This window comes from Primulina tabacum, chromosome 14 (genome assembly GCF_025594145.1).
Source record: "Primulina tabacum isolate GXHZ01 chromosome 14, ASM2559414v2, whole genome shotgun sequence".
NCBI classification, from domain to species: domain Eukaryota; kingdom Viridiplantae; phylum Streptophyta; class Magnoliopsida; order Lamiales; family Gesneriaceae; genus Primulina; species Primulina tabacum.
This window is the reverse complement of record NC_134563.1, coordinates 2,747,891-2,892,069: the sequence shown is the minus strand read 5'-3', so window position 1 is coordinate 2,892,069 and position 144,179 is coordinate 2,747,891. Positions and strand designations below refer to the sequence as shown.

Sequence of the window (144,179 nt, the reverse complement as noted above, 5' to 3'; positions counted from 1 at the left end):
AGGGAGAAGCTGCTGGAATTCGAAATTTGCAGCTAGGAAATTCGAAAATTTGGTGTGAGGAATGGCTAGGTATGGTGGACTATTTATAGTTGAAGAGAAGAGAGCTAAATATGGTGGCTTAATCATGCATGATATGCATCAAAATCCCACGATTTTCTTTCCAATTTGCCACCAAATCTCACGTTTTTGGTGATATAATGAAATAAAAAATTTGGTCCAATATTAAATAAAAAAGACTAATTTGAATATTTTCTGTTTATAAAAAATCGATCTTTTGTTCAAGTTTGATTTGAACAATTTAAATAATATCAAGAGACTTTGAGATATTTGTTGAGTTTGGAAAAGTTAAAGAGTTAGCATTTAACTAGCTTGATGAAGTATTGTATGAAGTTTCAATAATTTTTGAATATGCTATAGTGTTTTGCAAAACTGAATGATTTATTCTCAAATATTTATATTAGATAATACTATTTTGTTAACCATACAAGTAACAGTTACATCAACAGAAAAAGTTTATCAAAGTTGGAGTTAATAAAAAACTTATCTTCGATCAACAATGTCACAAGATAGACTAAATGAGCTAGCCATATTGTTGATTGATAAAGAAATTATCCGAAAACTGGATTATACAGATTTGATAAATATTTTTGCTTCTAAAATAGCTAGAACGATATTATTTATGCAATTATTTCAAATATTTATTTACTTATTTTTTATGTAATATATTGTTTCTGATGTATTTTTATTCCATTTATTATTTGCTAACTAAAATTTATCGTAACAAGAAAATTCATTTTTATATTTTCGCCTCAGATTCCATCGAACATAAGTACGACTCTGCTACCAAAATATCAAAACGGTTAAAATAAGATGATATTCTATTGTAAATTTGTAAATAATGTATTATCAAGAAAAGACGATTGGTATCGAATAATATTATAATTCAATCATTGTGATAATTCCACCAAAAAATAAATGCATCGAATATTTCATTTAGAAGATTTATTGTTAGAATTCTATACAGAATTCTATGCAGAATGATGTTGATTAAATTGGAAGAATTGAAATATCAGTTAGAAGATTTACTGCCTTAGAGTTAGAGTTACATCTGATTGTGTGTTTCTCTGTAAAATACTTCAGTTCTGTTTATCAGTTCAATTATGGGTGGATGAATCCTGTGTTCAGAGGTATTCTGATGATTTTATGCTCGGTATATTTATGATATTTTGATTACTCGCTGCATATGACCGACTGAATCGAATATTTTGTATTGAATATTCCGAGAACTAAGATTATGATATACAAAAACTATTGAAATGTGAATCTTGACTGAGACCCCTTATATTCAGAAATGCCAGAAATGCCAAAAATTCAGAGATGTATGAGTTTAACAGGCTATTATGTACGATTGTTGTTTTGAAATTGCTAGAGAATTGTTAGTGTTTTAAAACAGTATTTGAGACAGATTATACTGTTTGGGGGACATTACATTCGAAGATGATATAGCAGTTGATTTAAACAACTCGAAGATGTGATCGGTTAGTCCGAATCGACAGTATTGTCAGACATTGCGTTTTATGAGTTTAATAGAGCAGTAATTGAAATTTCGAATCTAATCCGATATTACTGTTGTTCTGAATCCGTGGTTGATACAGATTGTTGTGCATCGTTGGAATTATATACAGTTTAAACAGAACCAGAGCTGATTTTAAAAAAAATTAAAGCAGTCCAGAAATTTGATCAGAATGTTTAGAACTTGGTTTCGATAATCAGAACAGGGTGTCGATCAGAATATCAGGTATGTGATAATGTATTGTATGTGAATAATCGACTTGATTGTGCCGAATAATTGAATTTGAAATGACAGATATGGTTAGAAGTGCACAGTAGCCGATTCAGTATTTATTCTGGTGACAGACAATATATGATAATTCGAAAAGATAGTTTTGATAGAAACAGATAAGATTAGTTGTGGCAGGATTTGTACTGAGATGTCTATATTGGCCACCAATAGGAGAGAACGAGAGGAACCAGGAGATTGGTTATATAAATTATTCATTCCTGAATAGAAATGGGAGTACATTCTATGGATTTTGTGATGAAACTATCACAATATTTTCAAGATTGTGAGGTGATATGATTGTGATTGACAGATTGCTCGAATTTGTATATGTTATGTCGTACAGGAAGATGTACATATATGACTAGATTACTGAGGTTTTTGTCAGAAAAACGATCAGAATATACACAATGCCGAAAGTTGATTATATTAGACCGTGATTTTGGTTGACTTTACACGTTTAATAGAGTGTACAGCAAGAGTTTGGTACAAGATTATATCTGAATACTGCATATCATTCACCGACTGACGGACAGTCAGAGTGGATTATCCGGATTTTGGGGAATATGCTTCGAATTGTAGTGCTTGATTTTAGCACTAATGGGCAGAATTTATGTCATGTCGTAAGTTTACGTACAACAACGGCTGTCAGACGAGTACCGAGGTAGCACCATTTGAAATGTTGTACGGTAAGAAGTGCAGATTCCTTCTTTATTAAGATGATATCTCGAAGATTCCGGACATTGAACCTGATAGGATTAGAGATGTAACTAAAAAGTGAAGCGGATTCAGAAAGGAAATGAAGACAATTCAGAATAAACAGATTTGATAATAGTTGTTGATGTTGATTTATTATGAGCTATTGATTGGTATATACGGATGTTGTATAACCAGTATTCTGAGATCGATTCTATCAGAATTATTTCAAGTTATAATAACATAATAAATCAGAATGAAGACTATTCCGTTTGTGAAATTTCAATGGAATCGTTATGATACTGAAGAAACTAATTGGAAGACAGAATCTGAAATGAGACAAAGATTCCAGAATTGTGTTATTGAGGTGAGTTTTCTATTGGCTTCTGTATATACCTCCTTTCGTATCTGCGTTGATATCTGATTTAATTGCTTGTGATTTCGGGGACGAAATCAGATCTTAGGGGGGAGAAATGTAATGCCCGAGAATTTGATTATCGTAATCTGATATGATTTATTGATTATGATTATAGCCGGGCCATTCCGAGATCAGATTTGGGCAAAGAATATAAAATGTATAAATTTGGGCCGAAGGTGCGGCGCCCGGGCGGAAGTTTTGGACCGCCCGAGCGCCATTGTCTAATGAAAGAAACCCGAACACCTCGCGCCCGGGCGGAAGTTTATGTCCGCCCGAGCGCGATTGGATAAAACGTAAGGGCCGAGAGTTCCGCGCCCGGGCGGAACTTTATGTCCGCCCGAGCGCGAGACGTGCTGCATAAAAAAATAAGACATGTATCATGAAACATGCAAGATATATATATACATATCCTACAATTCTTCAGACGAGAATGGAAGGGGAAAACCGAGGACTCAAGGGGAAAAGCAGCAAAGTTTTACGTTGGAGAAAAATCCGTCCGTTCAAGTTTGAATCCGAGTACGACACCGAGTTCCTAGCGACGACAGCTACAACAGGGCGTAAGTTTTATTAATTTTGATATGATTTGAAATTATGATACTTCCAGAATCAGATGTAATCTATATATGTTGTTTTTGAGATATCAGACAGTGTATAATCGAAACCGAATCGAAGAACAGATACCGTATGGAATTGTTATGAATTTTCAGAATTGATTGATTGTGATTATACCGATTTGATATCAGAATTATGTTTTTATCGATTATGAGATGTTGGGATCGATATATGATTTATACTGTATTGCTGGGTTTATTAATATTATTCAGATTTGGATCAGATGAGTTGTTGATTCGTATATATACTGATACTGTATTACCGGTATTGCGAGATTGTGTAGATGTGAGATTATGATCTGTTATTGTTAAGATTATGGGTTATACTGATATTGATTATTAGCCGTGTTATTATATCTGTAATGTGAAAATTGACGGGGTTATTGAGATTGTATTGCTATACCGTCGAAACATCAGAAGATTGATATTAATCAGATTCGTTGATTGAGATTGTATCATTGTATCGTTGACATTGAGCAGATTATGTCTTGATTTGAGTATTGATCAGAACAAGTCTTGATTGAGTTGTATATTGACACAGTCTATTCGATATTGTCATTTCAGATTTGATATGGATAGATTTGACTTCGAGACTTCGACTTCGTCAGATCGGGAAGACAAATGTATAAGTCAATGTGGTATTGGGAGATCGACTCAAGTAGGATATACTTGAGTTTCCCTAAATCACATACTTATTGTTATTATATGCATTGATTTGATTTTATATGATGTTCTATGGATTTATAGGAAGCATGCATTAGATGAGCAATCTTGTGACAGAAGTGCCTGATAGTGGTGGGATCGGCACGGGCACATTGCACGATGTCACAATATAGTGTGTTGGCGATAGTGCCAAAGTCTGTCACCTGATGATTGGCGATCGATGTGGATAGAATCAGAGTTTCTTCTATTACTGGTGATCGATACCATATCGATGTGGATAGAATTGGAGTTTCTTCTATTACTGGTGATCGATATGGAATGCCAACGTCTGGAAACCGGGATCCCTAGCCTAGGATTGAGTCTAGTTTGAGTCATGGAGTCACGAGCATTGTCGACAGTTTTATATTGATTATGTTTCAGATTTTGATACATATTACTGTTATCTGTCCATGCTTTTATGTTTATCATATGATTGCGTGTTTCGTTGATTTATACTGTGATTATATTCTCACCGGAATTATCCGGCTGTTGTCGTGTTTGTATGTGTGCATGACAACAGGTGGGACAGGTTCAGGGTCGAGGAGACGAAGAGAGATCGTGATTAGAGTGGAGGCTCCGGACTTGGATTAGAGATAGGGTTTGGACACTTGATATTAGCTGTTAAATCTTAATTGAATAAATGTATGTGGTACAGGACTCGTACCTTAATTTATACTGATATGTATAATAGATGAATGACATTACGTTCCGCATGTAATATTGTATTTAAAAAAAAAATTAGACCTTGTTTATTATAATTGATTAAATAGTCCCAATGACGATTAAGAACATGATTAGCGTCCGGGTCCCCGCACAAGGTATACCAACTAAATCTTGGAATGAAGTGCTATTTTCGTTTTAAAATTAAAAATTAAATAAAATAATATATAAGAAATGTATGACTTTTTAAATGGAGTATCACATTTTAATTTTGTGATGTTGACCAATTTTGTTTGTGTCTCCCTTATCCCATAGCCTGTCAAGCATTAGAGCCAACGGAGTTCGTGTCACCAAGACATTATATATATATATATATTTTCTTTGATGAAGTTTTTTTTAAGGGAAAACATGCAATTTTATTAATCAGGAATTCAAATTACATCGTTTTCCATCCACTTGGAAAATTCTCAGTATCCCAAACAAATAGAGAAAGAGAAGAAGAAAAATAATGTGATATATTATGAGCAACTAAATTTGCATTTCGCCCAACATGAAGTATATCAATAGCTTGTGTTGATTCCATCATATTGCGGATCAAAAGTATGCATCCTTAGAGATGGCAATTTTTCCACGGGTTCGGGGTTCTGTGAGAAAAACCTAAAACGTAGACGAGATATCCGATTTTTCGGATTCGAGTTCGGGATGGATATGTTGATACTATTCTCATCCCTAAACTTGCCCCGAAAATAATAATAAATTAATATAATAATATTATTATTTTTAATTAATATTGATATTAATATTAATTAATATTAATATTATAATTAATAATAATATATAATAATAAGTTCAGGTTTCGGGAATCCCAATCTCGTCCCCAATCCCAATCTCGTCCCCGCCCCACTCCATCATTATTTTTTAAATGAGGATAGAGATTTGATCTCTGTGAGTTAGGGGATTCCCCTAACCCGAAAAAACGGGTATGAGGACGAGGATGGAATTCATGAACAAGAATGGAGATAGGGATGACAAATCTACTATGCCCCACCCCATTGCCATATCTATACGTGCTCCTGTGTAATTCAGGTCCTCATTCCTCCACGTGACCGCTTGCACTGAAGTAAGGGAGTCCGAAACAGCCAGAAACATCCGGAGGCCCTCGCTTGTACAAAAGAAATGCCTTCTTAAATAGTTTGATGCTCGTCATCCATCACAGACTGTGTTGCTTGAATGCTCCTCCTTGACAAAAAAAAAAAAAAAAATTATGAATTTGTATAGCTAGTCTACATTCTCATATGGTTTTCAGGAATTTCTTTCAGAGCCCACTGGAAAATTTGTATGCATTGTGTCATTTCACTTATTCGCACTAAATAACACGTCATTCGCACTAAATAACACATCAATGAATCCCTTTATCTTTGCCATTGAATCTCCCAATCAAATTTGTTGTAATACTCACAATCAACTTTACGAAGATCCCATTGTATTCCAAAATCTTGTAGTATTGGTCTTGATAACCCCAATTTAGTGCTTATTCAACAACTACTAAAAAGTAAAAATTAGTTCAACACTCAATATATTGACTCGTTTCTTATGAGGCCGGGTATTATACCCTCAATCCAACAATCATAATTGATCCTTTTTTTTTTGCTTTTAAGCATCAATCCCAAATACCTGGACCAATGGTGACATTTTATATATGACGTGGATGTAATATCCTGACTACGATGTCTCATTAACCGTGTTCATGTGATCATTCAAAATTATGAAAGACAATTTTAATTTGTAGCTAAAAAGTCTCCATTAAAAGTATAAATTTCACATGTGACATAGAAAAACATATATTTCATATATTTTTTCATATTCATAGACCGGACAATAAATCCAACCAACCACATTTATGTGCAATTGTAAATAAATAATATGTAAATTAATGGGTTATTTGTATCCACATCTCTATACTTTATGCATTTGACATTTACCTAAGTTGTGAAGTGTAAAAGCTGTAACATGTCAAGGGAAGTGAGTATCAAATACATGAAATGTTTATGAGACGCGAATGCAAGTTACACGTAAATTAATTATGGGTAAATTTTATGTATACCCCCGGCAGAAATTCAAAAACAGAAAAAAGAACATATATAAAATTAATTTAATCAACCTTAAAACCTCGTGCAAATGTGGTAAATGTTTTTTATTTTAAAGAAAAATTAAGTACACATTAATCTATTCATATATTTTTTTTGTTGGATTTTATGTGTTTTTAGACTTTTCAACGGGTGTATGTACAATTAGCCCAATTTATTATACTGCTCAAAAAATAGAAGCACTTCACCATCTCACAAAATGAATGGAAAACATAAAAAATGATAATCTGAAATCTGCAAACAAAACCAGTATCTTTTCAACAATCAGAAAATTCTAGATTTACAACTATCTTTCAAGCGAAAACGAATGGAAAACAGAATTAAGAGATTCAATAAAGAAGCAGAACCTAAAAAAAAATTCCTCCTCGTGCAATCTTTTTCCTTCCTCACTCCTTGCTTCAAGTGCTCTTTCTCTTCTTCACTCGTTGTTTCCCACTACAATTGTTAATAACTAAATATTTTAGTCGAAACATATGTACCTTAAAAATGTAAAAAACCGATGGGAGATAAATAAAACCATGAAATTTGTAATGACACGTCGTCAAGGCACTCAGCCTTTACAAAATAGAATAGATATACCATTTTCTTGAACTCCAAAAATTTCTCAATACTTCATGACTATACATACCTTCCTCTTGGAAAAATGGGTCTTTGATTAACTAGAAAAACTAGAGAAATACTAATGCCAAATCGAAGCTCTCGAACTTCTCAACAGAAAGTTGCAAATACCATGATTTCCATCCTCTTTACGGATTCAATGTAAGTTTTAGCACCAAAATAAATTGGCTACAAGCTAAAACGTATATCTAGAATCATGAGTCAATGTTCCTTTCACTAGCAAAACATAAACGATAAATTTAAATACCATCACCTCACGTAAGATTGTTGTTGCTGTTCTCTGCGGTTTCCTCGCCTTCTATCTGTTTCTTATCCTCATGCTTCTCATCCTTATTGTACTCATCCTTGTTCTCATCTTCATTTACATTCTGCTATACATTATCGCATTTAAACGAAACAACAAGGCCCCGATCAGACAGCAGTTGCATAATAAAACAAATTTAGGATTTAACCTATCATAACGAAATATAATTACAATCATATTACCAAATAAAAGGCATAATATTGAAAGAAAAAATACTATTAGCATATTACAATAATAAAAATGCTAACCTATCAAAACAATGAATTCAACACATGTTAAAAATACAAGTCCAGTACATTAAAGGAACAGAGCATAAACATTAGTATAATTATGAAGACAAAATATAAAGAGTGGTTGTACTTTTTTAATGAAACAATAAATGAAATTATCATTTATTGTGGTATACATATGTCAATATTCATGATAAATCTTTCATTTTTAAAAAATGACATTTTGGCGAGAAATTATTATTTTTGGCAAAAACTCTGCTTTTATATATATTTTGAATAAAAAAATAATAAAAGACATATAATACATAAATTATATTTGATTTAATATAAAAATAAATTATATTCAAATTTGAACTAAATGAATTGATATAATCAATGCAAACAATAAATGAAATTATCATTTATTGTGGTATACATATGTTAATATTCATGATAAATCTTTCTTTTTTTAGAAATTACATTTTGGCGGGAAATTACTATTTTTGGCAAAAACTCTGCTTTTATATATATATATAGATATAGATATATATAGATATCAGCAGCATATATTTTTTTTCCTTTATCATTACCATCAATTCAGGGACGGAGCTAGCTGACCAACCACCTCAATTTTTTTTTATTTTATTAATTAAGAGCTTTAAAATAATTATATTATTTTCATTTTTCTCCATAATATTTGCTTTTGCTCTTAAAAATTTTTAAAATTTTTTTTGCTCCCAACCTAAATTTTCTGACTCCGTCGCTGACCATCGTCACTATAATAATAAGCAAGTTTCCTATTATTTTTATTGAGAAAAATCAGAAATTCCATAAATTCATTGAACCCAACACCAAGTCAAAGTCAACAAATTTATTTTTTTAAAAAAATATATTTATATATTTTTAAAAAATATCAAGTATGCCTCTGAAGCAAACTTCGAGACTTGCAAACCAAACAATATTGGACATTAAATCATGGAAATTCAAACCAGGGACGTCACCCCTTATTTTTCTAATACATAGCTGGTAGGATTAGGAAAAAGAGTATTTCAGTCTAACAAAAATAAGTGTTAAAGTTGTTAATACCCAATGTAAATAATAAAAGCGTGTCATCTAATTAGAAATATAAATGTGTATTTGAAAAATTATCTCAAGCCAAAAAGATGAGTCTCAAATACAAATGCAAATTATCTGGAATTAATTATGGATTTTTTTTAATACGCCCTGTAGAAATTAAAAAAAAAAACATGCATAAAATTAATTTCGATTATGCATTCTTCATGTGTTTTTTGAAAATACGGTCGAGTACATGTTCTTCTTCTACTCCTTTCTTGTGTTGATTGTCATACTGTTTTAAGCACTGTGAGGAGTCGACTGTATATGGGTGGGAATCCCAACCATGACGTACCCTTACGCGGTGGGGGATATAACCGCTATACGGCCTCGCCCCCTTAGAGGAGTAAAAATTAGGGTTTGACGTCAGTAAACCATAGAAAGTAGATAAATCTCAGTGCTGGTCAACGTTATGCATGTGCTATGAATGATGTTTGCAAGTCATGGGTTAAATGTTTAAATTTCGAAATTATACATGTTGTTTTATTGTGCTCGATTCGCCCCCACTTGCTGAATATTCCCAAAATACTCACCCCCCTTACAACCTTTCCCAGAGAAATCCGAGGAGGAACTCGAGGAGGAGGAATCGGAACACTTTTGGGGCTGGTGATGTGCAAGACCAATAATAGATTATATTTCGAATTTTATGATTAAATAAATTGTAAGACGTTTCCGCATTATTTACTGTTTCGTTTTGAGTTGTAAGACAATGTTATTTCGTTTGAATTATGATTTATAAACTGGTTTCGGTTTACACTTTGTTACAAAGGCTTGTTGTTTCAATTGTGTGATTGTTAAACAACGCCGATGTCAATCCCGAGTCTCGGGACGTGACAAATATGATATATGAATGTTTTGAAATGAGAAACGAACCCTTCAAATTTCGGTTCAAATTTCATATAATAGTAGGTATTTTGGCTAAAAATACTCAAAGAGTTCTAAAATTAGCTTATTTAACGAGCTCGAAAATGAACCTGCTTAATGAGTGAGCACAAGCCAGACTCGTTAAACATGATAAACGAGCTATGAATGAACCAAGTTTGATCTATTTGCGAGTTTTGTAATTTTCAAACGAGCCGAGTTCGAGTCTAATTATAAAATATGAATCGAGCTCGAGCCTATATATATCTTAAACGAGCTGAGCTCGAGCCTGACAATGTCCGGCTCGACTTGATTAGTTTACATTCTAAATTTAGTTCAATTTACAAAAAAAAATGGTTTAAATCATATAAATTAAGCTTTCTACTCTGCTAATAACATTAAATTAAAACCATGTATTATTGTAATAGTTACAAATTTTCTACATAATTTTGATTCTGATTTCTTATTTTTAAGAATTTATTCCGATTCCAACTCCGACTCCGACTCCGACTCCGGATTTAAAACTAAAACCAACTCTTGCATCCGTTTTTCCCGTCATATGTTAAATGGATCTCCGTCACTCTGCCCGTCTCCTCCATTAGAATCGTGAAACTCAAAAAATGGGCGAATTAAGGGCCTACTCTTTTTGAGTTTCTTTTAAATGTTTTATTTTTTTTCAATTTTATTCATTGGTACTTAAATTTTTATTGGGATAGTTTTGACTTATAATTTTGATTAAATATTTTATGTCTATATTTTTTAAAAAATGACATTTGAACATCTACCGAAAACAAAGGGCAAAGAAAATTTATAATCGAAAAGATCATATACCTATAAGACCACCCGCATTGGTGGGTGTTATAACACCCACCACCTCATTAAAAAGTATGGGGTCCACATGCCACATACACATTACATTAACACATTCATTCTCTTACATTCATTTTAACATTAATACTCATTATTTATGGGTCTCGCTGTCCACTCATTTATCATTATTCTTATTTTACATTAAATAAATATAATTTCAATTTGTTTACACAATTTAAATGATTATTATTTAAAATAAATAATATTATTAATTTTAAATATATTTATTGAGTAAAATAATTTTATCTTGTATTACGAACGTCATTTATTTAAAATTAATCGAATAATTGAAAAGTACAATAATCGAAAATTACAATAATTGAAAAGTACAATAATCGAAAATTACAATAAATAAAAATTACATATTTCATCTCCCCCTAATCTGTTCACATAGATGTTCGTGGATGATAAGTTGCTCCTCTGTCATTTGTGAAGTGTCTTTCGAAAGGATTGCGTATTCCTTTAGTTGAACTTTGGCTAAGGCAGCTTTCGCTTTCATCTCCTCAACTTCGAGTTGTTTTTGTTTCATTTCAACTTCAGCCTTTTTAACGCTTGTATACTCAGTAAATTTTGCAAACATATTGTCCAAATTATTGTCATACCTTCAATGTCAGATTTCATTTTCCCTTTTCCCTTTCTCTTTGCTGCCTTATGACCCATTGGACGAGTTTTTTCTTCATTTAAGTCTACATGTAGACTTGCATCTTGGTTAGATGAGGTGTTGCTTGCCCCTGACTCTGAGGTCCTCGCCTTCTTTGTGCTAACAAGGTGATCGACGGACTGTGGAGTAAACATTGGACGGTCTTTTATGATTCTCCACACATGCTCGATATTAAATGCAATGCCGTTATTTTCCTCACGATATTTTTCATACGCAAGCCGCAATATATCCTCATCACTGTGGCCGCTACGATACGCACTATATACACTATTGTAATTTTCATTGAAGCGATATACCTTTTTTTGTATGGTATTGTGCCAGTGCGATCGTATGACACTTGCAATTCTGCTAGGTGTACCTGGAGTACGATTTTCATTGTAGTAGCTTGCAACACGTCCCCAAAAAGCATCCGCCTTCTGATCGTTGCCGACAATTGTATCATCGCTGATAGTGACAAATGATCTCGCTAAAACCTCGTCTTCAACTTTACTCCATGTTGACCGCTTTCTCCTACCAGCAGCGCCAGAATCCGCCTTATCCAAATTTGGATGTTTGAATGATTGAAATAAGTTGTGTAAAGTGATGAGTATTTGTAGATGAAATTTTGATTTTTTTATTAAAGTAGCCGTTAACTAGCCGTCTATATTTCAACGGCTACTTTGCAACGGCTATATTCCAACGGCTACTTTAAACTAATACATTAAATAACATTAAATAAGGAAACAACGTTTAGCGACGGTTTGTGAAAATCCGTCGCAAATAGCGACGGTTTTTTAAAAACCGTCGCTAAATGTCCAATTTTTTTTAAAAAATAACCGGACAGAGGGGCGTTCATAAAATATAAAATATAATTAAAATAATTCAAACACGTGGGGCTCGCGTGTCAGCAAATCAGCGACGGTTTCTAAAAAGCCGTCGCTGATAGCTACTGTTTTTCAAAAACCGTCGCTAATTGTCCAATTTTTTTAAAAAAATAAACTGATACAGGGGCGTTCAATTCTTTGAACGCCCCATACCCTCTCTCCTGTGAGTGACGCCCACTCACAATGGTATAACACCCATTTAACACCCCATTGTGGGTGCCCTAATTATTCTCACACTCCCCTTCTATTATTTGTTCAAATAAAAAGAGTTTTATTCTCACATTAAAAATTATTCTCACACTCCCCTTCTATTATTTGTTGTCTCGACTTGCAGATTTCCCTAACTTAGTTACACCTCCTTGTTTTTATTAAACTAAAATGACCTTTTAGAACACTATCAGCATCGGCTCTTCAAATTTCATTCCCAATATTTTAGTTACTCAATTTTTAATTCTTCCGTTGTCTCCCACTTGTTCAGCAAGTTTGGTATCCAAAATTTGTATATTATTAATGAAGTAGATCAATAATAGAATTAAATTTTTCAAAACATATAAAAAAAATTTATGAAGATTATTATCATTCTGTCTTGAACTATTTTTTTCTTTTTCTGCTCTTTGTTTGATTATTGTTATTTTTTTAAGAATCAGATTGAATTTAAATTTAGCTGGATCATATAAGATTAAAAGAGCCTTCAACTCCAGAAGTGCAATGGGAGGTGACAATATCCAATACATAAGTAGACGACTCTGATGGATCCATCCATTGACGGGCTGGATTGACCTAAATGTGGATGGATGCTTGAAGCAAAATAACACCAAGTCCGGATGAGGCAGAATTCTATGCACTGATAAGGGAGTATGGGTTTCAGGGTTCACGCGTAATATTGGTTTTTGCACACTCGAGGAGGCGAGGCTTTGGGCTGTTTGTTATGGTCAAGAACTCATCTTGGAACATTTCATGTTCGCAATCTTAATTTTGATGTTAACAAAACTTGTTATTTTATTTATCTAACAAGTATACCTAAGTGCGTAGAAAGCTAAAGCTGATATATATATATATATATATATATATATATATATATATATATATATATGCATATATTTATATATGTGTGTGCGCGCGCGTGTTTATGTATGTATGTATGTATGTATGTATGTATATGTATGTATGTATGTAGAGACGTGCAAACCAAACATTATTGGACATTAAATTATGAAAATTCAAAACAACAAGGGACGCCACCCCTTATTTTTTAATGCAGAGCTGGTAGGATTAGGAAAAGGGCATTTCAGTCTAAGAAAAATAAGTGTTAAAGTTGTTAATACCCAATGTAAATAATAGAAGCGTGTTATCTAATTAGAAATATAAAGCAGTATTTTATTTATTTGAAAAATTCTCATGCCAAAAAGATGGGTGTCAAATACAAATGAAAAGGCAAAAACTTGTGTGAGATGGTCTCACGGATCATATTTGTGAGACGGATCTTTTAGTTGGGTCATCCATGAAAAATTATTACTTTTTATGCTAAGAGTATTACTTTTTATTGTGAATATGGGTAGGGTTGACCCGTCTCACAGATTAGTATCCATGAGACGGTCTCACATGAGACTCACTCGAATGAAAATTATATGTAATTAATTATGGAATTTGTTTTAATACGCCATATAGAAATTCAAAAAAAACCAAAAATAACTTGTATAAAATTCATTTAATCAAGCATAAACCCCGTGCAAATGCGGCATATGTAACGGAAAATGATAGTCCGAAATCCGCAAAAAATCAATATCTTTTCAACAGTCAAATAATTCACTCGATTTTCAACCATCTTACCAGTGAAAATGAAAGAAAAACAGAACAAATAAATAAATGACAATGTATTGAAATCTGCAAACACACTAAGTGTGGATCGATACCTCTGTAATCGTGCACTGAGAGAATATCTTTGTTGTAACTCTCAAACGTTCTTGGACAATCAACAAGGATCGGCTAATCTTCCGTGGACGTAGACCAGACTTAACCGCGTAATGTTAGAATTATTTTGTGGGCTCACGTAATTTAAATAATTGTACATGGACAATCTCTCTAACAAAAGACCCAATAAAGTGATCTAATTAATTATGGATTTTCAAAATATTAAATAAATTGGTATGTCGACCTTATGTGAAGAAACCCAACCCAATTAATTTTTCTATGATGGGTCGAAGACTACTAAAATTATATAAGGTTATGGTCCTTGAGGCACATAGAATAACACAAAATATATACGGAGCACATATTCTGAATCTCTCTCATTCTCTCATCTAAGGCAGGAATAAGGTGGTTGATTCTCTATTGTCTTGAAAGATCCATAATTCTGACGCTAGATCAATCGATGGATTCTGGTATTCGTTTACTGTTATTTATATTTTCTGATAATTCAACATGAATTCTTGGCGTGTTGTGATATATGGATTTAATAACATGATTTATAGATTTATTTTATTAAATCTCCAACAAATGGTATCAGATACACATTCATGTTAAATTATGATAATTTTGTTTATTGATGACCTGAGACGAATTTCTTGTCTATAAATTTTTGGATTCAGATTTAATTTTTTTTAGTTTTCTGAATAAATTCATGATCTTTGGATCCTGTATTTTCGAATTTTATATCCAAAATCAAGATTTATTTTTGAATTTAAAAAAAATCAATTTTTCAAATTTGGGATAGAGCCGCAGGATTTTGGGCAAATCAAACGTTCTCCGGCCACTTTCTCGCAGTGATAGTTTAGATGTTTTCTTGCCCATCATCTATCGATCATATTAGTATAATCTATTGATCGAAAACCACTGCGACGTGATCGAATTTTCGACCTGAATCTCGGAACTCTAGCCACGCGAATTCCTTCCATTTTTTTGAAGATTTCGATCGATTTATGGTTGATTGTTGCTCGGAGATGGTAAGGTGAAGGTCGGCCATAATAAGGCAACCTTGGGTCATGGTCACTGCTGGCTGGTTTGGCCAGAGGAGGTAGCAGCGAGTTTTTTTTTTTTTTTGGGGGGGTTAGGGTTAGGGTTTCGAATTTAGTGATTTATTTTTGGTTGAATTGAAGGCCTTGTTTGGTTATTTAATTTTGAACCAGATTTTGAAATTCGTATTTTTTATCATTTATTAAGTTTTGAATACCGCAATTCTGATTTGTGAAATTAAATTCGACGATTTCAAAATTTAATTACATGAAATAAAATTAATATGTAATTATTCATTATTTTATCGTCTATGTTTATTTCGATAAAATATTTGTGAATGAATAATTATAAGGTGCAAAAATTTTATTTCATGCATATTTGGTTTCTATGCTTTTTTTGGCCCAATTAAAGTAAATTAAATTTTCTTATAAAAATTTTAAGTTAAATTAATACGTTGTATCTCAAATTTGGTTAAATTTAAATTACATATTAATAAAGTGACTTTTGAGATATGTAGATATTGTGTTAAAGTTCAAAATAAATTATGTTTCAATTTATGCGAAAAATAGCCGGCCCAAAGGAAGACTATTTTTTAGTCAAATTGCAAACACAATAGATGATTTTAAAATACATCTAGATCTATGTAGAAAATAATCCGACCAAAAGAAGATTATTTTTTGACCCGATTTTAGATTCAATATATCTTCTTCAAATGTGTTTATATCTATGCAGAAAATAATCGGTCCAAAGGAATGTTATTTTTTGGCCAGATTATAAGCACATAATCATGTGGTCTTAAAGCGTGTCAAACTATGCAGAAATTAATCGGGCGAAAGGAAAATTATTTTCTTGTCAAATTGTAGACACATTATATGATATTAAATTGTGTTAAATTTATGTAGAAAATGATCTGCCCAAAGGAAGGTCATTTTCTAGCCAAATTTTAGCACAATATGTGGTGCTAAATATGTAATAACTTTGGATTTATCCATGTATGCAATTGTCGATCCAAAGAACGGCATATTGTTGGCCGGATTTATTATCAATATTTAATAACCATGATATTTGAGGGACCACTTACAAATTGTTAATTTTGTTCAAAGACTAAATATCAATGTTGTACTATGTAATTTTTTATGGGTCCACCATCTGCATGCATATATTTTTGTGATTTATTTAATTTAAATATATGCATGGACTATAATTTATTGTGAGTTTTTTGTTCTATTTTGTTATAGCATCTTATATATTTGCCAATCTGAACAACATTCCAGTACTTAATGGCTCAAATTTCAAGAAATGGAAAGTGCATGTTATGATAGTTCTCTGGTGCATGGATTTGGACTATACGCTAAGAGAAGATCGCTCGCACCTTTGACCAGTTCAGAAACTGCTGATCAAAAGGTTCTTTGGAAAAGTGGGAGCGATCAAATCGCATGAGTATGATGATTATGAAACATTCTATTCCAGATACTATAAGGAGTGCAATTACTGAGAAAATGAGCAGATCGTTTCACTGCAAACTAAAAGGCCGAGACAAGTACTATTCTGACTAAACTTGTCTCAATGTGGTACAAAGAGAAAGGGAACATAAGAGAGTACATAATGAAAATGTCAAATCTTGTGACTCAAGTAAAAGCATTCAAGTTAGAATTGTAGGGAGACATAGTCATGCATTTAGTCTTGATCTCTCTACCGTGCTATTTAATCAATTCAAAATAAGCTATAATACCCAGAAAGAAAAGTGGACTTTGAATGAGCTTATTGCGCAGTGCGTTCAAGAGGAGAAGAGATTGAAACAAGATGTGATTGAAAGTGTTCACTTGACATCTAACTATCAAGGTAATTGCAACAATAAGAAAAGGAAATGGAGAAATAAGGAAGGAAACTCTTGGACTTCACATCATATCGAGCAACAGAAACAAGATAAAATGATAACTTGTTTCTTATGCAAAAAGACCGATGGGCATGTGAAGAAGGATTATCCCAAATACGCCAATTGACATGCAAAGAAAGGGTTGCCTAAGGAGCCAGTTGCCAACTGATGGTGAAAGATACATCTTATGAAAAATGGTAATAAAACTTTTGGTTTTTTAAAAGCTTTATTTAGGAATTGATTTATTTTATTTTATTTTCTGGTATTTGAATTTGGAAAAAAATTTGTTGCACTTTTTTGGGCGCAAATCAAGTTTTTTCTTTATGTACGTGGTAATGAAACTTTTCAATTTTTTGAAATTCAAATATGTTTGGTATTGGCTCCTTGATTGATAAGCTTGATAAATTGAACATCAATATTTTAAATGACATCGATATTATACATGCATGAAATTATGAAATTAAATACAAATTAATTTCTTATGTTGACTTTAGTGTGAGTGAGTATATTGAAAAGTCAACATTGAGAAGAATATATTGATGTTTATGTTCACATATGTGATGTGGTAGCATAAATTTTATCAGGTGGTAATCTCATTCACTATTATAGAGAACGTCGTTTGGATATTGTGTGCATCAATTGAATGTTTGGTAGATATTTAAAAAACCCAACATTGAATAATTAATTGGGTTATGCTATACATGTAGGCTGTGTTTGGTTTGGAGGATAAATAAACTAATGATTAGTAAGTAAGTGATAAAGAAAATGATTGTTGTAGGAATGTAATATATGGTGTTATGTTTGGTATGATTTTTAAGTGTAGGATAATTTTGAATTTTATTATGAAAGGACAAAATTGCCCTTTTTTTTCTTTTTTTTCTTCTTCCACTCCGGCGGTGGCGGCGGCAGTCGATGGCGGCAGCGGTGACGGTCGGTGGCGACGGCGGTCCGACCGACGGACGGCGGCGGTCGGCGGTCGGTGGCGGCGGTCGTGGCGGAAATTGGTGGTGAGTTTGGATATAGGAGAAGGGTAAAATTGGAAAAATGGGAAGGATTAAGAGTTGGATAAATAATCCTAGGGGGTGAGGAGGTATTATTTTAACCCACCTAATATAACCTAATCATTCATAGGAGGTATTGACTTGGTTAAATAATCACGCGTACCAAACGAGGTATAAGGTGGGTTAAAAAAAATAAACCCACCTTATCCACCAAACCAAACACTCCCATAGTGAACTAAGGATTTTATGCTCACACATCAGAGATCTGGCATTTGGAAATAGTTGGATATTTGGACTGTGAATAAAGTTGCGGAGTTTAATCACCGGTAATGATCATAGGTCTAAGAAACCATTGAAGATTAATTGTGATAACAAGCTGCTATATTATATTTAAAGAACAACTGAAACTTGTCAAAGTCAAAATACATTGAAATGGAGTTTCTAGTTGGAAGAAAATAATTCAGATAGGTTGTGTGTCAATTGAGCATGTTTTGAAAACTCTATAATTGCGGATGCGTTTGTCATGGGTTGGCCACCCAATACGTTTATGAGCATGTGACACACATGGTGTTGTCCATATAGATTATATGCCTATATAGTGGGATTTTGTATTCGATTTGAGCATTGACTCATTTGAGATGATTTAAATTTCTGTACAGACTAAAGTTTATTTAAATTACTCTGAAATAAATTGATGACTTTCATTACAGTTTAACATTTGCTTGAAACTCCTAGGAGGATCAGTTGGATATGTAGGTTTTATTTATGGATCACATTTACGTATTTCCATACTACACATCCATACTTGATATATGTTATTGATTACGCTAATATTGTGATCATTGATGGGTCTAGTGGTTTAAATGTAGTGATGACTGCTTTGGTAATATTGGTATGCTTGATAGACTTTATTGTTGTGGAATATTTTGGTTTGGATATCAAGAGCTCAATCCAGTTTTTGCATATACAATATCCGGATAATTTATGTGTCTCAAGTGCAAGATTGTTGGAATTATTTTGTGGGCTCACATAATTTAATTAATTGTAAATGGACAAGCTATCTAGTAAAGGACTCAATAAAGTGATCTAATTAATTATGAGTTACCAAAATATTAAATAAATTGGTATGTTCCACCTTATGTGTAGAAACACAGCTCAATTAAGTCTTCTATGATGGGTCGAAGACTACTGAGGTTATATAATGTTATGGTCCTCGAGGCACGGAGAATAAGAAAGAATATATATGCGCATATATTCTAGATTTTTCTCTTTCTCCCACCTAAGGCATAAAATAAGCTTATCGATTCTCTGTTGTCTTGGAAGATCCATAATTTTGAACCTAGATGAATCGATGGATTCTGTTACACGTTTACTGTAATTTATATTTTCTGATAATTCGACATGAATTCCTGGCGTGTTGTGATATATGGATTCACATGATTTATAGATTTATTTTATTAAATATCCAACACGTAAATCTTCTTGTTGTTTCTACTTTCTTGCAATTTTTTCTTTTTTGAGTTATTGTGAAAATTATTTCTAAAATTGTGTGCTGGATTGATTCATGTGTGTGATTGTTTACTCATTCTATCATTGGAATATCAGTAGTTGGTTTGACATAAACTTTGATAGAATTCTTTAACAATAACTACAAGCAGAACCTCATCAAATAAATGATGTCTTCATCGATGTGTTTTCTCAAATGAAACTCCAAATTTTGTGCATGAGAGATAGATACCATCGATGCCGGAGGTTGGGATCAGCAATCCTAATAGAATTCCCCTCTTTACGTAGTTTTGCGATGCCTTTTGCTGTTTCTTTGGCACTTTTTTCCACCGAGTACAACGAGATTATATTCCACAGCTGAAGATCATCGTAGCCTTGTAAAATCCTCATGGGCTCCTCCAGATACTGAGTGCCTTCATTTGACAAGTTTTAGACCTCAGTCGTAGCACTCTTGACACGAAGCCGAGCATCTTCAATATTTCCCTTTGTTGGAACTTTTCAAGTTCGCAATCTTGATTTTGATGTTAACAAAACTTATTATTTTGTTTCTAATAATCTACCTTAGTGCGCAGAGAGCTAAAACTGAATCAATCAGTTTACGAAGCCACAACTGAAGCGCTCGGAGATGCCAACTAATTGAAGCAACTGATTGCCGAGACTAAATCAGTCTAACTAATTCTTCAACAGGCAGTTCAGTTGATTGTCCTAACTGATAGGTGTTTCAGCAGGAAGATCTCAAAAGCCTGGCCAGCTGATGATGTGTCCAACTGACGAAGAACCCAGCTAACCAGTACAACTGAAGGAGTTAAATCAGTTCAACTGACGAGTCAACTGATTTCACTAGCTCAACTGAAGATCAGTCCAGCTGACCAGTTCATAGCATCAGTCAGAATCTTTTAGTTGCAGATCAAGACAAGCTTACAGTAAATGGATTCCAGCTGTGCGTGAAAGTACAAAGCCATTGTCCAGACAAAGGACAATAATGGACGTTGCATCAGAGCATTAAAGACAAAGCGCATCAGAAAGGCAGTCAAAAAGACGAGACACAAAGTCCAAGGAGCCGATTCAAATGCAATGGACACATTACATGAGTCTTGCTGTACAATCAGCTTTTCCCATCTATATAAAGAGAAGATCAATGAAGACTCAAAAAAAATGAAAAATACGAGAGTGTAAAGAATTGAGAAGGAAAACAAAATAGGACACGCTCAGTTGCATATCAGCTTTCAGAAGCACTTAAGCCCAGAGGGAACTCTTCATCGTTGTATAAGTGTAGTTTAGAAGCCATTTTCCCTCAGTGTATGAGAACACTCTTGTTCAGTTCTCACGCACACACTCACTCTCAAAACCACTCAAATACTGTCTCGCACAAATACGTTAAACTTGTGTATGTAGTCTTTCTTACATAGACGTTAAAGAAGTGTTGACTGGAAGGTGCTGCCTTCAGTCTAGTCTAGGAGTTCAGTTAAGGCAGTGGGTAAGTCCTAAGCTGGGTGGGTTCGTATAAGGTGTTGTATAAATCAATGTCTTCTAGTGAATCCTACCCATGGTGATAGAAGGGGTGACGTAGGAGAAGTTGAAGTCTTTGAACATCCATAAACATATCTTGTGTACTTAACTGATTAACTATTGTTTTCAAACTGCTTCGATCAGTTGGAGTATTCGTCAGTTCAGTTGTCACCATAACTGAACTGAAGAATGCACAAACTAATCTGTTTTCTTTCGGTTATTCATCGGTATTAATATTTTTAGATCATGAGCTATTGCAACTCATTGGAGAATGCAGTGTTTGAAATACCTTCGAAGGCACTAGCACACTCGATCCTTCACCCTCCATATTGCAACTTCCTTTCCAAAAAACCAATTACAAAGTTGAATTATTGGATAAAATCTTCTATACAAACAGTCTCTGAATTGTCAGAAATCCGCGATCACTATCTATAATGTATGATTTTTTAGAAGGGACAATGACATAAAAAAGACGGGATTAACTGTTATCATATTTGGAACATATATAATATTTGATTTTACTGACCATGTGATCTAAATTTATAAATAGAGGAACTTGTAAATTAGTCAGGCTCTATTATCGCATAAGGTCAAATATTCAATCTTTCAATAGTTCAACTACTTTCAAGACTTCTTAGCACACGCTTAAGTATTATATCATATTATTAAGGATCAATTTGTGATTAATATCTTTCATTTCGAAATACTTATAAACTGATAGTTAGTGTATTGTTCAATGTTATTTAAGTGAATAAGTAAAACTAGGAATTTCAGTTAGGTAATGATAAAGCTGATTGAATCGAGTTATTACAAAAGTTGTAATTTCTAAAGTCTTCTAGTGAAAATCATTTCCACAAATAAAAAGACGTGACGTAGGAATTGTTCAAATCTTCGAACATCTAGAAACATATTTGTCTTATTTACATTTCAGCCAGTCTACTCTTCATAACCCAAATGTTTTTTTTTACTTAGCCATTTTTGAGTGTTCAATCTTCAGTCTAGCTTCCTTCCACATAGAACTTATCTGATTAGTCAACGGACATTGACTTGGCGAGAATTACAAAATTTAAAGTTATTAACATAACCGAATTTTGGACAAATTAGTGTGATTGTTTGTTCAATCCACCCTTCTAACCAATCACCCGATCCTAACAAACTAAATTATTAAAACATGAAAAAAATTCTAAAATATCATATATTTTGTTTGAGATAATAAGAAATATCTTAAGAGAATTTGTTAAATTAATGATATATATTTGAATATTTGTATAGAGATTCATTTTGAAAATTATAATTTAAAATGTATGATATATCTTTTGAATAAGTCTATATATGTAACGATTTTATTAAGAAGAATGTATCGTTTTGTTAAGGTATAAATGATAAATTGATAATAATGTTTGAAATAATTTTCTCAATTATTTGGTTTCTGAAAATGCTATTAAAATACTAAGATCTAAATTATGAAATAAAACATATTTTATAAGTTTGAAGAGTGGAGTTTTCAATTTGGAACATATTATGCAATAAAATATAAAATATATATTAAACGAGATTATTGTGAAATGTGATAGAGGCAACCACATTATATATTGTGATTGTATCGTGAATCACATTAAAAAAATTTTGAAGGATAAAAATTAAATGTATCGGAATTTGGATTATAAATTACAAGTTTATTAAAATTGTATTAATATTATTTGAATAAAAATAATAATCCACTAAATATTTAATGTCAACTCATCAATTAGATAGAGTTTATGCAGTAATTAAAATTAAATTAAATTTACTATAATTATATTATATTTATATAAAAAAATAAATGTGTGAGGATAAAGTTTTTATTATGAATCACAAACTTTGTCTTTCATGGTATATATTTTACAAAAAATTTGAAACTGAATGTTTATTTTAAAAGCTAAATTATTAAGATATAATAAAATTTGAAAAATATCATATGTATTGTCGGAGATAATTAGAGATATCTGAATATATTTGTTAAATTAATTATATATATTATAATATTTAGATAGATATTTAAAAATTTTCATTTGGGAAAATTAAATTGAAAATATGATATATATTTTGAATCTCTATATATGCAAGACGTTTATGAAATTCCAAATGAAGCATTTGCTCTTGGATTCATACCTGAGGTGAGTCTCAGATACAATAGTCCTTCAAGAGTGGGTCTCATGTGAGACTGTCTCACGGATCTTAATCTGTGAGACGGGTCAAACCTATTCATATTCACAATAAAAAGTAATACTCTTAGCATAAAAAATAATACTTTTTCATGGATGACCCAAATAAGATATCCGTCTCAAAAATACGACCCGTGAGATCGTCTCACATAAGTTTTGCCGTCTTTCAAATACATATCCAGGATAATCATTATTCGACTATATGAGGCCAACAATTTCAAAAATAAATGACCTTCACTTTTCTTAACCATATGTTGACTTTTAAATCTCCAATATATTTTTTTGTTCATCATATTATTTAGTATGTCACACTAACCATTAATTTGGGTAATCAAATTTCAGTATTATAATTTTTTATCAATAATTAAAATTTGATATTGAGAATTCCTTGTTCGAGATTTTTCATTATGTTTATGTGTTATGTATTATTGCCAAAAATTGATAATTTTTTTAAAAAAATTATTTCTACTTGTTTTACATTTGATAAGAAACGATCGATAGCTAGTTTAATAGATATAAAATTTCTCATGTATTTTTTAAGATACAATTTTTGAATTGGTTGCGTATGTTTCATTGGTTTTGATGATAAAATAAAGAGATAATAAATAATTGGCAATTTGACGGATGTGAAACAAGAAATTAAATTAAAACAATAATAATGTTAAAGAATTTGATTCATCTAGAATGATAATGATGCAAAATAAGTGATTCAAGCTCCCTTTGTGAACGAACTGAATGAAGAAGATAATGTTAATATTACCGACGATGTTTAACATGAAAATATTGATTAAGAGAGGGTTATTTTCCATGTTCATGATCACACAATTGGAAAAAAATTTGGTAAAAATATTATAGAATTCTGAATTGAAATTTATCTAACAGATAAATGTCGTTATATATTGAACAATTCCTTCTTTTTTTTCCTTATGAAAACGATAACCTTTTGTTTTGAAGGGCTCAATTTTTAAGTTCGACTCAGACATCGAAATCTCAGATACGGCATTGATACTCGGATGCAAAACTTGTAAGAAAAACTCTTTCTTTTTTACCTAAAAGATTTTCTATGAAAGCGCAGCCTTGCAACTATGAAAGAAAAACCCCTCCTGCTAATTTTTTTTTAACATAAATGACTTAACACGAAGTAACATATGTATTCGCCTAAACTATATACATTAGAATACTAGTAGTAAAGCACGTGCGTTGCACCTGGGCAACGAACTTGAGTGCACTATAATATTGATCGTAAATTTGCAAATCAACGTAGACACATAATTTTTCTACAAATTATTCAATAGCAACTATCATTTCATAGTTTACCTATCATTTCAAATAACAATGGTTTAATTTCTCCAATCTTTTCCTTGTTTGATTTTTGAATCATTCAATATATTTTTCTTCTTTTTTATTTTATTTTATTTTTATTTTTTCTGCTTCTTTGTTCGATTAAATATTTTATTTTCATGTTTTTTTTTCATCATGAATTTGATTAATCTATTTGATATTTGTCTATTTTTTTATGACTTTCTTATTTTGTTTATTTGAGTTTTCACACGTCAGGTCTTACTTCATTTTATTTCTCTTTTTTTTTTTTGAATTCTCACTTGGTTTCTTCATATCTTTCACCACCATTGACAACACATCATTGTTCTTAGTAATTAATTTGTCTAATTTGAAATGAAACTTGTGATGTTTTTGTTTGATTATCTAAGGTTTTTTTTAGTTTAGACATTTATTTTTCCTATAAATGAACTAAAGTAATAATTTAATAAGTTTTCAACTCTATCTTTTGGACACGTACATATAATTTAAATCATAAAAAATCTCATTCCCATATTATGGTCACACAACTCTAATTTATTTCACATCTCAACGTATTTACATAATCCACCAAAAAATATGTTTATTATTCTTTCACAAGACAAATGACAAACACTACAACCTCACATGATCTATGTTGCCTTATATTTTAGGTTATGCTTCACTCTAAATCAAATAATGGTAATTTAAATTTTTCCTTCAGAGATGTTGGATACTTATGTCTCAAAATAATAAAAATAAATTCAATGAACAAATAATAATTCATCATAAACGAAACGGACAAATCAATTTTTTAAAATCAGATGATATAAGTCCAACTTATCATGTCTAAATACAAATAATAAAAGGTTATAAAGATGACCACAAATCTATATAGCAAATCTAAAATATAAATTAAATTTTTTACTTGTATAGTTTCTATTTTTAATAAATGAAATTCACTTTGACGTCATAGTCTAATTATTCATGTGTATGAATTTGATTTACAATCATGTTTCAAAATAAAATGAGAAGAAAAAAAGAAGGAATGAATAGAATTAAGAATTAAGAAATAACTATATTTTTTTTTGAAACACATCACATTTTCTCAACATTTTTATCGAATCAATGATATTAAAAAATCTATCAATTGACAACTCAATATTCCACACCAACGTATAATTGTTGAATAATAATAAATAATAATTATATATACATTTATATTTGAATGAAAAAAACTCAGATTTGAAATCTGAAAAAAAACATTAAAACATAGAGAAATCATAAGAGTTATATAATTTAAAATCATATGATAGATTTTCATCTTATTATGTCTAAATATAAATAATAAAGGGTGAGAAATATTAACACATATCTATATAGCAAATCTAAAATATAAATTAATTTTTTTACTTGTAAAGTTTATATTTTTAATAAATGAAATTCACTTCGAAGTCATAATCCAATTATTCGTAGGTACGAACTTTGATTTACAATCATGTTTCAAAACAAAATGAGAGGAAAAAAGGAAAGAATGGAGAGAACTAAGAATAAAAAAATATAAAAATATTTTTTTATTTTTTGAAATACATAACATTTTCTCAACATTTTCATCGAATCAATGATATTAAAAAAATTTATCAATTAACAACTCAATATTCCACCCCAACGTATAATTGTTTAATAATAATAAAGCATAATAATTATATATACATTTCTATTTGAATGAGAAAGAAAAACTCTGATTTGAAATCTAAAAAAAATCTAAAACATAGAGAAACCATAAGAATCATATAATTTCTTTAAATAATATCAACTTAACATAGTAATAATTAAAAATAAATTAAAAATTTCACATATTCAATTCTAGGGAAAAACAATTTGAATATATGTTATAGAAATTTTAATTGATCGGGGAAAAAATGAAGAAAAAAATAAATATTGTATTGAGAAATATGTATTGATTGAAAAAAAAAAAAAAATTATTCAAATTACCTGAATCATCATATGAAATTATAATAAAATGAAAAAAAAAACATAATCGAATATATCTATGTTATAATAATAATAATAAGAAGAATATGCATTAGTTACATTAAAAAAACCAAGTAAATTTCTGTCGATAAAATATCACATATCCGAATGGAATTAAAATATGATTTAAAAAAATTTTACTGCTCATTAAGTGTGTTAATTAAAAATATTTTGTGAGTTCGACTAAAAAATCAAGACTTTCACATTAGAATGAAAATAATGATCATTCTGTTAAATTGAAACTATACATAGTTAAATCTTGTTGTTTTTTTAACATAACCGAAGTCAGAAAACTTCCAAGTCTCCAAAGCAACAAATATAATAAAAAGATTGAACCTCGAGACTCGAGATGTAATTATGTAATTAAATCGTCCAACCAAAAAAATGAAGAAAGAAGATAATTCAAAGTTAAATATCTGACAAATGACAAAATTACAAAAATACGATATAGTTATAGAAACAATACGTGTAAGTGGATCGGCTCATCAACTTTTCCTTGAAATATAATTCATACAAGGAAAAACACTTTTAATTCATCGGTTATTAGCGGCATCTCGAAAACATTAGAGTCGAAATATGACTTTAAAATTATGTTTTAAATTAGTAGATGCTGTCAAATGTAGTTTTTAATGCAAAATTGAACATTGATATGCAACTATGGAATTAAACCCCGACCAAAAATTTAAAAAAAAAAAACAAAAAAAAAGTCAAAGTTAAATAGACAAATGACAAAATAATCTTAGTGATATCAAAAGACAAACATAAGGCGTACCAAAAGACAAACATAAAACATGAGAGCATTTAGTAAACAAACAATGAAAACTCACATTTTTATAATAAATAGAAGATATGCACGTACGTTGCACGTGTCGAATATACAAGGATTATATGATGAGAACAATTCTCACCTTACTCTCACTATCTTTTATTTTTCAACAGTTAATCTAATCTACAATACCTCGATAAAGTTCAGATTTTATTTTTGCTTGAGTTCTTGAAAACTAATATAATTGAGTTATTTTATGATTGATATACATATAAATATATATTGTTGAAATATTTTGTCTAAATATAATAATATTTATTAATGTGATCTATAATCAGAACCATATTCTTACTATCACTCTGACACTTATTTTAATATCACAACCTTAAAATTGTAAAAATAATGTAGTAGATGTAAAAGTAATTTGTTTCACATAAAAACGATTTGAATTCATTCTTATTCCTCATTTTCTATCACCTAATGTCTATAAGAGTAATTATAACACATAAAATCAATTTAACTCATTTTGAATCTTTGAAGTGTTCCCTTATGGCACCAATAAATTATTTGTGTTTGTCATGCATAGAGTTTTATGGTTTGACCCATTGACACCACGTTAGTGCAATCCTCATCATGTTCACCATTAGCTTAGTATAAGGCTTTGCATTGTAAATCACAATTATAAGAAATAAAAGCATATCTTTTGACCTGAAGATCGAGAAACGTTTATACTAAAAGATTAATCTTTCATTATCATTCAGTTTTGTTGGGTTAAGCGTGCATGAGTGAGAGTAGTACTGAGACGGGTGAACTTCTGGAAAATTCTCGTGTGTTAAGGTGCTGACATTATGTCGCTTATTTTAAATTACATTAAAGATATAGGTTTTTTTAAAAAATGAAGTTTAAATGTCATTCCAAAAATAAAATTTCATTTTCCTTCAATTTATTGTAAAATTTATTAATATCTTTTTCAAAAATAAAATCTCATTTTTTTCAATTTATTGTAAATTCATTAATACCTGAGAAAACAAATAAAAAAACATGTATTATTGATACTATTTAACGAAAATAAGGACATACATGTAAATTCACACAATTTTATTAGAATTTTCAAATTTATTATTCATGTATTATTTACGTTATTCATGGATGTACTTTACTCAAGTTGAAAATAAAATTTGGCACAAAAACTCCTATGTGACTGTTTCACGGGTCAATTTTTTGAAACATGTCTTCTATCGACCCAGATCATGAAAACACATTGTTTTCACTCCAGAAATAGACTGAGTCAACCCATATATCCATGAGACCGGTTTACAGAATACCTACTCAAAAATTGGAGAACTATAAAATTTTGAATAAGAGTATATACTTCATTTGTATTCGATTTATTTTAAATTCATTAATTAATGGGGAAAAAAGAAATCGAACAAAGGAACATCCAAAAAAAAATAAAGATAGAGTTAATAAATCGAAAAAAAGAAAAAAGAGAGAAATTCAAACAAAAATAATTATTTTTAAAATAAGTATATAATTCATTTCTGAAAAATGGAGTGTAAATTTTATTTTTTTATATTTATTTTAAATTCTATTAAAGATATTTTTTTTAAAAAAAAAACATAGAGTATAAATTCCATTTAAAAAACTGTGTCTAAATTTAAATTTTTTAAATTTATTTTAGATTTATTAATAGCTGAGAAAAACGAACAATAAACATGTGTTTATTATTATTATTTTAAGTTTCATTAAAGATATAATTTTTTTTGAAAATAAATGAAGTGTAAATTTCATTCCAAAAAATAAAGTAAATTTAAACTTCATTCCAAAAAATGGTGACTAAATTTTTTTTTTCAATTTATTTTATAAGCCATTAATAGCTCGGAAAAAACAAAAAAAATATTTATTATTATTATTATAATTTTAAAAAAATTAATTTAAGATATATTAAAAAAAATGGAATGTAAATTTCATTTCAAAAAACAAAGGCTAAATTTCATTTTTCTTCAATTTATTTTATATCTATTAATTAATATATGGAAAAAACAAACAAACAAAGATACATGTATTAATTATCATTATTTACGTTATTATAAATGTTAATAACTCAAGTTAAAAATAAAATTGACACATAAACTTCTAAAATGCTGTTTTGCAGGTCAATTTTGTGAAACATGTCTCCTATCAGACCCGAATAATGAAAAAAACATTATTTTCACTCAAGAAATGACTGAGTCGACCCGTCTCAGATATATATATTAATGAAAATATCTCACAGAAGACCTAATCAAAAATTGGAGAACTATAAAATTTTGAACAAGAGTGTAAATCTCATCTTCCTTTAATTTATTTTAAAATTATTAACATTAACTAATGAAAAAATTTGACCCGTCTTACGAGATCATCTTACAAAAGATCTACTAAAAAATTGGAGAATTATAAAATTTTGAACAAGAGTGTAAACTTCAATTTCATTAGATTTATTCTAAAATTATTAATAAATGGACAAATAGAAATCAAACAAAGAGACATCTAAAAAACATAAAGATAAAGTTCATAAATTAAACAAAAAAAAAAAGATAAATCAAACATAAATAATTATTTTTTAAAAAAGGGTATAGTTTTTTTAAAAAAATGGAATGTAAATTGCATTATTCTTCTATTTATTTTAAATTTTATTAAAAATATATTTTTTTTTAAAAAAAATAGAGCATAAATTTCGTTCCAAAAAAAAATAGCTAAATTTCATTTTTCTTAAATTTATTTTAGAATCCATTAATATATAAGAAAAACAAACAAAAAACATGTATTTAATATTATTATTATTTTAAATTTTATTGAAGATACAGTATTTTTAAGTTAAAAAATGAAATGTAAATTTCATTAAAAAAGAAAACTAAATCTTATTTATCTTCAATTTAATTTAGATTTTATTAATTAATAGATTAAAAAAACAAACATAAATATGTATTAATTATTATTATTTAATAAAAATAATAAATTTACAATTCAAAGCAATAGATATAAGTACTAACGAATTTTTTTTCACGTCTCAATATTATATGATATGATCCAAACGAAGTAGAAAAGATTCAATAAAATATTAGACTTTCAGGAAGGACAGTGTCCCATTAATTATCCACACAGCATAAACACTATTTTTAATTTTCCTTTTTGGAAAAATTTGTTTGCTTCCGTTGTTGTATTTGATTGATTGTTCTTCTTTTTCACGCTGTTCTAAACATTTATACTCGATTCTTTTCTTCCGCTTGCCAAGAAGATTACACAGAGAGGGAAAAAGCTAAGAAATCTACTCGTTCATAAATGGCGAGAAGTAATACGATTCATTTTTCCAGCAGATGTATGCTTACACCAATTTTGTACGTATTTGTTGTTTCATGGGCAGTAGCTGCCGGAGCGCGACCTCGGCACCCTTATTTGAACGGCGAAGAAAAACCCATCAGCAATATTTTTGACACTTCAAAATATGGAATATTTCAGCTGAGCAATGGATTGGGGAAGACTCCTCAGATGGGGTATCTAGATAATCCCTTTTACTTATTTTTGTTCTTCTTTTTAGTCAGTACGCTTTTTATTTTTCCTTTAATTCTTTGAATGTTCGTGGGTTTTTCCAGTTGGTGAAATTGAGGCTTGAATAGGGAGAAATAAGTTCAGATTGTTGTGATTGATTTGGGGCATATGCCTTTCAGTTGGAGTTAAGAGTTGTAGGACTTCCCTGATGATGCCCGGGTAGATTGGGTGAGCTTGGGTAGGCAATCTACCCGAGCAGAGAAGTCTACTTTCCTTGTAAAAAGATTTTGACATGATGAGATGAGTATGACCTGGTACGATGGGATGATCTCGGGTGGTCTGGCCTGGTCTCCCTGGTGCTCAGTCTTGGTCTGCCCGGGTGATCTGACAAGGTCTGCCCGCCTTGGTGGGATGACCTCGGCTAGTATGGCATGTCCTGGTGGGATGACCCCGGGTCAGACAATCTGCACACACTCAACAATAATGTCAGTGGGACGCCGGAAGGGTCTCCGGCGTAGCCACTCCGACGCTCAAATCAGTACAAAGTTCATCAAGTAGAGAGAGAATTTACTGAATGCAGTAGATTGCAATGTTTGTTAAATGAGCAAACCTGTGTATTTTTAGGGGAGTAGATTACCTCGATTAAAGTGCATGGGCAGTGTTCCTGATTAGACATCTGCCCATGCCCTGTCCTCTGACAGCTGCACATGATCTGTCATCTGACAACTGCCCATGCCGTGTCATCTGTCAGTAGGCATGGCGACCCATACTGTTCGGGTCTTGTCATGGGCACTGATTATCATGCTAATGATGCATGGTGATCCATACTGGTCGGGTCGGACGGAAGTACCATTTCCGGGCGGAAGTACCCTGGTCGGGCGGAAGTACCCTGGTCGGGCTAGAGGACCCTGGTCGGGCGAAAGTACCCTGGTCGGGATATAGTATCTTGTCCGAGCTGTAGAACCCTGTCTAAATTTCACCCATACTCTACTCTTTGTAGCAAATTGGAATGTGACTCGTGTAAGTTTTCTCTTTTGCCCGAGCCCAAGAATTACCCGAGCCCTTCCTGCAGATTTATCCTGATTTGGGCTATCCATACAATATGAGCTCTAATGGGGTATCACCATTCCCTTTGATTGTAATGGAACAAGCTTGAGTTTTAGGTTATTGCTGCTTCGTAGGAATGGTACATTTATTATTGATTGAATATTTGACTATATCTTTTGGGCAGATGGAATAGCTGGAATTTCTTTGCATGTGATATCAATGAAAAAGTTATCAAAGAAACAGGTATTCTTTTGCTGCTGTTATTGATATGCTAATTTGTGTTTTAGGATCCTCATTTCTTAATGCCATGTATAAATAATATTTCACGCATGTGTAATTTATGACATTTTAACTCAAAATTTAAAGATCTCTGTGTTTTATATGATGAATTAATGAGCATTGCAAAGTACTGCTGTTTGTTTTGAGAAAGCTAACATTTATCTTCTATTTCAGGATATTTCGCCTATTCATGGATTTTTTAGCATTTGCCTGCTCTTTTTCGAAATTTAACTTCTCTTTTTTTTGTAGCTCAGTCTTCTGGGGTGCCTGAAAGATTTGACCTTTTTCTTTGTGCTTGTTGACAGCTGATGCTCTTATTTCTACTGGTTTGGCCAAGTTAGGATATATCTACGTGAATATAGGTAAAAATGACAGGTCTTCCTTATTTTACTTATTTCATGACTTGGTATGTTCTTGATGCTCAATATCATGAAATGCAGATGATTGCTGGTCTAAGCTGTCACGGGATTCCAAGGTGAATAAGTAACTCTGCTAAATGAATTTTAGCTTTCGAAATATATGCAGAGATTTAGCCTACCTCGAGAAAACTTTTTTTTTTCTTTTCCTGCACCAAAGCTCTTGTCTTAGAGGTGTCTTCCGTATTTCGGATTCTATTCGTGAGTTGTTGGAAGTGTACATCTTCATGCCCAAAAACGAAAGACGTGAATAAAGCACCCGAATGTGTTGGACCTTGATCTCAAGACCGTAAAGATTTTGTTCTAGATGGTTAGCATGGTTAGCTTAATCATGCTAGAACCTGGATTACTGTGCAGGGTCAACTAGTTCCTGATCCTGAAACTTTTCCATCGGGAGTTAAAGCTCTTGCTGATTATGTGCATGCTAAGGGGCTCAAGCTGGGTATCTACTCAGATGCGGGGTAGGAAGCAATCTTTAGCGTCTGATCAGGACAACACAATTAAGAATATACTAACAATACATATTCATGTTAAATGATAACTACAAGTGTTTCTGATATCTTTGCTTATCTCAGTGATTCTTGAATTGAATTTTATCAGGGCTTTCACTTGTCAAGTACGACCCGGGTCACTTTTTCATGAATCTGATGATGCAAAACTTTTTGCGACTTGGGTGAGCTGATGTTTCTTTATTTATTTTTTGTAACTTTCTTTTTTCTCACTATTTATCGTTCTGTTATCATTATTGAAATACATTGTGCTTTTTTAAGAGAATGTGATTTCCTGTTATTTACTTGTGGTTTATTTTGCAATAAACTCATAATATTCCCAAAGTTAAAGAACTACCTAGTCACTACTTAAAGTTGGTGGACCAGACCTTGTAAGGTTTTTGGAACAATAATCAATATCTTTATTACATTAGCTAAAACTTACTCGATGTTGTGAAACTTCTAGGTTTTTTCTTTGCTGATTAAAAATAACTATAAATAATAAATCTCTTGGTTTATAGCTTTCATGCTGCTTGCCATTGCTTTTCTTTTTTAGCAACTACACGTGCTTATGCCGTGGCTTATAGATGCCTCATTTTCATTGCCTATAGGGTGTTGATTACTTGAAGTATGACAATTGTTTCAATCTAGGCATTGAACCAAAAAAAAGGTAAGCATCCAATTATGGTTTTACATTTTTCCATCCATATCATGTTTTAATCATGTATCCACTATTGTCAGGTATCCGCCGATGCGTGATGCCCTCAATGCAACTGGACGTGAAATATTCTATTCAATTTGTGATTGGTATCCTCTATCACTTTCAGTTTCCGATTCATACATGGACCTTGTTTATCCCCCACCTATTTTTTTAGCATCTTAAAAGTATCTAGAATCTAAAAATAACCTTTTGGTTTTAAAAATTTTATAGGGGTGTGGACGACCCTGCCTTGTGGGCAGGAAAAGTTGGAAACAGTTGGAGGACAACAGATGACATCAATGATTCGTGGGCAAGGTATTGAATTGAACCCTTAGCTTTTGTTGTCTGTCGAATATCAGATGTGCCTGCTCGTGTAATTTTTATGTGCATGTTAAAACATGTCTCATTAGCAAAAGTTCATCTGCCTCGAACCAATTAACTACAAGCATTCCTAAAATGTACCGTTCACACATTCAAATTAGATAAACCCAAAAGTTCGTTACCTTAAAACCTGAGGATAAAGCCCATTGATGAAAGAACAGATACAAATGTTGCTGGTAGAACTGCAATAACATATGACCTTTTATCTTACCATAGATCTCTGTTAATCCCATGTTTCATGCAAAGACGTTTATGGAGTGGTATGGAAGGGGTGGGGGGTGGCGGGAGGGACGCGGGTGAAGATGTGCATATAGTTATATTTACCAACACCTACATTGATGTTTGAGAAAGCTCCTGCATCAACAAACTTCTGTTGTGTTTTTCATTAGCATGACAACAATTGCTGATCTCAATGACAAGTGGGCAGCATATGCAGGGCCTGGAGGATGGAATGGTAACATTTCAAATCTTAGTTATGTAGATGCAACTGGGAACAAAGTTTACTGATTCTTTTTGTGACTTCTCATTTGGCGATTTGTTCAGACCCAGACATGTTAGAAGTTGGAAATGGTGGCATGACTTACGAAGAGTATCGAGCACATTTCAGCATTTGGGCTCTGATGAAGGTTCTTTTTATAACACTTCAAGATTGCATTCTAGTAAACACTTTCCTATTAAGACCCAAGGAAATCCTTAAAAATTTATGCAGCTCTTGGGTGAGGTCACCATAGTTGCATTTTTCTTGGCTAATCTTAAAGTTTCATGGATCTTTTGTTCCTCTGAATCAAAATTTTTTTATGCTCTTTAGATATCTCCGCAGTTTTCTTCCAGCTTAAATATGTGTATCTCTACTTTCTATGAAACAATCATCCGAAATATTCTTGTTGCCAGCGAAATGATATTGACCATCAGTCACAATCTAAAGTTTACTTGATTCTACAGGCCCCACTTTTAATTGGTTGTGATGTGAGAAACATTACAACAGAGGCATTTGAAATTCTTAGTAACGAGGAGGTTATTGCTGTAAACCAAGGTAAAATATATCTTTTTGCTTCTGTCTTTCTCTCTAAGACGGATGGCAAGACAAATTTAAAATGTACGTTGGCAGTTCTGCAGTTCTTATTACTGACTCATATATTTTATTTGCAAAATCATTGCCACGTGCTTCTTGTTGCATAAACAAATGAAATTTTATTCTGATTACAGATTCACTAGGGGTTCAAGGAAGGAAAGTTTATTCCTATGGACCTGGTGATTGTTATCAAGTACGGCATTCCTGGACTTCTTTTACGTGTTTTTCCCATTTTCCGACTCTGTTTACAAGCTAAGGAAAGTTGAGGGTCTAGTCCCTTGCATGTCTTTGTCGAAGTCTTGGGAATTTTTAAACTTTTGCACAAACTTCTGAAACAGATACCCGTAGGAACAGAAAGCGAGGTGAATTGTCCCATTTGATGACATCTTACTTCAAATTTCTGGGACATCTGTTTCTGAAGTTTAGGAACAAAGGCTTACATGTTTCAATCTATATAATTAACACCGAGAATAGTTGCGGTTTTTTTTTCAGATGACGTTTTGGTTGCTATGATTCTGTTACATACTTAGGCAATCATATTTGTTATCCAGATTTGGGCCGGTCCACTTTCTGATCAACGTCTGGCTGTTGTTCTATGGAATCGATGTTCAAAATCTGCTATAATCACTGCTAAATGGAACAAACTTGGACTTCAATCTTCTATCAGTGTCTCTATCAAAGATTTGTGGAAGGTATTCTAGAATTTTATAATACCCAACAATTATCTCGATTTTTCTATTTCGCTGTTTTTGTTGCATTTAGCTAAAAACTTGGCATTTAGGCTGTTATGTGTAGTTTCAAAGAAATAAGTTGCACTACTATCATCTACTATAAGTTTGGTATAACAGTAGATGCCCAGTTGAATAAATTGTATGATACTATTGCCAAAGCATGCTTTGTTCTTCTGTCTGGCCAATTTTAAGCAGCGGAACTTTTTTCGTATGTGAGTGAGAATTGATTTGTTATAATCACAATATCCTTGTAGCTCTTAAGAGGGATTGGTTTCTTGTTGTGCTCTCATTTTGCAAATATTCCCGTTCATTTTCTTCTGCTATCTAATGCAGCACAAATACGTTTCACAAAACAAGGCCTCGTTCAGTGCTAGAGTTGATGGCCACTCTTGTGAAATGTACGTTTTTGCTCCATCAATTGAGATGCACTCTGCAAGCTAACTCGCCAGCTAAAGTGAGTTTCAAATCCTGTATCCATTTTTAATGGTCATCGTCGTCCTCTTCGAGTTCATTAAAAACAGAAGGAAAAAAAAGGGTATGTGGGGATTTGATATGGCAAGTGTATTTCCTTTCCACATGCTTCGAATCAACCTCTACTGTATTATGATTTGTGTGTGATCTTCGTGTATAAATAATGGTTTCCTGTGCTTAAGCATTGCCTTGGGTGCAAATTGATGGATTCTTGAGATTTGTATAGTGTACGTGTATGAATTATGATATATGATATTCTAGACAAAATATTTCAACTAATTATAAGGATTAATTGAATCATGTCCATTTATGATAAACACCGATGATTCAGGCACACGCATTGTCTGTGTAAAGTAGAAGACATTGTGTAATACATTACAAATTTTATAGGTACCGGACGATGATGAATGACAAAATATGCCCAGTAGATTTGACATTTAGCGTTAAAAAGAAAAAAAAAACAACTTTTAATAAATATAATAAATATATATATATTTTAGCAACATGTTATTAAAAGATGCTAGTGTTGTGTTGAAAGGGATGATTGTCATGTATTTTTTTTATATTTGATAATTTTTGTATAAAAAAATATATATTATTTTATTAAGATATGATATTTATATATTATTTATTAAATAATATTTAATGAGATTTTAAATTTTAGATAAACTATATATAAGTTAGAGAAAAAAATAAAAAAAAATACAAAAATTAATAATAAACACAATCAACAAAGGTTGCTAACAAATATTTTGAAAGATTGACATATCATAGTTTGTTTAATAATATGAGTAGATGTTATGTGAGAAAGTTTTACGAATTTTTATCTGTGAGATAGGTCAATCATACCGATATTCATAATAAAAAGTAATACTCTTAGTATAAAAGGTAATATTTTTTCATGGATGACCCAAATAAGATATTCGATCCACGAAATTGATCTGTGAGACCGTCTCATAAGAGTTTTTGTGTAATAATATAGGATTATTGTGCGACCATTAATAATATGTATTTCTTGAAAAACTGTATTAAAATGCCTGGATCCATAAACATAAAAAATCAAAACGCGCTTTTAAAATTCTCACATCACCACAATTCGCAATAATTCTCCATTAGAGCTTTTGGCAGATACAAAATGAATTCGAAAAACTAAGGTTCGCAATCAATCACATAAATTAACCATTGAAAAAATTAAACTAAAGCTAGCAATCAATTTGAACAAACTTTGTTCGATGTGTGATGCAGCCATGAATAAAAATTACACAATTCCCGAAGATTCAGGTGACCGGCAGACAATTGAGTCCGGGTGATTGGCAAACAATTGAATTCGGCGAACAATCGACACTCCAACAAATCCAAAGAGCAAATTTCATGGATTGTCACTTGCGTCACAAAAAAAATATATAAAAATGTCGAGATAACCGGCGAAAACCCTCGAAAGTCGTGGTATATTCCCCCAAAACAAGAGCATTTGAATAGTTATTGGTTTTGGCCTTTGTGAAGATGCATTTATTGGTATAATTAATGAAGTAAACCGGGACATTTAAAGATCTAAAAACATAGAGCTAGCAATGTACTTGGAAAATATTAAAACAAAGAGTTGAAAATGCACAGAATTTTATATAAAACAAATTATATCTATGTATATATAAAAGCAGAGTTTTTGTCAAAAATAGTAATTTTCCGTCAAAATGTCATTTCTAAAAAAGGAAAGATTTATCATCAATATTGACATACGTGCACTGCAATAAATGATCACTTCAATTATTGTTTGCATTGATTATATCAATTCATTTAATTCAATTTCGAATTTAATTAATTTTTATATTAATTCAAATGTAATTTATCATTTATGTATTATATGTTTTTTTATTTTTTTTACTCAAATTAAAACTAAACTATATTGAAAAAGTAAACTATGTTAAAAATTTTTGCATTAATTATATCAATCAGTTTAAGTAAAAATTGTATAAATAAATTTAAAATAAAAATGATTGCAATGTTCAGTATCACTCATGAGGTAAATCATCCAAAAATAAATTTTGCTATTTGAAGTAATTTACTGCTCAAATTACTTATTAAAAAAGAAATACAATATTTAATTAGTTTATTTAAATTTTCTAAAAATAAAATTGGTTGAGTGTTAAAAATTATCATTACAACAAATTTTTCCAATGGACATTAATTTACTATTTAATAATCATAAATTTTTTATCTCAAATACATATTATTTCGAAATTGCCTTAATTTGAAAGAATTATTACATTGTAGTTTTCTTTCAAAATCATATGTATATTGTATATCTTGAATTGTCTTCTTAAAAATTCAAATAAGATAGCACAAAAAATTAAAAGAGATAGATTCAAAAGAGTTTCAAATGGACATTAAATTACTCTCAATAAACATGTATATTACCCTCAATAATCAGAAATGTTTGACACTCAATGCATGCAATTCGGGATTTCCATAATTTGAAAGAGTTAATGTATGGTGTAATTCTGTCAAAAGCATCCAATGTATACTTTTTGTCCATTGGGATGTCTTATTTGAATTTTAAATTATAAATAATACAATATTACATATTATATTATAAACCAATTTTATTAAAATTTATCTATTCCAAAATTGAATTCTGAAATGACTCTTCTTTTCAGCACCATATATGAGTTGGATCCTTTCAAGATGTAATGTTCGTTTAAATTTAGATTTGTACGTTGTTATGAAATACCTACATATGGAAACAACGAGAACAACAAGACATTAAGTTTGAAATCTATCTTTCATGATCAAGAAGTAAAAAATATTATTCTTCTATTTATACAAAATTTTAATTATTACTTATTACTAATGTGATAATTTTCTTTTATATTACAAAGTTCACGGATACATGATAGTATAATGTCCCGTAATGAAAATGATTAAACCAATTCTAAAGAAAGCAAGCATCTTAATTATTAGAAGACACCTTATAAAATTTGTTGATATTGTTTTAGAATACACATAGTAAATGCTAATAAAATAACTTTTCTGATTTATACATAATCTACTTATGATCACATGTTTCATTTATTTTTTCGGAATAATAGGCTGTTGTGTATATTACGAAGAGATTTTGTAAATTAAATCACAACTCATTTTGATAAAGATATTAATGAAAAAATTATTGTTATCATTCAAATGTGTCAAACAGGTGTCATGTCACAAAATTGTTTGTGAATGTGGATTTAGACGAAATTACTGAATTTTTTAAAAAGTATTTTTCATTAATTTTATTAAATGTGATTTAAAAATATTTCTTATCACATGTTAAAAAATAAAATATATAACTTCTCGAAAAGTAAAGAATTAAATATGTATTAAGGTTGATGGCCGACATCAATACACTAAAACACGATAAGCATCATGTTATTGTCTTAGGTTAATACGATCTAAAGTTTTGATATATATATATAGTGATTATTAGCCAAAAAAATTAATCGACATGCGTTGTATTTAAGAAACTTTTTAAAATTAGCGAAAAAATAGTTTTTATATTTATTTTTTATAATTGTATTATTTTTTAAAATTTAAATATCTATTCATTTTCACTAATTTTTAATAATATCAATTCATGCATCGCACGGATTAAATACTAGTTCACTTTAATAATCAAACTGTCAACGTTTTTATGAAAATTTAATAATTTGAAATGGGATAAAAAGAAGTCTATAAATACTCACTAAATTCATCTCCTTTATCCATAACAAATGGCAAACTTCACAAGACTTGTGTTTTGGATTCTAACATTGTTCTTGATCACATTAAGTGTCAATATAAATGCTGTATTATTTCCCCCGCCACCCTCGCCATCTCCGTCGCCTCCTCCACTGTCACTATCACCGCCACCACGACCACCACCGCCACCTCCACCTCCACCTCCACCTCCACCTCCACCCACTTTATTCCTTTATTGCATAATATTTTCACCTCCCCAAATAATCATTATATCTATCTATTGCCCACGTCCGCTTCCACTAACACCAACAGCACCACCCCCGATTTGCTTCCCATGCCCTCCCATTTCACCTTTTCCGACACTTCCTCGGCCTAGAATCTGCCCAATCCCCCTGCCAACTCCACGTCGTTAGACGACGGCCATGCACGATCATCCTCTACTCTACATGCTATGTACAAATGCTAAGCAATAAGACTTCCCATGGCTTGGATTACTGGCTAAATAAACATGGATCGAAAACTTGTTCGGGCAACTATCATCAAGATTTAATATATTCTACAAGTTGTAATTTGTAGATTTCAAATCTACTGTTTGATATTTGCACTTCATGTATACTTTACAAATAATTAAATAAAACCAAAGTCATCTTCATGGGAATTTAAATAATCATTAGAGCTCATTTTATACATGGTAATTTATTAAAATCCAGTTTTTGGATACTGTACGTGTTTGTGTCTTTATTTCTCATTCTTCTTTAACAAAGTTTTCTTCGGTCATAAAATAAAATTTGTTCAAAATATTTTCTAATTTATATATATATATATACCGACCAATCATCATCACAGTCTCCGGAAACACTATTTGTGGATGGCCAAAGCAAGTCAAAATATGTTCAAAATCGGTTTAAAATTTCAGAAAACTTTATATACAAAAGTCGGAGTTTGACTTGAGATAAATCCACAGTAAAATCTCGGCCGCGCACGGAGGCCAAAGCTCGCCCACCCGCCAGCACGGAGGGGAGTGAAACTCACGTGCCACTCCAATGATCGCATTCGCGAACGCGATGGCCGAACACTTCTGGTGCATTCTCGACCATTTTGAAAGTTTCATGATTTTACGGCATGCATTTTAATTATTATGAATTTTTAAAGCTTTTAACCAACACTTTCCAATACGAATTTTGTACAAAAACGACTTCAAAATTTTCAAACACCTGTTTTCAACCCTAACTCATGAAATATCATTTAAATTATATTTTAGGAATTTATCGTTTCTTTTGATTGAAAACCAAGATCAAATAGACAGCTATTGAGGTGAGGCTTACTATATTTTATTTCTAATAAATCCGTTGACATTTGGCTAATTTAAATTAAATTTTTGTTAACTATTCATATATATTGCATCATACCGTATATTTCACATTTATAGGTAATATCGTTATGTATATTTGATTTTTTGAAATGTTATTGGTTCGTGATTGATTACTGATCGATTACGGTAAATAAATAAATGATTGAATTAGAAGAATGAATTCCTGATTCGTGCCATGAACAACTATCAACGTACCGATTGTTAGAACACTCGAAGAAGCATAACGTAGCATTAAGCATTACAAATTGCACGTGTTTACTACACATTTAAGCGTAATAAAGTATTTATAATTTTCAATAACCAAAGTCAATCAAATAATTAATAATGAATAATTCCTTTCCTATTACTGATACTCACTTTAAATTTAGGATATGATTCCAGTAAGTGACACTAGTCCAGACGCAGGTTTCGGATTTTCCCTGAGCCTGAAATCAACCGTTAGAAGGGGGGCGGGAGGGTGTCCTGACGTAGCCCCTCCGACGCTCAAGTCAGACTGAGGATATAAAGAGGGAGCAGCTAAGCGTGTTGCTGAAAAGTAATATAGTGAATGAATGAATTAAACACTCAAATCTGATATTTATAGTAAAATACATGAGCATATCATGAGTCTTTCTTCCATTTGAGCCAGAGACGAGCAGGGGTAATGGGCCCATCTATCCACGGGGTATCAATTACATAATCACAAACACACAAAAAAAAAACCAAGTTCAAGATTATCTGACACTTTGTTGGATCATAATTCTATGTGCATTTGTCATCTAATCTTATAATTTTAAATTTAATAATTGTGGTGATATAAACAAAATAAAGTACGAAATTCCAATCAGCCAATGTAATGTAATATTATTTATTTATATTGATAAATGATCGAATATGTAGGCAAAATATTTTTTGAAAAGGCAATGAAGCCCATCAAAATATATAAAATGATTTCCTTTGTATTGGATAGAAATCATACCAATGAATATCAAACCAAGCATTTCTTGGTTTCCCCCAATAATTTTAAACAAATTTATGAAATAAAGAAAATTTATTTTTATAAACAATTCCAAATTAAATCAAGGTATGTAAGTGTAAATATGGAAAGAAATTCACCAAAAGAGAATATTATTTTAAATATAAATTTTATTCATAATATTTCCAAATTTGTAAACCACATTCCATTATCAAAATTCAAAATTAACCTCTAGCCATTATCAAAATTAACCTCTAGCCAGGAATTTATGATAATTGATTTTAGTAAAAAAAAATTAATGAGATATCTACTTACTTAAATCTAATGGATATAATAAATGAGTAGGTCTTTTGTGAGACGGTCTCACGAATCTTTATCTGTAAGACGGATCTACCCTACTGATATTCATAATAAAAAGTAATAATCTTAGCATAAAAAGTAATACTTTTTCATGGATGATCCAAATAAGAGATATGTCTCACAAAATACGAACCGTGAAACCTTTTCCCACAAGTTTTTGTCATAATTATATTTAAAGATGGTGAATTCCGTGTAGCAGAAGATTTTATCATTACTAATATAGTGATTCATAAAAAAAATAAATTTATTTATTCCTTGTCATTTTGGGAGAAAATAGATATAATAGCCGACTAGGGTCAATATACGTCCAACTTTTTCAATCAATTAAAGCACAAACAATGCATGTTAACCTGTTTGTGTGTGTGTGTGTGTGTGTGTGTGTGTGTGTGTGTGTGGACCAGTGGTCAACTTGGATAGCAAGTTCGAAATCAACTTGGAGAGGTTTTATCAGCAGCATTCAATTTTGTTTTCTCACAAAAAACAATAATTATATTTAAAACAATAAAAAAAGTATTTAAATAAAAAATTGAAATTATCCCCCACTCGATAGACATGTCCACGGGCAGGATTAGGTTCAGGTCTAGAAAATCTCGACTCTTAACTGGTCCACCGGATTACGGAACCGGTAGTCCATGTTCGGGTTGGTTAACCGAAAGGTCCGGGTCCAATTCGGCCCGATTCAATTTAAAACAAAAAATTTACAAAATTTTTAAAAACAAAATAAAAATTTTTAAAAACACTTGCATGTGTATATGTATATGTATGCATTTGATATTGAGTAGATCTTTCATAAGACGTTCTCAAGACGGATCAATCATGTCTATATTTACAATAAAAATTAATATATTTGACATAAAAAGTAATATTTTTTCGTGGACGACCCATGTAGAATATCAGTTTCACAAAATTGACATGTGAGACCGTCACACATTTGTTTTTGTGTTTGATATTGGAGTTGGTATTTTCATGTTAATTTGCTGTTTAATTAAATATTATTATTATTATTTGGTCGTGGGAATTGTAAAAGAGTAGGTCTTTCATAAGACGGTCTCATTGATCTTTATTCGTGAGACAGGTCAATTATGTCCATATTTACAATAAAAATTAATATACTTAACATAAAAAGTAATATTTTTCGTGGGTAAACCATATAGAATATTTGTTTCACAAAATTGACTCATGAGACCGTCTCACAAGAACTTTTGTGATTGTAAAAAGAGCTTCGAGTGTCCAAATGTTGATTATTTTTTGCCGGAATTGATAACATATTTAATTTTTAAACCTGCTTATTCAATGTGTTTATATTTGGACTTGAGAGATATTCTTTTATTATTGTTGACTACGTATTTACTTAGGATTGTGATTTCATGAGAATTTTGTCTATACAGTGGTGGACCATCTTGGATTGCAAATGGGAATTTCACATTCTAAAATAGAAGGTTGGAGATGTGACCAAAATTCTAATTTTTTTGTGATTTTAAAAAATTATGAAGACATTAGGTTATTAATTTTATAAAAAATTCTTTTAAAAAATAGAGTAGATGCTAACAAATCCTTCAATCCGAGCGAAAATTTTATATATATTTTTTTTAGAAAAAATCACAATAATTTATTTTATATCATTATTTATGGGACTGTCCTTTTTCTAGATGTGTCCATCGGTACGTAATCTTTATTTTTTTAGGGGACATAATCTGTTTTCACGTTAAAAAAGATAATTCGAATCGTACAAGATTTTGGTATAATATTAACTTTTTAGTTTTCGATTATTTTAAGGATAAATTGGAGATAAATACTTAAATTAAAACTCAATTTTATCCTAACTCTTTACACCTAAAAAAATTGTCTTTAAACTCCCTAATATAATAAATATGACAAAAATAACCTTATATGTTTTAAATTTAATGATTGATTTTATGAGATTTGAAATGGTATCAGAGTCGAGGTAAAATTATTTCAAACATATAAATTTATTGTTATTATTATGTAATTAAATGTTTGAGGAAGAGAATTTTCTCAAATAACATGAATTCGAACCTAAGTTCGAGATTAATTATTTACAATGTTTATTCCAAATCTTTGAAATATTTGAACCAATATTAAATATTAAGAAAACGGGAGAATTTATAAGAGTTGCAAGGTAAACTTACGATTCAAAATAATATATTCTTACAAATAATACCAGATTTTTCTAAATTTTTCGGAGATATTAGAAAAATTTAAAAAATAATACAAAATTTATTTTATATCATTATTTATGGGACTGTCTTTTTCTAGTTGTGTCCATCCGTAGTCTGTGTACGTAATATCTCTTTCTTTTCATTTCTTTTTTATATATATATAACTATTTTTGCGCTAAAAAAATAATTCGAATCGTACAAGATTTTGGTATATTAATATTAACTTTTTAGTTAAAACTGCTAATTTGTTAGATGTCAAATCAATTATTAGATCAAAATAATTAAAAATTAATATACCAAAATCAAACTTTCAAAATTCAAAATTGAACAAACTAATATACTAAAAAAATCATGTCCCAAAGTAAAGAGAGAGCAAGAAACTGAGCCCACAATATATTTTGCTTATTATCGCTATCATTATTAATGTTATTCTTGATATTAATATTATTAGTTTTATATTATTATGGGTATAATAAAATAATATGATCTGCCTATTATTATGACAGGCCGACTTGGGCAACTTGCCTACATGCAATAGTTAATATCATCGAAAACGCCATTTGTTGATACTTAAACGTAAAAATTTAATGAGACCAAATTAGGATAATTAAGCTGATTTTGTCATTCAGTCTAAATTTTATGTTAGTCTAATTAATCAAAATTTTGATCTTAATTTCAATCTGATTTTCGCCAAAGTATTGATCACATGACAAATGATACCCCGGACCGGAGATGGGTCCGACCCATTCTCGGTAGCCCAAAAAGAGAGAGCCCATAAAGGTACTCGAAAAGCCTCGACAGGTCATCTTCGGAACAGAGCCCATCAGAAGGTCACCTCATTCACATGAAGCTGGTGGGAGGTCATTCAGACCGACCTCCCAAATTCACAATCTCGTCGATCAGTGAGATGACCGACCTCCACCGCCGACCTCACATGCCGAACTCCAAGAGCGAAGCCGAGCCGACCTCCCAGAGGGTGCTTTCACGCCAATTGGGAATGCTTTGGCCGACCTCCCACGCCGAGCTCCCAAGAAAATGAGATCCTTCGCGGGCTCATGCCTCTGAGAGCTCTTACCTAGATATTAACGGGTAGCCCACAGAAATTTATCCCAACAAGATCTAAACCAAATCTTGTACAGAATCTAACCAAATCTTGCACAAGATCATGAGGATCTAAATCTATCAAATTAGGACTTTATCATCCTCCTATAAATACCATGTTTCGTTTATTGTTTATTGATTCATATATTCACATTTTCTCAGCACACACATTACTCTCTCATTTTTCTGTTCTCTGACTTGAGCGTCGGAAGGACTACGCTGGAACAACTTTTCGGCCCCCTTCTAACACTCATGTTTGTGCTTCCAGATTTCGAAGGTCCGATTCAAGCTCCACAAGTGAATATGTGACCTCCCATCTACCTTTCGAAGGTCTGATCCAAGCTCTACCAGTGAAGATCCGACCAGGGCCGATCCTAACAATATTTGGGCCTGAGTCTAACTTTTAAAAACAGACCTCTGAATCATAATATGTTTTCATATTTTTTTTTAGTTTCATAGCAATTTTTTAAATTAAATCAATACGTCAAAGACAATATACAAAACTAAATGAATAAAAATATCAAACATGTCCAAAATGATCACTAAAAAACAATCCGCCTAACAGTTTTAGAGCTAAAAATACTAATCAAGTCTGTATAATCAAGTTGTTCAGTAATTTTTTTGTCAATCGATAACATTGTCAATCCATTCAATCTTTCTTGTGACATAGTTGATCGGAGAAAAGTTTTGATGAGCTTTAACTTTGAGAAATTTCGCTCTGCACTTGCTACTGTGACCGGGACAATCAACAAGATTTTATAAGCAACATGAGCATTTGGGAAACACACATCCATTTTTTTCAAGTAATTCACATCAATGGCCGATTTTGCTTCTCTTGGTAATGAGCACCTCAAGAATGTCAACTCCGAAAATAGATCATCCCCATTAATATCAGGGATCCTTTGTTAGAAGGTAAATATGAACCAGTTTAACCTTTTTCATATACAGATGGAAAATACCAGGAAAGTAATTACAGAGGCAGACAAATAGCTCGTACGGAGAAAGAGAACTTGTCATACGTGGGGCGAAACAAAAAACATGAGCAAACAGAGTCCGAGAAAGACTCGTGACCAAAATTTCGAGAAAAAATACTTTGAATTAAAACAGAAAATACACTACACATTGAAAGCCGGATAAGCATTACATCCACCAAAATTTCGTCAAAAGCGTAGATTAAAGATACCACATAAAGCCCCGAAGAAAGTAAAAAAGTACAATAAAAAATTAGAAGCCCGAACAAAGCGAATACGAGAAAACAGACTTACAGCTCCTCACGAGTCTTTCAATCAAACCTAGAGACGACGCAATGGCTGGAGTCGATTAGGGCTTGTCTGCAGATGAATATTGGGGAAGATTGAGGAATAAATCGAGAACATGCTAAGTAAGTTCCATTTAATAAATACTTGGTTTTGGGCTATCTAGTAACTAGTATTATATATAATAATTTGTTTAAAAATTTTTGGGCCCTAAAAAAGAGATGGGCCTGAGTCATTGGACTCATTCGTCTCTTAATAAGCACGGCCATGGATCCGACCTCCCAGCTACCATCCCGGATTCCAGCAACATCAACAACGAATAATATGAACATGATGTCTAAAAGTAAAAACAAATATCACACTAAAACCAAACTTTGAATAATTAAAAGAGTAGGAGTAATATGCATGAAACCATATTACTAAAAATGGACAAAAGCATGAAAATGATATGGACAAGTTCTATCGAAAATTTGCAAATTGAGTACATCGACCAAGCCAAATTGAATTTGTCAGTTTATGCAGGTTCCAGTTTTATTATTTTATTATATTATTATATTTCAATTCCAATTGAACAAAGTGCATGCATGATGCCCTACGTAGCTAAATGTCTTAATCATATTTGACTGGATGGGATGAATTTTTTTGCCCTGGTTCCACGAATATGAGTGTTAAGTATTGTTGGAAAATAATTGGGTTTTTGGCTAAATTAATCTTGAAAAAATAGCTTGAGTGGACTTCATTCAACAAAAGTTGAAAATATTTGGAAAATTGAAATCTAGATTTCGAATAAATATTTTTAGAATAGCAATTTTTGAAAACAGATTTTGGGCTTTTGGGTGGCTTTATTTGTTGGCTTTGGTTAGGGCTTAGTTTGAGTTTTGAACCCTATTGGTTTAGCCTTAAATTTGAGACATGATTAAGTCATGTGGGTCCATATATTGGGACTACAAGTTAATTTTATAGCAGTTTGTCATCTGTGTGATAATATAAATGTTTATCGTTTTATCAAAAATAATAGTTAGTGGTGATGATATAACTTAAATCTTTTTAAATCCCATACTCAAATCTTTTTAAAACTCATAGCAGCCCTTCTACACAGCAGGGACAATTATTTTACCTCAACAATCTACCTCCCAATAATTACATTCATTGTAATCAATGAGAATCAAACATATGACATTGACTTTGATACAAATTGTAGAACTGTACTCATGTTTTTTTTTTACCAAAAACTATAGCTGGTGGTAATGGTGCAACTCAATTCGTTTTAAACTACATAGCAGCCCAAGCGTCATAGAACAAAGACAATTATTGCACCTCAATAGACCATACGGGTGTGACGTGGAGGCACCCATATGGACAAAGTATGCTTGTGTGGCAGTGCCATTTGGGCAGCATATGGTCGAGTCGATGCCACTTGTTTTAACATGTTTATTCCACGTGAGAGAAGTTTATATGACGTGCCACATTTCTGTCAATCTAAAGTTAAAAACCTTTTCACAACCATCATAAACATCTCCAACCATTTCCAAAATAAAGAAAGAGCAAGAAGGTAAATGCTCAACTGAGAATAATAGACTAGTCTTTTTCCCTATTTAAGTTTAAGCCCTTGTAATATATTAAAAGTTTTTCTTCTTTTTTTTTATATATGTAAATGTATCATTCTTCGTCATAAAAAAGTACAGAACCCAAATGTTGATATCACATTAGAATATAATGCAAATTAAAAAAGACCACACAGATCACCAAAAATTTTATATCACCCTACGGATATATAGCTAAAGGATCAACCATGGAGAGAAGCATAGCTGTTGATGAGAGCCAAAGCGTTGCTGGTTACATGAGCCACATTCACAATCTTCCCCCTTACAGTTGTCTTTACACCGCCGGCCATGGAATTTCCGGCGAAGCCCTCCATACAGGTGTCCTCATCCGTCAAGGCGGCGCTGACCCACGTCTGAATGTCACTCATCATCAACCCGAAATTGGAGCCATTGATTTGGTTCATCTCCGCAATGGAGTTGCTGAGTCTATCCACCGAGTCACCCAGCTCCTCCATGCAGTCGCGCATGGGGCCCACTTCCCTTGGGGTCATCTTGGTGCCTCTCGAGAGCCTGACCATTTCACCGGAGGTGGCGCGGGCGGTGTCTATGCTGACAGATAGAGCTGCGTGAGCAAGCAGCTTGGGACTCCGCTGTATGGCGCTTGCACGGCTTGAGAGGGAGGAGAAGCAGAGGGTTGGATATGCCGTGGCGCTGCATGAAGTTCTGATGAACTCGGTGCTGGTGGTTCCGGCGGCGGGCCTGGCGGCGGAGGCCAAGTGAAGAGATGGAGAGATTAAGATCAGAGCAGCTGCTAGTAGTGATACACGAAAGTGGCTTTCCATTTTAATTAATTAATTAATTGTTATTTTTCTCTATGTTTTTTGTTGCTGTGGAATCATGGGAAGCTAATATTCGTTTATTTATAGGGAATTTCGTTCACTGAATCGGATATCATCCACTTGCTCAAGTTACATTCAATTCAATTAATTATTATAATTATATATATATATATATAAATTATTTTAATATTTAAGTAACCAAAATTAGTTGTTCACATAAATTAAATGACAAAAATTTGTGTGAGACGGACTCACGGATCGTATTTTGTGAGACGGATCTTTATTTGGGTCATCCATGAAAAAATTACTTTTTATGCTAATAGTATTACTTTTTATTTGTGAATATCGATAGAGTTGACTCGTCTCCAGATTAGGATCCGTGAGACGGTCTCACATTATACTCACTCAAATTAAATTACGTGCCTAAAATGATGATCAAATCACATTCTTTATCTAGGAAAAATTGATATCTTAATTTTTGGAAAATCAATTTGAGTATAAAAATATATTTTTTTAGTAAGAAAAAACATGATTGTAGAAAAACAAATAGCCAATAGAAGAAGTATCGACATAAGTTATTTTGGAATTGATAATTATATATTTATTTTATTTTAAACTTAATTTTGGTGATAAAAAAAATGATGTACGAAATTCCAATCAGCCAATTTAATTAGTAAATTAACAAAGGAAGATCATGATGTAAACGTGCAACTGCTTTATTAAATATTTTCAATTAATCACCAAATATAAAAAAGAAGATATTTTTCAAAATGTCCTTCGTTCGAATCGGCAAGCAATATATTTTTCCTTTTTAATATCTTCCCATCAATCATATATAAAAACATATAACATAGTACCTAAGAAAAATAGAGGAGAAAGTAGTTTGTTTTTTTTAAAAAATAAAATGAAATGAAAATTCGTAAAAAAATTTAAAATAGGATGAAAAAATCGGAATGTGAAGTTGGATGATTCAAAAGTATTTTTTAAAGAACTTCATCAAATATTAGTTAAGATTTATTTTAAATTAATCAACGTATCAAATGTTAGTTACTTTAAATTAATTATGTGTGTATATTCATTCACACACACTATTAGGGTCGACTAGAAAGTTTAGACGATCGTTGATCTAAACCGACCAAGAGTGTTCTTGATCTAAACCGATCGGTTGAGTAACTAATTAGTATGTACTAAGTACGTAGATAACTCAAATCGAGCGAGGTGAATATATGGTTTGGAGGGCAAACTCCGATTTATCAAACATGGGAGATTAATAAAACAACAAGCAAAGAAAATAAGAGAGTAAATTTATTTGTGAAAGTTCGGTGAAGAAATCTTTATAAGCATTCTCTTATCTCAACAAACAAAATATTCAATTAGAAGATTTTATTTATTAAATTTTTGTATAAAATTAATTGGATTTGAGGTCTTTCTTACGATCTACTGAAACTCTTAATAACAACTTTTTAATTAACTGTGACGACAAATCACCAACGGTTATAAATCATTTTTCATCAAACCTCGATTATAACAGTGAAAAAATGAGAAAGATTGAACATGGAAATAAATTCACATGTTAATCCAACAGCTAGCAAATTAAATTTTATTTATAATGTTTCGAAATTTGTAAGTGGCATCCAATCGAAGTAACCATTCGATCGAAATAGTTTTAATCGACACAATTTTGCTCTTGCCTTATAAAATGAAAGAAGTTCATAATTCTTTAAAATTATATATTTCATACCCAACAAAATTTTTAGATTTATTCGTTTATGAATGTTGGGATTATATAAAACTTGTAGATCTCACATTAAATCAGTCAAATTTTAATAATAGATAATAGTACACACACATATGATAGAATTTCCCGATTTATTTCATCCTACTCATGTGAGTATTGTCCCCATGACACGATGGATGGCCAAGATATGCTCATGCATATATATGACCCATTTTTTTTTTGAAATTGTATGTGTGACAAGATCTTATCCGTTGAAATGAAGTGAAGATAGTGTCCACATAAGTAGGATTTCATCTACCGAATTTTCCGACGATCAAATAGGACCGATACCCACTTGCATATTTGCATGGGCAAGTGGCCAACTTGGAGAGCAAGTGCAAATTTGTCACATTCTAGACTCCATGTTGGAAAAATATCAAAGATTTTTCTTTTGTTAAAACAATAACTTGTATATAAGATAGGGCCATGGAGAGAACTTTGGTAGTATATCATGGTCTTAATGCATGCATGTTTGTCTCAAGATATTTATTATCTTAATTTTTTTATACAACTTTCAGTCTACATTTCATCTTCTTTCCCAAAATTTCCCCAGTTTTTTGCATCTCAAGATTATCAACAACTAACTTTTACCCTCCCATATAAGCAAATTTATCTTATATTTAATTGAAATACTGCCCATTCTTGAAATTTTTGATGAAGACCGATTAGGTTTAAGGAAATTATTGATGGTTTTGATCTAGGAATTTTTTTTGTCAATAGATTGATTAGAAGAAATGCGATTCCATAGCCTCACGTTCATATATTTTTTCAGTCTATATGCTATTTGAAATTTAAAAAAAATAATTTATGTTTGTTGAATTTTAATTTGGTTAGAATTTGTTACAATGTCAATTTTATTTCCATAAAAACTCATGTGAGACGGTCTCACGGGTCAATTTTGTGAGACGAGTCTCAAACCCAACTCAATTCATAAAAAAATATTATTTTTTATGCTAAAGATATTATTTTACACTTCAAGTATGAATGAAATTGACTCGTTTCACATAATAGATCCGTAAGATCGTCTGAAAGAGACCGTCATTTTATTTCATACCGTAAAGATATGATTTTTGTTTTTTTGCTTCAACTCGAGTAATTACTAGTGAAATGCAAGCAGTGGTTGAATTTACTAAAAACACACTACACACTACAGAATTGAAACTGAGTTTTAATAAAATTTCTTATTTAGTCAAATTATCATTAGAATCGATTATGTCAATGAAATTGAATTCTTGAAGTCATAATATGATTATTTTGGTTTCAGATGCAAGATAAATTAATAATTAGGGCGCTATTACTCCGACCCGATGAAAAAAATGGAATACTCCTTATGGACTGGATGAGGATTATTTTTTGACTTCGTCGTGAAAGGCGTAGATGCGATGATGTTGGATGAACTAATGAGATCTCGAATAACAATTCGAATTGATCTCGGACTCGAATAGAACTAATTCAAATCAAATTCGATCTTTTAAACTTTCGTCATATTCGACTCGATTCGGTTTGTTTACTTCTTAAATGGGAGGTGAAGGGAAGTGTAAATAAATCTAAATGAATAAAGAGAGAAACTTCTTGTAAGAATGACTCCAAAAGGCCCAGATCACAAGGGACAAATCCATGGTTTCTTATCATCTTAAACCCTTCACCCTATTCGGACCAAGCCCGACACCCAAATGCTGCATGAACCGACCCGAAACCGAAAGGGGTCTCACCTTCGACGTCGGCGACACATTCTTCCGCCAGGAGAGCGCCACCGGCCGTGACCTCGCCGTGCTTTCCGCTGCCGTTTATAAGAAATCCCATAATGCCCTTCGGGTGCTCGACGCAATGTGCGGCTGCGGAATCCGCTCCTTGCGTTACCTGGTGGAAGCGGACGCCGACTTCGTACTGGCCAACGATGCGAACGAAGACTGCGGGACAATTATCTCCGGGAATTTGGAGAAGGCGGGGAGGGAAAGGAAGAGGTGGCTGGTGACGCATTCGGATGCGAACCGGGTGTTTGCCGAGTGCTTTTTGAAGAGGGATTATTTTGACTTGATTGATATAGACTCGTTCGGGAGCGAGTCGAGCTTCTTGCGGGATGCTATGCGTGCCGTGAAGTTGAACGGGCTTTTGTATCTTACTTCCACCGATGGGTTTACTTCCGGTGGTCATCGGCCTCAACAGTGAGTCATGTTAGCTTAATTTCGGTTAGTTTTTCAATCTTTTATCTGAGTAGATCATTCTGCTCGCTGGAGGTCTGCTTCCTATTCGAAAATAATGTCAGAGATTTAATAAAATAAATCTATAAATAATGTGATTAAATCCATATATCACAACACGTCAGGAATTAATGTCGAATGGGAGAAGGATAGATATCTAGAATACGTGTGCCGTATGTATTCTGTGTTATATATCTGTGTCTTGGGGACCATAATCTTATATAACCATAACAGTCTTCAACCCATCATAGAAAACCTAATTGGGATGGGTTTCTACCCATAAGGTGGACCATACCAATTTATTTAATACTTTGGAAGCCCATAATTAATTAGATCACTTTATTGGGTTTTTTATTAGATAGCTTGTTCATATATAATTAATTAAATTATGTGAGCCCACAAAATAATTCTAACAAATAAAAGATTCTATCTAAAATTATATCCAAGTTTAAATGCAGAATTATTTCTTGGATTTCACTAGAGAATGGTAGTTGTATTCTGCTTGATTTCTTAAAGTCAGTTTATGGCTTTTACCACTTGATTTCTAGTTCGTTGGCTGCATACGGAGCATACATTAGGCCAACACCATACTCGAATGAAATTGGCCTACGAATGCTTATAGGTGGGGCTGTTCGGGAGGCTTCTGTGTTGGGTTATCACGTCGTTCCGCTTTTCTCATACTACTCCTTCCACGGTCCCGTGTTTCGAGTGATGTTCCAAGTTAGACGTGGGAAGCTTCCCAAAAACAGGTCTTCACTGGTTGTGAATCGTCTGTCTTGTATATGAATCATATCATCTGTTTTTAAACTCAGTGGTTGATTATATTATATTCGAATACCAGGCATTATGGCTTCATCAGCTACTGCACTCAGTGTGGAAATTCTCGGGAAGTTTCATGGATGGAACTTGGCCACATGTTATGCACTTGCAGTAATGTAAGCCCAACGACTTACCATCTTCCGTTGCCATGTTAACGAATCCAGAGAATCTTATTTTATTGATCAAAATAATGGTCTGTTGTGTTTGCTTAAGATTCCCATGTTTTTGCTTTCCTACTGTAACTGTTTTATAGAAATACTGAGACTCGGTATTTAGAAAACACTATTTCTCAAGAACTGTGGCATTTCTTGTGTAATCTTGAAATATTGCGCTTATTATTTTGTTCTAGGTTCCAGGTTCGCTTGTTGTTTCAGGGCCGCTATGGACAGGACCACTTCACTGTGCAACATTTCTAGCCGAAATACGCGATTTGGCTGAGAAATGGGGTTGGATTAGCAATGGAACTGGGAAAAATCTTGAGACATTGATCAAACTAATGATCGATGAAAGTGACCCCTTGTTGCCATTTGGATACATCAAGTTACAAGAGGTATGCTTGAAGTCAGTCGATCAAAATACGAACTGTCTAAACCGTGCGACAGTAGTCCCGTTTCACTCACTCTCACTCTCACTCTCACTCTCACTCTCACTTTCACTTTCACTTGCTCGTCCACTCATGGTTTCTGTACAATGTTTCAGGCTACGAGTCGAGCTAAAGCTAATTCGCCTCGCCTGGATACGCTATTAAGCACCCTGCACAAGGTACCTGGCCTTCTAATATTTCTACCGCAAAATTTTCCCTTGAATTTTCTAAGACAAATATTTCTACTGCTACCCAATTCAAATGCCACTTTACTTTTGATTGTTTTGGCTGCTAATTTTGTACTAATTTTTACAAAAAATTAGATATTTCTCGACCCGGAGATTAGGGAAAATGAAGCATCAGTCACGTACCATTATATCGGAATTTATGACTAGGAGTAACACTGAAATTCAAAGTTCAAACAGCATGTCAATCTAGGTACCACATTTTGATTGTTCCACCAGCAAGAATAATCGATGCTCTAACGATCCTCCCAATAACCAAATAATCAGAAGACTCGGCCAGTTTCCTCTCATTCCATGACTCTCATCTTTAATTTGTTTGGCACAAGTGCAGGAAGGCTACGGTGCTGTTAGATCACACATTGCTTCTAATGCAATCAAGACAAATTGTTCCATGGTTGATTGTGTCAGGATTGTGAAGCAACTCCAACACACTGAAGACAATAAATTCTGTCTGCCCATTGAAGCTTAACAATTAAATATAAGGAAAGCGCTACCGATTCATTTCAATTTGAAGGCATGACAAAACCTGTATTCTATGATCGAGCATTGTTCAATCAAGACCTGAGGTGCAAGATCCTGTGCCAGATTGACCAGACTCCATGGGTTCTATCAAAGGTGAAGCATTGAAAGAGTGCATGGCTAAAAGATAAAAGAATCATTCAAGTGCTCAACCAAGGTTATGCCCAGCGTGACCCAGCTGGGCAAATAGAGGAACATTAAGAAAAAATTCAGTTTATTCTGTAAATTTGTCTTTCGCTGAAAAATGTAAATTTAATCTATAAATATGTCAAATTATCTACCAAACATCGTCTTATATTTTAGGGTTTCATTCGATTCATGGATGGGCCTGATTATCATTCCACTACAAAATGATTTCCAATTTGCTTTGCAGGTCATTGTTTGCCTTTAAACTTAAACATGCAATCATCAAATGCAGAAAATAAATGGAGTGCTTACATCAACGATTATTTTATGAACCATGTAATGCGTTTCAACGAGTACAGACGGGATCATACATTTATTTTGTAGAACTAGTATCGAGCTCCTCCAATCATGGGGATTCCTTATCATACATTTCGCTAGCATACTTCCAGTTTATGACTTTCCATATGTTCTTCAGGTAGTCTGGCTTCACATTTTTATACTGCACCAAATGATGGGGCGTCAAAAAGCGAAGTCAGTGGCCCAAGGCGACCAATGAAATAATGAGAATCAAATGAAACTTCCGACACTTAGAAACTGTAGACCTTATTCGTATTCCTTCGTCTGGGTTCGAACCTTACATAGAGATATCTACTTTTGATATAATTGCTATGCTTAGTGTGTGAGATTTTTTTATCGTCGAGATATCTTTCTCTCAATTATTCTATTATAGGATATGGGTAATCGTTGGAATTTTTCAAAATATTCTAGTAGAAAAGATTGAAAAATCATTACAAACTGACTAGAAGCGGGTTCAAAAGATCAACTTATGAGAATGCTCCACTTGGCTCGGGGGATATTTTATGACGTCAGAAGTACCTGCAGATAGTATGCATGCTCCCAGACATCAATACCAAGCAGAGGAACCAAACTTGGACCTTTAGTAACCAGTGGATCCTGCACAGGAAGATCACCAAAAAATTCACCAAGCAGACATAAGTTTACAGACAGGGGAGACAAGGACTCCATATTTCCGACTAAGAAAGTGCATTCTCCCAGCAATTCTTCCTAATACAGTAATGATGGTCTAAAGACTCAAAAAACATTTGATCAATGATCATATGAAAATTAATCCAAAACCTGCATCAGTTGTTGCATGGCAAGCAGTTGTATTCTAAAATGCAGGGGCAAGTTCGGGATAGCTTGCACATACAAGACATGCAAGTGCGTGAATCTTCCTAAAGCGAAACGAACTCAAATTTAAAAGGTCCATTTTTAAACCTCAATATACACAAGGATAAAGCAGACTTGTCACTAAGCAGTTACAGTGTTGAACATAAGATACACACAATACACTGATGAAATAGAGTACGTCACTTACCTGATTAGCAGTAGTCTCAACCACCAGTTTCTTCAATTCTTTGTCCAGAGCAAGCCACTGGTGAAATTTGAGCAAACATCAAATAGGAAAAATAAGCATGAAACAACTTCAAATGAAAAGCGGACTCCACAAACATCTGTATTGCAAGAAACCAACCAAATAGAGCCCCCCGAGCAACTGAAACTCGAAGACACAAGGTTCCCGAGTAACATTGGGGGCCTTGAGTGTGATTGTTTTCATATTTTACGATTAAATTGCAAGCAACGCATACTTAAGCAAAAGTAAAATATACTCACCACCCATCCAGACCCCTGTAAAGCAGCACCTTCTGCATTTATCTTCTGTACAAGAGCTTCCAATGATCCAAAGTTACTGTCAACAACCGAACCTAAAGAGCCTTTTGGTGGCTCACCACCACCTTCCTGCAGTAACATATTTAATAAAATTTATGAAACAGAACTACTGATGAAAGGAGATTAACAATCCAAGATGCCAAAGATAGAACGTACACGGACAGGAGCAAGATTCTTCCAGAAAATTGAGTGATTAATATGGCCTGGAAAATATTTCAAAAAAATAAAATAAATAGAGTGCTAAAATAAGTTAGAATGATCATCTTAGAATTGTTGCAGTAGAAGTCTGGCCTCCCAAACTCATGTTTGACAGTTTGAGTAGTCCAATCACAATCATCAACTTCCAACATAATCCGAAAATGCAGCTATATTCAAATTTCCAGCTTCATAATCATAATATACTGTTCTGAGATCATTTTCCAATGACATCCCACCGGAAGTCAACCGAAACTAACAAATATGAATCGAGAAATCAAGTATATCGGAACAAGGTTTTAGGACCTCCTCCATTGAACTTGAGGGCGCTCTGCAACTTGACGGTGGCGGACGCGTCGCCGGAGGAGATAGCGCTATCGAGCTGCTCCAGGGCCTTGTTATAATTGGTGATGTAAGTCTGGTGGTGCTTCTGGTGGTGGATCTCCATGATCTCGGAGCTGATTGCGGGCTCCAACGCGCCATAATCATAGGGAAGATCCGGCAAGGAGAACGTCTGAAGTCCGCGGAGCCCCAGAACTCCACTCTTGGCTAGGGTTTTAGCGCCTGCTAGGATTCGAAGAGCCATTTCCGAGGGGCTAATTGTGTGAGAAAATGCGTCAGTCTCACTTCGAAAATGGTCTCTGCCGTCAGCTAAGAGCGCCGCCAACACGTGGCTACGTATAAGGATAAATGCTTTTTATGTCATTATACTAAATTTGAATCTCAAATAGTAGTTAATTATAGGTAATCGTTGTTCTAAAATCAACTGTTCCATTCATCATCGTACAACGATATTTACAATAATTATATTATTAAATTTATCATGATATGAATTTTTTGTATAATAAAAATTACTATACAAATTTAATTATATATGTAACATTATTCTTCCGATATTAATAAAAAGTGGAACCTTAGCCGAACTTTTGGGTTAGGTTTCAATCTGACTTGGTTATGGTTTGAATCGATTTAAAATAAGACAGTTTTTTATATATGATTTAAAAGCTAGGGAAGAGAATAGTAATCGAACTAATTAAAGTTCATTATTTAAAATAATATCAGTATTTAATTTTTATTAAAAAAATAAACATTTGGAGCTAATATAACTTGTGATGGGGATATAAAAACACATTCTCAGCGGGCCACTGTGTATTTCCCTTCATTGAGCTTAAATTTGTCCATTCTATTAAGACATAAATAAGGATAATAGAGTATCATTTTTTGTAGGAGTTTCAAAATCAGACACGACTCACTAACCCGACACGATTCAACCCGAAAAAAATCAAATTTGGGTTTGGAGTTTTCAGATTCGGGTCAGATCAGGTTGAACCCGACAGCTAATCCGAAAAAATGATCGGGTTGGGTTGGGTTGGGTTCGGGTCAACCCGGGTGAGTTGACCCGAAAATTTTAATTTTTTTAAAATATAATTAATAAATATTGCCTACATTTTTATATATTGTATGTCTGAAAAAATATTTATTGTATATTTATATCATAAATTTTCATAATTTAATATTTATTTTGAATATATTTTATTTTCTAAACAATTTTTATTTGATTTAGTAAATATATTTTATTTTTCTACAATTAGACTTTCAAATTTAAATCATATATATGAAATAGATTTTTTTTTATTATGTATTTAAATTACAATATTATTTTTTTAATTTTCTTTTAAAAAAATTTCGAAATCGGGTTAATCGAGTTGATTCGGGTTGAGTGTTTTCGGGTTGGCTCGGGTTTGGGTTGAGCAATTTTTGAATAGTACTATTGCTCAACCCGACCCAACTCACCCGAATTGACACCCTTAGTTCTTGGTGATAATTCACAAGGAAAATAGAAGATCAGAACGTGCAACAATGTGACGGAAGCAAACCAAATTGAAGTATATTATATAAAATCTATATTGTGCACAAAATTTATATTTCCCCTTTGAGGTGACAAAAGACATTTTTACAAAAGATGTTAATATCTGAGTCGGAAAAACAAATTATTTGAACCTTAATACGTAATATGGTCAATAAAAAGAATCTGACGAAAGACTGCAGCATTTGTATGTGAAATGTCCAAGCAGATGGAGAAGAGAGAAGTACTCCTTGATTCACGCCAATGCTTGACATGTGGAAGGCTTTAGTGAAGCGTAAAAAATTTCAAAAGTTTTTGTACCGAAACATAGACCTTCAAGCACGCAGATCCTTGTCTGATTCCCAAACTGTGTCCTTCGGGGCAGAAACATCGTTAAACTTCACAGCTCCAATCTCCACATGCAAAAGGGGATCCGATTCAGATTCCTTCAGCTGTATAGAGGAAAACAAAAGAAGCAAAACAATGGACATTGTGTAACCATTAGGTGTCTCCTCTTCAAAACAGAGTAAGGAACAATGTTCTAGATTTGAGAGGACGAAAAGTTAGTATCCCATACCTGATCCAGTGTTGGTGCTTCTTCACTTTTTTTCTGATTCTCGATAGTACAATAATAAGAATATAGAAACATTCCAACCATTGCAACCAAAATCCCAAAAATGTTCCTCCAGCTGAATGGATCACCAACCAAAACATAACCAAATGCTAATACTAAACAAGTTTTGAGATGCCCAAGAACTTGATAAGTGACAGGAGACGTTTTTCCTATCACAAGGAATGTGCTAAAATTAACAGAGATCGCGATCAGGCAGGATATAACAATGAACACCTGCAACACAACAATTGAATTCTGATTCTAGTTACACAATTTGGTATTTAAAACTAGTAATAGAGATATTAAGCCGTATCTTACTTACCAACACTCGTGGGGTGTATCCGAAGGAAAACACATTTAAGCCAGTTAAAAGCTTATCCAGAAATGGACCGGAGACAAGCAGGGTGACAGATTGATAAAAACAAGATTGATACAGAAGTTGGGTTGAAGAAATCTTGTACTTCTTTTGGATGGTATTAGTCATCTAAAATAAACTGTTAAGATCTCAAACAATCAAATAATACAAAAATCTAATGCGATGCATTGTGCAAAGATAATTATGTCATGAGCCCATAAAATATATTCATAGAAAACCCAAACCACATAAAAAACATGAAAGGCTGAAAGGTAATCATTCTGCCGGATCAAATGGTAGGAAAAAAAGTTACATTTACAAGATTTTGTTTCAGGTAAGATATGATGACCCTTATAAGATTAAACCTGAAGACTATTTTCTATGCTATACTGTAGTTTCATGATGAACGAAAACAGTCTTTCACACATTCTTATAGAAAAGCCAAACCATATATGAACATGAAATGTCCAAAGGCATCATTCTGATGGATTCGATGGTCGGAAAAAAAATTTGCACAAATTTTGCAGCTTATGAGACATCCCAACTCCTTGAAAGATTAAACATTTAAACCTGAAGATTATTTGTCGATGATTGTGTTGTAGGATGAAAGAAACAGATTACAGTCTCAACTAAAATAATTTAATGAAAGCGAGGAGCTCTAAATGAAGTTTCAAGACGTTGACAGAGTATAAAGAGTTCTGAATTCTTCAGTCAATTTATGTTTAAGATCAATGACGCAGAAAATAGTTTAAATTAAAGGGAATGGTACTGTAACATCTTTCCTTTTTGCTTCTAACTTAAGTAATAGAATCATTAGGGTTATAATTTCAAGCTTACTGTCACCAGATTTTAGATTTTTTTTTGACCGAGGTAAGAAATAGCGGGCCAAAGTTAAATGCTTCCTTGTTTTCACAGGAATCAGTCTTCACAAAAGGTAAAATATAAAGCTCATCTTACATCCCCTTATAAGCAGGAACCTTTTGCGCTGAGTACGCCCTTATATGCTCCTATTCAGTTCATATGACAGCAAAAAGGGAAAAACACGACGCTCGCCTTACATCCCCTTATAAGCAGTAGCCTAAGCCACTAAGGGCGCCCACTGGCTTTATACTCATATTTAGTTCATCATCATATTAGTATCAGAAAGTTTCAACAAGTTTTACACATATCACGTCTCTGAGTGCAATCTGATAGCTCATTTCTCCAGAAATATGCTCATGTCTTATTCTACTACATGTTTTTCTTCTGGCAGTAGTTCACACAATTTTCAGACTTAGTGGTGGCATTGGAAGAGTTAGTTTTAAAGAGCTAAGGTTTAATCTGAATGAATGACATAAAGAATGAAACTACATAGAAAAAGGATACAATCTGAGCAACACAAGTTGTAACAACTGCAAGAAAAGATAGAAACGAGCCCAGAAAATTAAGCTGCAGATCAGTGATGGTGGCAATTCCAACACCTAAAAGAAGAATTCCGAGAGAAAACTTTATGCTTTTACTGCAATTGTCACAACCCAAAACAAATATTAGAGACAGAACAGATATATGAAAACATGTCCCACAAATCACTTTGTATGCAAATCAGTTGACAACAAATCACATTTCTTAGAAGAAGTAAGATGTACAGAAAGGATGTAAGAAAATGATTTTGTCTATTGCCATGTACAAAGTAATCATAGGACAAACTAGCTGAACCACAGTAATGCTTACTCAAACAAATCCACTAGTCTAGCACCCCATATAGTCTAACTAATAGCCCCTTCAGAAAATAGTTCCCAGTAACAATATCAACTAAAGTGAAAATACAGATAGAACAACCCACTCAGCTCGCATAACAATTTTTACAGAGCACGGCCAAAAAAAATTAACAGTATCATTCAACCGTAATGAAGTAAAAAAGGACAAACATGCAGATATATTTTATAATATAAAATGATTTTCCACAAGATATTCGAGCACCCACCTGAATGTTTTGCCCAAGAAAAGGGTTTCTAATAGTACCGTGCATGGGATAATTGCCAGCTTAGTCATCTGGTCAAGTAATAAAAGTACACCTCTAAGTCAGAAAGAATGCAACAGCTCAGGGTTGAACCTGTTGGTAAAGAAACATAAACAAGAAAATTTTACCTGATAAAAACCAACAGAATTGAAACCTAAGCTGAGATTTAACAATCCGATCGAAATTCCATTTAGAATGCCGAATCCAATCACGGTTTGTGAATCTATTGGTTTGTGCTCAAAAAGCTTCATCCATAGTGCCACATGAAGAGAACAGAAAGTAACCAGTAGATGCCAGCTTGTCAAAGTTGTAGCTGTATAGGGGGAAAATTGAAGCAATGTTATTTCATAAATGTGCTTGTATTTTTTCTAATGCATCTTAACCCTCACAAAACCTATTTATAATGAAAAGTGACTCCCTTTCCTTTATACTACTTCCATTAAGTAAAAAAACATTCAAACAGCTTTACAAGCAACCAGTCAGATAACCAAGTTTAATCAGTCAAGTCCTCGTAAATTGATCTATACTTAACATCAAGGAAAACTTGATCCCATAAATAGTCCAGGCTTGTAAGTACACAAATCATTCCTTGCGCCAAGATTTATATGAAATTTTCCAGGGATCGTGTACGATTGATGGGATATATACGATGTAGATCTTAAGGGGTGTGAGATCTGTTTTTCCCGACTCTTTTGAAGCATTCAGATTCATGCACAAAACAAAATGCTCACTTCCTCAATTAAGCTAGTTCAACTGCTTCAAAGCTTTAACACAGATTAGCAACGGAAATAAACAACAGAACATTCAAATTTGAAGCACTCAATCCTACATTTCTCACAAAGTTCACCCGAAATTAAAATAACATGATTAATAACAAAAACAACCCACCAAAAATGAAGTGCAAAGAACTCATAAGCGCTTTGTTACAAATCACGATGGAAACCGACGAAACCACCGACAGAGTCAACGCCCCAATCGTCCCCAGCTGAAACCCCTTGCTATCACCCATCTCCCCTTTCGTCTCTTCTCCTCCTCCTCCTCCCTGTATCGAAAATCCCAATAAATCAAAACAATCGCCAAAAACTACAACAAAGACACTCTGAATAAAAAAAAAAACCGCACCTGAGCTGAATCGACTGAATGATTGAATGCCGGATCTGTGATTAGGAAACGACAGGTTTAAATTAGGTCCAAAAGCTGGGCAGTCACTGTAAATTGTTCACCAACAGTTTGTTGAACTAGCGTGCATATGATTTCATCAACAATTATATATATATATATATACAGATCGAATCGAGAGAGAGAGAGAATATTCTGCAATAAATTCAGTCAAATTTTTCTCCGTTATATTTTTCTATATCAAAGTCTATTAGCTAGCTCACTTTCGGTCTAACAAAATTTTATCTATAAAATAGGTCAATCTTATCGATATTCGTAATAAAAAATAATAACATAAAAAGTAATATTTTTTCATGGATGACCCAAATAAGATATACGTCTCACAAAATACGATCCGTAAGACCGTCTCACGTAAATTTTTACATTCTTTCTTTCTATTTTTTTCCCACACACAAGATTAACCAAAATAATGATTCTGAAAATCACTCAATCTGTCAATAACTTATTTTCCTTGATACATTAATTTTTAAATTTTCAATTTTGGTACAAATCTTCTGGATTTCGACCATTTTGATTTATATATTATTAAAAAATTCATTTTTTTACCGAAAAAATGTTAGTTATAAGATAGACATAGCAAATAAACTATAGATTTGATTTGAGCAATCAAAGAATATGATATACATTGATTAAAATTCATTGATTCAAACACAAACGTAGAATGATCGGTACCACGATTCACTAAACTAGACAACAAAAAATTCTTATGTGATTCTATTAATTAAAAGCACATGTGTCACCATTGTCGGAGCATTGATTTGCTGATTGAGAATTCTAGTTTATTATATCATTAATTTGTTTTGTACTTTAATTATATTTTGTGATATTAATAAATATTATATAAAGTTCAACCATTAATGTATCAAACTAAACATAGAATATAAATTTGGTTTATATTGTAAAGATTGATAAACTTTGGAAATTAATATAATTAAATCGATATTTACAACAATTATATTGTAAGATTTTGTATTGTATTTATGATGAGATTTTGATAAATTAATTTTTTGTGTTGTAAAAATTGTTGTACAAATTGAAGACATAAAAAAAAAAAGAACACTATGTTATAACAACCTAAGTAAAGGTGTAAACTAACCGAATATGAGAAATATTTAAAGTTCAAATTACTCGAGCTCATTTCAAAGAGTTGAATATTTTTGCTCAAAATATATAATTATAATAATATAACATTAAATCTTGTAAATAGCTCGCGAACTATTAAATAAAATGATTTGATTCAAATTTTATTCGCGAATTATGAAAAAAATAAATTTAAATACAAATTAAATATTCCTCAAAGTTGATTAAAAAAAAAAACTGGTGAACCAATTTGATGTTTTTAGACCTCTAAATTAACCGAATTCATTGAGCCTGTGATACATTTTCGTAAAATCATAAATATCGGGTCGGATCAAGAAATCAATAAAACCCAACTATGTTCGGGTCACGTCGATTTAATCCTAAACACGAACAAAGACTAACCCTCAAGATACGACGTCGTATGCTTTGAATCTTCTTACGGTTTTAGTCAAAAGCTAAGCAGCGGACGTTCCAATGCACAAGTTAACCTCAACAAACCTCTTCGATCAATCATTCTCCGATTGATTCAATACAGTGTTCGATTTTACGGTAATTTTCACTGATAAATTTTTCTTCTTTTGGTTTTGGCTTTGGTTTTTCGATTTTTTTTTTTTTCTGTTTTGGAAATCCAGGAATGGAGAATTCAAATAATGAAGATGTATGCGGTATGGAGCCGAACGAAGAGGTGAGAATCGGTAATCCGACGTCGACGAGCTCATCGTACAAATTGTTCGGTCGTCAAGTAACTGTTCATCAGATGATGGGCGGTGGCAAAGGTGATTACGATTAAGAAATGAAAGTGATACGAAGTAATTTGTATTCATTTCTTGCTTGTTTGTTTGTTTGTTTGTTTGTTTGCTGATGTCTATCAGCTGTTTTTTATGCATGCGTTTTATTTAGTAAAGTTGCCGGCATTGATGATCGGTGCTGAATTTATCTCAGCTCAGTCCGTATGTTTGCAATTGTTGAGAGCATTTTATTGTTGTGGAGGTGTTCAACCTCAAGTGTTTAACATATTTATTTCGAATGTGTTCTGAGAACAGGTGCTCATGCTGAAGTATCCGAATTTTATAGAGATTCGATCAACCATTGTATTAGAAATAGTGGTCATTTGACTGGGTTTCTGTTAGGTGATGTAAATTAGTGAGGAAATTGAACGATATTTGAAAGAAGAAACTATGTGAAGTCGGGCAATCGGTTCTTTTGTTTGAGTTTGTGGGTAGTTGATCAATTTTTATTTTAGCAAATTAGTTTTCTGTTTCTAGGAGTTGCATACTTCAATATTTTGTACAGTGTCAGGGATGCTGATTCCAAAGGTACATATTCTAGACACAAAAGGGAATGCCTCTATGATGCACTATGATGGATGATGAGTACAAATAGTCATCTTGCATTGTGTATAAAGCATTATAGCCCTCCATCCATTTTCATTAACTGATTTGGTGCAGAAGCTTGCAATGTTTTTGTCATGCTTCTATGGTTGCAATCTTTGTTTAACAATGGCTTTCTCTTCTTCAGCCATCGCCTCATCTCACCCATTTTTTCACTCTGGCTTTAGCTGCTGATGTTATGCTCTGGAGAAGGCGACATGTTTCATTTGGTGTAGTAGTAATTGCTACTATTGCCTGGCTATTAATCGAGCGCTCAGGGATATCATTCTTACCACTTTGTTCTGATGTCTTGCTGATTTTAATTGTCCTGATGTTTCTTCGGGCAAATTATGCGGTATTTAGAAACAAGTACGATGCTTGTATATGTATCTATAATGTTATAAAATCAGGTTTGCGTTGTTTCAAATAGGAATCACGTGAAACCTTTTTTGAACAGACCACTCCAGGCACTACCAGAACTAGTCTTGTCAGAAGAAATGGTCAATAATGCTGCAGCATCATTTCGTGTCAAAATCAATTATATGCTGCTTATGGCTCATGACATAACTCTAGGCAAGGACTTCAGACTTTTCTTCAAGGTTAGTGATAACTAATTTTATAAAGACTGAAAGAGTGCAAAATTCTTCGCTATGAACTGCAATTGTGAAAAGTCTTTCCCTGACCACCCACACTTCAGGACTTCTTTTCTTTAGTTGATGGAAAAAAAAAGATGTTTACTGTCAATTCATCCATAAAACTGTGGTGATGAAGACAGAAGCAGAGGATCTAAATTTATGAGTTCCAGTCAATTCTCAATTGCATAAGGCATGATGGGTTATACCTTAAATGCAGGGAAATGTTTTTGGTAGGGGTATGCAAAGCAGGATCCTCATATAACTTCTTGGAGAGTAGCATTTTTTTATTAAATACTCTTAAAAGTCTTAATCATCCGCTTCTGAAGTTGCTGAGAGCTTTTTGCCGTATACAACAGACTAGCAAAACAATTACGTGAATTCATTTTTGAATAGGGTTTACATATTTTGTTTGGTTTTGAGGAACAATATGCGGCAATGAGTACTACATTTATATAATTATTTGGATTAGATTAGATGTCTGTCCCTGGACCGTTCACCAGATACCTCGTAATCATTATAGTTGACATTAAGCTGTAAACTTCGATTTATTATTTCAAATCCTACCGGAGATGGCTGCTTTCTAACAGTAACTCTTATTCATTTCTTTCCGTGAAATTTTAGAGGATGGATTGATCAACACTTTCCCCCTTTGAAAACACTCCTCCGACCTCTGATCATTTTGTCAGTTTTGGAAAATCGGTGAATTCTTGGTCTCTATTTCTGCCAAATTCCAACTTCAGACATGATGCCATAAATGAATTCAAATGACTTAGTTCTGAATGTTTGTTAGCTTTGAGATGTTTTGACTCCCTAATCAATTTTCTCTGATTATATTAGAGAGGCCATTAAGTAGTTTGACTTAACGATCATGTGAATTTGCTTGCTAGGGTTTGCCAATATATTCTTTGGACCTCCTACTGATTATCGTAACTCAATACTGCTTTATAGAACTGTTAGCGTCGATATATTTATTTCTCTATCCCCTGAAATTTTGATAAATCACTCAGAGAAACAGAAACTTAACAAAGAATTTTTGAATCTTGCAGGTTGTGATTGCTTTGTGGCTTTTGTCTGTGATTGGTTGCCTGCTATCTTTCTTCACTTTCGCATACATAGGTATGGTGTTTTATCCTTGGCTTTTCAATTGTTTAATGTTTTATGATGCCTATGGATCCTTGGGTTCTTTTCTATATTACATTGGAAGTAGGAGTAACATGTTACACTGAATAAATGTGGCCCCCATATATTTCATATAGGATTGACACATGTTTTGATGTGTTCCATAGTGTTATTCCTATGTTCCATAGACAATACCAAATCGTTAGTTCCCATGTGTTATTATCTTCTCTTTCAGAACTACTAGGAAGCTGACATTTGAGCAAGTATTCAAATTTTTGGAAGAAAAGTTGACTCTTTAGTTAGTGGAAGATGATATGATGCAAATTTTTCATTTTGTTATTCCATACGATTGTTTTGTTAAGGAACAATATATCTGTTATTTGTTACTTTAGTGTTAACAGTGGAGTTAGTGTTATAATTATATGTGATAGGTCCAGTTGTCTTGAAGTAAATTAACAAAGGAGGATAGAATAAAATATTACTTTGAAGATAATTGAGGCCACATGCGTTTGTGGCAGTTCCAAATGTTCTACACACGGATTAAATGTTTGCATATGTAGCATGATGCCTCTCAAGCTTCTTTGGTCATTAGATATGTTGGTAAAATTCAATCAGTGTAAAATATTATCCCTCGGCGACATGGCTCTTAAATCTTTCGAAATCTGGTAGCTCGGTTGTCAGTTGTCGTCGAAAACTTGTTTTTGCTACTGGTTTCAGTAGACTTCCCCTTGGGATTTTGAATTTTTGGGTATTTCAATTTGCTACTTTGACGTCTCACTATTTGGCAGCAGGGATCATTATTTCTGTCACAGTTCCAGCTCTATATGACAAATTTCAAGACCATGTAGATCGATATGCCGATATGGTTCATCGTAAATTTTCGAAGCATTACAAAATTGTGGATGAAAATTTGCATAGCAGATTGCCACGGACACTGTCCAAGGACAAAGATCCTTGAGTCAGGGTAAACACACGGCAAACATATGCTAAAACATTCAATGTGTTCTAAGAATATTTTGATGTCAATATTTTTTACCATATGATTGATTGTCAACGCTTACATTACAAAAGCAAAATGCTCTGATATATACTGAAATCAAAACACACATGTTAGAAAATTTAATGGCAATTGTAGCAAAGTATTTTCTTTCACTCGATTGAAATAATGAAAAACTGGCAACCTTGTGCGTTAGATTTTAAATATCTAAATTTGAGCTAAAAAAATCTCTTCCAAAAGCTGCGAGTTTCAAGCAGGAGTGTGAACAAACTAAATCAAACCGAATTTGATGAAAAGATCAAGACTCAAAATAGATATGTATAAACTCGATTCGTAGCTTTAAATTTTTTGTTCAAAGTGTTCTTTAAGTTTTTAAACTATTACTTAAAAATAAATACTTGAAAGTTTTAAAATTATTATTTATATTATATTAATAAAATATCAAGATTCACAAACGACTCTCGAAAAATATAATTTAATTTCAAGATAAAAAAGTTCTAGTATGTCAGAATTTGACTTGATTCATTTACATCTTTAGTTCCAAGCGAAGCTCATAAATTGGCTCAAGAAACTATGTTTACGAGACGCACCTTTTTTAGGAATATCGAACTATCTATCCGACCAAAATTATTTATTTTTAAGTTGGCCCTGAGGATCAGAGTTCACACAAACACTATACCTTCATCATTGTAAAAGCATTACCAAAGCTTTCTTCAATTTTCAGGTAAATTTGTTTAGATAAACTGACTATAAAAGTCACCTTCACCCTGCAGTGTGTGGGTGTAGTTGTAAGGTTATATCTTCTGCCACAAACGGCATAAACATGAAATTGATTAATAACCAAGGAATGTCATACGATCAACCCCACATTTATTCGACGATCCATTGGCCCTCCCTGTGGTGTTTTAAACAAGCAAACTCGGTGAACTGCTTTTTGCCTCTGCTGCATACACCCTTGGGTTTCGCTAAAGATCAAACATTATCGTTTTTGAAGTAATTCCTTGGCCTTGTTCAACCAAACATCGTAAATCTCATCCGAGTACAGAACAAAGTGCACCTGAAAGACAATGCAACTGGTGATGATTGAATTCTCTCATTCATAGAGCTTCAACACAATCAATTTATTACAAAATAATGAAAGAAAGCTGTCACATGACAGTGTTCAATCTCTTATTCATTTATATGAACACGAGGTTTTAAACGAATGCTAGCTTTGGAAGTTTGAAATTCTCACACTATTTTCATTCATTTTCCCTGATTACATGGAAGCATGCAGTTAAAGTTTCTCCAATCCTAGAATTACTTCACAAGATTCATGTTGTTCAATGATTAGGAAAAAGGCTTTTTACCTCCTCTATGGAACTTGATGATTTATTCCCAAGTAAACGACCCCAAAACTTGGAAACTGAGCTCCCACTCAACTGCATTAAACGAAACTGTAACATAAATCAAACCAGAAACTGGCTTCTTATTTGAGCTAGACCAAGTGGGTCCTTCTCATTGATTTGCATCAAAGTTGAATAATTCCTACTTGATAAGAGTTACCTCCATAAACTCAAATCTCTAAGTAGGTTAGCAGGGCGTTGGTTCGACTTAAATCCATAGCACTCAGAATCACAAATGGAGCCTTATTTATAGCCCATTATGCAACAAATAATACAAGATTCCCAACAAAATAAGTACAGTGGAGGATCCAATCCAACTAATAAAATGCAAAAAGGAAAGAAAGTATGAAACTACCTCCTTAAAGTCCTTTGCGAAATCTTTGACTGTAGAAATGGCCACAGTGGCAGCTTCATCATAAGGATACCTGAATTCAAGTGTAACAAGTATTGGACAAGGAACTAACCTATGGGAAAAAACAGCATGTCGTTGCTAGTTGGGAGACATCATTTTTCCAAACCGAGGTTTCCCATTCACTACACGCAATCATGGGTTAAAAGCTGCCCCATGTTAAGAGAAGCATTGCAATATGCTCACAAAGGATTAAAAAATTTCTGGAAAGACAGCTACAAATCTGCAAATTAAAATGTAATAGTCATGATGCGAAATATACCCGTGGACACCGCATGATATTGCTGTGAATGCAATGTTTTGGATACCATTCTCTTTGGCGATGCTTAAACTGTTTCTGCATCATGTTCCGGTAAAAAAAGAACAAATCACACTTTAAACACAGATCAAACCTCCAAGGAGGGGACTTGTCATTCATTCAAGTATGTACCTATACGCATTTCTCAAAGAGGCTTCAGGGTTTTTATCTATGTAATAAATTGGTCCAACTGTATAAATAACATGAGAAGCTGGCAACCGGAAGCCCCTGGACATTTTAAAATGTCAGCATGTCAGTGAAAGCAGGTGCATGATACACAGCACATTGAATTTATTCATATTACACTATTTACGAGGACATACGCGGTAATCCTTGCTTCTCCAGTAGGACAGCGAATTCCAGGCCGTACTTCTGCGACCTCATAGCATGCTTTGGATAATTCTGGACCAGCAGCTCTATGTATTGCTGCAAAAATTTATGGGAGGGAAGAAAAATTACATGAGGAAGACACTCAAGGAGTACATTCCTCCCAAAAAAAAAAAAGGAAAATGAAATGATTACCCCCATCAGCACCACCACCTCCAAGCATACCTTCATTGGCTGGATTCACCTGTCAAAAACCATGCAAACAATCAAATGAATCTAATAAATCTTACAACACATAACAACTATATACTATTAATATCCTGACTTAGGCAGATAATAAAACATTGCTGAAAGATGGTGCGAATAAAACAAGACACGGTTTGGTTCGTGTGATGAGATCATGAAGAATGTATAATATAGGGATGCTAAATCAATAATATCGATGATAACAGAATGTCGTGACTTTGATCATTTGTAGAATTTGATCCAAATAGAACTTGAGTCAATCCTCAGACGAAAAAGATGTGCGCCAAACGATGCTAAAGTTCATGTACTAGGAATCCCATGCATAGCCTCAGGCGATTACCTTCATCAGATAATATAGTACCATACAGTTTTCAATTGTTTTCCATCTGTGTTAAGTGATTTCGACAGATATGGATCATGTATAAAGAACAATTTCTCCTGCCCGATCACACTACAGTGAAGCGGAATTGACTAATAAAATCACAAAAACGAGTAATCGAAAAAGGAGAGAAAACAGAGATGCTTACTATGGCATCCGACGAACCGTCGACGGACCACTCAGTGATGTCACCTCTCAGAATCTTGAGAACACTCGACTCCGAGATCGGAAACTTCACCATCCGACGGCTATCAGCTCCGCCGCAAGACATCGTCGAAAACATAAGGGCAACCGGGGACCTCCCGCTGGAGCAGTTCTTGGTAGTTGCTAAGACCGAACCTGCGTAGCGATTGAATGAGCCCGGCGTAGCTTCTGGAAGTTATTATTCACCATTGATTCTATAGTCATTAATACTCATTATGATTTGGGTGGAAATTCACATATTTTAAAAAATAATTCATCCATATATTTTTTTTTCTAAAATATTCTGTTTGGTTAAATTTATTACAAACTGATGCAACCCGGGTAAAATGAACGAGCAGGGTCGGGTGCTCCATCGGAGATCTGCTATCAAAATAATGAAGGAAATAAGAGGAATGTAGATATCTGAACCAGAAGCTTCTTTCCCGGGCGGAGAGGATTTCTTGCATTCAAGAAGGTAACCATGTGAATGGGCGTCGAAGGGGTATCCGGCGTGACCACTCCGATGCTTAAGTCAGTGAATAACTCAAGCAAAAAACCAATGTAACCAAGTGATGGTTGTGAGATTGGTGTGAATGAATGAATGAAAATGTAAAGAGAGAACCTGGTATTTATAGTAGGAGTCTGTGCTACCTACTAATTATAGTAGGACGGCTAAGCACACCCTATATTCTGACATGTCAAATCTCATACTGGTCACATCCAGCCCATCTGATTTTGTCAACCCATCGGCCTGGTGTCAGAGATGGGACAGTCGTCCATATCCTATTCTGCTAGTATACTCGAGTGTGATGCTCATATCGAGGTGGTCAGGGTAGAAAGTTCCCAGGAGCTTGTACGAGAGCCCGGGCGTCCGGTGGCCCGGAGAGGAGACGTCCCGGGCATTCACCCGCCCGGCTTCTGATGAACCCTTCTTGCTGACTTGTTCTGATTCTGGCCATCCATCCAGTATCCTGGGTCGTCCATGCCCCGGGCACAAGAATCGTCCATGACTCGGGCACAACCCAGGCTATCCCGAGGGTATCATCACTCCCTCCTTAAATAGTCGGGCTAGAGTCATACTCGCTGTCCCGATTAGTCTTGTGTGCCCGATCATGGAAAATATTTAGTTTCTGTAAAAGCATCGGGGGCTTCATGTCTCCCAGAAATGGGATGAAATGCCGGAGTCTCGTGCCTTATGGACTTGAGATAAGATGTCGGGGTCTCGTGCCTCCCGGTCTTTGCATAAGATGTCGGGGCCTCATGTCTCCCGGGCTTTGCATAAGATGTCGGGGCCTCATATCTCCGAGACTTGGGAGTAGTCGAGGTGCGGGGCCCCGAGCTAGGTTTGAGAACCATGGGCTTATAAATAACCAAGGTGCGGATCCTTGGGCCAGGGAGCATGTCCCGAGACTTGGGAATGGTTGAGGTGCGGAGTCCCGAGCCAGGTTTGACAACCATGGGCTTATAGAATAACCAGGGTACGGAGCCCTGGGTCTTGGAGTAGTCGAGGTACGGAGCCCCGAGCCAGGTTTGAGAACCCTGGGCTTATAGAATAAACAGGGTACGGAGCCCTAGCCTTCATCAATGGTCGAGATACCGAGCCCTGAGCCAGGTTTGAGAACCCTGAGCTTATAGAATAACCAGGATACGGAGCCCTGGGTATTGGAGCGGTCGAGGTGCGGAGCCCCGAGCCAGGTTTGAGAACCCTGGGCTTATAAATAACCAAGGTGCGGAGCCTTGGGCCGGGGAGCATGTCCTGGGACTTGGGAATGGTCGAAGTGCGGAGCCCCGAGCCAGGTTTGAGAACCCTGTGCTTATAAAATAACCAGAGTACGGAGCCCTGGCCTTCATAAATGGTCGAGGTGCGGAGCCCCGAGCCAGGGTACGGAGCCCTGGACTTAGATAATGGTCGAGGTGCAGAGCCCCGAGCCAGGGTACGGAGCCCTTGACTTTAAATATGGTGCCGAGGCCTCATACGTCCCGGAGTTTCAAGAATGTGCAGGGGCCTCATACCTCCCGGACTTAAGAGAATGTGTCGGGGCCTCGTACCTCCCGAACTTAAGAGAATGTGCCGGGACCTCGTACCTCTCGGTCTTAAGAGAATGTGCCGGGGCCTCGTACCTCCCGGACTTAAGAGAATGTGCCGGGGCCTCGTACCTCCCGGACTTTCAAGAATGTGCCGGGGTCTCATACCTCCGGGCTTTCAACCTTTTTGCTCCTCCTGCTATATTATTTTTATTAAAAATCAAATCACTAACATGAAAATATTGAATCCGAATTCATTTTTGGTAGAGTGAAACTTCTCTAGTTGAGCTAAATTAGGTGACTAATATAGTTGTAGGCTACTGAGTGCATAGCAAATTCTCTTCATGCCAATTCGGGATAGCTGCTGAGCTTTGAGCCCATATGAAATCCACATATAAGATCTGAGTGCCGAGCTGGTCGGACTTGTATGTTTTCCAAGCAGAGTTGAGCTTATTTTTTAATGGAAACCATATCTACGTCTTGAGCTCAATTTCCCACAGACGGCGCCAATGATGCAACCCGGGCAAAATGGACGAGCATGGTCGGGTGCTCCACCGGATCTGCTATCAAAATGATGAAGGAAATAAGAGCAATGTAGATATCTGAACCAGAAGCTTCTTTCCCGGGCGGAGAGGATTTCCTGCACTCCAGAAGGTAACCATGTGAATGGGCGCCGGAGGGATGTCCGGCGTGACCACTTCGATGTTTAAGTCAGTGAATAACTCAAGCAAGAAACCATGTAACCAAGTGATGGTTGTGAGATTGGTGTGAATGAATGATGAAAATGTAAAGAGAGAACCTGGTATTTATAGTAGGAGTCCGTGCTACCTATTAATTATAATAGGACGGCTGATCGCACCCTATATTCTGACATGTCAAATCTCATACTGGTCACATCCAGCCCATCTGATTTTGTCAACCCATCGGCCTGGTGTCAGAGATGGGACAGTCGTCCACATCCTATTCTGCTAGTATACTCGAGTGCGGTGCTCATATCGAGGTGGCCCGGGTAGAAAATTCTCGGGAGCTTGTACGAGAGCCCGGGCGTCCGGTGGCCCGGGGAGGAGACGTCCCGGGTATTCACCCGCCTGGCTTCTGATGAACCCTTCCTCCCGACTTGTCCTGATTCTGGCCATCCATCCAGTATCTTGGGTCGTCCATGCCCCGGGCACAAGAATCGTCCATGACTCGGGCACAACCCGGGCTATCCCGAGGGTATCATCACAAACAATTAACAAAAATCTTGTGAGATGATCTCATAATTTAATTTTATAAAACTGATCTTCTACGTCGATCTAATTCATGAAAAATTATTATTTTTTAATGCTCAAAGTGTTATTTTTCACTTTAAATATAAATCGAGTTGACTCGTCTCACTAATCTATTTCTTTGAGATCGTCTCACACGATAATTGCTCAATAGTTTATTATTTCTCAAATATTTTTCGTGTTTTTTCATCATATGATATGACCGAATTTAGGATTTCCTGTCCATAATATAATTTTTTATTGAAATATGAAGGTAGTATACTAACCCGAGTTGTTGATATATGTGATGTTATAATGTATTTTAGTATGTGTCACTGAATTTTGTGGTCGAATGGAATATAACAATATATCCGAGGATATATTTGTCTTTTAAGTATAGTTTGGTACATGAGATAAGGGAGACATTGATAAATAATCCTACTTATCTCATGTTTGGTACCTTTTTAAAAAGCTCATGATATTATCCCTTGTTAAATAATTTTTTAGAAGGATAAAATGTCCCTTATATTAGGTGTGATAATTTTAATTTAATGATAAAATACACTACAAATGACTTAATTGCCCTCAATTTATAAATAATTTTTTTATAAATCTATGCTAGTAGGTAGAAATTAAAATTAAATAAATATTTTTATTTATTTTTATTTATTTTTATATATTATATAATATGATAATTATATAAATGAATTCGAGATAATTATATAAATATTTTTTATAAATATCAATAAAATTATTAGTATCATTCGATTAACCTTAAAAATTGATATTTGACTTGACTCATGAAATCAATTGCTCAATTATCATATTATATAATATATAAAATTAGGTAAAACTAAATAAATCATGCAAGCACTATCGGCGCATGAACAGATAAAAAATATGCACTCAAGCAACAACTTTGAAATTATAAAATTTATTATGATAATGTTAATTTTGTCATTACAATCTAATATATAAATTTAATCACTCTTATTAAAATCATACCAAACATTAAATATAATATCCTACATCTTATTTATCCTTAACTTATCATTATATTATATATCACATGTTTATCCTATCATCTGTACCAAATTAAATCTTAAAAATTAAAGAAAGACATTAGAGACAAGTTTGGACAAGAAATAAATTTTTTAGACAACTCATATTAAAAATATTTGTCAAACGTCATTTGTTAATATTATAAAGTCTGAAATACCCAATTGGAGATCCATTGGAATCATTTAAAAGAGCCATTAAAAGGCAAAATTCAATCAAATAAAAGTTTTATAACTTCAATCTTATTATTATATATATATATATATATATCCCATTTCAGTTTTGTCCTGAACAAGGACTAAATTACAATTTTAAATAAATATATCATTTGCGGCTTCATACAAATTTAGCCATAATTTTAATATCTTCTCACCAAAAAATTCAAAAAAAAAAAAGAAAAGAAAAAAGATTCCTGTAACTTAAATAAAAATGTATGTTAGGCCTAAGCGGGTGCGAACCCGATCACCCCCAGCTCCACTAGCCCCTTCCCACGATACGATTTCGAGTCGTACTCGAGCCTGATATGGTTCTCTTTCGAATGAAAAATTATATATTTATGATTTGAATCCAACTAGAATTGGCTCCCTTCGTATGTTTGGCCGAATTGCCAGCTGGCCGGGGCAGCATTGTTGCTAATAAGAGTCCTGCCATCACTCGTCGTCACTCGAAACGAGAGAGGTTGGCCGTTAAGGAACGAGTTGCTCTGCCAGTTTTGGCCCCAATTCCTCGACATGGGCTGCCATCCGGTTCTCGAACCCTTGATCGATACTGACTGGACGTCCCCGGCACCTGCTACATTAGTCACCAGTACTAGGTTGAAAAAGGAGTGACCATTGACAGTAAACCGTATTCCTCCTTTCTTGACACAAGGGACTCTGTTAATAGACAACATATCAACATGTTAGGCCTTATGTCGCATCTTTTTCAAGAAAAATTGTGGTGGTGATGTTGGTTTTTTACCTTCTGAATGAAACCGGGACGATCCCGGCTCGGTACTGACCGATCTGCAAGAAGGCCGGCTCGGCCAAGTCGAAGTGTTGGCGGGGAGGGTTGCACCACCCACCGGCGTTGTTCGGCAGAGACGGGTTAGGCGGGCAGAAATTGGTGGCGGTGACCGTGATCGTGCCCGGTATGCACGATTTGGCGCCTCCCGAGCATGTTAACTGGTAGCACGACCCGCAGCTCAATCCATTGTTGAATAGAGCAGTGCTGAGTGCTGCAGTGTTGGTGCCATATCCTTGACTATACAAATTGCCATACCCACAAGCACCTCCTGAAAAAGAAAATATATATTAGAACTTGCTTTCGATTTTATAATTGTTTCTCGAGTTATGTTATTTGTTCTCCAATTTATGAATAAAATTATCCCAATTTTAAATAAAATGGCGAAACGTACGTAAGGAAAATAGAGTGCAAACTGGTGACTAAATAAAATAATAATAATTAGTTATTACCATCATTTTGACCCAAGAAGAGACAATGCTAGACTAAAGAATATATCTATATTCAATATTTGGACAAGAAAGTGAAATGAACACAACGTAGTTCGATTCAACTGACCCATTGTGCCCGATGCATCGCCCCCACCATAGAAGGTGGCGAACGCGCCTTCCCAGTCACCATTAGTAGCTCGTAGGCAAAATCCAAATAGGGATGACACCAAGAAGAGTGAAACCATGGAGAAGATTTGAATAGCCATTTTGGGTAGAAAGTTGAAATGCTTAGGAGAGGGGAGTTTAATTGTCGTGGTGATCAGGACTTGTACAAGATTTGGAAAATTGGGATTTATTTATATAGAGGAAAATTGAGCTATATTTATAAAAATAATATAGCATAGAGTGGAAAGTGACAATTTTTGTGGCATTAATTTCTTGTAGTTGGAACCACAAGAAGTGATTCAAAATATTTTTGGGATGCACATGCACTTGTTCCTATTTGAACTACCAAAGGCTAAGCTTGAAGACCCTACAAGCACATGCATTCTTAGCATCTTCCTTATATCTATATCTCCTATCTCATTATTAAATTTGTTTGAGTTTTGTCCATAAATTTATTACTTTTTTGCCGCACGTCGACTCAATTTGTTTCGAGTTAGTGATTTACTTCGGGATACAAGTTTATTTTTATTTATTTTTATTTATTTATTTTATCTTGGGGTGATCATAAGTCGTTGAATTTCTGATTTCTCGTATCGGGAAATCTATACGAATTCGTGACACAATCTTAAACTTTTTTTAGGAACTGGGATTTTCGTTTCTAATGTTCTTGTTTTCTTGGAATAGAAATTTACCATAAAAAAGAAGAAGGGAAATACGATTAAAAAAAAAATAATCGTGTGACTTATTTGGCTCGAACGAGTAAATCTTTATGATAATATGGAATCCGACAATTTTCTCAAACTCTCATGCAAAGAGTTTTTAATGAGACTTTTAAAAAGGTAAATTAATGTTTTGTGTCTCTTTTCGTATTGACCCTATACTGTTTAAGTTGTGAGATAGTATGAAGATGTTAGGAGTTTTTTCTCAAACCAAAATCAAGTTTCTATGTATCGATGAACATGATGAGTAAATATACGATTGCAGAACGAGTATTACCTCCAGCCATTGAATATAAATATTCTGATTTCTTCCGATTTCAAGTCTTCCAATCACTCCAACCCTATGTAGATGATGTAATATTGTTCTTATGAGTTGTTTGCTTATGGACATCAAACGTTGCTATTTATAGGCGTTCTTATACCATCAATGAGTGAGATCGGGAGCATGAATGTTAATAAGAATGTGTGTGCCTCAAAAGTCTAAATAAAGTCTAAAATTAAGGTAACGCATGCATCGTCCGTCCAAAATTGAGGTAATTTCCGGCTGCTCGATTTTGTTTTCTCTTCTTCATTTGTTTTATGTCGGTGATTATATGATTTGATTTGCCGACTTCAAATCTTCTTGCATATAAATGTATGTATAAGTCAAAATTGATATATTTTAATGTTCCTTCCATAACATAAATAAGTTTATAAAAATATTATTAATTATACATATAAATGTATGTATAAGTCAAAATTGGTATATTTTTAGTTTATAAGAAAATTATTAATTGTACAACTCTTACCCGCACAACATTGTAACTGTGCATAATGTGGTAATGTTGATCGTATGAAATTTTTAGAGCCATACTTTGTTAAGTGCATAACATGTGATAGCTTATATTTGAATATTACTAGTATTCAATCCGTGCTATGCACGGGATGTATTATTAAAAATTAGTCAAAAATGAATAGACATTTAAATTGAAAAAAGAACATAATTATAAAAACTGTTTTTTCGCTAATTTTAATTTTTTTAAAATATAACGCATGTCGAATAATTTTTTGGCTAATAATCACTATCATATATCAAAATTTTAGATTGTGTTAATTAGTCTATGTCAATGACATGATACTTATCATGTTTAGTGTATTGATGTTGACCATCAACTTTAATACATATTTAATTCTTTAATTTTTGAGAAGCTATATATTATTATTTGTTAACATGTGATAAAAAATATTTTTAAATCAAATTCAATAAAATTAATGAGAAATACTTTTTTTTTAAAATTCAATAATCATCTAAATCCACATTCACAAATAATTTTGTGACATGACACGTGTTTGACACATTTGAATGATAACAATAATCTTTTCATCAATATCTTTATCCAAATAGATTGTGATTTTGAATGTCATATTTCAAACTTAATGTCTCGTTGTTTCCATATTTAGGTAGTTCATAACAACAAACAAATCTAAATGTAAACGAAAATTACATCTTGGAAGGATTCAACTCAGATATGGTGCTGAAAAGATGAGTCATTTCAGAATTCAATTTTGGAGTAGATAAATTTAGTAAGATAAATAGAATAAAATTGGTTTTTAATATAATATACAATATTGCATTATTTATAATTTAAAATTCAAATATGACATCTCAAGGGACAAAAATTATACATTGGATGCTTTTGGCAGAATTATACCATACATTAACTCTTTGAAATTATGGAAATCTCGAATTGCATGCATTGGGTGTCAACATTTCTGATTATTGAGGGTAATATACATGTTTATTGAAGATAATTTAATGTCCATTTGAAACTCTTTTGAATCTATCTCTTCTATTTTTCTTGAGCTCTCTTATTTGAATGTTTAAGAAGACAATTCAAGATATACAATATACATATGGTTTTGAAAGAAAACTACAATACATTAATTCTTTCAAATTAAGGTAATCTCAAAATAATATGCATTTGAGATTAAAATTTTATTATTATTACATGGTAATTTAATGTCCATTGGAAAACCTTGTTGTACTGATAACTTTTAATATTCAACCAATTTTATTTTTAGAAAATTAAATTAACTATTTAAATATTATATTCTTTTTTAGTAAGTAATTTGGACAGGAAATTACTTAAAATAGCAAAATATATTTTTGAATGATTTATCTCATGAGTGATATTTAACATATTGCAATCATTTGTATTTTAAATTTATTTTACATTTTTTAATTTAATTGATTGATATAATCAATGCAAATTTTTTAATATAATTTATGTTTTCAATAAAGTTTAGTTTCAGTTTGAATAAAAAAAACAAAAAAAAAACATATAATACATAAATTACATTTGAATTAATATAAAAATTAATTAAATTCAAAATTGAATTAAATGAACTGATATAATCAATGCAAGCAATAATGAAGTGATCATTTATTGCAGTACACATATTTCAATATTCATGATATATCTTTGTTTTCTAAAAATGATATTTTGACTGAAAATTATTATGTTTGCAAAAACTCTGCATACATACATACATATATAGTAACACAAAATCATATCACAAATTAAATTGATTGATATAATCAATGCAAAATATTTAATATTGTAGTTTATGTTTTCAATAGAGATTAATTTTAATTTAAATAAAAAAATAAAAACACATATAATACATAAATTATATTTGAATTAATATAAAAATAAATTAAATTCAAATTTGAACTAAATGAATTGATATAATCAATGCAGCAATAATTGAAGTTATCATTTATTACAGTACACATATTTCAATATTCTTTATATATATTTCTTTTTTTAGAAATGACATTTTGGCGGCAATTTACTATTTTTGACAAAAACTCTGATTTTATATATATATATATATATATATATATATGTGTGTGTGTGTGTGTGTGTGTGTGTGTGTGTGTGTGTGTGTGTGTGGGGAAGAACAATGGCTGGCCTATTATATTATAAGTGAAATTAAGTATTTTAAATCAATTTATATATGACATGATGTTAATATTAGAATTCGTAGCTAACTCAACCCCAAAAACTAGCTCAAAGATGAAGCATTTTCCAAGCTCATATATGTAACTCACGGATATTTTATCCAACCGATGTTGGACAACTAACACATGATAAAATATTTATGAAATATGTATACTTTTTTAAAATCAAATTTATGGTCTATTCTTTCGTGTTATAAGCATCACGATTCGATCTTTATGTCTAAATTATATTCTCTATTCGTTTCATGGGCTTCATAGGGTTCTTCCTAACATGTATTATATGTAACAGGTTCATACCTAAGATTTTTCGAGTTTGAATCGAATTAACTTCAAAAGACGAGCACCTCAAGCAAGAGAGTTTGTTCAAATTTATCACATTGATGGAAGTTTTTCAAAACTAAATCTGATTTGTAGACACAGGTTAATATAGAAAGCAATAATAGTATACAATAAATATTTTTAGGTAATCAAATGATGCAAACAAAACTCAAAAATATATGTATATTACACAATGTGTATGTTCAGTCGCGTACTTATAAAATTGTCGATAATTTTCGATGACCACGTGTGACGTGTTTTTAATCTATCGATTTCATAATTATGAAGAAAAAAATTATAAAAAAATAAACTTTTGAGTACGATGTCATAATCATAGGCCAATTAATAGTTGGTTACCATATTACAGGTATAACTAAAAGAGGTTTGGTTGAAAAATATTATAAATATTCTTGAATGAAGGGCCTACCACGTTACATGCACATGCAACTAAATATATATATATATATAGTTAGAAAAATTCATAAATTCGATATAAATTAAATTGATTTTTGATGTGAAAATAATGATAATAATAATAATAATAATATATAAACATCCGACCCAATTCACACCTAATATTTTGGCATATGTTTTGTCTATTTGTTTCATATTAAAATAATTATTCTTTTACTCAAAAAAAAGGAGAAAGAAAAAGAAAAATTATTCGGATTTTGTATCACCAAGAATGTTCATATCAATAATTTATACTTTTTACTAAGTATGAGGCTCTCATAGACTTCATGCAGCCTTCACCAATTACTATTTTTAATTATATTATTTTTTGAAAATTTATAAATATAAAAAAAATGCAAAAAAAAAGGCCTAAATATTAATCTAACAATTAAACTATACAATTAATTAAATAAAACGTAAAAACAGTTTTTAAAAGCAATTTATTTCATAAAATTAATATTATATCATTTTTATTGCTTAATATATTATGAGAATAGATCATGGTTGATATTGCGAACAGTGTCATTTTTGTACAAAGAATTCGTGCGACCAAAGTGTTGATCCAAATCCATTGAATATTTTACTACATAATAGATAATTTTTATATGTTACTACAGCATCTGATCACTGTTTTTAAAACAGACAGTTCCGATTTAATTAGAAATAGAAATAGATCGAATCATGATTTAGGTATGATTTCGGCTTGAGTTTGAATCGATTTGACTGAAATTTATTCTTTTAAAATTTATTGGCCAATGAAAAAATTAATGCATAACTAGAGAAGTAATCTACTAATTTAACTTAGTTATTTAATAATTGTATTTAAAATTATAGAATATTTTATTTTTTTTATTACAAATAGAAATCAAGTTTGGTGAAAGGTTGAGAATTTGATTTCTTCTAACATCATCTTCTTGGACAAGTTTATCATATATGGCTTATCCAATGTGGTTTGCAAGCTGTTGTATTAGTTCGATGATTTACCTAGTGCACACCAAAGAGTAACAACTCCGAGTTCTCATGTTATCAAAAAAATCGATGTAAAAACTTAAATAACTTTTTGTGATAGTGTAACAAAAACCAAAATTTTAGAACTTAGTAGACCATAACATAAAATTCAATAAGTTAATGGACAAAAAAATCATTTTATCATTCACATATATATATATATATATATATATATATACACACACACACACACACACACACATTGTTGGTGTTATGAAGAATTTTGATGAAAAAACTTATAAAAAATTTTGTAATCGTGTAATAACGTTAATAACATGTATTAGCTTTTTGTTATTAATTTTTATCCTCATATAATAATTATAATGCTACTAGAATTTTAAAAAAAAAATATTAAAACCTATATACAACATGGGAACTCAAAAATATGAGCCCATAATTATAAAAACATACGAGCCGTAAATTCACTTAGATTGTGTTTGGATTCATAAATTTCAAATATATTCAAAAAAATTAGTTTTAATAAAACAAAACCATTAAACTTTAAATTCAGACTTCCATGTTTATATAATGTTTCATGTTGATGGATTTCAAATTCACACGATAATTGAGACAATTGAAATTCATTCTATTTTGTGTAACTAACGTATAAATAAGTAACTTATTGATTTAAAATTTTATCTATTATTTCATGGTTAACAATAAAAAATATAGTCGAAACCAATTACAGTACTCAAAATTAAATTACTCAATTGTAGTGGGGTTCGTGTTCTATTATTGTCGACGAATATATCACATCTTGTGGGTTGAACAAGGGCCAAGACATAGGTTTAAAATATATTAAAAGTGCCCGAAATTAAATCCCTAGCTATGTCACTTAGGTTTAAAATTTTATAAGACATATTTCGATTTCTTTTGTCTATTTTTCCAACTTATTACAAGATACAAATTAATATAGGGTCATATTATATATGCATTGTTTTAATCGACTCGTTTGACCGATTAACGTTCTACATTTTTCACGATTTTAAACTTTTAAATTTCTTGAATTTTTAATTTATTCAAAATTTATTAATCTTGTGATAAAACATAAAATAAATTTTACGATCCAAATTCTTTGCATGGACCCAAAGAAATTAACCATCCGAAACAAAAGGGCATGTGGAATTTATTCAAGTGTTATTTTTAAGGGACCAAAGGGTAGTGATGTTGGGAAGAGTCGTATTCATGGGCGGGGTGGTATATCTTATCGTACCATACCGAAAATCCTATATCGTACCGAAATTTACGGTATAAGAAAATTCGTACCGACATCTTACTGAAAATTTCGGAGCATATAACTAGCATACTGATTATACCGAAATTGTACAGTATACCAAGATTTTGTTACAGTACGGTATCGGTATATATATACTGTTTTATATCGAAAAAATCTTACATTTTAAAATTTTTATAATTTTTTGTTTTAAAATATTATATATTTTAAAATTTTTGTAAATTTTTTTGGTATTTCGGTATTCCGATATATACCGAAAGTTTCAAACTGCATACCGTTACCGTACCGAAAAATTCGGTATTGTTACCGTATCGTACCGAAAATTCGGTATTTTTTCCCATCCCTATACACCGAAAAATTTCGATATTTTTTCTCATCCCTATTCATGTCATGGACGACCCTAACTCATATGCAAAAGAGCTCCAAACATGTACACATTTTTGGCTTGTGGTTAACAAAATTAGGATGTTGATTGAATTTTTATTTGTCGTGTAATGTTGTCCGAAGCTCAGAAAAGTGAAGGAAATACGCACGAGTCTCGCGAGCCTATGGGTCCAAAAATCTGCATAATCGTGAAAATTAAGGAAACAATCCAGAATCCGATTCCTAGCCAACTAAAACGTGATTTCCTCAATTCTAAGCTAGGTAAAACTCTATTTTCGAGTTTTTTTTCTAGGAAAACAATAAATAGACAAGCATCATTGGGTGTTCTTGGGGAATCATATCCTTTTTCTCTCCATTCAACAAAATCCTCATTTAAGTTCCAACGACAAAGTTGAAGAATTTCATGCTAGCTGGAAAAATGAAAGCCAAAGCACAATATGACTGTAACGTCCCGAGTCTGGGACCGCGCCTACGTAACTGCACAATAGACTTCTATAACAACTTGGGTTAATCATTTTTGTAAACCGAAAACGAAGTTAATATCATAGTTTTTTCTTAGTTTCTTTGTCGCCGAACTAAATATTGTCGAAATCATGTTATCTCATTCTTTAAAAAAAATATCGTGTTATCCCGGAACTCAAAAATTGTTGTCATACATATCAGTTGTTTCAAAGTTTATTTCCCTGTGGATTAACGATATTTAATATCGTCACTAATTCCATCACCGATTGACATAAATTGTTATATGTTTAGCGTTTGGATTGATGAATTTGATCGAATATATATTTGTTGTTTTATATCAGTAAGACCATGAACTTCAAATTCACATTTGCACGTTTATATAATGTTTTATGTTAATTATGATAGATTTCAAATTCTTCCAAAAATTGTGTTATTTGAAATTCATTCTACTTTGCGTAACTAATGTGTAAATAATTAAAGTAAGGTATGAATTGTGTGTGATATAATATATATATATATGTGTGTGTGTGTGTGTGTGTGTGTGTGAGGAAGTTGAAATTGAGTTGAAGGCTCTTATGTCTGCCATGTGCAATTTGATTGTGATTTGGGGTGGGAAGGGGCATCCATAGGCCCCTTGCAAGGTTACAAGGGAAGTTATTAAGTGGTCCAAAGGCCATTTTGTGCCCTAGACAAAGGGGATTCCTTCTTATATAATGTTGCTTGATGTCATTATTTTACTAGTTTTCTACATTGGATAAGAAAATCAATGTTTTTTTTCACAAGTCTCCTTTTCATGAATATAATTTTTGAGAGTCACATTCTATAATATTAAAATCTAGTATATTATCAATCTTAGGTATCGTTCGGTGCGAAAGATTAGAATTCATGTTTTTGTTTCATCTGGCATTTGGCTCGAGTCATGTAACAATTGGAATTAAAAAAAAAATTGGTATCCACATCTTTCAATTCCAAATGGTAATATGCTTGATATTAATTGTTATATGCTATTGTTGTTATCAAATAAATTAAAAGCTGAAAAATATAAACATTACATTATTTTAGAAATTTTGAACAATAATTTATATATAAAAAATTGAATTTAAACTGTAATTTGTATCTAATAAATTATTTTTTTAAAAAAAAATTATGTATCTATACTATACTATCATATTAAGCGAGAGATCGTCTTAGTGACAGGATTTTGTGTAATTTTGTGATATTAACAATCATTGTATCATTTTATTGATTTTTATTTTCCTAAAATAATTTTGTTTTAAATTTTTCGATCCTTTTATTAAGACTATAAAATAAATAATATTTTTAATTATATTTTAAATAAATTATTATCTTTTAAGTAAATTTAATTTTCTTTTTATATATAAAAATAATTTTATGTAGCACACACAAGTACTAATATAATTTAATGACGAACGCATCAAAGAAACCAAGATTCATGACACACCGAAGATAAATGGATAGAACAGATAACAAGGTTCAAAATCTTGGATCCACCATGATCCTACCTCTGATAGTTACACCAGCTCCATCAGCAGTAGTAAGAGCACCAGGTAACTGTTTTGGCTTTCGAGTCAACGAATTTCGCGAATGCAGATCAGTAGAAGATTTTCAATCTCTGGGAATGCGAGTATTGTTGAGACAATCCACAAAATGTGGGAAAATCATAGGAAGATAACATTAAAGTGACTGATGTTACGACACAGAATGTTATAGTTTGACTAAGACAAAATGATGTCTTAAATCTCATTACAAATGACATACTGATTAGCAGACCGAGCCCCACTCAGTCGATAAATGATACACTATCACAAGATGAAGCGAAGCTATCAACATTATCACGAACTTGTATCCCGATATTATTTTTCAAATCAAACGAATAAGTTATAAAGTCACAGAAATACCAAGGAACCTACAACATGTCCTAAATACACCAAGACCCCAGTTAAAACGAAAGGAAAAAGAATGAGAAAAATGATGATTCGGGATGTTAAACTTGAGCAAATTGGAAAAGACCCGAATCAGAACGTACTGCTGCTTTCGCTGGCGGAAATCGAAGGGGCTTCTGACTTGACAATATGAGCACCTCTGCTACTGATATCGAGACCTTGAAAACGACCGAGAGAATCGTGGTGCAAGGAGTCGGTAAAACCCTGTACTTGAGCTGTGGAGAGCATTGCATAATGGTGAGTAGACATGCCAGCCGGAAGGGAATGAAACTGTGGCATCTGTGAATTTCGGAGATCGTTTGTACCAGCCTGAGGTTGACTCGAAAAGAAGGCCGATGAGTTATATGGAGCATGGGAAATTGGCAAGCTGAATGTGTCTGAGGAGGTCGAGATATCTCCAGTGGCGATTCTGAGTCTTTCTACTTCTTGCTTCAAGGCTTCATTAAGGGCTGCAAATACATGATCTATTGTCATAACCGATTTCATCGGTAAAAAACAAACACAGAGCAGTACGATGGACACAAGTCAAGATTCGGGGACACAGTCCTATTGGGCAAATACACAGCTATTTGAAATATTATTGTATTTGCAGGCACAACCAACTATTTCATAACTAGGAAATGAATCCAAAAGTTCACTCCTGGTTGAGGGACTGCTTACCATCACGTAACTGAGCTTGCTGTTCCATGGCTTGTAGCCGGAGCTTAAGCTCTGTATTCTCATTATTCAGCCCCGTTGTATCCCTCTGCAAGACAAAGTATTTCAGTTTATAATCATGAAATTATATCTAGGATGGAAAGCAACATTGGTATTCGGGATTGAACGATCATGTATGTTATGGAAGCTTGTTGGCACTTCAATGGTGGATGATGGAATCTTAGAGCCGTTTTAAGTAGAAACCTGGTATATTCTGATTCAAAATAAAACAACATCAAAAGATATTGTTTTCGGTATAAGAACTTTCTGTGTTTCTTAGATCTTTCCAGCTGGATGTCACACCACAAACATGAAGGTCTGATTTACAGTAACTTCTAATGTTAAACAAAGTAACATATAGAATTGCACCATTCAATTTACATTTTCATCAATCAACAGCATTAAGTTCCATGAAGCTAAAATAGAAGAAACACCTGGAACAACGTGAGTTGCGCAGATAGAGTTGTGGCTTCAGTTTGAAGGGTTTGAACTTTTCTCTCTAGTTCAGATATATAGCGAGCCTTTCTCTCTTTTGATCGAGCAGCAGATTGCCGATTCGCCAAAATCCTGCATAATATGGTCAATCTGTTACAATAATGTTAAGGAATGTGTGACATATTTTGATTGTGTTTCTATCAATGAGACTCACATATGTCCGTCCGACTTTCATTTGCCGGTGACTAAACTAAACAAAGAATACCTGAATATTTGTCTCATGGCCTATCCTATCAAAACTTGAGATTATAAGGTTAATACATCAAAGTTAATATTTAAATCAGAAACTCAATTCAAGATCTCCTTAATAGAACATCATTCGCACGCCAAAATGTCCGCAACACGATCATGAGCATACGTTAAGAAAAATTCAGTTCTGATTAACATCTCCAAAAATTTAGACATAAGATTTGATGCATTGAATGAATCCATTTAATTTTTGCCATTGCCACATAGCCAGTCCAATGAAAAATCTAAGCTCCATTTCTTTACAACGTTACCACTGACGAAAGCAAATATTAACTATTTTGGAATCCGCGAGCATCACTCTTCCTCGAAACTAAAGCAAATACGGGTAAGAAAACTGCTGCAACAAGTCGTCAATTTGGTAGACCAAGCACAAGATTCACAAAGATCAATATAACCCCATAATTATACACGACTAAATCCCACTGGTATTCGACTCATACATTGAAGAAATCAAAGAGAAAAACAATAAAAGAAACAAATTTAAAATAAAAAAAAGAAGAAAGATTCTACCTTTTGGCCCGTTTAGGATCAAGAGTCCACAACTCAGCAAGCTTATCAGGAGGCATCGCTTTCTTAGCTTCGATACTGCTCTCATTCATCAGCAAACTCGAACTATCCACCGAATTGCTATGCCTGTGCCTCGGCCTGACACTGCCAGCCTTCTCCTCCTCCTCCGCTTCGCGGGGGACACTTCCTCCGCCGGCATTACCCAAGCAAGATTCTCCGACCCCAGATCCACCGACGGCGCAGGCGGCACTGCTTAGCTTTTCAATGTCCATGTAAGTGGAAAACAGATCTTCCTCGGATCCCAGCTCCTCGAAACTCCCAGCTGGCGCATCAAAAGGGTCGGACACCAGATCTAGGTCCTCCGGCAGCCGGAAGTTCACCTCGGAGTGGGCCCTTCTGTGGTGGGAAGGCCTCATTGCGGCGGAGAACGGCGGCAGTTGGTTCAGAGAATGCTTGGAGTTGGGATCTTGCATTTGTGCACACGGATTTTGATTAGAGTAGTTCAAAGGTTTGAGTAGTGAAAAGACTGGTGGGAGGACTCGAGGAGTAACTGTTTTTTCTTTTGTTTTTAGGATAGCAGTTGACGAAAAAATACACAGTAAATTATTATTATTATTATTATTATGAAATTTGATTTTTAAAGTTGGAGAAGTCATATAAATTGTGTTACTGTAGGATCGAATACTTGCCGTTTTATCAAAAGCTATAGCTGTTGGTAATGGTGCAACTCAAAGTTTTAAACCGTACAGCAGCCCAAGCACCATGGTTCGATCGCTCTACCAAGCAAATACAATTATTGCACCCAACAATCTCCCTCCCAATAATTGCACTCCTTGCAATCAATAGGAATCGAACCCGTGACCTTGGCTCTGATACCAATTATAAGACCGAGTGCTTGCCGCTTTATCAAAAGCTATAGCTGGTGGTAATGGTGCAACTCAAATCTTTAAATCGCACAGCAGCTCAAGCACCATGGTTCGATCGCTCTACCAAGCAAAGACAATTATTGCACTCAACAGTTAGTTAAGTGTTAGAAAATGTTTTAAAATTAATTATAAAATATCACAAAGAAATTACTTTGAAAATTGGTTTCAAGATTCGAAAAAGTTTCTCAAACGAATAAGTCCACTGTGATACGGTGTCATGAATCTATATCCATGAGAAAAACTGAATCGATCTATACACGCAATGAAAAGTAATAATTTGATCATAAAAATTATCATTGGTTGGGTCAGATTGAAGATCCGTCTGACAAAATTTAGCCGTGAGACAGTTTCACATTAGTTTTTTAAAAAATAAATATAGGATTGTTATAATTTAGAATGTAGTATTGACACGAGATTTATATAAAATAAGTTTAAATATGGAAACAAAAGAAAAACCAAATAAATATTAGAAAGATGTAAGAAAAAATAGATCGAAGCATAATTCGGGCATAATAATAAACATTGAGATTAATTTATTTATTTTTTAAAATAAATTTATATAAACAAAGATAAATAAATAGATATTATGAGACATCTTTTTTTGAAAAAAGCTTATAAATCATTGGCCGCTTGTTAATAAATATATTCATTAGATGTGATAATAAATAATATATAATATAAAAATAAAAATATAAAATAATATAATATAATTAATTTTTAGCTTCAATTATAGTAGAACTGAAGCTGAGCAGGGTAGGCTATAGCATATAATTGTTTTATAAAAGCTACTTTTCTTTATTGTATAATACACTGTAGAGTATTAAAATATACTGCACATCTTACATTATACGATACATGACATTAATGAAGATGGTTGCACTAAATGACGCTTTGGGCACTTTAATATTTTTTGTTTTGATAGAAAGCTTAAAAATCGAACATAAAAATATTAATGAGTGAATGATTTCACGTGATCTCAGCAAGAGAGTCACGTGAACAAACATGATCTATACATACATACATATATATACATACATATATACACAAGTGTGTGTGCGCGAGCACGCACGTGTTTGTAAGGTATGTTGGACCCGACCAAAGTTTTTTGGAATCATGAATCGAATCGAAACCCTGAAAAAAAAAACAGATTCGAATTATGTTTTCGGTTTTGGTTTCAAAATCAAAACAGTATGACCAAGTGTTTGTCGTTTTACCAAAAGTTATAGTTAGTGGTATGGTACAACTCAAAATCTTTTAAATCATATACAGCACAAGCGTCACGGTTCGATCGCTCTCTTAACATGAATAATTACTGCACCTCAAGAAAATATCAATGATATTTTGCAATATAGCTATTATATATTGAGAAAATTACACTATTTATCTTGTACCTTGTGTATATTTTTTATTTTTGGTCCTGTTATCGATTAATTCACGATTTTAGTTATGTAACTTGCATGTTTTTCAATTTTAGCCATTTTTCACTGGAATGATGTTGTGGCTCCGAAAAATGCTGATGTGGAGCCGAACATTGCTTACGTGTTTAGTGATATCAGTTAACCTTTTATTGAAATTGGAATAATCAATTTAAGAGCGGAAATTTTCAAGTTAAGAATCATTATCAGGTCTACATATAAGTTGTTATAACTACTAGAGGTGACTGGTATCGTGAGATCCCGAGAATAAAATAGTATTGATGACATTTTTGTAAATAAGTTGAAAAATATTCAATTTATTTTGATGACATTTTGGTAAATAAGTTGAAAAATAATGAATTAATTTTTAAGAACAAAATATGACATATCTGAGTCATATGAAGTCCAAATGATTTGAGATTTGGATATAGATTAGAAAACTCAATGATATAGAAGTTTCATGTCTTGAGTTTTGAAAATTTTAATCGTTTGACTGGTCCAAAGGGATGTACCGATGTTAAAATGTTAAATAATATAATATAATATTAAAAATAAAAAATAAAAATAAAAAAATTAAAAATAAAAAGAAGATAAAGATGCAAGTTACGTTGAATTGAATCATTCAACAGAGAATTATAGCAGAAGGCTGAGGCGAGAGAGAAGAATAGGATTTTGAGTTTATTTTCGATCGTGCGACTTATCGGTTTATTCATTCGACGAACCGACTTCAATTCTGGGATCGTTGACACGAGGTCTTCGATTTGAGGTATAAATTTTATAGTTTTGGTGATGTTTGAAATTCGTTGATTTTTTGGAATAAATCCGATAAATTGTTAAATCATGCAGATATTGAAGATTGTTGAATAGTGTATGATTTTAACGAAGAAGAGATGATTATAGTGATGTTATTTTGAATTATTCTCAAATTATTATAATTAGGGAATTTTAATCGTAGGTTGAGATTGAATAATTATTTGTCAGTTATTATTAATTCTGATGAATATATGCGGTAGAATAATCGACAAGAAACTAAGTTTTGAAGTCGGAATTGAATTATGTTATGATTTCGATTTAATATGAATTTTTGAAATTTCAAAAGATATTTGAAACTTATATTGATGAATTTGAATGATGTTATTGATGTAGATAGCTTATTATACTAATATCTTCAGGCTACATCAACGGGAAACGAAGAATTGAGGTATGTTGCGACCGGGTAACATACGACAGGTATCTGTATTATATGATATATGTTGGATTGATTGGAATAAGAATATGTGTCTATATGCCTTATGTGATGACTTGATGTGGCATACATGACATTGTGATTGGGATATCGATGTATAAAATAAATGTTTTGTTAACACACATCGTTTGATGCATACATCGATACATGACATGCACGTTGAGCTATGATCCTTGGATACCCTGACATGATTTGATTGGATTATGGGGTTTGTGAACACAATTGCTATGGTTGTATTATATGACCCGTAAAGCATAGACAATTGTGACCCCGATGATTGGATATGTGATTTGGGATTTGATGGCGCTTTGTCGACGCTATCATACGAGTATCTCTTATTGAGGCCGGTGTGCCAGCTCGAGCATTGATTTGATAGTGATTCGATTGATTCTGACATGTGCTCAGTGGATTGACATTTGACCCGATACCTCCACGACATACATGCATTGCATACCATATATCATTGTTTAGATATCTGTGGTATATATGATTGGTTGTTCCATACGGAGCTTTGCTCACCCCCAAGGGGGGCTGTTGTTGTCTTTGTGTGTGGACAATGGCAGGTACTCCAGGATATCAGGAGACTGGAGAGGGTACTTCTGGAGGGAGCCACAGCTTGGGCTGAGGTTTTATGTTTATGTCTTGTTCCCAGTATATATGTATATGTATCTATATACCGGGGCATGTCACGAGGATATGAGTTGTTTGTATATGATTGGTTTTGATTACGTGTGGGCATGTTTATGACGTGAGATTAAATACTATTTTTAGTATTCAAATAAAATGATTTGGTATCAGAGCGACTCCGCGTGGGTTTGGGATGGTGGGGCAAACCTCAACAAGGACGCTGAGTCCCAAAAAGGGGGGCGAGAGGGCCCTTAGGCGAAATCCCACATCGCCAAACAACGGGAGAGATGCTGGGCATTTAAATGAGCGAGTAGCAACCCCTTGTGACGCGTTTTAAATCCGTGAGGCCATTGGGCCAAAGCGGACAATATCACAAGTGGGCTGGGCCGTGACATGTATGGTATACTGTATCGAAATTTCAAATATCATATATCGTATCGAAAATACCGGTATGAGAAAATGATATCGTTATCATACTAACTTTTCAGTATATTGAAATTTTGTTACGGTGTCGATAAAATACCATCATACCAAAAGTATCTATAAAAAAATTCATTCTCTTGTAATTCTAATGTCAGTAATCACCAATACTAAACAAATCCCTCAAGACAGTCAAAGGGACCAGGAAAGATATATACAATACAAATTCATCAAGACAATAAACATTAACCGCAACATGTGTATGAAGATCCAAGTCATCAAGGAACACCAATAAACTTCAACCGCAACATGTGCGACTTCTTCATCCGCTATCTTTGCAACAATGTCTGAGATCTTGTGATTTCTGAAGTCTATCAGCTTTTTAACAAGTCGAGGCCCAACATTCAGTCCTCTAGTTAGCTGTAAGGTTAGGCGATAAAGATAAAACTTCTCAACAGTTTAAATTCTCAACTATGAGTCGGGCTGCTTCACTGAACTTTGATTTGGTCTATTCCAACATCATGATTCCAGACATAAGTTAAATATTTGGTAAGGTATCGATATATATCGTTTTATACAAAAATAAATACCTTATATTTTTCAAATTTTTAACTTTATTATTTAAAAATATTATATATTTTAATTTATATATATTATTTAAGTATTTCGGTATTTATCGAAAATTTCAAATATCATATCGTTACCGTGCCGAATATTTCGGTATAAGTACCATATCGTACCGAAAATTTCGATATACCAAAAATTTCGATAAATTAGTTATTTTTCAGTACGATAACCTCGTATATCGAAAATTTGATTTTTTCCCCCACCCCTAATAACTATGATTAATTAACCATATTATTCTTCTCTATAGATATAATATTATTTGATTATTTATCATATGCCCCATTAAATATAAAAAAATGGATTGAATTAAATACTATCGAGAGAAAAATAATAAAGCTTGAAATAAATGCACTCAATGGAATTAATTTACATCCCAAATGAGGAGGCATGACTATCTTACTCGTGGGAAATTTCAAACTACCATTAAACTCTATCGTAATGAGCTATATAGGGCTTTCTAATCAAGAGCAAATGCATAGCAAAAATAGAGTAAAATTTATTTTGATATAATAAATATTGATAAATAGGTATATGAATTATTGTAAATGACTTAATTGGTATATGAAATATTTATAAATTGATAAATTGGTACATGATCAAATTAAAAAGTCTAATTTACTCTTAACATAAATTGTTTTTTAAGTCAAATTATTATTAATAAATTCAATTAGATACACGTTTTTATTTAGAAAATTATTTAATTTAATTTATTTATTAATTTTAAAAAAAATTATATTTATACAAAAATTATATTGTGATAAATAGATATTAAACTAATATTTTTTTTATCATATTGATAAAATAATAATAAATAAATGTCGGTCTAGATCTTGGAGATATTGTTTTCGAACGATCGAAGAAAAAATAATCATCATTTTAGTTTTTCAAAATATAGTAATGATCTGTTGGAATTCAAGAAAATGTTCAACGTTAAAGTTATAGATCGAGAATGAATGAGATTTTTCATGTGTTGTCGTATCGATATTTCGGCAGCCATGCATCATTGAAAAACCCACCAAAATTTAATTTAAAGTACAAGTCGGAAAATCACTAATTTGACCAGAAATCTCTAAATAAAACATGGAAGCTTTCGGCAATTGGAGTTACATAAATCTTGAATGAATGAGATTTTTCATTTGTTGCTATATTGGTGTTTCGGACACCACGCGCTGATTTGTTGATCTTTTCAAAAACAATACAAACAATAGTTATTATCGAAAAATTTTAGGAACACTTGCAAAATATATTTCAAAATACCAATATAGTTATACATGAAATCTTTCTTTAACATATACTATAGTAGATATAAAATTTAATACATATTTTAAGTATCCGTAGGAAAATTTATGAGATACATGATGGTGGTTCCAACTTATTTCCATAATGGTTTATTTTTTCAACTAATAATTAAAGTCATGTATTTATTAATTTGACAAAAACTTGTGTGAGACAATTTCACAGGCCGCATTTTGTGAGACAGTTATATCTTATTTCGGTCATTCATGAAAAAGTATTACTTTTTATTGTGAATATCGGTAGGGCTAAACCGTCTCAAATATAAAGATTCGTGAGACTGTCTCACAAAAGACGTACTATATTAATTTTGATCATTAAATGTTGGAAAAGTTGGTGAAGACATGACATGAATTGCATGGAGTCTTATCAGTTTTGAGGATATGCATGACTTGTCTACTGCCTTAGCAAATTTACTGATTCACCCCTCTCACACATTAAATCACACCCAAAAAATATAACTCATTTGCAACATATATTAGAATTTTATCATTTGAGAAGTTGCAATGCATATTAAGTTGGATGATTTGATATGGATCCAACAAGACTTCATGTTTTATTTTGTTATAGCTTTTGGCGACATGGTCAGTAGAAATCAGACATCAGTAATAGTTATTTTATCAATCTATCGTAGAAGTCTTAATTATCGGAAAAAAAACGTAGATAAAGTCCAACATGTGCTAAAATCATAAAATTTAATTTTTGAATGTATCAAATGGATAATCCACTGATTTTTGTCATGATGTCATGGCTTTTGTGATGATATAAATTATAATATAAATTTATCCAAGAAATAAGATTCCCTCAAAGAAAAGTGACATGTAACTAGGATCTAACCTCAAGACCAAATCTTAAAGATCAAATCTTGGTAATGATAAATCCATGGGCCTTGTGGAATAGCTTCACAAGCAATACACAGGAAAGAGTGCCAGAGTGGGAGAAGGATTTGGTGCCAAACTTTGACATTTTTTAATTTAATAAGCTAAGATAATCATTGTTGTTAAGTGTGGGATCAAATTATTTAATCAAATAAATTATCAGGCACACATCATTTTTTTGTTTTTAGTTTTTTTAATTAAGTGGTATATATATATATATATATATATATATGGCTAATTTTCTTTACTCGTGTGGCTAATTTTCTTTACTCATTTCCTATAAATTTCCACTAGAATGACATTTAAGATCCAAGCCTAGTCAGCTATTTCTGACTAAAATTGAAAATTTCGAGATAAAATGGACCAAAATAATGAAATATGAAGAAATAATGTATCAAGACCAAAAAAAACAAAAAGACTTTGAAAAATAATATATCAAAAATGAAAAGTTAGTGGACTGACATCTAAAAATGAAAAGTTATTAGACCAAAAAAGATATTAACCGTCAAAGATATGACAAAAACTTGTGTAAAACGATCTCACGAGCCGTATTTTGTGAGACAGATATCTTATTTGAGTCATCTATGAAAAATATTATTTTTTATGCTAAGAGTATTACTTGTGAATATCGGTAGAGTTGACATGTCTCACAGATAAAGATTCGTGAGATCGTCTCATAAGAGATCTATTCCAAATATATTTCAAGTTATCTTGTTCAATAGAGCGGAATAATATATCTATTATTATCATTTGTAAATGCAAAAAACTCATCCATCCATGCCATAATCTCCGCGAGTGTTCATCTTAGAAAACCTATGGTTATACACGAATAACATGACAATATTAAAACTTTGAAAATATTATATGTTAAAATCTATATACAACTTTTTTTTAAAAATCTATGTAAAAAAAGATTAAATATTGAAATGTATGTAAAAACAAAAAACAAAAAATTTATTTAATTATCTCACGAGTTAATTTCATCGGATTGACGTGTATTTTATTCGATTTTTAAGAAAAAAAAATATTATTATTTTTTATATTATAGAAGTAGATAATATCAATGCTGATAAACGAGATTCCTTCCGTCTTTCGGTAAACTAAGTTTTCAAGTTTAAGACTGAAAAACTAAGCTAAAATGACCACTGACGTTAAATCACTATCACTTGGGTATCTTCATTCCTGTACAGTGTCTGTCTTCGCACCATGAATTCTTTATAGCATCTTTAAATCCTACGAACATCTCCAAAAAGCTGAAGTTCTTCGTCTTTCTTTGTTCGACGAAAGATACTTCGGAGCAAAAGAAATGTCGCCCTTGAGTTATTGTTGCGGCATTTTTGAGGTCTGATGGTTTTCTCTATCCAATTCTGGGGGATTTCCTTTTTCGGTCTGTTTGGTGGGATCAAAGTTTGATTCTTAAGAAGTTTGTGTACGAGGGTTGGTTGATTTGGCTACTTTTTAGTCAGCTTGTCAGAAGATTTCCCTTTTTCCTCTCTTATTCATTCGGCCGAACAAGGTTTGCGTAATCAGCACCACATGTTGGAACAATTGCTCAAGTGGAAAAGAAGCAAAAACAAAGCAAGAGTGGGTGGTTTTGTGCTTGCATAGATTTTCCCAATTCTTGCAAAAGCTTGTTTTTTGGGCCTTTCTAAGCTTTGAAAGTAGCGTCGACTAGACTTTTCAAGATTCAAGTGGGATTGGAAATTTGGAAAAAAAGAAAGAAATTAGTGATTATATAACATATATGAATACTTTGCTATCCGTTTTTTTGTGGTTCGATTTGCCTCTGCACTTGTGTGGTAGTGTTGAAAAGGGGAGTTAAAATAGTGTGAATGAAAGTCCGGTTGCTCGGGGTTGAGATTATTCACTTGCAGTGATTCGATTGTAATGAATCTGTATCCTTGTTTCCATCGGTTACTCCTCGATGCAAAAAATGGCGGCGCACCGCCGAGTAGTGGTGATAGAAGCCGCAATGGGGGTGGCAGAGGGGTGAATTTCGATATCAATATGGTGATTATACTTGCAGCCTTGTTGTGTGCGTTGATATGTGCTCTAGGAATAAACTCTATTGTAAGATGTGTGCTGAGGTGTTTTAGTAGGATGAGTTTGGACATAACCGACGAAACACTGCCTGTTTTTGGTAGAAAAGGCCTAAGAAAGGGGACCATCCGCCAGATTCCGGTGGCGGTGTATGGTTCAGGCGACAGGGTAGCATTCACCGACTGTCCCATATGCCTAGGTGATTTCTTGGATGGGGAGAAAATAAGGGTGCTTCCTAAATGTCACCATTGTTTTCATGTTAGATGTGTGGATATCTGGCTGTCTTCACATTCGTCGTGCCCAACTTGCCGACAATCCGTGGCAGAGGAGCCGGGGGAATTGGGTGGTGTGGTGGAGGCTGAGGTCGCGGGTGGAAGGCAGGCGGGAAATGTATCAGGGCAGGGTGATGTTCCTGTTGCTGAAGAAGTGTAATTGCATTGAAAATTAGGATCCTATGACTTGGACAGATGAAAAAATAATGAAAAATCATGGGCTTAAAATGCACAAGATTCATGTTGTTGGTTAATACGGCGTGATACACTTCTTTCAAGTTTGTATAATTTGGATGAAAATGTTAGAAATCAATAGTCATGTGAATTTGTTTGAGCATTGGCAGTGATTTTCTTTTTTTCTCTCTCTTTTCTTATGCGTAAATGCACCAATAGGTTCGAACGTGTATGCTAATATAAACTCATCGATCGAATCGATTTAATTTGAAAAGTCGGTTGTTATTTTAATCTTTTTTTTTTAATAAATCTTAAGAATGTCTCTTGTAAGACGGTCTCACGAATATTTATCTATGAGACGGTTCAACTTTACCGATATTCACAATAAAAAGTAGTAATATTAGCATAAAAAGTAACGCTTTTTCATGGATGACCCAAATAAGAGATACGTCTCACAAAATACGACCCGTGAGATCGTCTCACGTAAATTTTTGTCGGATCTTAAATATATGACAGTAAATTTAGTGTGGTTCTTTTTGGAAAAAAAATTAGAGTGGTTGGTTAAATAAAATAATAATAATTTATTCGATTTGGTCGATAGATTCTACAATGCTACTTAAATTGATCTTTAAAATTGAGAATTATTGAAGAGATCGTGTCCTTAAAAGACTGTCTACTTCTACCCAAAAAGAGGACTATGTCTACTTCACCTATAATTCTACTTTATTGTGAACCATTATTGATACTTGAAACGATTTTTACTTAACTTGGATTTGACACTTGAAAGTAAATAACTTGATTGTTAAAAGTACTTCAAAATGCATGTTTAGCCAAACTTTATGTGATATGGTTATAATTATGAAGCTTCAAGCACTTTGATAGAACTTACTCAAAATGTCAGTTTTAGGACAACATGGTAAATTTTTAAATCAAACGAGAAAAAAGCAATATAGATTTTATTTTTGTAATATTTCAGTTCTTGAAACTAAATAAATTTTGGCAAAATATTTCCCAAAAATCTTGTGAAAACTTCCAACAGTGCGTTTTGGGTACTTGACTACTTGTTAACTAAAGCTCCATACCAATCATGTAGTATAGAAATCACTAACGGAAGATAGTGGTTTTGACTACTTGTTAACTAAAGCTCCGCAATTTTAAAATTTAATATTAATTTAAAATTTATGATTTCGATTTCCCATATCCACAACTCAAAATCGTGAGACATTTTTCAATTTTAATTCATTGTTCAAAAGTGATAGGATTGATTGAGAGATAAATTATTGAGTTATAATAGTTCGATTTTTGAAATATTGAACACTGATGAATTAAATCGGGTTTGGTTTTCAAACCAAGCGGATGACACTCAAAATAATCTTAGTAGAAATTGATTAAATATTTTGGTATAACACTTAAAAGATGTGTAAAATCTTTTTTATTGAAGCATTTTATCAAATAATATTATGCAATATTTTGGGTATTTGAATAACACATAAAATGTTTCAACAACTCATCTTAAAAACAATAGCAATAAATAAATAGACACGATATTGTTTATAGATATTAGGAGATTAACAACTCATGTGTCATTCATTTTTTCTTTTGTGAATGATCCACTAGAAAACTTTGATTTATACAACTCGTCGTACAAAACATATTTCAACTTAATATATATATCTTGTCTAATTTAAACTCCTAGCATACTCTCGATTGTAGGCTGCAATCTCACAATCTGCATAATGTTTAATGTTTATTATGTCAAGACTATAAGCACAATCTTTAATCGAGTTTTGGCGTCCACCATTCTGAAGAAGTCCTTTTTTGTCTGTGTGAAGACTCACTCATCTAAACTTTGCTGCTCAACTTTCATGTATATATGTGAGTGAGTGTGTGAGGATTTAATTTATTATAGTGTATGTATCTCTCAAATATATCATTACACTTGAATTTGCTCTCATTCTAGCTAATTTATTAATGTAGGTTGTCCATGCTTTGATTCTACTTCCAAAAAACTTGTATTTGATCGTCAAAATGTTGTATTTATAGGCTCCAAGAATGATATATACGTTACAAACAAGAATATGGTAGTTTGAAAAGTTTTTGTAATGTTTCTGATATTGAAACGGTTATTATTGCCTTGCTAGACACTTTTCATGAGTCTTACTAATTTTGAGATCCGTTGTCAGCTGAGCTCGTTAGCTAGGCTAATCATTTAGTTGTGTTCATCAGTTAGATTGAACCAAACTCATGATGTCTGCTGAGATCAAACTTGCTGATTTCAGCCTGTGCAAAACTCATATTTTCATAATCATTTATCAACATCTTAATTTTCGATTCAGACCTCGACTTGTGAAGGTGACAAAATGATATCAAAAATGATCACCAGCGTGAACAATGAGAAATGGTATCATAAATGGTCACCGGTGTTAAAAAAGAGAAATAAGTGTTGTATAAGGGAAGGTGTTATGTCGTCAGGAGTCACCTCTTCTTGTGGAACAAATATCTAAATTACGGGGCCACCTCCTGTTGAGCTTTTTAAAAATTAATTTTTTTAAAAAAAATTTAATATTTCAAAAGTACCATGGATGGTGGAGTTTTGCAAAATTTTCGCAAAACTCAATCATCAATGGCGGCCACTGCGAAAAGCTGGAAGATCTTGGACAACCCTTTCCGCGATTCCCAGTTTGACTGAATAGTACATTATCAAGTCTGGGCTTCTTCTCAGATTTCGTTAACTCTATATTTCCAATTGCTCTTATCAGGAACAGATCGGTCGAATATAGTATCTCACATGTGTGACCGATTTAAGTATTACGATCTATTAGTTTATTGGAGTTTGTTCAAATTGTGAGTAAGAAGTTAAACATCGATCCAATGAAGTTTACTATCAAAATGTCAACTAAATATTTCATAGAGAAATCGTTTTGGAATAAAGTACATGTTAACATTGTTGATGATGAAGTTTTAGAGTTTTATAATGCAATGTAAAAATATGCAGATATTGCATTTGTATGTAGAAACATAGCCAATTAACCATGATTTCGGGAGGAATGAAACTGAATCATACATTCCACAAGTCGTCGAAGATGGTTTCAATAACCAACCAGGCACTTCTACTTACAGGGTTTTTCATGAGGTGGAATCATATATTTCACATGTCACTTAATGATTCAGCAATATACATTTGGAGCATGAAAGTGGATCATTTGATCCATATACCACATGTACGTCTGAAGAAAATCCCACATGTTGGGTAAATACAACATCAATTTGGGCTGAAAATGTTGGAGCAGGTTGGGATCCAATTTATGGCGCACTTGATACGGAGGATCGTTTTTCAGGTGGTGACAACAATAATCACGATGCTTTTAGGAGTGATACTAAAACCAAGATGTCATAAGCTGAGTATGGAGAAAAACATGATAACGATGAAGATGAGAAAAATTATGATATAAAAGAGAATATATGTGCATTTCCTATGATGGGACATCATCACTCGAACCACCTAGCGACACGTTACAAAAAAAGTCGTACCATTTAAGATAGGCACGTATGAGATGCTATGTTTCTTTGATAATGTATTAGGGGAGGAGATTCCTAATTCTATTGGTGTACCTTATGATTTGTAATCTAGCTATTATAACCTGGAAAAAAAAGAAAGCTACCTGTAAATATGATTTTTAAATATAAGAATAATTTGATTGAGTCTATGAAAAATTACTATGTTAGAGTTGTAGATAAGAGTGCTCTTATTGGACGTTATATGAGTGTCATTGTAAGTGAACGTTAAATGAGTGCACTTACAATTAAATGAGTGGACGTTATATGAGTGTCATTGTAACTAGTAGAGTGTTAAATGAGGGTGTTAAATGAGTGCACTTACAATTAATTTTGGGTCTAGTTTGCTGTTATCCAATAAGAGCACTCACAATGAGGGTGTTAAATGAGTGTCATTGTAAGTGGACGTTATAACGCTCACTCACAAAAGAGAGAGGGGGGAGTTCAATTGTTTGAACGCCCCTTTCTCAAAAAAAAAAAAATTTGCACGCGCCACAAAACGCGTGGGCAGCCGTCCAAGGCGGGCCCCAAGTGTTTTTTTGTTTTAAAATTTTTTATTAAGCAAGTCCCACGTGTTATGAATTAAATTTTTTTATTTTTTCAATTTTGTAACGGTTTGTTTTTATTTTTTAATATTTTTGTTTAATTTCTATTTCATAATAATATTGTAACTTTAAATAAATTGTGCTCACGTCTTGTTTAAATTTTTCTTCCATTGTGGTATTTCTTTCGAACATCTACTTTATTTAATAAATATATTTTAAAAAACATTAATATTATTTATTAAAATTAATAAAATTATTTTATTAAAAAGTAAGAATATTTTAAAAATTAGAATAATGATTTAAATAATGTAAAATATATTTAAAACATATTTATTTAATATGAAAAAAATTAAGATAATTGAGTGGACTGTGGGACCCGTAAATAATAAGTTTGAATGTTAAAAAGAATGTGGGTAAAAGAAATATGTTGTTATAATGAGTATGTGGCAGTGGAACTCGTGATTTTTGATGAGTTGACCCATTGTGGATGTTCTAACAAATAATATAAATCATAAATCAATATTAAAAAAATATTAATATTTAGGACAAATATAATAAGTATTATTAATTAGTTTATTAAATATAACAATAAACTTAATAATTATTAAAAATAATTATAATATGGTCACTGATCAATATAATAATATTTTACGCAAATGTTTAAATTTTACTTACGTCGTCTGAATCGGAACAAAACTAAAGAGAATATATAGAAGTTGATTCAAACGCATCAAATAATTATGTTAATATAATATAATATAATATAATATATCGCATTTCATGTCCGTGAGACATGGACCTGCACGTTGTAGATCCATTAAACACGGACATACGCTTATTAAATAATTTGATTTAATTAAATTACTAATATTTTTTAAAAAACAAATAAGTTTTTTCAAAAAAAAAAACAAATAAGTATATAATATCATTTCATGATTCAATATATTCGATCATTTAATAATAAAAAATATTAGATTCACAATTAATATTTGCATGGGCTTAACGCGCAATTATTTTATCCCCTGTTAAGAAAATTATTAACAAAATATATTAATAATATTATTTCAAGTTGGAAATCCCATCGGGATGAGATTTTATTCCCGACCTCTCTCGATATTAATCGAGACGAGAAAAATCTCGACAACTCGGATCGGGATTTTTGTAGGATGGTGCAGGGTTTTGGTAAATTTTGTCAGCCCTACCTTCATGTTTGGGATTTTTAGAGAAAAAAATAATAATTTAAAAGAAATAATAATTCAAAAATATCGTAGATGATGGGGTTTTGTAAAATTACGGCAAAACTCTACCATCAATAGCAAATGCGGCGACACGAATGACGAACCTGCAAGTGCAAGTCTGTGTCTCATGGGCACGAGCCTGCAGCGCACAAGCTAGTGTCTTACAAACCTGAAATACAATATGTTAATGTTATATTACTTGACGCGTTAAATTAAATTTTTCAATTTCTATATATTCCTTTTAATTTCGTTGGGATTCATATGACATAAATATAATTTTAATATTTTCACAAAATGTTAGCTTTCATTTTGCTAGATTTAAAATAACATCATCTGTTATATTTATCGGTGATCATATTATAATCAATTTTTAATATTATAATTATTTTTTTATATTATTTGTCACATGATGATTGCAAATTAAGATCCACAAAATTTGAGTGTTCTGCATTTACAAATGACATATCTCATCATCAGTGTTTTTTGAAATTGCTGATATCTTTTTGAATGAAGCGTTCAGGTAATCTTATCTGAGTGTTATATCCTTGGAATAATAAACACAATCATGTATTGACGTATTTAAATTAAAATGAGATAATATGGTGTTTAAAATGTGGCTTCTATTTTTTTTTTTTTTTTTATAATCATCTTATTACTATTCTAGTTGAACGTTGGTTCCATGAGCCACATACAATATATTTAAATGGGGCGAGGCAACAATCACGTTACAAGAATTTTCAATTATTTGGGTCTTGAAAATTGATGGTGACTATAGTAGATTATTCACATACAATGAAATAATGACAACATATGTCTCGAGTTTCTGGTATATGAGCTTCTACTATCACAGTTTAAAGGCAGTAAATTCTCTATGACCTATTTACACGCTCATTGTAAATCTACAGTACTTCATTCCAAGACGATTTCTCTATGAATGAATATTTAGTTCACACTTTGATAGTAAACTTCATTGGATCGGCGTTTAACTTCGTACTCGCAACTTAAACCAACTCCAATAAATTAATAGATCGTAATATTCGAAACGATCTCACATGTTAAATACTATATTCTATCAATTGGTTCCCGATAATAATATCACCACCAAAATATAAAAGAACCTTGATTGTAGGGGTGGTCAATCAGATCGGGTTTTTCGGGTTCTACCTGACCCGAACCCGATCGGGTGCAATTTTCGGGTAAAATCGGGTAACTAGTCGGGTTCGGGTACTACTCGAACCCGAAAATATTTTAGTCGGATCAGGTTCAGATATAGAGTTGCTACCCTACCCCCGATTGTTTTTTAAAAATAAAAAATAAATAAAATATGGGCTTATAATTGGACCGGTCCAGTTTAATAAATTGAAAAATGTTGCAACACAACTAATCAATTATTACATTCTTTTCCAAAGCGGTACCTATACGTTTATCATTCCAAAGCACAGCAATTACTGACCTCTACTTGGAACGAGGGCTGGTGATTGTGAGCGGAAGTCCCAGGAGAAAATGTTATTTTGTCAAAAAAAACCCCGAACCCGACCTTATCGGGTACCCGAAAAAGCGGGTAGGGTCCAGATCGGATCGGGTTCGGGTAATGAAAATGCTACCCGAAAAAATCGGGTACCCGATCCGAAACCCGAAAAACCCGACACGTGCCCACCCCTACTTGATTGTAACCATGAAACTGATTAGAGAAATTAGATATATAGAATCGTGTATTTAAATTTTTATAAAGAAAATCAATTTATAAATTGATTGGATCAATTGGAAATATAGAGTCGATGAAATCTGAGATGAAATGCGAGAAGAATTTTAATATTTATAATGAATTATTCATTTAAGTCGTGAATCGCAGAAAGCTGAGAATCACATAAAGGGTTGTCCAAGATACTGCAGCCTTTCACTGCATCCAATGTCTTTATTGGCGGATGCTACAATGTTTTGCAGCGTCCGTCTTTGATGGTGGAGTTTTACGGTAATTTTGTAAAACTCAATCATTCATGGTGTCTTTAAAATATTATTTTTTAAAAAAACACCGCCATATCCAATTTCTAGGGATGACACCACCATCCGTGGTAGGGATGACAACATGGCGGAGGCGGAGCGGGTTTGTCATGGCCTCCGCCATGTTGTCATCCCCATCTCAGTCTCGAATTTCATTTATACCCTCGTACCCTTCCCGATCCCTGCTTTCCCCGAACCCACGAGGATCGAATATTCATCTTCATCAAATCTCCATCCTCGTATCAAAAATATTAATGAGGTTGGAGCAGAAATCCCCGACCCCGAACTTATTATTATTATATTATTATTAATGATAAAATTAATATTAATTTAATATCAATATTAATAATAATATTATTAATAATATCAGTGTTATTTAATAATAATATTATTAATATTTTAAAATATTATTATTATTATTTTCGAGACGGATTTGGGGATGAGAATAGTATCCTCATATCCACCCCAAACTATTTTGGAGATTTAAAAAATTCTCGAACCCGGAAAAAACAGAGAGATTCCCGTCTCCGTTTCAAATCCCCCCCCCCCCCCCCCCCCCCCTCCCGGGGTCCCGAATCCGAGGGGAAAATTATCATCTCTAGCTGGTGGATCGTGAGACATGCCACAATAAAGACGTCGTATTTTGAAGAATATGTGATTGTAATATTGTAACATTTCGCTCATTTTTAAAAAAATGCGGAAAATTTTTTTTTTTAAAGCTCGCATTTTCGAAATAACATTTAAAAATGATCTTAAATATTTGACATTAAAAATATCGCATTTTAAAATAACCAAACGTCCAAATACATACGTGAACATAAACTTATAAAAATCTTAAAATCATAAACGTATGAAAATATTCATCTCTTTTCAATCTCATAAATCGTAATGCGGAAAACATGTGGTCCTCGGGTCGTGTCACCACACCAGGTCTGCCTACTCAGAGTTCGGCACCTCCAGTCTTCTCATCATCAAACTCACCTGCATCACACACGCCTAGTGAGTCTAAAGACTCAACACACCTGTACTAGGAATAACAAGTACATATACGTAGCACACAGCAGTGAAAAATATCATACTCAACATATCTTTCATGAACTTAAAAACATAACGTAAACGTGTCGTGTAAAATCGTATCGTGCCAAAGCATGTCATCTCATGTCATCATATACGTATACGTGTCGTTTAAAATCATATCGTGTCAAAACATATCATCTCATATCATCATATACGTATACGTGTCGTGTAAAATCATATCGTGTCAAAACATATCATCTCATGTCATCATATACGTATACGTGTTCTTTTTAATTGAATTCATTTCATTAGTTGTGACTTTCGTATCAACTCTATCGTATCAGCTTTATCAATGGATCCATCTGGCGGCGAGGGACATCAGCGACAGTATTACCCGTCTACTGAGCCCGGGGCTCAGCTCATCATATCTCATATCATCGTATACATATACATCGTTAGTCACAACCAAATCTCATCCTTCAAAATAACATCATAATCATCACTTAATAAAAACATGTATATCCGTAACTTTTCCTTTAACCAAGCATGCAATGTATTTATCGTAATTCCATAAAATTCATGAACGTGATGCATAAACATTTAAAAACATGATAAAATGTGCTCAGGGCGCTGCCAGTACCAAAATCTCTCCTCGGGTACAAAATGACCATTTTGTCCCTGGAAACCCAAAAATTATCGTTTTGCCCCTAGACATAAAATTTCACCTTTTTGAAATTTTCTTAATTCCATTGACTCTAACATGTCACAAATAATTATTTAAACCTACACGAATTTTTCCATATTTTTATTTGGCATAAATCGATTACTTTTAAATTAATCTTTAACTATAACATATTAATACGTTTTAATCTTGAATTAAACCAAACCTTAGCATAAAATTCTCAAATTAAAAACTTAGACTTCTAATAATTATTTGAGCTTAAATATAATTTTTCATAATTTTATTAAGCTTAAATCTAGACATTTCAATTTATCCTGTAATTAACGTTTCGTGCGGCGACTAAATCCCGGATAAATCCAAAACTCATTATTTTGATCCGAAACTTACCAAACTCTTAAAAATATCCTAAAACATATTTAAAAGCATCTCTAGACTAAAAGCATCTCTAGACGTAAACTCGAGCCCATTTCATAACTTAACCGAATTGTTTTAAAACTTGGACCGGGGTCTCGGTTTTAACTCGAATCGAACCAAAACTTCCCCAAATTTTACCAAACTTATAACATGACTTAACATCACCATACCAGACTTATATCCACTCAATTCGAACCCTTAGAACCCTTAAATCTCGTTGATATGCTGCTGGATTTTCAGAACTTGCACAACTCAAAACTCTAGTTCATGCTCCTCCCGTAGTTTCGCTCCAAGCCTTCACCCAATGAAACCAGCCCCTACCTGAACACACCTAGATCACCCTAGGCTCCCCCTGGACATGCTGAACCCCCGGCTAGCCTCCCATGCAAGCCTACACTACCGGCCCGATCGCTATGCTCCCAAAGTGCCGAGCCGAGCTTCTCTCCCCTACGCTTGCAACCGTTAACCTCGATGATTCCAGCGGTGGTTGGGCCACCCTGGGCCGTGACTCAGACCCACCAGGGTCTGGTCCGTGCCCAAGTTCAGTCCTCGCACCACCGGCGCCACCCCCACTTCGATCCATCATGCACGCAAGACACACTACCGATAACACTCCCCGATCCAACCACCTACAGCAACACCCACCATATCGAACCCCAAGACTACACCTCAGAAATGTTTTCAGCCTCCTAACAACTCGAACCCTCAGCCCCTTGCACAGAAATACATGAAAACGTGAGCATCCACCGAGGAAATGCAAGAACACAACAAGAATTTGACAACTTTCATGCTCATGACTGGATCGAGAAAACCTTTGGTAAAATCACACATAATCACATAAATATGACGTGTAAGATGCAGAAATAATAGTACGGGACGTGCCTTGATGTATTAGACGCGAGTAGATCGAAGAAGAACGAGCGCCGGAATGATTTCTTTTGCAAAAACAAGAAGTGGCCAAACTTTGCTTGAGTTGCTGCTGGAAAAATCGAGAGAATGGAGAGGGGAGAGGAGGTTTGTGAGTGAAGGGGGTACTATCGGCTGGTAGGTGAGGAAATAAGTGTACGGTAGGTTTAGTTTAATTTTAAGTATAGTTTCAGTTAATTAAAATGAGCACTAATGAGCCTCAATTAAAATAAAAAGTATTTTAAGTCCAATAAACTTAAAATTAGGCCCATTAAATCCAAACACACTCCCGAAAAATATTTCGTGTTGGAAAGTTCTTGAAAATATTAGTCAAACCCTCAAAATGTCCCCCGATTCAATAAAATTTGCGTACCGTTAAAAATTAAAATTTCGCAGTTAAAATATCTAATAAATCTCAATTCTTGAAAAATACCTTTAAAACATCTTATATTAATTAATAAAAATTAATCGTGTAATAAAAACAATTTTCTTGAAAATTATCCGGTGTTCGTTCATCGTTCGAGCGCGAAATGAAATTTAAAAATCTATAATGCATGAACCTTTAAAATTTCATGAAATAAATCCTATTATGCAATAATAATGTATAAAAATAATTTGACACAATTTAATAAAATAAACATGCATTTTATGCTTTAAAATAATTTAATAAAATACCAAAGAACTTTAATAATTTACATGCATGTGGTTCACGTAGACTTTCCGATTTTTGGGACGTTACAATCTACCCCCCTTAAATTGAATTTCGTCCCCGAAATTCGCTTATTCTTTATAATCAAAAGTTTAGACTTAGTTCTAGTATCCCAATGGTTCGCGCTTCCGCGGCGCTACTCTGATAAAATAATAAATCTTAAGATGTCATTATGTCTCTTCAATCCTAATAAACTCTACCTTCTAAATCCTCGTTTGCGAAACTCAACTTATAACGACCCATGGTAACCTAGTTTCATTTTTTTTCTATAACATCAAATTTCAACTTTTCTAAAACTTCCCCATATTAGAAATGGCAGTGCGAATTTTATGGCGTCTTACTTTCTTATACTATACCCAGGATGTTCGTTGAACTATTACATTAGGATTTATGCAATTCAACTTGAGAAACTTAAGCACCAAAAATTACTGATCGACTTCTATTCTCGGTAATACACTTGAAAGTTAAACCTTATCTCAACCCCATAATAATATTAGCCTAAGATCCTTGAATCGAATCTTTATCTTACGGCACCAAACTTTCGTAACTTAACTAATTACAAGTACATCCCCAATATAAAATTGTTGCAAATCTTAATCTTCGAGTAACGTTAATCCATAACACCCAAAATATACAATATCAATCTTCTACATAAATAATAAAATCATTCTAGCACCAATTACATATTTAAACTATTATCTTCCCAATTGCAATAAATTTGAGGTCTAAAACCTTGGATTTTCCTCATTTAAACGAATATCTCTTTCTTACGCATCCTTAATACTTAATTAATTCTAGCATATAAAACTTAATAAATTATCCCATGGTAGCCTTAGACTATCTCTAATAAATCAACTTCGCTTATAACCCATAGAATTCTAGAACTCCCATATCTAGATTTTAGATTTCTTACTCGATAAAAATCTTAACATTCGTCCACTGGTAACCTATATCGAACACAATTAATTCTCTTTTATATTTATTTCACCTAAAATTTCCATATGAATGCATATCTCAAAAATTTAAAAATTCAAACTTACGCAACCCAAATAATTTTGGATAACATAATTTCAACACACACATTCACATATTCTCAAGTTCCTTAATGACTAAATTTTTTTTTTCTCAAAACAAGGTGTCTATCTCAATTCTTACATGAGTCTATCAAGTAACCTAACCATCCATCATACCCAAATTTTTAGAAAAATTTAACCCCAACAAATATATAATTTTAACTCTTAAGATCACGATTAAAACTTATCATACATCAAACTTAATTTCCCAAAATTTTGTTAACTCAATGTCTACTCTTATAACTTAACTAACTGATCATTCTACCTTAAATTGTCATCATTTTAAATTCTTAATTCGCCACAACATTATTTTACTAACGCTTAAATTTTCAAGCCCGATGTTGATTTGTCCCTTGATTACCATTCCTTAAAACATTATAACTCAAATGTTTCAAAGTTCTAAATATCCCTTCAAGCCTAAATCATCAAAAAATTTCATATACTTTAAACCATTCGCTTCTCACTTACTGCTAAATAAAGTCTCCAAATATCTTAAAAATTGCAAAATTAATTCTTACTTTCCTCGAATATTATCCAATTTGTCCTAAATCTCGAGAATCCACAATTACCCATAAGTTCTTGGCGTTCCTAACCCCACCTTATAGGTTTCTTGTATATAAATTTCAATAATTTTAAGCTTATTAAACCCAAAATCCATTCTCATAACCTCGAAAAATTACTGATTTAACCCAAGTATTCCTCTAAATTAATCCTCAAAAATTCCAGAATTTGCAATGTGGCCTTTAAAATTCTCAAAAATTACATTTTTGACCCTATAACTTTTCGAAATTTGCATTTTTTTCCCAGAAAATTTTCGACTTGGTCTCATTAAACCTTAAAATTCTCAAAACTAAAAATTTAATCCCAAAGTTTGGTAAATTCGAAAATAGTCCCTTAGAATTTTATTTTTTTGCACTTAGGTCCTCAAATTATTGGTTATTACAATTAGGTTCTTAAAATTCTCAATTCATGCAATCCAATCCTTAATTCTAACTACGTAGAGCATGCATCCTAAGTAAATTCTACATTTTTATACTTCCAAAAATCATCGTCTTCGAATCATTATTACTTACTTGAAATCCTCAAAATTTAATTCAACTAGTAGCCACAAACTATCAATAATTTCTTAGAAAGTCTACAAGTCCCAAAAGCATTCAAAATCTTCAAGATTAACTTATGGCCCATAAGGAGGACATCAATACTACTGACCTAAAAATCAATATAGTCAAATCATTATCAACCTCTCCTAAAGCCCAATATTCGAATTCTTAGACACGTCCAATTCCAAACATAACCAACATGCAATTTAATCTGTTTTTTTTAAATAAAATAAAATAAAATAAATCCTTAAATCATAAAAACAGTTAAGCGTATACCGTAGATCATCATAAAGTGTAAATCATGTTAAAATGCAGGTGATAACATTAAAAACATTTAAATCATAAAACTTACAGACTTGAGTCTTGAAGACTGAGCGGCAGAAGCTGACGGTGGCACAACCCTATACAGGACCCTTGCTCTGATACCAACTGTAACCTCTCGCTCATTTTTAAAAAAATGCGGAAATATATATATTTTTTTTAAAGCTCGCATTTTCGAAATAACATTTAAAAATGATCTTAAATATTTGACAGTAAAAATATCGCATTTTAAAATAACCAAACGTCCAAATACATACGTGAACATAAACTTATAAAAATCTTAAAATCATAAACGTATGAAAATATTCATCTCTTTTCAATCTCATAAATCGTAATGCGGAAAACATGTGATCCTCGGGTCGTGTCACCGCACCAGGTCTGCCTACTCAGAGTTCGGCACCTCCAATCTTCTCATCATCAAACTCACCTGCATCACACACGCCTAGTGAGTCTAAAGACTCAACACACCTGTACTAGGAATAACAAGTACATATACGTAGCACACAGCAGTGAAAAATATCATACTCAACATATCTTTCATGAACTTAAAAGCATAACGTAAACGTGTCGTGTAAAATCGTATCGTGCCAAAGCATGTCATCTCATGTCATCATATACGTATACGTGTCGTGTAAAATCATATCGTGTCAAAACATATCATCTCATATCATCATATACGTATACGTGTCGTGTAAAATCATTTCGTGTCAAAACATATCATCTCATGTCATCATATACGTATACGTGTTCTTTTTAATTGAATTCAGTTCATTAGTTGTGACTTTCGTATCAGCTCTATCGATGGATCTATCTACATGTAACCGTGGTACCCGGCGGCGAGGGACATCAGCGACGGTATTACCCGTCTACTGAGCCCGGGGCTCAGCTCATCATATCTCATATCATCGTATACATATACATCGTTAGTCACAACCAAATCTCATCCTTCAAAATAACATCATAATCATCACTTAATAAAAACATGTATATAAGTAACTTTTCCTTTAAACCAAGCATGCAATGTATTTATCGTAATTCCATAAAATTCATGAATGTGATGCATAAACATTTAAAAACATGATAAAATGTGCTCAGGGCGCTGCCAGTACCAAAATCTCTCCTCGGGTACAAAATGACCATTTTGTCCCTGGAAACCCAAAAATTACCGTTTTGCCCCTAGACGTAAAATTTTACCTTTTTGAAATTTTCTTAATTCCATTGACTCTAACATGTCCCAAATAATTATTTAAGCCTACACGAATTTTTCCATATTTTTATTTGGCATAAATCGATTACTTTTAAATTAATCTTTAACTATAACATATTAATACGTTTTAATCCTGAATTAGACCAAACCTTAGCATAAAATTCCCAAATTAAAAACTTAGACTTCTAATAATTATTTGAGCTTAAATATAATTTTTCATAATTTTATTAAGCTTAAATCTAGGCATTTCAATTTATCCTGTAATTAACGTTTTGTGCGGCGACTAAATCCCGGATAAATCCAAAACTCATTATTTTGATCCGAAACTTACCAAACTCTTAAAAATATCCCAAAACATATTTAAAAGCATCTCTAGACTAAAAGCATCTCTAGACGTAAACTCGAGCCAATTTCATAACTTAACCGAATTGTTTTAAAACTTGGACCGGGGTCTCGGTTTTAACTCGAATCGAACCAAAACTTCCCCAAATTTTACCAAACTTATAACATGACTTAACATCACCATACCAGACTTATATCCACTCAATTCGAACCCTTAGAACCCTTAAATCTCGTTGATATGCTGCTGGATTTTCAGAACTTGCACAACTCAAAACTCTAGTTCATGCTCCTCCCGTAGTTTCGCTCCAAGCCTTCACCCAATGAAACCAGCCCCTACCTGAACACACCTAGATCACCCTAGGCTCCCCCTGGACATGCTGAACCCCCGGCTAGCCTCCCATGCAAGCCTACACTACCGGCCCGATCGCTATGCTCCCAAAGTGCCGAGCCGAGCTTCTCTCCCCTACGCTTGCAACCGTTAACCTCGATGATTCCAGCGGTGGTTGGGCCACCCTGGGCCGTGACTCAGACCCACCAGGGTCTGGTCCGTGCCCAAGTTCAGTCCTCGCACCACCGGCGCCACCCCCACTTCGATCCATCATGCACGCAAGACACACTACCGATAACACTCCCCGATCCAACCAACTACAGCAACACCCACCATATCGAACCCCAAGACTACACCTCAGAAATGTTTTCAGCCTCCTAACAACTCGAACCCTCAGCCCCTTGCACAGAAATACATGAAAACGTGAGCATCCACCGAGGAAATGCAAGAACACAACAAGAATTTGACAACTTTCATGCTCATGACTGGATCGAGAAAACCTTTGGTAAAATCACACATAATCACATAAATATGACGTGTAAGATGCAGAAATAATAGTACGGGACGTGCCTTGATGTATTAGACGCGAGTAGATCGAAGAAGAACGAGCGCCGGAATGATTTCTTTTGCAAAAACAAGAAGTGGCCAAACTTTGCTTGAGTTGCTGCTGGAAAAATCGAGAGAATGGAGAGGGGAGAGGAGGTTTGTGAGTGAAGGGGGTACTATCGGCTGGTAGGTGAGGAAATAAGTGTACGGTAGGTTTAGTTTAATTTTAAGTATAGTTTCAGTTAATTAAAATGAGCACTAATGAGCCTCAATTAAAATAAAAAGTATTTTAAGTCCAATAAACTTAAAATTAGGCCCATTAAATCCAAACACACTCCCGAAAAATATTTCGTGTTGGAAAGTTCTTGAAAATATTAGTCAAACCCTCGAAATGTCCCCCGATTCAATAAAATTTGCGTACCGTTAAAAATTAAAATTTCGCGATTAAAATATCCAATAAATCTCAATTCTTGAAAAATACCTTTAAAACATCTTATATTAATTAATAAAAATTAATCGTGTAATAAAAACAATTTTCTTGAAAATTATCCGGTCTTCGTTCATCGTTCGAACGCGAAATGAAATTTAAAAATCTATAATCCACGAACCTTTAAAATTTCATGAAATAAATCCTATTATGCAATAATAATGTATAAAAATAATTTGACACAATTTAATAAAATAAACATGCATTTTATGCTTTAAAATAATTTAATAAAATACCAAAGAACTTTAATAATTTGCATGCATGTGGTTCACATGGACTTTCCGATTTTTGGGACGTTACAAATATCTTTATACCACATTAATTAAAAATCAAAGTTTAAAAAGACTTATAATGAGCTACAGTAGACTTATATAACAATTTGAATTAATAATTTTCGTAAAATAAAAACGAATACGAAATAGTCAGCATAGAGGCCTATTATATAATCGTACTTGCACAGGCCTAGACACATAGAGTGACATTTATAATGGTAAAAGGATAAAATCAGTCAAAATAAGCATATCATTACCAATTTATTATTATCCAATATCCTATACACTCACTTTAATAATCACAACATGACTTATTTTTATCTAATCTTATTAACCAAAGCAAATGCAAGTATAAATGTTTATTAAATAAAATAAAAATATATATAATGAATTTGAATAGCACCTACTAATGGATGTATCTATTGTCATGTTTAATCATCATAAAGTTTGTCTTATAAGATTTAGTTATTTTATGAATCTTATAATATATAGTTATTACTTCTAGTTCATATGGCATTCCCAACAATTTTTCAATTAAAATACTTTCTAGAAATAACTCAAAATATTCATTGAAACTCCCACAAATTAACAATTAAAACACTATTTCTAGAGACTCGAATCTCTAAAGCCACATGTTCGTCCACTATTCACGAGTAAACAATAATATATATATATATATATATATATATAACATGAATTGAAAAAATAATCTAACCCGACTATAAGAGAAGATCTAACTCGGTCATTCAATTTCTTGTTAATCTTTCTTGAATTGAAAAGAAGATCTAACCCGACTATAAGAGAAGGCAGAACATATTTTTAAATGGGTTATAGTATAATCCCTTTTAGAAGTTTGTAAACTCTAAGTTCTTATTTTTTGAGTTGTTATTTTAAAAAATAATGTGTCGACGATATTTGGATAAAATATTATCGTCTGTATAGTTAGAAAAACGTATTAATGTTGTGAATAATAACATATCACAAAAATTCTTATGAGATATTCTTTAAGTCAACTTTGTGAAATAAATTTTCGACGTGACCTATTAAAAGTATCACTTGTATATTGAAAAGAATTATTTTTTATTACAAAAATATCATTATTTATTAGTTAAATTATGCAATATTATTTAATATATGTCACTTTGAGTTAAAAATATTCGACTTATAAAAAATATTATTTTTTATATCCAAAATATTTTTCCCACAACAAAAATATAATTTGTTGTTACTTAGATTACGAATAAATATTATGTAATACGTTGATTTGAGTTAAAATATTAAACCCATAAAAATATTATTTTTGTGTCTGAAATATCTTTTTTTCACTACAAAAATATCATTACTTTAGTTATTTTTTAAAAAATATTGTATAATTTATGGTAATATGAGTAAAAAAAATATTATTTTTATGTTAAAAATATATTATATAATATATACTGATTTAGTAAAAAATATAATATATAATTTTTTATTGCAGATATAGAAATAATCGACCTATCTCACGAATCTATATCCATGAGATCGTTACACAGAAAACATACTCATAAATATATTATTATCTGTGAAATCGTTCAAAAGAAATCTACTAATAAATATATTATGAGATTGTCTCGTTAAAATTCGAAAAGTTATAATAATATTATAATATTACGGAGATATGTTAGTTTTTACAAAATTTTATAGAATAAGTCTCTTGTGAGACGGTCTCACGAATCTTTATCTGTGAGACGGGTCAACCCTACCGATATTCACAATAAAAAGTAATACTCTTAGCATAAAAAGTAATACTTTTTCATGAATGATTCAAATAAGATATCCGTCTCACAAAATACGAGCCGTGAGACTGTCTCACACAAGTTTTTACCAATTTTATAAGCCATCAAATGCTTCAAATTTTATACCGAATACTTGACACTCAACCAAACAAAAACATCCAATATCTAATGATACTCCTATATTACAAAATTTAACGGCATCAAGTGCTGATTTAGAAAACCATTGAAGCCCAAGATACTCCATGCACAAAATTAAACGAGCAAGGAATTAGTCGCTTCAAACAACCATCAAGAAAGAATCATACTCAGCTCAAAATAACAGTAGTAAAAAATCAAGAATCGGTTAAAAGAAATGTCCAACAGATTTTCAAATAGAAGCTGGTGAAAACGAATCCGGAAACCAAGCATACACTGAATACAATTCATAAACTTAAACCAAATCGTCGAAAAATTTGTTTGATAACAAAAAACAATACTTAATGCAAGAAAGACTGACCGGATTCTTCTTCACCGAGCGGCCATTGTCAATGCCTTGGCTTGACTTCTAGCAAATCAGCAAAGATCTACAGATTCACCATGGATTTCCGAGGGATGTCTAATAAGCTCCAATATGTTAACCACTTCTGCCATGTCAGGCCTGTTTGAAGGCACTTGTGATGTGCAAATCAAGCCCAACTTCAACAATGGAATCGCCTCATCTGATGGAAACTTCCCCTCTAGCCTCCCATCAACACATTCCTCAATGCTTCCTCCTTCCAGTGCCCCACGAACCATATCACATAGCACTACAACATCATCCTCCATGTACTCAACTGGTCTTTTTCCTGTGACTATCTCAAGAACCAGCACACCAAACGCATACAGGTCACATTTTTCGGTTATCTTCACATTTTTGCATGAAAATTCGGGTGCCATGTAACCAAGGGCACTTTGGATCTTACTGCTCAAAACGTACCGATCTAGCAATGGCAGAAGCCTTGCTAAACCATAGTCTGCAACCTTTGGCTCTCCGGAGCTGTCTATTAGTATATTGGCCGATTTTAAATTGTAGTGGATGACATTTCTTTCATGCAAATGTGACAACCCTTTAGCCACACCGAGAAGAATGTTGAATCTTTCGTTCCAGTTGGGGTACTTTCCAGCAGATGATTCGTGCAGATGCTTGTACAGATTCCCACCAGAGACGAATTCATATATAAGAAGTTGTAGTGATGGTGTCCAGTAGTAGCCATCGAGTGCCACAAGATTGCCATGGCGAATCTTCCCAAGTTTTCTAACTTCCTTTTCGAAATCGTCTTGGGACTTGACCAGACTCGATACAGTGAGTTTCTTGATGGCGACTGAGCGCCCATTTTTAAGTGTGGTCTGGTAGACAGCTCCGAATCCGCCTCTACCAAGTTCGCAATCTTTATTGAGCAAAGAATGTGTCCCAATACTAAAATCTGGATCACCAGAAAACATAACGAGCTTCCCAGAATCGCCATCTGTAGATGAAGATTGGCTAAAGTCATCGCCACCTGAAAAAGCAAGAGCTACAGCAGAGCGAGATGCAGAAGCGCGTACACGAAGATTAAGTACAGTGATAGCAATTACACCTATCACAATTGCAGCAGCAGCACCAATAGCTATTAGAGCAGATATGCTTAGGATTTTCTTCCTACGAGTAAAACTTTGAGGGATGATGTCAGATGTGTCATCGGTAGAGTTGGGATTGAGTACAATTGGTTTAGGCATGACCGAATGGCAGCTTCTACCAACTGCAGCCCCACAAAGTCCTGGATTTCCAGACACAGAAGAAGGTGAAATAGTGTTGAAAAACCCACCAGAAGGAAGTTCGCCTTGTAGCTGGTTGTGTGCAACGTTAAATGACTGAAGATGTACTAGATCTACCAGCTGCTTCGGCAGGTTGCCTGTTAACTCATTGTAGGATAGATCGACAATTTGTAGGTAAATAAGATCAGAAAGGGATGCAGGAACCGTGCCGGTTATTTCATTATGAGCAAGAGACCTGGCAAATTTGGTCAAAACCGCAAAGAAATTATCAGAAAATTTCGCGACAAACACTACATGCACATTAGCGCATAGAACCGTTTGTTATCTATAAAAATTTATCCTAGTCTAATATTTTCAATCCCGGGAGGAACCAAGATGTCAAATGGCAAGAAGATTTATGGTTAGCATGTATAAAGCAAATGATGCAACAAACCTGGAAATAAAATGCCAGAAACAGATATTCAATCAACTTAAATACTCAAGACTTCTAAACTGTACATGAGATTATTTATATCAACCACAAAGAATGCTCAAACAGAAAGAACGGCAGAGAAATCAAGTGGTTTTACTTCTGAATACGTTCCAAGATTGAGCAGAAAACTTACAAAAACATTAGGGAAGAGCAATTTCCGATTGTGATAGGAATGCTACCATTCAACTGATTTTCGCTCAAATCCAAACTGCGTAACATCTTCAATCCTCCAATATTTTCAGGAATGCTGCGGCTGAATGAGTTCCGTGCCATATTCAAGAATTGTAAGCTGGCTAAATCCCCAATAGCATATGGAATTTCACCGGATAGATCATTTTGGGAAACATCCAAAATCACCAGATTCTTTCGAGAATTTTCGGTTGACGAAGAAAAAACACTACCGAAGTCTCCACTCAATCTGTTATTAGAAATTAGAAGTTGCTCTAAACCAAGATTGAATACCCAATAAGGAAGATTCCCCGTCAATGAATTACTACTAACATCAAAAGCTAGAAGGTTTACACAGCTGCTTATAGCTTCAGGCAAGCTCCCAGATAGAGCATTCTTGGAAATATTTAGAATCTTCAAAGACAGAAGCTTCCCAATAGAATCCGGTATTCGGCCAATAAAGTCATTTCCGGAGATATCGAGCACCTCAAGGCTACTCATTTCTCCAATCCATTCAGGCACCTCTTCTGTAAATCCATTGTTACCTAAAACTAGTTCAGTACACAGTGTAAGCTTCTGCATTGTGCTCGGAAGCGCCCCGGATAGTAAATTTTCGCTTAAATATATAGCCCTCAACAATAAACAGTTCCCAATTCCGTCAGGAACTCCACCAGAAAAATTATTCTTCCTCAAACTAATAACACTCAAATTGCTCAAACTTTCAACGCCTTTTGGAATTTCACCCTCCAACATATTATCGGACAAATCAAGTGTCGTAAGAGCAGGCAACGACCAAAGCCCCTGAGGTGGCAAGCCCGAAAACCTATTACCCGAAAAGTTTACCGAAACAAGTGTTGCGCACGGCCCTAAACTATCGGGAATTTGGTCTGAAAACTGATTGTTAGCCAGTGATATCGATCTCAAAGACCCACATTGGCCAAAGAAATCACTAGAAACTGAACCGGATAAGGCATTCTTACTCAAGTCCAAGATTCTCAGAACAGAAAGCTGCGCTAAACTGAGGCTTAAGCTTCCTGTAAGATTGTTTTTTGCTAGAGAGAGCTTTTGCAGAGACTGCAATTGAAGGAGACCTCTGCCTAATCTTCCTGAAAGCCCAAAGCCATCAAGAAGAAGCTCAGTCACTCTATTGGATCTGGGACTACACGTAACTCCATCCCATTTACAAGGGTATTCGTCATCTTCATTCCAAGAATTCAACCTTCCATTTGGATCTATAACATCAGCCTTGAACACAATCAAGCCCAGAACATCATCATTTAAAGATGGGCTCAAAGATTTCACCAAAAACGGTGATAAACAAAGAAAAAGTAAAACTTGGACTAGGATCTTCATTTCAAAAAATCAACAGAAGGAAGGCCGAAAACTCAACGCATTGTTCGGTGAAACAAACCCAATAAACTATTTGTACTTGTTTCCTTTTCTGAGAAAAGCAGAGACCTATTAACTGCGAAATACTCCCACTTTAATTAGCACCTGAAACGACTCAGGTTTTAAAAAGCATCCAAACGGTTCAAGAACCAACCTTTCTCGAAACCGTCGTACCCACACACCTAATTCGAGAGATATGACTCTCAACGGCTAGAAACTACGACCTGAAAGAAAAACGAAGATAACGCAGAAAAATGGAAGCTAAAAACAGCTTATAATGCCAACCAAACAGCGACAATACTACAAGACAACCCCCCAAAACGTCCCAAGAAATATAATGAAAAATGTCCCAAGTGGCAACACTACTACAAGAATGAAAATACAGCGTCGGTATAGCGAAAACAACAAACTTGGGGTGGCGCGAGCAAGCGACAAGGTGAAGTTTGGATCTAAAGAGGGAAAGCAATGAGATCAAAGATTGAGAAAAGAGATCCAGCAGAGTTTTAGCTTCGCCGATGAATACGCCGGGAATAGTGGAGGATAGAATGGCGTTTACTGCCAACGGAAGTCAGTGAAGCATTTAAATCCATCTCTGTTTTATCTATCTAACATTTAGTTTGACAGCGATCTGGCATACTTTTTTCTTTCTTTTAGGAAAAAAACAAAAAATTATTAGTAGTGGAGCTTTTTGTAAAATGAATTCAACCCAAGTCAGTTGGGAAATCGAGAAATTTGGAAATTTACTAACCCAATTTTCATACATGTATGTTGGTGTATATTTTTTCAATAAAGTTTGCCAATAGTAATAAACCTCACTATATCAGCCCAAAGACCAATACCTCTTGACGGTTTCATGAGATCATATTTATGTGGGCACTACACTCACTTCATTTCAACGGGTAAGATCTTGTCACACATTCAATTTAAAAAAAAAATGGGTTCTATATATGCATGGGCAAATCTTGGTAATCCATGGGCAACGCCCACATGGTAGGATGAAATAAACCCCTCTTGACGCAGTGAAGGAGTTAAATCGATCCGAAAGAGATGATGTCATATACCGACATCCACAACATATTCTTACAATATCGATCTTGCGATTTTGAGAAATATCAACTCATATCACCCAAAATCATATTAACTCTCCTATGCTTTGGGGGTGTATATTGATATACATACAATACAATAGAAATTGCATTAAAAAATCCTTGTATTTTACTAATCTTCATATCATATTTTTAGAATTCATATTATATAAAATAAAAAAATGATATTCATATTTTTAATAATTAAAAAATATTCATCTTATGGACTAACCAAATAAAATTCATTGTAAAATGTAAATATAAGTCATTTGCATCTATGAGTTCACTAAGAAAAGTTAGAGATGAAATCCAATTAAATTTAAATTTAAAGAAAAACAAAATAACAACGGTAATGCGGGTGCAATAATTGTGTTGTTATGAGAATGATCGAGTCGTCGCGTTTTCGTTGTTGTGCAATTTAAAATATTATATAAGGTATTGAGAAAATTTATTATCTTATTAATTTAACATATTTTTCCAAGTCAAAACCTAGTCAAAATATTATTTTAGATTTGTTATTAATTTATCGAATATTAATTTTGTTAAGATTAAATTACCATAAGTTTTGGCAATAACAAAAACACTGTCGAATTGTTTCGGATCTAACTGTCAACTACTTTATGCAATTATAGGACCATGGCTGCTGGAATATTGTATCAGAAGCTCAAGCTGCATAAATTATTAGAAGGTCATTTGTTTGTTAAGGTAAACCGAGGTCTTTTCAAATGTAAGGCCCGAGAATTTGATTACCGTAATCTGAACTGATTTGAGTGTATTTACCGTAATCTGAGATTATTCTGGGATGATTTCTTGATTAATTGAAGTAATTATAGACGGAACGGAGTGGAGCGGGAAAGACGAGAAAAGACGTGAATATATGTGCAAAGGTGTGTACTCGCGCACATGCGCGGCTGGAATGCGCGTACATGCGCGAGCATGGCAGAGCAGTTGGTGCATATGCGCCGGATGGAGGCGCGCATATGCGCGAGTTGTGCGGAAAGAGTGGTGCGCGACCAGAAGGTCTCACGCATATGCGCGACTTGTGTGCGCGCATATGCGCGAGTAGTCCTGTAGCCAAAGTTTTGAGACAGAACCTTTGGCGCATATGCGCGGAGTTGAGGCGCGCATATGCACCAGAAGTTGTGAAGCAGCGCATCGAGACCAGTAGGTCTCGCGCATATGCGCTGGTTGGGGTCGCGCATATGCGCGAGTCATGCAGAACAAGAACATGCCACGTTTCTATCATGCACGAGTTATGTATATATACATATATACATACAAACGTAAATTTGGCAAGAAGAAACGAGAAAAGGGTCGAGGAAGTTTGCCAAAAATCCTTACGCCTTTTGTGAAAGATCCGCCCGTCTGAATTGTAATCCGACTTCAGTACTGTGTTCCTATCAACGCATGCTACAACTGGACATTGGGTATGGACAGAGTTGACTTCAATACTTCGTCTTCGTCGGACCGAGAAGATAAAGGTATAAATTAATGTTGAGTTGGGATTGCACAACTCGAGTGAGGTTTGGCTCGAGTTTCCCTAAATCACATACTTTACCTTATTGTATTGATTTGATTGATGTACTTGTTCTCTTGATTAATAGAGAGCAGGTATTAGACGAGTAATCTTGTGACAGAAGTACCTGATAGTGGTGAGATCGCCACGGGCACATTGCACGATGTCACAAGATAGTGTATTGGCGATTGTGCCAAAGTCTGTCACCGGATGTTTGGCTATCGATGTGGATAGAATTATAACTTCTTCTATTACTAATGATCGATATTATATCGATGTGGATAGAATCGGAGCTTCTTCTATTACTGGCGATCGGTACCGTATCGATGTGGATAGAATCATAACTTCTTCTATTACTGGTGATCGATATTATATCGATGTGGATAGAATCGGAGTTTTTTTCTATTACTGGTGATCGATACTATACCGATGTGGATAGAATACGAGCTTCTTCTATTACTGGTGATCGATACCATATCGATGTAGATAGAATTGGTATTTCTTCTATTACTGGTGATCGATACCCTATCGACGTGGATAGAACTGGAGTCTTTTCTATTACTGTTGGTCGATATGGGAATGCTAACTTCTGGAAACCGGGATCCCTAGACTAGGATTGAGTCTAGTCTTAAATGTGACGTCATGAGTCTAATTGACAGTTATATTGATTCATGTTGATTATGTTCCTGAATATGGTACATATTGATGTATGTTCCTGATGATGGTACATGTTTAGAATAGAATTTATTCTTGATATGGATTTATATGCTGATCTGAATACATGTTAGACATATCTGTTATATGCTTTTATATTGTTTTTATTATTGCATGTATACATGATTTATACTGAGAATGTAATTCTCACCGGAGTTATCCGGCTGTTGTCTTGTCTGTATGTGTGCATGGCAACAGGTGGGATAGGATCAGGGTCAAAAAGAGAAAGAGGCTGGACTAGATAGCGTGGAGATCCGGGCTTCGAAGCAACTTAGGATTCAGCATTGAGATATAGTTGAACCTAGTTGAATTCTTGTAGATAATACAAGATTTGTATATTTATGTTTAATATGAAATTTGAATTGAATTACATTACGTTTCCGTTTTGTATTTTAAAAAAAAAATTTAGACCCTGTTTATTATAATTATTGGAATTATTCCTAAAGACGATTAAGGAATGAATTAGCATTCGGGTCCCCACAACAGTACCTTGAACAATTTCAAAAAGCTCGTTTTGCTTATTTGCTTCTTCTGAGATAACCAAGCTTGTTACAAATGAAAAATGGGAGCCTCCTCCCATGGGACATTTATGTCTTGATGTGGATGCTGCCCTTAAGGAGAATCTTGGCATTTGTAGTGTGGGTGTTGTTATTCGTAACCACTTTGGTATGATTTGTGCAGCCTCAACATCTTGTTATCGCTTCTCAAGTTCAGTAGTGGATGCAGGGCTCCATGCAATTCATTTTGACATGTTGCTAGCCTTGCAATGCGACTTCCATAATGTGAGGCTATTTTTAGATTCTATGGTTGCTGTAAAGGAGGTGAATTCGCATACTGTTGGTCTAAATCATCAAGGATTATTAGTTTCCAACATTTTGGATCTTCTTGATTCTGGTAGATTTAATGGTATTAGTGATGTTAGCAGATGTGATAGCGGAGTTGCGCATAGACTAGTTCATTTTGCATTTTTCCACCCTTCACATTTGTTTGGTTAATGCTTTGTACTCATCTTGACTGATGGATGTAATTTTATTATATTTATTTAATGATTAAATCTTTTTCTTGTTTTAAAAAAAAAACAATTTGGATGATAATATGTCATGTTGTTATGCTTTAGACGGTGTAGGTCATCCCACTGACGAGCGCGTAAAAGAGTTGTGAGTGCAACGTCGAACATTTCAACGTGTGTATTAAATAAATACAGAGTTAATTCACAATTTTTTAATAGAGTAAAAAATCTTAACTTTGTCCGATAACTTTATTTTGTAAGGGTGAGGATTTGATATATTTAATTTTTAAAGATAGGAAACAGTTCTAAAAACATTTAATACACATTCGTTTTGTAAGACTGAAAAAATTATAATTATATAAGAAATTTATTTTTGAATTTAAAAACTAAAATGGTGTAATGTTTTATTTATTGCAAATTTATAGTTTTTGTGTGGTATTTTATAAAAATAATACAATGTTAAAAAAAAAAAATTTCCAAGAAGAAGAGATTTCTATATATGTATTTAGGAAAATAAGAAAGTTCAATATTTGGGAAAAACAGAGGTTGTTTCAGACAAAATTCATTTGATTATCCACGATTAATTGGAAAATGAGATGATAGGGTATTATTTTATGGATACATCTAAAGTGAATATTTATTGATACAAGTAGGGTGGTTTATCCGTAAAATCGGTTAACTCTTTCTATATTTATAATAAAAAGTAATTCTTTTCGCATTAAAAAATAATATTTTTCATGTGTGATCCAAATTAAATATTTGTCTCACGAAATTGACCTATAAGACTGTCTCACAAGATTTTTTGTGGTATTCTTAAATATCCACTTTTAGATGTAGGCTTGTCAAATTGGGTCAGGCCCGTCGGGTCGGCCCGCCCCGTCATAAAATTGAGCGGGTTGGGTTGATAAAATAGCAGCCCGTTTGGAGGTGGGCCAAACGGGTTGAGCCCGTTTGGGTTGCGGGCCAAATGGGTTGAGCCCGTTTGGGTTGCGGGCTGGCCCGCCAAATTAGGGTAGAATTTTATATTTTTAAGTTTTATATAAAAATTCCTATTTCTTCCTTATTTTTTCTCATGTGCCTAACTTCAATCACTCTGGTAAAATCTATATGCTTCTATTTTTTTTTTGAAGATGTTATACTCTTCAGTCCCCTTCCTTTTTTTAATGTTTAACTCGAACTAATCCAGAATTATCAAAATAATGTAGTAAATAAAGTAATTATCTGTATTATTGAAAACATAATATTACATGAGTTAATTTTTAGTACATGCGTACGATAAAATCTTGTGTGAATTAGAATAAACACTTTATTTTTTTATGTATTATGTTGATTGTTATATGCTTTCATGTCTTATTTCAATGTTTTTAAGTTTTTTATGAAAATATTTGACTGAAATATATTTTTCTTCTATGTTTATTTTAATACTGTTTAGTATTTTTTTTAAAAAAAAATAATAAGCGGGTTGGCCCGCCTAGCCCGCGGCCCAAGATGGGTTGGGCTGGGTTGGCCATTTAGAGGCCCGCCAAAATGGCGGGCTGGCCCGCCCCGCCCCGCCTAATGGCGAGTTGCGGTGGGTTGCGGGCTGGCCCGCCCCGTCAGCCCGTTTTGACATGTATATTTAGATGTATACTTGGAGTAGTACCCTTAAGTGTATTTGGAAGCATGAAATTCAAGGGGATTTGATGGAATTTGTAATTGTAAATATCAGTTTAGTATTTGAAAATATGAAATTTAGAATAAGATTGATATTTAATGGAATTTGATAGGATTTCATTTAACTAGGTGAAATCCTTACAAAAATAAATAAGATTTCATGGAATTTTATAAAAGTATTTTTTACTAATAAATATTCATAACTTGTTCATAAATTTTGAATGTTCTTCTCAAATTTTATAAAATAACTCGTGGACCCAAAAAATTGTGTAGGGCTAATTTCACTTTGCTCCTATGAAGTATGATCAATTGTATTTTAAGTCCTTCAAAATTTTGCATAACATTCACTTAAGGCCAACAACTATAGTTTTTGGTCTAATAGTAAGCATTTGATCTTACAATTAATATCAAAATCAATGTCATGTGTTTGATTCTCATTGATTTCAATAAGTGCAATTATTGAGAGGGAGGTTGTTGATGTATAATTAATATCTTTGCTGATAGAACAATTGAACCATGATGCTTAGATTGTTGTGCGATTTCAAGATTTGATTACCACCGATTATAATTTTTTGATAAAGCGACAAACGCTTGGTTCTACATGAACGTAAACAAATATAATCGAACCAAATACCGAGGAAAATTCATGGCTTGAATTTGAGCTCGACTCTCGAATAGTTAAATATTTTTTTCTTTAATCAGAGATATAAATATATTTGCAAACTAATTTAACTATTATTTGAAAATAGACTATCAAAATGTTTGAAATATATTTATGTAATATATAATTAAATTATATTAATAAATTATTAAAATTCGCATACGATCATGAAACATGAACCAGAATAATTTAGGGTCGGTTGATTCAAAAATAATTTGAACATGTACAAGTTCGAATACAATTAAATAATTTTTTTAATACAAATCAAACAATTTTCGAAACGGCTCGAAATGTTTGTGAGGTGACGCTGCTTGCATCCCTAATTACAAATGAGATTTTGAATCAATTAATGTATCTATAGTTTGAATTATATTGTAAAAAAATACTCATTAGATTAATTTTTCTACAAAAATATTCAACAAAGTGTGTCATAAATAGTATGAAATATTCATAATTTGATAAATAAATGTAAAAGAAGAGACAGGAGGACTGCCAATGCGATTTAAATTTGGAGATTTTTGAGGGACATGGACCACATCACCACACCTACTTAATGCCATTTTTTGGCAGTGAGAATGTTATTATTTATATTCCAAATTATATTACATTTGAATATATCTCCTGACGAACAATAATTGGTTGACAAAAACTTGGGTGAGACGGTTTCACGGGTCATATTTGTGAGACGGATTTCTTATTTGGGTCATCTATGAAAAAGTATTACTTTTTATGCTAACATTATTACTTTTTGTTGTAAATATGGGTAGAGTTGACTCGTCTCACAGATTAAGATCCGTGAGACGGTCTCACATGATACCCACTCTAATTGATTTTATTGAAAAAACAATCCATGATATTTGAATAATATCATTATTTGACTACAATTATCAATAAATCAATACACATTCGATCTTATAATACCAAAATTTATAGAGCAAAAAGCATAACACAAAAACTCAGGTAAGACTGTCTCACGGGTCAGTTTGTGAGATGAATATTCAATCCGACCCGGTTCATGAAAATGTATTACATTTTATGCTAAAACATTAATTTTCATTGTAATTATGAATTACATTGATCCGTCTCGCGAAAATCGAACTATGAGCCGTCTCATAAGAGACCTCCTGAAAACACAATTACCCTAATTCAAGATTATGTTTCGCCCAAAAATCCATTCAATGTTGGAGGACCAAAAGTTTGTTGATTAGCAAAGTGATGAGCAACTGTCCAGCAATCGTGTAGGGGTATTGCTTGAGATTTTTTGTGAGGCTTCTAGTATAAATAATATAATTCAGGTTAATTACAGTAGGACATGAATTAATTTATTTCTTTCGTGGGGCTAAAAAAAAAATCCTAATTAATATATTTATGCATAGAGAGAAATGCATGAAAAATATTATTTATGTTATCGAAATATAAATATTTGCGCATACATGTTCGACAATAAACAAAATATTTTAGACAGCCTTTTAAGTAACTAGGTAAAGACACGTGCGACGCACGTGAAAATACATTTCTATTATCAATAATTGTTGTTAAAGAAATGAGATTAGAAGAGATTAATTTACAAAAAATTATATATTAATGATTTCATGCTATATTAGTCGATAGAAAATGAGTAATGCTACATGTGCAACTAAATTTGTACAATAATTCTTACAATTCAAAAAAATCAATACAGAAATTTCATTTATCAAAACCTCATGATAAATTAAATATAAAATCTCATTAGATAATAACAAAATCTCACGATATAATTGTTGTAAATATCGCAGTACGATATATTAGTTGTACCTTTAGCATTATCCGTAGGAAATTAAATGTAATATAATTTGTACTACATGTATTATTGTTTAAAAATTTTATGTGTTATAAATCTAAGGTTATTCTTGAATGGAAAGATTTCAAATCCATGGATTTCAATACATTCAAATGTATTTTTGTTATTTAGATAAATAACATCATAAACTTTAAATCCACTCATTTCATGTTTATATAGTAGTATTTCATGTTAGTTATGATATTTTTCAAGTCCACCCAAAAATAATGTTATTTGAAATTTATTCTACTTTATATAAATTATAATATGTAAATAAGTAATGTGTAGATTCAAAATTTGATATATTGTTTCATTGTTAACAATAAAATTATAATTCTAATCCATAAATTTGAAATCAATTTATCCAAGCGCAATCTAAATAAATTAATAATTGTTGAAAAACATATTAGTAATAAATATTATAATTTTGTATAAATTAGACATTGAAAAAAATATAATATAAAATTGATATCACAATAGTTATTAAAATTAAATTTGAGAGAAGAAAAAAGTATAATACATAACGTTGACCACTTATTTTACCACGTGTTATTGATTTATGAAAAATAAAAATATAATATAGATAATATATTCTAAACCTTAAATTAAATTATTGCGTCAAATGTTTTCTTCTTTTATATTTTCAATTTATACTGCTTTCACTATTTTTTTTGTCATCATTTTTTTCTTCTCTGTGAAAAACAATATTCTCGCCATCTTCATTAGCAAATCTTATGAGAAAAATATATATTCTTCTCTATATGATGCCTCTACAAATCTCCACACAATTAAGTGTTTTGTAGAAAAAAAAAGTTTGTTTCATCAATGTTGAGGATCGGGTTGAGTTTAGAAGGGGGGGTTGAATAAACTCAATGGCCAACTTATTAAATTCTTTCGAATGATGTGCTAAAATCCTGTTAGAGATTTTAACGATTCTTGTTCAAGTATAAAGACCAGCAGATCACAAGATAATGTGCGGAAAACGATCTGTTGGTTAGTGGGTGAAAAATAATAAAGCCGAAAAGCAGTAGATAGCACAAGGTTTGTTTCTGGAAGTTCGAAGATGAATCTTCTACGTCTCCCCTTCTTCTGTTTCCAGAAAGTATCACTAAAAGACTTTGGTGAATACAGCACAACAATTGTACACACCCACTTCAACAGGACTTACCCTTCGCCTATTGAAACTCTTAGCTTTACAACTCAACTTCTTGAATGATCTTAAGTTCTGGAAAAGACTCTTTTCCAGTTACAAATTCTTCTATCAATGAAATAGTGAAGTGAATAGCTTGAGAAGATATGACGAAAAATAGCTAGCACAATATGATCTCAATGATCAAGAGTATGCAATGAAGCGTGTGCTGCTTTTTGAGTGTTTGAGCTCTTTAGATAACTGAAAGTTCTAACAATGCTTGAATGATGTTTTTCAATTCAGATTTTTGTTCAATGCTACGTACTACTTCACGAAATCCTTCATCTCCATATATAGGCTCTATTCAACATTCAAAAACTGAACGGTTCTTTTCTTTTTGGTGGTTCAGCTTTATTGCTTAAAATGGACCCTGCAGAATACATCAAAAATAATCAGTCGCAGTTCATACCAAAAATGGTATACCATCTTAAATGTTCTTGTATAGCATTTAATGGCATTTAATGAAGCAATAAATGCTGGTATCACGTTAATAGATCAACGATAATATCTAGAGACTTTGAGATACGCAAGATTTTGTTAGTGTATATTTTGAATTTTGTATCCTTCTAGTTCTGGTTTTAGCTAATAAATTATTTAAGCAGGTTTTAGCGCGATATAAGTACTTCTGGTTTACAACATCTACTAGTTCTACTGATTTTGAACTAATACAACATCTACTGGTTCTACTGGTTTTGTACTTAATCCAACATCTGGTTCTACTGGTTTTGTACTTAATCCAACATCTACTGGTTTTTCCTTGGCATCTCTACAATAAATTTAATTCTAACAATTTCCCCCTTTGTGGTGATGCCAAAACCTAGATGTTCTGTGTTAGTAAAATAGAGAAGAACGGATTATATAATCAAAACAATTTATATCCAGAGAAAATCACACAAAGCATAAAAAAAAAAAAATTAGTTTGTTCCAATATCCCTGAAGATGTCTTCATCTAGATTTTGATTCCTTCCAGTTGGTCTGCTGCTACTTGCTCCAGTTCTATCGTCTTCCCCCTTTTTGGCATCATCAAGAAGGACCCTAGCAAGTAATTTATCCATTCTCCCAGATAAATTGTGAATTCCATTTGTCAGCATCTCCACATAAGGAGTCTGATTAGAAACTCGATCATTAATAGCAGTGAGCGTTTGAGATTGAGAATCAATCTTGGCATCCATCAGGTCCATGGTGGTGGAGATTGATCGAAACATTTCATCATGCTCGGTGATCCTGGTAAATATATCAGATTGAGCAAGCGCGATCTGACTGGAACTTTTGGATATGGCCTGTCGAAAGACGATGGTCTCAGCATGCATTTTACTCAGAGATTCCGCAGTGTTCTGTATTTCCTTAGACATGCGTTCTTGGAAGAATTGAGCATCATGAAATTCGGTGGCATTTTCATAAGATATCCGCTTGACAAAGTCTGAAAGATTTACAAGATCCCTTTGAAGAGCATCAATTTGGAATTCTAGATCAAATGGTTCCATAGCTGGGGAAGGAGTCCTTGCTTGCAATCTTTGTTTAATTTCCTCCATTCGGGCAATGCGCTCAGGAGACTGCAAAGAAGGACTAGAGAATGGTACAGCTTCTGCTTGAGTCGTAACAGCTGGTTCTGGTTCTGGTTCAGCAGAAGGTCCTTCTGAAGCAGTAGACTGTTCAGTTGGCCCTTCGTCTGGTTGCTGCAAAACAGCAGCAGGTACAGATACAGCTTGTGGCTCAACAGCAGAGGGTGAAGTATGCAATAAAATTGCCATATCAGCTTGGTGAGCTTCTGAAAAATGCTCAAGTGCTGGAAGAGACGATGAAGCAGTAGTCATAACAGTAGCACTGGCAGCAGCAGTTGCACTAGCAGTAGCAGATTCTGGAGAAGGATCAGTAGTAGTAGGAATAGCTTGAAGCAATTCATCTTGTGCTGTTTGGGTCGGCATAATCGATTCGATTACATCATCAACCGATGCCAGATCATGAACAAAAATCAGAGAGGATGATTGAGTAGGAACTTCTTGAGGTGCAGGAGTACTAGAGACCTTGACTTCAGGAGAAGCTTTGGTCGGTTCCTCAACTGTCTGATTCTTCAAAATTGCGGAGACAGAAGTGAGACTGAACTTTGGAGGCCGAGAAAAGGCCTTTTCCTTATTAGCAGTTTGTTCAGAAAGAATTGTCAGCTGCTCCGACAAAATTTGAATGACATTCTGGTCATGAAAAGCAGTAGGACTTGCAGAGTCAAAATTTGACTTTAAGGTTTTCAGAACAGTGTCCATCTTCTGCATTTTGAATTTTTCCAGAATGTAATTGCGACGATTTATAGCTTCTATCACATTTCGTGTCCCGGCAGCATCAAAAACCTTTTTCTCATTTTCTACTGTTTGAGCATAAACACCAGTAGTTTTCAAAAATGTGATTGGGTGGTAGACACGTACCTTAAGCCAATCGTCAAAAAATTTCATATCTTCTCTGGTTGAGATTTCAACTTCTTCCAGATGTAGATTTATTGCTGTTTGAATGGTTGATGTTGCCACCGGTGACTGAGACAACTCAGTAATCTTTTCTTTCCCTTTTTCAGAAGTAGCAGGGACTACTGGTTTAAAAGCAGAAGAACCAGTAGCAGATTCTCTAATGACCACACCAGAAGTTGGTCTGAAGCTTTGAGCAGGTGAGGGCCCTGATTCAATCGGTTTGGCTTTGGTGGATGAAACAACAGATGGAAAAACTTGGCGGAGAGGAACATTCTCCAGTTTAGACAGAACCGCTGTTTTCTTGATGCGGATTGTTGTGCGAGGCTTCTTCTTAGCTGGGGTGGGAGGCAGTGAAGCTTGCTGAGTGGGTGCTGCTGATTCTCCAGATCCTGTTTTGTCAGAATCAGACAAGACCACAACCTTTTTTCGTTTAATTTTCTTCTGCCCCTCAATTTGAGATTCTCCAATCTCCTTCTTAATGGCCACAAACTCACCAACGGTTAGCTTTGGCCTTAAAGCAAGCACGCTATCAGCATCAGTCATTGTTACCGAAGAGCCATCCTCTTCTGCTGTTCCAGGAAAACCAGCATCTTTCAACATCTTACTGATTTGCACAGCAAATCCAGTACTTTTCCTGAGAATCATATCCTTCATAATGCGAAACAGAAAACGTCCCCAATTCACTTTCTTTTCTGATGTGATGGCCACCATCACTTGAACCTTTTCTTTTGTTAGTTTGTCAAAGGTTCCAGCCTTAACTAACAAGGCTTTTGCTACTATATCAGCGAGTACCTGGTACTCAATTTTCAATAGCTTTTTGAAGCAAGAGGGTGAAAGTTCTTCTCCAGTGGCTGAAAAATTTGTCAAGGCAATGGACATGTCTTCCTTTGAAATGTCCGAGAGCTCGGAAAGGCCAGAAATCGGTAGGAAGAAAGTGGAACCCAGAAGTGCAGCATCATTAGAAATCGATGCATCTCCCTGTGTATAGGTAATCTTGCCTTCCACAACTTCTGCTTTGGCATAGAAATCCAGAAGAACAGACTTGTAGATAACAGCAGGTGATTCCAAGAATATTCGAAGCCCGGACTTTTCCAATGATTTGAACATCTTGACAAGATTCTCATCCTTAATAGTGAGAACAGAAGCAAAATTCACCTGATAAGCATTCAACGTATATGACGCGGCCATTTCTAAATTTGAAAGAAAATAGAAGTATGTTAGCAGTAGATGCGAAAAAGCAGTAGAGACAAGGAAATAATCTGAGTTCGTAAAGCGTAGTAAAAAAAATGAATGGTTAAAGCAAAATATACAGCCGTCAGTGAACATAGGGACACGTGTCGATATGTTAGAAGAGAGAGAGACAAAAGTGTCAGTTATTCTACTCATTTTAAAATATTTTGAAAAATTGGCGGGCTGTCCGAGGCGGTTGCTAAATAAACAGAAGCTGATTTGTCATTTTATGATAATATCTACTGGAAGTGGATAAGATGCTGAAACAAATGCAGTACTTTAACAACTTCTGGTAGGTATACTGTTTTATCGAAAAGACAAATCAGTTTCTAATATAAATGCCATAAAGATGTTCTCCCTCAATTAATGCAGTAGTAATGGATATTAAATACTAAACGACTCTTGGCAATCTTTCAATTTAAACCGTTGAATTTGAACAGTCGCAAGGATCCTTATCTCCTTTGAATATTACTATAAATACCTGCAAGGGTTAAACAAGGTTAAGTAAACATAAAAATCAAATGAAAGAAGAGGTAACAACTGATCCGGAAGCAGAAGCAAGAATGTTCAGAAGACAGCTTGCTGCGATTTCTAAGAAGATGTTGGAAAAAGTCGTTCTGCACATAATGATCCTTGGATCATACTCCTGGATTTGTAATATTAACAATCAAAAAGATTGTTTGCTTTCATTGAGATTGATATGTAGTATCGATCCCTTCCAGAAGCATGCTAATGCAATAAGAGAGTGCTGGTGGATCGATACTGCTAATATCATCTATAATGCCCTTCTTTTGCTGAAGTACTTTGCAAGAATACTACAAGCTGCTGATATTACTGAAGACATGAGCTTGATTAGTCTAGAATTTCAGAAGACGTTTCGATTGTCTTGAGATTTCTGTAACTTTCACTTTGTTTAATGTACTGGAAAATTTCTAATAAAATTTCAGTTGAAGTACTTGATGTTCCTTTATTTCTTTCTGCAAACAACTCAATGTTAGAAGAATAAAATGAATAAATGATTAAGTTCAGAAAGAAGTAAGTCGTCTTATGATAGCTTCTACTGGAAACTGAAGAAAGCCTTATTTTGTTAATGAAACAAAATACTTTCTGCATCAGACACAAAATCACAGAAGATCAGAATAAAGTTCTACCTAAATTAGTGCAATTATTAAATGAAAATACTTGGTAACTGAACCGATGATAGCTTGATATGGGATGTTTCATATATATATCTACTGTAGGTAAGACTTTCTCGAGCTTTGGTGCCTGATTTTCATCTATAAATATGAACATGGGGTAAACCAGATAATCATCCTTTAAGAGAAATGGTAAGAGATAATAGTCCTGATTTGGCTGATGAGTTTATGAGGGAGGTGACCGCTGCAAGAAAGAAAGCAATAGAAGACAAAGTGATGAAGAAGACACTTGCTACCTGGACTAAAATCCAGGAGCTTAAGTCCTCCTTCGAGAGTGGGCGATCATCTTCCACCAAGGAGTTGTTAATGATGAAGAAATATTATCGACGTCTCCATAGTGCTGATAGTGCAGACGTCGTCTCTGATGATGGCGTCTACCTTCTCATGCTCTTAAAGGAGCAAAAGACTCTGAAAAAGATTGCTTTTTCAGAGGAGTTTCTACGTACTTCCACCGGAGAACTGACCACTTGGTTGGCATTCTGGAGGGAGTACGTTAAAAAAGAAGTGAGAAATGTACGCCCCCGCTTCTATTATTTTTAATGAAATTTTATGTCTACTGATTATTTCTATCGTTCAGCTTTTACCTTCTGCAAAATTAAAAACTGAATAATCACAGAGGAAAAATTAAGCCATAATATCAGATGATGATAAATAATCAAGTTAAATCTATTAATCCAAGTGTATTTCGAAAGTAAGAAAACTTATTCTCAGGCAGAGGTTTTGTAAAAATGTCTGCTGCTTGCTGATCAGTAGGAATGTATTCCAGACGAATGTTCTTCTTTTGCACATGATCTCTGATAAAATGATGTCTGATATCAATGTGCTTAGTTCTGGAATGGAGTACTGGATTATGTGATATAGCAATTGCACTGGTATTGTCACAAAATATTGGTGATTCAGAGGCTTGAACTCCATAGTCTTTGAGTTGTTGCTGTATCCAAAGTATTTGAGAACAACAGCTTCCAGCAGCAAGATATTCAGCTTCTGCAGTAGACGTGGCTATGAAAGTCTGCTTTTTGCTAAACCAGGAGATCAACCTATCACCAAGAAATTGACAAAAACCACTTGTGCTTTTTCTATCCAGTTTACATCCTGCATAATCAGCATCTGAGTATTCAATAAGATTAAACGAGGAGTCCTTGGGATACCAGAGGCCTACATTTTGAGTACCCTTAAGATATTTTAAAATTCTTTTACCAGCAATGTAATGTGATTGTTTATGGTTTGATTGAAATCTAGCACAAATGCAAACAACAAACATGATATCTGGTCTACTGGCAGTAAGGTATAACAATGAACCAATCAAACCACGATACAGAGTTACCTCTACTGAAATTCCCCCTTCATCTTTATCAAGTTTAGTAGATGAGCTCATAGGAGTGGAAGCAGCAGCACATGCTTCCATCCCAAACTTTTTCAGTAATTCCTTTGTATACTTAGTTTGGTTTATGAAGATTCCAGCATCAAGTTGCTCGATTTGAAGTCCTAAGAAAAATGTTAATTCTCCCATCATGCTCATCTCGAACTGGTCCTGCATTAACTTAGCAAAATTTACACATAATTTGGGGTTAGTTGACCCAAATATGATATCATCAACATAAATCTGAACTAACAATATGTGTTTGTTTTTGGCTAAGGTAAACAAAGTCTTATCTACAGTACCAACGGTGAAACCATGATTAATGAGAAATTGTGAAAGTGTGTCGTACCAAGCCCTAGGTGCTTGTTTCAGACCATACAATGCTTTATATAATTTAAAAACATGATTTGGTAACAAATGATTAGAAAAACCTGGAGGCTGTTCAACATAGACTTCCTCTTGTAGTAGACCATTAAGAAACACACTCTTTACATCCATTTGATATACTTTGAAGTTTTTGAAAGCAGCAAAGGCTAAGAATATTCTGATAGCTTCGAGCCTAGCTACTGGTGCAAAGGTTTCATCATAGTCTATTCCTTCTTCTTGTCTGAATCCTTGTGCAACCAGTCTTGCTTTGTTTCTTACAACTGTTCCTTCCTCATTTAGTTTGTTTCTGAATACCCACCGAGTTCCAATGACAGCTTGGTGAGAAGGTCTAGGTACTAGAAACCAAACTTTATTCCTCTCAAATTGATTCAGCTCTTCTTGCATAGCTTCTATCCAACTGGGATCCAGAGGAGCTTCTTCAATCTTCTTTGGTTCATCTTGAGAAATAAAAGCAGCATGCATGTATTCATTTATCATTTGTCTTCTAGTCCTTAGTGGAGCTGCTGGATTTCCAATTACCAAAGATGGAGGATGAGATTTTCTCCAAATAAAAGGATTTAGATTGTCTTCATATAAAACAGTAGATTGTTTTGGAGTATCGACTGCTGGTTCTGGAATGTCAGCTGCTGGTTCTGGAATGTCAGCTGCTGGTTCTGGAGTATCAGCTGCTGGTTCTGAAATGTGAATGTTTAGTTCTGGATTTTGAATATCCTTGACACTTGCTTCTGCATCATATTCACTGTCTAATTCCAGATAAACCCTGTCTAATCTTTTACTTAAATTAGATATGTTAGTAATCTCGGGAACACTGTTGTCTTCATCAAAGACAACATGAATAGATTCTTCAACATTAAGAGTTTTATTGTTGAAAATTCTAAAAGCTTTACTAACTGCTGAATATCCAAGAAATAAACCAATGTCAGATTTTGAATCAAAAGCAGCTAAATGATTTTTGCCATTATTGTGCACAAAGCATCTACAACCAAAAACATGAACGTAAGATACGTTCGGTTTACTTCCTTTCCATATTTCATACGGAGTTTGATTGTTTCTCTTGTTGATCATCGTTCTGTTTTGTGTGTAGCAAGCTGTATTAATAGCTTCTGCCCAGAAGCGCTGAGAGATGTCTGCATCTGCTAGCATTGTTCTAGCTGCTTCTTTAAGTGTTCTATTTCTCCTCTCAGCTACTCCATTTTGTTGAGGCGTCCTGGCAGCTGAATATTCATGATGAATGCCCTGTTCATTTAGATATATCTCAAGAATCTTGTTAGTAAATTCAGTACCTCGATCACTTCTGATTCTAATGACAGAAACTGATTTTTCATTTTGAATCTTTTTCAGAAGTTTGATCAGGAGGTTACTGGTTTGATCTTTTCCAGCAAGAAAAATTACCCAAGTAAATCTATAGAAATCATCAACAACAACAAGGGTGTATCTCATTCCCCCTAAGCTTATGATAGGGATTGGACCAAATAAGTCCATATGTAATAATTCTAAACATCTTGAGGATGATTTGCTGCCTTTATTTTTGAAGCTAGATCTTACTTGCTTACCAAGTTGACATGCAGAACATACATGATTCTTAATAAATTTTATGTCTGGCAATCCATCGACTAAGTTCTGCTTTTTGAGATTGTTGATAGACTTAAAATTTAGATGATTCAGTCTTTTGTGCCACAACCAGTGTTTATTACTTAGAGATGCAACTAAACATGTAGGAGCAATGATATGATCTATGTTCCATGAGATTTTATAGGTGTTGTCTTTTCTTACTCCGGTTATAACAGTAGAATCATCAGCATTTTTAACTGTGCAAGTGTGCTTCTGGAATGCTACTGAAAATCCATTATCACATAATTGACTAATACTGATCAAGTTATAACAAAGATTTTCAACTAAGAGCACATCCTTAATAGTGATGTTACCATGGATAATCTTATCCTTACCCACGGTTTTACCTTTTGAGTTATCCCCAAAGGTTATCTCTGGTCCAGCACAACTTACTACTTCTGATAGCAGACTTTTCTGTCCAGTCATATGTCTTGAACATCCACTGTCCAAATACCATGTTGAGCTACTGATCTTGGTTTTCTTCACCTGTTCCTGCAAGCACAAATTTTAGTAACTGGTACCCAATCTATTTGGGTCCAAGCTTTATTAGTCCCTTTGGAACCCACATTTGTATAATTTTTATACTTCGGGTATCCATGGAGGTGTGTGCAACAGAGGGTCTGTTGTTTCTAACATTGTGCATTTTAGTATGTTGTTCTTCCCTTCTGTTTCTGTTGTCTAGCCTGTATCTCTTATGAACAGGTCTAGAATTGTAGTACTGATAGTTTTTAACCTTCATAGGAGGTTGTCTTCCTGAGTTGAATCCTCTTCTGATTCTAGAACTCTGGTCAACTTTTTCCTTAGGTTCAACATAACCCAGAACATAATGCATCCTTTTGTTCATCTGATTTACATTCCTTTCTACTGAAACAGTAGGTACTTTTGGTTTCTGTACCACACTGGATTTCACAAAGTGAATATACTTCCCTTTGCACATATCCAGTTTTGGCTTAGTATTCGTTTCAGAAGTGCCTTCATTATTACAAAATCTGATACCACTCCTGTCTCCAGATTGTTTTTGTAATTCTTGCATCTTTTCCAGTGAAATAGAGGACTTGTTCCAAACATTTACCAGTAGTGATAACTTCTGGTTTTCAGAAAGCATCTTCTGGTATTCTGCTTTTGCTCTTTCATTCTCCGTTTTTAATTTACTCATCTCAACTTGTAAATCATTACAGCTGTCTACTTGCAAGTAAGTTAAGTTACTGTTCTGATCTTTTAAGTCCTGATTTTCGATCTTAACTTCCTCGAACGATTGAGAAAGTCTAGAATACTCTTCTACCATGTCGTGTAATGCTTTGACTAAATCATTGCGTGTAAATTCATCAGAGTCAAAGTCAAATACCTCTCCGGATGTCGAGGTTGACTCAGTATTTGCCATCAGACATTTGATCTCATCTTCATCACTTTTACTCGAATGGCATTCAGAACCAGAAGATTCAGAACTTGAGTCTGCCCATTTGGACTTACTTTCTTCTGCAACCATTGCCTTCCTGTCTCTTCTGGTCTTTTTATCATTGCGTTTGACACCCTTCTTCCTCTGGTCATCCTTCTTTGGTTTTGGACAATCAGCAATGAAGTGTCCAACTTTTCCACAGTTAAAGCATGCCATATCACTAGGTGATGATTCCTTTTTGAAATTGCGGTTGGGACTTTGAAATGTTCTATGATTCTTTCTCATGAATCTGGAAAACTTCTTAACAAATAATGACATTGCGTCATTGCTTATCTGTTCAGCACTTCTCTCAGAAGTGTTCTCTAAAGCAGTAGCAGAAGATGAACTTGGAGCAACTGTAGTAGTAGAGTTAACAGTAGCTGCGAGAGCTTTGGTTGGTGGATTTGCTAAGGGCTCTTCTCCACTTCGAACTTCAAGTTCAAACTCATATGCCTTTAAATCCGAGAACAAGTCGTGTAGTTCTAACTTGTTGAGATCCTTGGAAGCTCTCATTGCTATTGTTTTGACGTCCCATTCTCTGGGTAGGCCTCTCATTACCTTTAATGCAATTTCTCTATTGCCAAAGTCTTTCCCAAGAGCTGAGAGTTCATTGACGAGGCTGCTGAATCGTTCATCAAATTCATTCATAGTTTCTCCAGCCCTCATCTTCATATTCTCAAACTTCTGCATGACTACAGACAGTTTGTTTTCCTTTGTTTCTTCGTTTCCTTCACAGATCTGAATTAATTTTTCCCAGATTTCCTTGGCAGTATGGCACATCTTGATTTTGCTGAAGGTATTTTTGTCGAGTGTCTTGTATAAAATGTCCTTCGCAACATTGTCAAGATTGGCTTTCTTCTTGTCCTCACTTGTCCATTCATATCTTGGTTTTTCAAGCATCTGAGGTGCACCTTCGGTGATAGCAATAGCTGGATTTGGCTTTAAGATTTTTAATGGACCATCAGTGATGACATACCACATGTCATCATCTTGAGCCGCAAGATGAGAGTGCATTCTAATTTTCCAATCATAGAAATCTTCTTTTGAGAACATCGGAACTTTGCTGAAATGAGCCATGTCTATTAAATATTTTTCAGAACAAGAATATCTCTGCTCTGATCCTACTTGTTGAGGATCGGGTTGAGTTTAGAAGGGGGGGTTGAATAAACTCAATGGCCAACTTATTAAATTCTTTCGAATGATGTGCTAAAATCCTGTTAGAGATTTTAACGATTCTTGTTCAAGTATAAAGACCAGCAGATCACAAGATAATGTGCGGAAAACGATCTGTTGGTTAGTGGGTGAAAAATAATAAAGCCGAAAAGCAGTAGATAGCACAAGGTTTGTTTCTGGAAGTTCGAAGATGAATCTTCTACGTCTCCCCTTCTTCTGTTTCCAGAAAGTATCACTAAAAGACTTTGGTGAATACAGCACAACAATTGTACACACCCACTTCAACAGGACTTACCCTTCGCCTATTGAAAATCTTAGCTTTACAACTCAACTTCTTGAATGATCTTAAGTTCTGGAAAAGACTCTTTTCCAGTTACAAATTCTTCTATCAATGAAATAGTGAAGTGAATATCTTGAGAAGATATGACGAAAAATAGATAGAACAATATGATCTCAATGATCAAGAGTATGCAATGAAGCGTGTGCTGCTTTTTGAGTGTTTGAGCTCTTTAGATAACTGAAAATTCTAACAATGCTTGAATGATGTTTTTCAATTCAGATTTTTGTTCAATGCTACGTACTACTTCACGAAATCCTTCATCTCCATATATAGGCTCTATTCAACGTTCAAAAACTGAACTGTTCTTTTCTTTTTGGTGGTTCAGCTTTATTGCTTAAAATGGACCCTGCAGAATACATCAAAAGTAATCAGTCGCAGTTCATACCAAAAATAGTATATCGTCTTAAATGTTCTTGTATAGCATTTAATGGCATTTAATGAAGCAATAAATGCTGGTATCACGTTAATAGATCAACGATAATATTTAGAGACTTTGAGATACGCAAGATTATGTTAGTGTATATTTTGAATTTTGTATCCTTCTAGTTCTGGTTTTAGCTAAGAAATTATTTAAGCAGGTTTTAGCGCGATATAAGTACTTCTGGTTTACAACATCTACTGGTTCTACTGGTTTTGTACTTAATCCATAATCTACTGGTTTTTCATTGGCATCTCCACAATAAATTTAATTCTAACAATCAAGCAAATAAAACCAAAGAATTTTGTTATTTCAGTATTCTACAAATTATATTTATTTTTTGTAAATATTTTAACTTAATCTACAAGCAAATAAATCAATGAATTTTGGTTATTCTATCTTCTAGACAACTGACAAAATATGATTTAATTAACATTTTATTATATTTATCAAAAAGTGTTCAACTCTTAATGATATAACATATTTATGCAATATGTTATTTA

The 144,179-nt window shown here is 33.3% G+C and overlaps 11 protein-coding genes and 2 long non-coding RNA genes across 16 annotated transcripts; 4 read left to right on the top strand and 9 right to left on the bottom strand.

Annotated features, from left to right (window-relative positions):
* Positions 1-7,278: 7,278 nt before the first annotated feature.
* On the bottom strand, positions 7,279-8,377 carry LOC142524645 (uncharacterized). Of its 2 annotated transcripts, none has more exons than XR_012814931.1 (2): positions 7,946-8,377; positions 7,279-7,509 (listed from the first exon to the last, which is right to left on the bottom strand). It is a non-coding gene; the product is annotated as an uncharacterized LOC142524645 (long non-coding RNA). The 2 variants fall into 2 exon arrangements; XR_012814932.1 differs by lacking the exon at positions 7,946-8,377 and adding an exon at positions 7,703-7,928.
* Positions 8,378-30,852: 22,475 nt separating this feature from the next.
* Positions 30,853-37,127, top strand: LOC142524399 (alpha-galactosidase 3). The gene is made up of 15 exons (XM_075628373.1): positions 30,853-31,250; positions 32,477-32,535; positions 32,877-32,933; positions 33,012-33,046; positions 33,345-33,448; positions 33,588-33,660; positions 34,087-34,145; positions 34,217-34,282; positions 34,407-34,490; positions 34,946-35,010; positions 35,100-35,182; positions 35,499-35,589; positions 35,763-35,821; positions 36,180-36,320; positions 36,693-37,127. Exons 1-15 carry the CDS (start codon positions 31,039-31,041, stop codon positions 36,798-36,800), a joined length of 1,296 nt encoding a protein of 431 aa, XP_075484488.1. The 5' UTR covers positions 30,853-31,038; the 3' UTR covers positions 36,801-37,127.
* A 12,256-nt stretch (positions 37,128-49,383) lies between these two features.
* LOC142525158 (pectinesterase inhibitor 7-like) lies at positions 49,384-50,214 on the bottom strand. Its single transcript, XM_075629335.1, has one exon. It carries the CDS (start codon positions 50,152-50,154, stop codon positions 49,555-49,557), a length of 600 nt encoding a protein of 199 aa, XP_075485450.1. The 5' UTR covers positions 50,155-50,214; the 3' UTR covers positions 49,384-49,554.
* Positions 50,215-53,502: 3,288 nt separating this feature from the next.
* LOC142524461 (uncharacterized) lies at positions 53,503-56,614 on the top strand. Its single transcript, XM_075628467.1, has 6 exons — positions 53,503-54,093; positions 54,678-54,878; positions 54,971-55,064; positions 55,298-55,498; positions 55,648-55,710; positions 56,108-56,614. The coding sequence occupies exons 1-6, from the start codon at positions 53,546-53,548 to the stop codon at positions 56,243-56,245; spliced, it is 1,245 nt and encodes a 414-aa protein (XP_075484582.1). The 5' UTR covers positions 53,503-53,545; the 3' UTR covers positions 56,246-56,614.
* A 115-nt stretch (positions 56,615-56,729) lies between these two features.
* Positions 56,730-59,048, bottom strand: LOC142524462 (superoxide dismutase [Mn], mitochondrial). The gene is made up of 6 exons (XM_075628468.1): positions 58,654-59,048; positions 58,309-58,355; positions 58,096-58,221; positions 57,800-57,856; positions 57,298-57,375; positions 56,730-56,920 (listed from the first exon to the last, which is right to left on the bottom strand). The coding sequence occupies exons 1-6, from the start codon at positions 58,931-58,933 to the stop codon at positions 56,828-56,830; spliced, it is 681 nt and encodes a 226-aa protein (XP_075484583.1). The 5' UTR covers positions 58,934-59,048; the 3' UTR covers positions 56,730-56,827.
* A 1,167-nt stretch (positions 59,049-60,215) lies between these two features.
* On the bottom strand, positions 60,216-64,196 carry LOC142524472 (UDP-xylose transporter 2-like). Its single transcript, XM_075628476.1, has 7 exons — positions 64,049-64,196; positions 63,289-63,473; positions 63,125-63,192; positions 62,527-62,659; positions 61,129-61,290; positions 60,771-61,040; positions 60,216-60,645 (listed from the first exon to the last, which is right to left on the bottom strand). Exons 1-7 carry the CDS (start codon positions 64,167-64,169, stop codon positions 60,529-60,531), a joined length of 1,056 nt encoding a protein of 351 aa, XP_075484591.1. The 5' UTR covers positions 64,170-64,196; the 3' UTR covers positions 60,216-60,528.
* A 1,634-nt stretch (positions 64,197-65,830) lies between these two features.
* Positions 65,831-69,583, top strand: LOC142525286 (reticulon-like protein B16). Of its 2 annotated transcripts, none has more exons than XM_075629528.1 (6): positions 65,831-65,968; positions 66,052-66,195; positions 66,978-67,158; positions 67,247-67,388; positions 68,471-68,540; positions 69,335-69,583. In XM_075629528.1, exons 2-6 carry the CDS (start codon positions 66,054-66,056, stop codon positions 69,499-69,501), a joined length of 702 nt encoding a protein of 233 aa, XP_075485643.1. In that variant the 5' UTR covers positions 65,831-65,968; positions 66,052-66,053; the 3' UTR covers positions 69,502-69,583. The 2 variants fall into 2 exon arrangements, with proteins under 2 accessions (XP_075485643.1, XP_075485642.1); XM_075629527.1 differs by having other exon boundaries at positions 69,332-69,583.
* Positions 69,584-70,201: 618 nt separating this feature from the next.
* Positions 70,202-72,981, bottom strand: LOC142524419 (uncharacterized). 2 transcript variants are annotated; one of them, XM_075628402.1, is made up of 8 exons: positions 72,733-72,981; positions 72,155-72,203; positions 71,956-72,058; positions 71,765-71,860; positions 71,597-71,671; positions 71,281-71,350; positions 70,890-70,961; positions 70,202-70,597 (listed from the first exon to the last, which is right to left on the bottom strand). In XM_075628402.1, exons 1-8 carry the CDS (start codon positions 72,865-72,867, stop codon positions 70,520-70,522), a joined length of 678 nt encoding a protein of 225 aa, XP_075484517.1. In that variant the 5' UTR covers positions 72,868-72,981; the 3' UTR covers positions 70,202-70,519. The 2 variants fall into 2 exon arrangements, with proteins under 2 accessions (XP_075484517.1, XP_075484518.1); XM_075628403.1 differs by lacking the exon at positions 70,890-70,961.
* A 4,339-nt stretch (positions 72,982-77,320) lies between these two features.
* Positions 77,321-78,865, bottom strand: LOC142524416 (expansin-A4-like). Its single transcript, XM_075628401.1, has 3 exons — positions 78,659-78,865; positions 78,059-78,371; positions 77,321-77,973 (listed from the first exon to the last, which is right to left on the bottom strand). The coding sequence occupies exons 1-3, from the start codon at positions 78,795-78,797 to the stop codon at positions 77,670-77,672; spliced, it is 756 nt and encodes a 251-aa protein (XP_075484516.1). The 5' UTR covers positions 78,798-78,865; the 3' UTR covers positions 77,321-77,669.
* Positions 78,866-87,949: 9,084 nt separating this feature from the next.
* On the bottom strand, positions 87,950-90,762 carry LOC142525385 (transcription factor RF2b). Its single transcript, XM_075629669.1, has 4 exons — positions 90,193-90,762; positions 89,373-89,505; positions 88,903-88,987; positions 87,950-88,691 (listed from the first exon to the last, which is right to left on the bottom strand). Exons 1-4 carry the CDS (start codon positions 90,660-90,662, stop codon positions 88,315-88,317), a joined length of 1,065 nt encoding a protein of 354 aa, XP_075485784.1. The 5' UTR covers positions 90,663-90,762; the 3' UTR covers positions 87,950-88,314.
* Positions 90,763-98,718: 7,956 nt separating this feature from the next.
* Positions 98,719-100,270, top strand: LOC142525155 (RING-H2 finger protein ATL74-like). The gene is made up of 2 exons (XM_075629332.1): positions 98,719-100,175; positions 100,213-100,270. Exon 1 carries the CDS (start codon positions 99,509-99,511, stop codon positions 100,091-100,093), a length of 585 nt encoding a protein of 194 aa, XP_075485447.1. The 5' UTR covers positions 98,719-99,508; the 3' UTR covers positions 100,094-100,175; positions 100,213-100,270.
* Positions 100,271-108,205: 7,935 nt separating this feature from the next.
* On the bottom strand, positions 108,206-116,395 carry LOC142525567 (uncharacterized). Its single transcript, XR_012815097.1, has 4 exons — positions 116,116-116,395; positions 113,700-114,095; positions 110,442-110,538; positions 108,206-108,427 (listed from the first exon to the last, which is right to left on the bottom strand). It is a non-coding gene; the product is annotated as an uncharacterized LOC142525567 (long non-coding RNA).
* Positions 116,396-118,968: 2,573 nt separating this feature from the next.
* LOC142523677 (uncharacterized) lies at positions 118,969-123,033 on the bottom strand. The gene is made up of 2 exons (XM_075627400.1): positions 121,004-123,033; positions 118,969-120,633 (listed from the first exon to the last, which is right to left on the bottom strand). Exons 1-2 carry the CDS (start codon positions 122,389-122,391, stop codon positions 119,178-119,180), a joined length of 2,844 nt encoding a protein of 947 aa, XP_075483515.1. The 5' UTR covers positions 122,392-123,033; the 3' UTR covers positions 118,969-119,177.
* Between the last annotated feature and the right edge of the window lie 21,146 nt (positions 123,034-144,179).

Bases quoted from the DNA above. Each gene is read 5' to 3' on its own strand.
- LOC142524399 (XM_075628373.1), top strand. From the start codon at position 31,039: ATGGCGAGAAGTAATACGATTCATTTTTCCAGCAGATGTATGCTTACA. The intron at 32,536-32,876 runs GTATTCTTTTGC...GCTTGTTGACAG, and splicing joins AAAAGTTATCAAAGAAACAG to CTGATGCTCTTATTTCTACT. The intron at 35,183-35,498 runs GTTCTTTTTATA...TTGATTCTACAG, and splicing joins GCATTTGGGCTCTGATGAAG to GCCCCACTTTTAATTGGTTG.
- LOC142525158 (XM_075629335.1), bottom strand. From the start codon at position 50,154: ATGGAAAGCCACTTTCGTGTATCACTACTAGCAGCTGCTCTGATCTTA.
- LOC142524461 (XM_075628467.1), top strand. From the start codon at position 53,546: ATGGTTTCTTATCATCTTAAACCCTTCACCCTATTCGGACCAAGCCCG. The intron at 54,094-54,677 runs GTGAGTCATGTT...CTTGATTTCTAG, and splicing joins GGTGGTCATCGGCCTCAACA to TTCGTTGGCTGCATACGGAG. The intron at 55,711-56,107 runs GTACCTGGCCTT...GCACAAGTGCAG, and splicing joins TATTAAGCACCCTGCACAAG to GAAGGCTACGGTGCTGTTAG.
- LOC142524462 (XM_075628468.1), bottom strand. From the start codon at position 58,933: ATGGCTCTTCGAATCCTAGCAGGCGCTAAAACCCTAGCCAAGAGTGGA. The intron at 58,356-58,653 runs GTCCTAAAACCT...AATATTTTCCAG, and splicing joins CCTCAAGTTCAATGGAGGAG to GCCATATTAATCACTCAATT. The intron at 57,857-58,095 runs GTGAGTATATTT...AAATTTCACCAG, and splicing joins TACAGGGGTCTGGATGGGTG to TGGCTTGCTCTGGACAAAGA.
- LOC142524472 (XM_075628476.1), bottom strand. From the start codon at position 64,169: ATGGGTGATAGCAAGGGGTTTCAGCTGGGGACGATTGGGGCGTTGACT. The intron at 63,474-64,048 runs GTGGGTTGTTTT...CCCCCTATACAG, and splicing joins TTCTTTGCACTTCATTTTTG to CTACAACTTTGACAAGCTGG. The intron at 63,193-63,288 runs GTAAAATTTTCT...TTACTTGACCAG, and splicing joins ATTCTGTTGGTTTTTATCAG to ATGACTAAGCTGGCAATTAT.
- LOC142525286 (XM_075629527.1), top strand. From the start codon at position 66,054: ATGGAGAATTCAAATAATGAAGATGTATGCGGTATGGAGCCGAACGAA. The intron at 67,159-67,246 runs GTACGATGCTTG...TTTTTTGAACAG, and splicing joins TATGCGGTATTTAGAAACAA to ACCACTCCAGGCACTACCAG. The intron at 67,389-68,470 runs GTTAGTGATAAC...TGAATCTTGCAG, and splicing joins ACTTCAGACTTTTCTTCAAG to GTTGTGATTGCTTTGTGGCT.
- LOC142524419 (XM_075628402.1), bottom strand. From the start codon at position 72,867: ATGTTTTCGACGATGTCTTGCGGCGGAGCTGATAGCCGTCGGATGGTG. The intron at 72,059-72,154 runs GTAATCATTTCA...AAATTTTTGCAG, and splicing joins AGGTGGTGGTGCTGATGGGG to CAATACATAGAGCTGCTGGT. The intron at 70,598-70,889 runs GTAAAAAGCCTT...ATTGTCTTTCAG, and splicing joins CATCAAGTTCCATAGAGGAG to GTGCACTTTGTTCTGTACTC.
- LOC142524416 (XM_075628401.1), bottom strand. From the start codon at position 78,797: ATGGCTATTCAAATCTTCTCCATGGTTTCACTCTTCTTGGTGTCATCC. The intron at 78,372-78,658 runs GTCAGTTGAATC...TTTCTTTTTCAG, and splicing joins CGATGCATCGGGCACAATGG to GAGGTGCTTGTGGGTATGGC. The intron at 77,974-78,058 runs GTAAAAAACCAA...GTCTATTAACAG, and splicing joins GTCCCGGTTTCATTCAGAAG to AGTCCCTTGTGTCAAGAAAG.
- LOC142525385 (XM_075629669.1), bottom strand. From the start codon at position 90,662: ATGCAAGATCCCAACTCCAAGCATTCTCTGAACCAACTGCCGCCGTTC. The intron at 88,988-89,372 runs GTGTTTCTTCTA...TTTGTCTTGCAG, and splicing joins CGCAACTCACGTTGTTCCAG to AGGGATACAACGGGGCTGAA. The intron at 88,692-88,902 runs GTAAGCAGTCCC...ATGTATTTGCAG, and splicing joins GCAAGCTCAGTTACGTGATG to CCCTTAATGAAGCCTTGAAG.
- LOC142525155 (XM_075629332.1), top strand. From the start codon at position 99,509: ATGAATCTGTATCCTTGTTTCCATCGGTTACTCCTCGATGCAAAAAAT.
- LOC142523677 (XM_075627400.1), bottom strand. From the start codon at position 122,391: ATGAAGATCCTAGTCCAAGTTTTACTTTTTCTTTGTTTATCACCGTTT. The intron at 120,634-121,003 runs GTAAGTTTTCTG...CAAATTTGCCAG, and splicing joins TGCTCTTCCCTAATGTTTTT to GTCTCTTGCTCATAATGAAA.